The 121,896-nt window shown below is 37.0% G+C and overlaps 4 protein-coding genes, 3 long non-coding RNA genes and 1 pseudogene across 20 annotated transcripts; 5 read left to right on the plus strand and 3 right to left on the minus strand.

Annotated features, from left to right (window-relative positions):
• The first annotated feature begins 12,797 nt into the window (after positions 1-12,797).
• LOC141589701 (protein HOTHEAD-like) lies at positions 12,798-15,858 on the plus strand (annotated as a pseudogene).
• Positions 15,859-19,894: 4,036 nt separating this feature from the next.
• On the minus strand, positions 19,895-20,476 carry LOC141590880 (uncharacterized). The gene is made up of 2 exons (XR_012520534.1): positions 20,321-20,476; positions 19,895-20,151 (listed from the first exon to the last, which is right to left on the minus strand). It is a non-coding gene; the product is annotated as an uncharacterized LOC141590880 (long non-coding RNA).
• Positions 20,477-41,366: 20,890 nt separating this feature from the next.
• On the plus strand, positions 41,367-45,706 carry LOC141591668 (uncharacterized). Its single transcript, XR_012520967.1, has 5 exons — positions 41,367-41,503; positions 41,716-41,771; positions 42,903-43,547; positions 44,078-44,218; positions 45,377-45,706. It is a non-coding gene; the product is annotated as an uncharacterized LOC141591668 (long non-coding RNA).
• A 27,705-nt stretch (positions 45,707-73,411) lies between these two features.
• LOC141589702 (protein HOTHEAD-like) lies at positions 73,412-75,782 on the plus strand. Its single transcript, XM_074410329.1, has 4 exons — positions 73,412-73,459; positions 74,316-74,471; positions 75,070-75,638; positions 75,728-75,782. Exons 1-4 carry the CDS (start codon positions 73,412-73,414, stop codon positions 75,780-75,782), a joined length of 828 nt encoding a protein of 275 aa, XP_074266430.1.
• A 4,175-nt stretch (positions 75,783-79,957) lies between these two features.
• On the minus strand, positions 79,958-80,561 carry LOC141590881 (uncharacterized). Its single transcript, XR_012520535.1, has 2 exons — positions 80,382-80,561; positions 79,958-80,214 (listed from the first exon to the last, which is right to left on the minus strand). It is a non-coding gene; the product is annotated as an uncharacterized LOC141590881 (long non-coding RNA).
• A 19,455-nt stretch (positions 80,562-100,016) lies between these two features.
• On the plus strand, positions 100,017-105,263 carry LOC141591677 (ureide permease 3-like). 11 transcript variants are annotated; one of them, XM_074412085.1, is made up of 9 exons: positions 100,017-100,360; positions 100,659-100,855; positions 101,515-101,541; positions 102,240-102,378; positions 102,672-102,989; positions 103,079-103,182; positions 103,292-103,372; positions 103,498-103,580; positions 105,061-105,263. In XM_074412085.1, the coding sequence occupies exons 2-5, from the start codon at positions 100,805-100,807 to the stop codon at positions 102,830-102,832; spliced, it is 378 nt and encodes a 125-aa protein (XP_074268186.1). In that variant the 5' UTR covers positions 100,017-100,360; positions 100,659-100,804; the 3' UTR covers positions 102,833-102,989; positions 103,079-103,182; positions 103,292-103,372; positions 103,498-103,580; positions 105,061-105,263. The 11 variants fall into 11 exon arrangements, 9 of the variants coding, with proteins under 9 accessions (XP_074268186.1, XP_074268190.1, XP_074268189.1 ...); XM_074412089.1 differs by lacking the exon at positions 103,498-103,580 and having other exon boundaries at positions 102,672-102,845; positions 102,936-102,989; XM_074412088.1 differs by lacking the exon at positions 103,498-103,580 and having other exon boundaries at positions 102,672-102,845; positions 102,946-102,989.
• Positions 105,264-112,622: 7,359 nt separating this feature from the next.
• On the plus strand, positions 112,623-115,668 carry LOC141589703 (protein HOTHEAD-like). Its single transcript, XM_074410330.1, has 5 exons — positions 112,623-112,902; positions 113,008-113,252; positions 114,028-114,183; positions 114,784-115,352; positions 115,442-115,668. Exons 1-5 carry the CDS (start codon positions 112,623-112,625, stop codon positions 115,494-115,496), a joined length of 1,305 nt encoding a protein of 434 aa, XP_074266431.1. The 3' UTR covers positions 115,497-115,668.
• Positions 115,669-116,062: 394 nt separating this feature from the next.
• Positions 116,063-121,597, minus strand: LOC141591679 (receptor-like serine/threonine-protein kinase ALE2). 4 transcript variants are annotated; one of them, XM_074412095.1, is made up of 9 exons: positions 121,053-121,597; positions 119,989-120,123; positions 119,547-119,828; positions 119,334-119,438; positions 118,856-119,227; positions 118,305-118,598; positions 117,653-118,045; positions 117,305-117,548; positions 116,063-117,035 (listed from the first exon to the last, which is right to left on the minus strand). In XM_074412095.1, exons 1-9 carry the CDS (start codon positions 121,126-121,128, stop codon positions 116,399-116,401), a joined length of 2,538 nt encoding a protein of 845 aa, XP_074268196.1. In that variant the 5' UTR covers positions 121,129-121,597; the 3' UTR covers positions 116,063-116,398. The 4 variants fall into 4 exon arrangements, with proteins under 4 accessions (XP_074268196.1, XP_074268197.1, XP_074268195.1 ...); XM_074412096.1 differs by having other exon boundaries at positions 119,989-120,512; positions 120,646-121,471; XM_074412094.1 differs by having other exon boundaries at positions 119,989-120,132; positions 121,053-121,254.
• Between the last annotated feature and the right edge of the window lie 299 nt (positions 121,598-121,896).

Here is a 121,896-nt window from a genome sequence, read left to right on the forward strand (position 1 = left end):
TTAATTTTTTATTAAGTTAATAATTATTTAGGTCATTAATGATTTCCCTTCAAGAGTATATTTTTTTAATCAGAAATTTTACTTAATTTTAATATCATACTGTTATTTAGGAAAAGTAAAACTTGTGTTTATGTGGATATTATTGTAACACCCCGATATTCAGAGGAGCCTTAACTAGGCCTTCCTTAGCATATAAGGGCGTTACCATCTCGGTTGCCCGAGGAAAGTAATTATCAAACGTCAATAAAAGGACCATTAAGTTATATTACAAGTGATTCAAACCAAAATACAATACAAGGTACAACTCAAGACTACTCGCTATGACCATCGTATGTCGTGAAGACTCATCCCTGCCCGGACTCCAGCTATCATCAACACCAACACCTGCTAAGACCGACTGCTCACCATAAGGGATCGCGGCAGACACATAACAAACAAACAACCACACAAGGTCAGTACTGAGACAAGATAAGGCAACGGCAACTACAACAACAACACAAACAATGACATCAGACTCAACCATAATTATAACAATCCAACCAAATCTATCGCTGACTGTCCACTGGACCAGTCCTGCCAGTGGGGGACCGCAGCCGTTCCCACCTAAGCCCCGCTCATCATACGAGCGATAACCCTGCTCATTAATGTGCACATCCCCTTCCGTGACGGGTTCCACGAAGGGCGAAACTAGGGCGTGAAGCCACTCCCGCAAGTGACTCCACTCAGCCGAGGACGCACCTCGAGAGCCATCAACAACGATCACGACCACAACCATAGCACAATTCAATTACTATGTTAAGCAACCACAATACTATCACAACGACCGACACACTAGACGATCTACAGCAACTGAGTAGGCGAACCTACCTTTAAGCAACCGCAACCAATCCACGCTGACAGATAACATATCCAGCGACCAAGCAAGGCCTATAACCACCATACAAATATCTATTACTACAAGCAAACCCTAATCATAGAGACAAAGGCACGGATGATGATTATGACATACCTATTAGGGAGAGACAAGGCAAAAGACCGCTACCCGACTCAAGAGACGCTCTCCTAAGGCATAAGGATCTTCAAGAGGCATCCATGGAGGTTTTGAGGTGAAAGGGAAAGGAAAGAGGCGGCTGAAGGATAGGAGGAAAGTGGCGAAAGTGATTTGCGGATTTAACAAAACGCGATATATAACCCTCGCTGGAAACCGGGCACTCGATCGAGTACCCAACATACTCGATCGAGTAACCCCCTACTCGATCGAGTACCCTAGCTACTCGATCGAGTAGCCTCTACTCTATCGAGTACCACTCTTACACGCCGCTCAAACAGGTTGTGGTATACATTCCTAAGGCTACTTCCGCTCCCAAGGTCGGTCAACGATGGTCAAAGGGTCCCTAAAAGGACGGGTATTACAATCTTCCCCCCTTAAAAAGAACTTCGTCCCCGAAGTTCACCTCACCTATCTCCCGCTCGAGACACGAAAACTACACGACTTCATCCATTTTCCCGCTCAACCCACTACTCTCTGGAATTATCACTTCCCCCCCCCATGTCGTCATCATCACCGTCTATACATACATCTAAAGACTCTTATTACTATCATGCAAGCTTAATCACAGTTGACCTTTATTTTGTATATATATATAAAACATTCAACGCGCAATGCGAATCGTCACTCATGATCTCCCAACGTACCACAACAACTATCAAATTGTCAATTTAGAGCATATCTCCTATCAACTTTCATGTGGTGTGACCACTACCGCCATGTTATTTGGCAATGTGATTCCATCATAACCATTTTTTTGAAACATACTACCACACTCACTTTAAAGGACTAAGGTAACTCGTTAAGCTAAAGCAGATCATAACATCAACAACATTCTAACAACTACCGACAACGTTATAAACAAGTAAAACATTATTCATACATGATACCAACAACATTACAACCAACTACTAACAACATTATGAACAAGCAAGGCATTATCTAAAACAACCTTTTTATTTCGCGACATTACTCTTCCCCTCTAAAAAGGAACTTCGTCCCCGAAGTTCACCACCCAAATACCAACGCGTATTACTTATTATTTGTATCTTAATCATTAAAGAAAACCGTATTGTTTATTATGGACATTACTCACTAATTATACACTCGTTAAATTAAAATCATACACACGTCACCGGAATAACTAGCCACCGATTGATAACATATTTTAATATGGTAAGCATAAATGTACGAGAAGCTACCACTCCGATAAATAGATCGTAAAAAGGCGCATACAAAATAAAAGCAACAAGGAATTATTATCGCCTCACTAATCGTGACAAATACGCTTATAAAACTTCAATCATGACTTGTAACATACGAAATTAACGGTTCAAAGGTGTTACTACGTACTCACAACTACTTTAAACATTAAAATCGTAATTATAAAACAATTGAACATTTTTAATTTTCAAAAACCTCCTGTAACAGTGCTACTCGATCGAGTATGTAGCGGTACTCGATCGAGTGCCATGCTACTCGATCGAGTGTCTTGGCTACTCGATCGAGTAGCCCGAGATCAGAATGCTTCCTTTCTTTTCTTCCTGCAGCTACTCGATAGAGTGTGGGGTACTCTGTCGAGTACCTGCAGGTTAAATACCCTACACAACTCGTCATAGACCAACATATATAGACATGATCGTCACATAAACTGAGTCGGGCTGATGCCCCGACTCTCCATCATCCTGTCAAAGGTAAAAGTAGTAAATCCGGCCTTATGGCCTAACAATACAAGTTCATGAATAAAGTCTCAACTAGAACAACTGAAAACCCAACCACGCTACCAACAACAACTACTACTAACAACACGAACGAAGATAAAACAAGGAGTATCACTCCTGCTGCTGCTGCTGCTGCTGCTGCTCGAACATCACCTCATCATCACCACCACCACCTCCAGATGAACCTACTCCTGCATCACCTCCTGCTCCTGCTCCCGGGGCCACGTACCATGGAGTCAAGCCTCCATAGGGAAAGGACTGAGGGGCTCCCCATGTCGACTGATCCACCCCATAAGAATGGAAAACCCCCGAGTAGTTCCCAACTCCACTCCACCAAACTGGATGCGGTCCCTCGGTCCCTATCCCCTGAGTGTACGCCATCTCGTGCATGTTCCGGAGTGTCAAGGTAGATGACACCCTCTCTGCCAGGTAACTGGATCGCGTCTCCGGGGTGTCGAGGTAAGGGTAGCATGGAAAGGACTGCTGCTGTGGTGGTGCTACCGGCTGTGACCTAGCCTCCGGGGCCCTCTCCCTCACTCGTCGGGGTCCTCTCACCACTCTGGGTCTCTCCACCACCCGAACTCCCGCATTCTCACCCTTCGTCGGTTCCGGCATCTCCTCAAGGATGGTACCGTCAATGAGATAGGTCCAGTAGGCGGGGGGTGTATCCTCATCCTCATCCTCCTCCTCCTCCTCATCGTCCACGTCAACAGTCACCACAGCCGGCTCCAAGGGCTCTGTGGCTGGGAGGTGCTCAGGAGCTGGAATCTTCATCCAACTCATGCCATATACCCTCCATGCTAGGCTACCATCAGCCAAGGTCCTCAACCATTTCAGGTCGAGATAGTATTCACGATCCATGGTAGGCACAGGGGTAACTAGAGGCACGTATGCCGAAGATGCCTCAAAAGAGGTTAGCTTTTTAGCTAACCGAGTGGCAATGGCACCACAACTCAGGTACCGAGAAGGAGAAGAAGCCATCAAGGCAAGAGCAGCACAAACTATGGAAGGAGCATTAAAGACCACTTTCTTGGCCCGCTCCGGATTGAGGTACGACATCAAAAGCAAGACTTCATGGTTATTCAGCTTACTAATATCTTTTCTGTCATAGAGGAGGTTTGAAAGAGAACGGAGGAAGATTCTCAAGGTGATGTGCTGAACGTCATTAATCAGCATATTGCTCGAGGTGGGAGCTTGCTTCCCAGTCAAGCAAGGCATTAGGCGGCGACGCCGCACTCACCGGAATGTCGGTGATGGAGTCCTTGGGAGGCTTGGCCAACCCAAGGTGAGAGGCAAACAAATCCATGGTCAACAGAAACCGGTATTCATCAATCGAAACTCAGCAGTTTGACCGGGTCATAGTTAAAGGAACTCATGAATTCTAGGGTAAGGAAAGGGTAAGTGTGCTTCCTCAGCCGATACAAACCCGTAAACCCCAAGGTCTCGAATATGTGACGGACATCCGTCTCTATCTCCAATTCCTCCAACACAGCGGTGTCAATGCATTTTGTAGGTCTCATCTTGCGTTTTTGTAAAGCTACAAAACGCCCCCGTTGCTTGAAGTCAACAAACACAACTGTAGGGTATTCGGGGACCGCGGGTACCACGGGCCCGCTCCCCTCCCCTGTCTCAAGTGGGTCACCCCTCCCCCGCTTACTTTGGCGAATCCCAAGGTTCAGTCTCGGCATCTGTTTTAGGCATAAGTCCAAACAACTTGTATAAACATCCAAACACTCGTTTCATGTGATTTGAATTCACATTCCCAGCTAAGCACACAATTTTGTGAAGCACATAGTTCATGCTATTAAACTTGAATATTACGATAAGTACTCATGTTTATTAACAGTTTCTAAAATTTTGACATATCAGGTCAAATTACTACTACTTCACAAGCCACGGTGGTGAAGGAAATTATCATGGCGGTTACATATGTTCGACAAATTTGAGTCCTATATACTTAGCAAGTTCACTAACTCATCAGCTAGTTCCATATTCGAAGTACGTAAATTATATCATTAAACTTAGATGTTCAGATAGGTACACACATTTCACCAATGGTGTCCTCAATTTTAACATATAGTCTCAGTTTGTAGTTTCTTATAAACCATAATTACAACAATTTAGCATGAGAACACATATACCCAGCAATTCGTATATCCTAGCATGCTTCTAACGGTCGTTCCATTTACATTGTTAATTACATGTTACTAATTCAAGAGGATGAACAACTTATGACAAATCAGTATCACCCTTTACTTATTATGTAAAAACAACTCAATTGAATTTTTTTTTTCAGACGGTCTTTATAGCTGTGAAAATTTCGGCATATATTCATCAATCATTGTTTCTATTAGCATATTGAAGTTCAATTCATGCTTATATTGTCAATTACAACATCAATTTTCCCATTCTAAGTCACGAATTTCTCATAAGACACTTTTAAGACGAAGTTTTAAGGCAACTTTCTAAGGGTAAAATCATCAAAATCTATCCTCCAATATGATATAAACCATAATTAAGGCTCAATTTCACTATCTAATCATTATAAAACAACCAAAAATCGATTTCAATTTGGAAACCCTAGAAATTTCGGGTTCCACCATTGCAATTTCTAATCTAATTTACAGCATATAATCACCAACAACCATGAAAAGGAGGCATATGAATCGTATTTCAACAATTAAAAGCACCAAATTGGCCATTATAATCGAAATTTTCAGATTGTTTTACTATTTTAACACATTCAAAGCAATAACAATGTTCATAAGGAAGAATAGCATACCTTGATTGATGAACAAAATAAAGGAACGAATTAAACAAGAAACCAACCCCAAGAATCACTACTAACCCAAGAGAAAGAGAGAATTTGAGAGGTAGGAAAAGGAATTTGAAAGTGATTAGGTGTAAGAGTGTCGAGTTATAGAGGAATAAGGAGTAGAAATAGGAAGTTTAGGGATTTTAAGAAAACCCGTAGAAATCACTGTACAGTAACCTACTCGATCGAGTGCCTGGGGTACTCGATCGAGTACCACCCTACTCGATCGAGTAGGAGCTAAATCATCAAGTAACTGCGGGAATTTTCCCACATCCCGACATCATAGCTTCCTAATTAGATCGAGTGAGGTCTACTCGGTCGAGTAAGCACTCGTACTCGGTCGAGTATAGTTACGTACTCGATCATAAGTACGAAGTAAGTCGAGAATACCTGCAAAACAACACCACGTATCGAGTCCAACTAAGTTCGGAATTCGACACTAATTATCGCATTCAATCATGTTTTATAACCATTGTCACACAAAATACAACTCTTCAACAACTAAGATACATATCATGTTACGTTACACAAATTACTCAACTCGGTCTACCTGTCACCGAGTTTTGTATAAACCTAGCCGTGCCATTTTATTACATTTGCTTGCTTTACATGCTATTACTAACTCATGTCTACATCAATTTGAAACGTATAATTAACATTAATTCCCCATATTTACTTATCACACAATTATATACTTTGCAAATCACTTAATCAATTATATCTTATATGTTATTCTAAGCAATCTATTTTGCATAATTCAAATATTTCGCAACGGAAAATTTCAACTAGCTAATAAAGCATATATACATTCAAATTCACTCTTTCACGCATCTCCACGACGTATAATCTCGTCACATAACTCCTAGCTACCCGATAAGCTCACTAATCATCCAACGAGCTTCAATAATCTCGTCAATAATTACCATACTCGGCCCAAACATTACTATCACACCTCTATTAACTCTAACAAAACTTAACCGGAGGTAGCTCCGGTACAATTAACATACATAGCACGCATAGACTCACGGACTCCACATTCCCATCCCATGTGACTGGCTTAAGTATCATGGGGCCAAGATTTTGAAATGAGGGCGCCTACTCACCCAAAATCTAGCATCAGCTGGGGCTCCCATTATACATACACCAGGTTCATTTTAGTAGACTCTCTACATTCATTGTGTTCATTTGTTTACAGGTTCCAAAATCGTCGCTCTGATACCACTTTGTAACACCCCGATATTCAGAGGAGCCTTAACTAGGCCTTCCTTAGCATATAAGGGCGTTACCATCTCGGTTGCCCGAGGAAAGTAATTATCAAACGTCAATAAAAGGACCATTAAGTTATATTACAAGTGATTCAAACCAAAATACAATACAAGGTACAACTCAAGACTACTCGCTATGACCATCGTATGTCGTGAAGACTCATCCCCGCCCGACTCCATATCATCAACACCAACACTGCTAAGACCGATTTGCTCACCATAAGGGATCACGGCAGACACACATAACAAACAAACAACCACACAAGGTCAGTACTGAGACAAGATAAGGCAACGGCAACTACAACAACAACACAAACAATGACATCAGACTCAACCATAATTATAACAATCCAACCAAATCTATCGATCGTCCACCGGACCATCCCCGCGATGGGGGACCGCAGCCGTTCCCACCTAAGCCCCGCTCATCATACCGAGCGATAACCCCGCTCATTAATGTGCACATCCCCTTCCGTGGCGGGTTCCACGAAGGGCGAAACTAGGGCGTGAAGCCACTCCCGCAAGTGACTCCACTCAGCCGAGGACGCACCTCGAGAGCCATCAACAACGATCACGACCACAACCATAGCACAATTCAATTACTATGTTAAGCAACCACAATACTATCACAACGACCGACACACTAGACGATCTACAGCAACTGAGTAGGCGAACCTACCTTTAAGCAACCGCAACCAATCCACGCCGACAGATAACATATCCAAATACCACCAAGGCCTATAACCACCATACAAATATCTATTACTACAAGCAAACCCTAATCATAGAGACAAAGGCACGGATGATGATTATGACATACCTATTAGGGAGAGACAAGGCAAAAGACCGCTACCCGACTCAAGAGACGCTCTCCTAAGGCATAAGGATCTTCAAGAGGCATCCATGGAGGTTTTGAGGTGAAAGGGAAAGGAAAGAGGCGGCTGAAGGATAGGAGGAAAGTGGCGAAAGTGATTTGCGGATTTAACAAAACGCGATATATAACCCTCGCTGGAAACCAGGCACTCGATCGAGTACCCAACATACTCGATCGAGTAACCCCCTACTCGATCGAGTACCCTAGCTACTCGATCGAGTAGCCTCTACTCTATCGAGTACCACTCTTAATTACACGCCGCTCAAACAGGTTGTGGTATACATTCCTAAGGCTACTTCCGCTCCCAAGGTCGGTCAACGATGGTCAAAGGGTCCCTAAAAGGACGGGTATTACAATTATTATTTTCACTAATCAAAGTAACTTACTTTTGTTAGTTTAATCAACAATATAATGCGTTGGTGGTTTCTTTGTAGTTGGCGTGGCGTATTTGTATGGTCACTTGCTTTGTAAAGACACTTTGTTGTTGGATATATACTGGGTTGCTATTTGCTAACACATATTGATACTTGAATTATGTATGCCTTTTAATTTTATCGCCACAATTTTTTTACAATATATTCTTTAAATTTTATAAGCAGTGAAAATATCCAACGGGTACCCGCTCCACCCGCTTCACCCGGTGGATATGGATATGGATGGATGAAAAAATATTAAATGAATGAAGGTGGGATATGGATGACCATAAATTAAAAAGATATAGATGTGGATATGGCTCCACCCCATCCATATCCCACTCATTGTCATCCCTACTCTTAAGGTACTTATTCCTTGTCTATATAAGGAGCTCTTACCTCATTCAAAACGAAGACTTTTTTAAGAGCATTTTATTGAGTAATATTTGCAAAGCATTTCAGAGTCAAAAACTTCTGTTTTTCTTTAAGTATTTGCAAAAACGTTTTTAAGTCTTAAAGTCTTCAATTGTTTTCAAAAGTGCTGAAATATCTCCATGTATCAGTCTGCTGCACTGTTGCTTAAAGAGTATGTTCCATGATTCTTGTGTTTAGGTCTTAATTCTAATCTCCATGTTCTTAAGTGAACCACTGAGATTCTGACTCTGTAAACCGTTGAGATAAAACTTAAGTTTTGAAGCGGAGTAGCTTTGAGCAAGGAAAAGTCTTGAAGCGGAGTAGCTTTAAGCAATTGCAACCGGAGTAGATTGGCGAGTTATTTTCATTGTAATGGTTTAGTTAAGTTTGAGTAAATTTCTAAACAAGCAATAAAATAACGGTTGGACGTAGGCTCCGGAGTAGGAGCTGAACCAATTTTTAAACATCGTCTTATTTGTTTATTTACTTTTACGTTCTTTTATCATTCTACTTTTGTTCATCAATCTCGCTACCAGTTCTGTGCAACAGTCACTCATACTGTTGCATAGACCTGCTGTACCTCTTGTGAACTTACAATTCATTAAGTTTCTCAAGTTTGTACTTAATAGCTCTTACTTGTGTTAGTCTCTAACCAAGTAAAGGAGAAAATTTTTAAAAGGTACACCTAATTCACCCCCTTCCCCTCTTAAGTGTTAATCGTTCTTAACTCTTCACGCTTTAATAGAAAACGGATTTATATATTATCATTCCCTTTGTTACTAAGACCCTGTTATTTTGGACTTAAAGTCACTTAATTTAAGTTAACTTCAGACCCTATAAGTTCGATTCGATTCGATTCGATCCTATAAGTTCGATTCGAGATCATATAAGTTCGATTCGATTCGATCCTATAATTTCGATTCGATTCGAGATCCTATAAGTTCGATTCGATTCGATTCAGATCCTATAAGTTCAGTTCAGATCCTATACTCACTTAATTTAAGTTCAGTTCAGATCCTATAAGTTCGGTTAAGTTCAGTTCAGATCCTATAAGTTCAGTTCAGATCATATAAGTTCAGTTAAGTTCAGATCCTATAAGTTCAGTTCAGATCCTATAAGTTCAGTTCAGTTCAGTTCAGATCTTATAAGTTCAGTTCAGTTCAGATCCTATAAGTTTCAATCCAAAAGAACAGGGCCTAATAATACAACTTTTTACTTAGACATTTATCCTTATAATACATTACCTATTTAAACTCGTTTTAACATTAAAATGGATACTCTGCAAAGAAAGAGTTTTGTATTATATTTTGTGATAAATATCGAAGAGTTACAATGGTGCTTATATATAGTGAATACATGGAGAATAACTAGCTAAACATAGAAAATATGATACGTGATTTGTGGAGGTAAATAAGGTAGTAAAGTAACAAATTATATGCATTCTAAAAGGGGGCTGATTTATATCGACGACGTTTTAGTAAATATCGACGACGTTTTTAAAAAAAAAACGATAACTGCCCTTCCACTCATCCAACACTTTCTCTCTCTAAAAAAATTTCCTCTTAACTTCAACTAAATTAAAAAAAAAACAACAACAACAATTAACAACACGACGGATCTCGAATCACCTAGACTTAAACAACTTAATCGCTTCATTATTTGGTTAATTTTTTTTTGCGCACCGTTAAATCTATTCGATAATTGATTTACGCCACGTATTGACTTAGTAATAACAAACATTGCAATTTTTCTGCGTAAATCAAATTTACTTTGAGATCTAACGTTCGTGCATGGACCAAACGTTGGAAACCAACGATTGCCGTGGTCCAAACGTGGGAAACCAACGTTGGCCGTGGTCCAAACGTTGGAATCCCACGTTTGGCCACGAAATTTTTTTATTTTTAATTTTTTTTTTTAAAAAAAAATCTCCGTGGCCAAACGTGGGATTCCAACGTTTGGACCACGGCCAACGTTGGTTTCCCACGTTTGGACCACGGCCAACGTTGGTTTCCCACCTTTGGACCACGACAAACGTTGGTTTTCAACGTTTGGTTCATGGTCGATTGTTGAACCTCAACATTTAGTCCATGACCTAGTTCATTTTTTTTTTAAAAAAAAAACCGTGTTTAATACGTTTATTTGCCGATTTTTTAAATTTAATTAAGTTTTCTAGTCGATGTGCGTTAATTTCTAACATCTTTTAATTGGTTATTTAATGCAATGAGAGATCGAAATGTAGTTGGTTTTTACTAGAATTTGAGGAGAAATTTTTTAGAGAGAGAAAATAGTGTAATTATGCAAAAGGCATTATCGTCTTTTGGAATGAAAACGCCGACGATATTTACTAAAACATCGACGATATTTACAAATCGGATTCTAAAACTAACGAAATTCATGCCTAATATAGAAGACTTATAGAGGACTTGATTGATACGTTCCTTGACTTATGAAGAGGAAGATATGGTATGATCTTTGACCAAAGATTTGATGGAATTATTATTATTAACATTTTCGCTTAAGATGGACGGTCTTAGACGAAGACCAATCTTGGAAGACAACTCAAGGAAACGAGGCTTGTATAGGGGTTTGGTGAGGGTGTCAGCAAGTTGGTCATTGCCATTAATGTGTTGTATCCGAATAGAACCAAGACGAACTTGCTCCTTAATAAAATGGAACGCGAGAGATAGATGTTTCATTCGAGAATGAAACACAGGGTTAGCCGAATAGTGTGTGACACTCGAGGTTGTCACAAAGAAAATACACGGTGCCTGAATAGTAGTAATGCAGAGTTCTTGAAGAAGAGACCTTAGCCATAGGAGTTCGATGTTGTGTCGACTATAGCTCGGAACTCAGCTTTTGTCGAAGATCGAGAGAGTGCTCGTTGCTTTTTAGAGGACCACGAGATATGATTCCTTCCCAAGTAAACAAGGTCGTAGCCGGTAGTGGAGACATAGTCACTAGGATCACCTCCCCAATCGGCATCACAATAGGCGTGAAGACGGAGAGGGGACGAGCTTGTGAGATGTATACCAAGATGTATGGTAACTTGCAGATAACGAAGAAGACGTTTTAAGGCAGTCTAGTGAGTGGAGGTGGGGTGTGTGAGAAATAGGGCAAGTTTGTTGACGGGGAAGATGATGTCGGGTCGGGTTAGTGAGAGATATTGAAGGCTGCCAATTATAACTCGACAGTCGGTTTCATTTTCGACTGGGTGGGTGGGTTCAGCTATAAGAGGAGGGTGAGATATCATGGGGGTGGAGGCAGGAATACAGTCTTGGTAATTGTGTTTGTGGAAAAGATCCGACGGGTACTTAGTTTGATTGAGGTGGAGGCCGGTTTTGGTGGGTGTGACTTCTATTCCGGGGAAGTAGGAAAGAGGTCCAAGATCTTTGAGGGAAAACGTGTCGGACAAAGAGATATAAACGTAGCAATGTGGGTTTTGTTCGGACCGGTAACGATAATGTCGTCAACGTAGATAAAAACGTATAATGTAATAGATGAGGTGACAAGAATGAAGAGCGATAGATCAAAGAGGGAGTTTCGAAAACCACTGTTGACGAGATGGGGTTTGAGTTCCGTGTACCATGCTCTCGGGGCTTGTTTGAGACCATATATTGCTTTATTTAATTTGAAAACATACTCGGGTTTTTCCGGATCAAAGAAACCCGGCGGCTGAGTCATGAAAACAAAGTCAGTTAGGTGACCTTGAAGAAAGGCATTATTGATGTCGAGTTGATGGAGGTGCCAATGTTGAGTGACGGCAATGGTAAAAATGAGTCGAATGGTTGTGGGTTTAATCAGAGGACTAAAGGTTTCCGAGTAATCAATGCGAGGTCTTTGGTGAAAGCCCTTGGCAACGAGCCTCGCTTTGTGTTGTTTAATGCTTCCATCGACATTGTACTTAATTCAGACCCATTTGCATAATTGCATCCAACGACATTTGGGGCTTGGTCACGAGGGACGAGGGTCCATGTGTAGTTCTTTAAAAGAGTCTGGTGTTCGTCTGCCATTGCAGCCCGCCACCATGGGTTAACAAGGGCTGGTTTGGTTGTTGTCGTAGTGGTGTGGCAGATTGTAGAAGGACAATTTCGGCATACTTCGGTTGATTCCTATTGATTCCGATTCCGATTCGGAAAATGAGGTAAATCATCTTAAGAAAAAGGTTCGATCTTTCTCCAAAGACAAAGTTTGTCTTCTTTTAGACCAATTTATTGATAAGTGTCGTGCAAAATAATAAACTAGAAGCTATGCAAGATGAAATTGAGGACATAGCTGAAGAAAATCTCAATTTAAAAGAGTGTCAAAATGAAGTTGATCAACCTAGTTCATCATTGAGTCTTGAAAAAAAGATTAAAAAGCTCCGAAAACATAATCTGTTTCTAGCTAAAAGGGTTGATGTAACGCATGCAACAGAGCACTGCATTGTTGCATCAGTGTCTAAAAAAGGAGATGAGTCCCTCGTTAAAACTGTGTCATCACTAACCAAAGAACGTGACCAACTTTTGATTGATCTAGCAACATGTGAAAGTCAAAAAGATGATCTTGTCAAAATTGCTGAGATGTTGAACGACGAGTGATAGGCTTATCGTGTACCTATGCAAAGATGATTACCCTAGACACAAATTAATGTAGTAATAGGGGAGTGGCAAACAACAGTAAGGGATGCACTTTTAGATGTTGGAATTTCGCCTTTCAATGGATTTACTTATGATCACAAGTATGGCACTAAGGTTGGTGGCACTATTTTCGAGGAGAATGGCCGTCGTCATTCTGCTGCCGAGCTTTTAGCGTCTGCCAACCCGGTTACGCTTGATGTCCTTGTCCAAGCCACTGTCCAACGAACCACTTTCAACAGCGAAGGTATACATTTGTATAGACATGTACTCGGGCCGGGCTGGCCAGAGGGCGGGGCGGGCTCTCCTGGTCAGACCTGGGCCGGGTCGGACTGGGATTTGTTTGGTGGGGGTCGGGGCCTGAGGCGGGCCAAGCCTTGCCAATTTATTTATTTTAATTTTATTTTTGCTAAAATGGCGGGCCAAGGGCAGGCTGGGCGTGAATTTTAAATAATGAGCCAAGGCGGGCCGGGCTAGGTCAGCCCGTGCTAATGGCCAGCTCTACATACGTATGATTATTATAAAGTCAATGTCAAGTTGGTAATCTGGTGAGTTGGGTATGGTTTAGGTCGTGTCAATGCGAGCTTAGTCGTATTGGTTTAGGTTTTTTCGGTTCAGTATCACCACTTCACCTATTTGTTGGGAAATAGGTCAAATGTTATACCAGGCTTCGATCGAGTCAGTGATCAGTCTAGCCTTGACATTCCACTTTAGACAAAAAAAGGATATTCCACATGGTAATCCCGTGTTTTTTTATTTTCTACATGGTAACATTATTTTCACCAAAAACGCTTTTGACGAGCCATAACTCACAACCATGAGTTCCGAAAGCGACGATTTTTTTTCCAAATAAAAGATATCATCAATTTGAAAAAAAAATGCCGCATTCGGAACACGCTACAAAGAGGTACGGTCAATCAAAGTTTAAAGTTTGACTAGCCGTAATTCTTGCCAGGAGTTCAGAAACTGAAATTTTTTTTCTAGATTAAAGATCTCGTAAAGCCGGTCAATTAGAAAAAAAAAATCATCACTTTCAGAAGTTTTGATCGTGAATTATGGTCAGTCAAATGCGTTTTTATTAAAAACGAAGTTACCATGTAGAAAAAAAAAAAACACGAGGTTTCAAGAAATTTCAAGGACAGTCTTTGATCCAGACTGTCGGGATTACGAAGAAGGGTGTGTATATTGAAGCTAGTAATGGGTTCGGTCAGTCTACTAGTAGTATTCTTCGTCACCATGGGATCGCTTCTGCTGAGGTTCGTGTCTATACTTCTGTATTCGATCATTTTGTATTTAGCCTTGTAATGATTTATTCCACCGAATGGCCCGCTTTTCGAGTCTACTCGACTCGATCGAAAAATTGACCAGGCCCGTATAACTCGACCAGAATGTTTATTGTTCACCGAAAAATGATCCAAACAGAAATGACCTACCGACCCGTCCGGACTGAATTTTTGCAAACCCTAAATTGACCCGACTTGGATGACCCGTTTGCAGTCTAGACTCGATTGCAAATCGATAATTTTTGTGATCTTGTATTTAGCCTGTAATGATTCCACCCGAATGACCCGCTTTTCGAGTCTACTCTAACTTGACTAGACTGGCAAAATTGACCAGGTCCGAATAACTCGACCCGAATGTTTATTGTTGCAAATTGGTTACTATCCATAGATAGCTTGATAATAGTTTACCGAAAAATGATTCAAACACGAAATGACCGCCCGACTGTCCCGACTGAATTCTTGCAAACCCTAAATTGAACCGACCTGGATGACCCGTTTGCCAGTCTAGACTCGATCGCGAATAATTAATTTCACCGATATTGTCTTTGATTTGGGCAGATTGGTCACCGTCAACAATCCCTCCAAGACTAAGAACACACAAGGCAATCCAAGACTACAAAAACAGGAAACAAGACTTACCCTTTGAGGTATTCAATGGAGGATTCATCTTAGGAAAGATAAGCGAGACCGAGATCCATAGGACATCTCAAGCCGATTGACACGAATGTCGACAATAATCCCATTGTCACCTTCAACTACTTCAATCACCCTCATGATCTAAGAAAATGTGTCGAAAGCATAAGGATAATTGAGAAATTAGTCAAATCCAAGCATTTTGTAGATTACACTGAACCGATGAAGAAATCACTCGAAGTTGCTTTGAATATGAGTGTGCAGCAAATGTTAATCTCATTCAAACAAACTAATGATACTCGTCTTTAGAACAGTTACAGAAGGACACTTTGTCATCACCATTTGGCATTATCATGGAGGTTGCCAGGTTGGCAGGGTAGTTAACCATGACTATCGGGTTCTTGGTGTTGATAGGATTCGAGTCATTGACGGGTCTACCTTTACTGAGTCCCCTGGAACCAATCCTCAAGCTACTGTCATGATGATGGGAAGGTAACTAAATATACTGTCTGTCGCACTGCATGTACGATCATGAGTTTGTGACCTGTGTTTGAATCCCGTCAGCATCAAATTTCTTCAGCTAGTTTATTTATGATGTGCAGGTACATGGGAGTGAAGATCCTGAGAGAAAGACTTGGAAAAGGAGCTAATGTATAGGGAGTTTTCTGCCAATGATTAGTTATTACAGATGATGAACTAAGTAGATTTTGTGTGATCTTTGTTTATTAATTTATTAATGTCTTATCTTTTTTATTAATTTTATAATTAATTATTGTCAAGTAATTGTAGAGAAATAGTGTAGCCAAAATGGTAAATGTATTGGTTGTGACTTGTGGTGTTAGAAAACAGTTTGCTTTTCTTCATTATGGACCATCAGAGACGAACCCCTGTCTATTTTAAAAAATCGACTAGGGTTTGTCTCACGAGATAGTTAGAACAAAGACTTGCAATCATCAATGCAGATTTGCGATTTTCATTATGGATCATCACCGACGAACCCTATCTATTTTAAAACTGTTTTCATTTACTACCGAACATCATTGAGATAGTCGATAATGCGATTGTTGATCAGATATTCAACCGCCTCGTGAGACTCATGCTCTGTAAGTCTGTAGTTTATAGTTAGAAAACAGTTCAGTTTTCCTACTGAATCATGTTTACGGTGATGGCATACTGAGATAACTTGCGTAAGGATCATGCATGCTTGATTCATCTCTAAAATGCGTAAAAACATATTATAAACTCTGTAATAGTTTACTCAAAACCTAACAGATGTTATATAGATGAAAGTGTGACTTGCACATACCTACAAGGCTACAATGCCACTCTGGGCCTCAAATTTGCTACCTACACGATCGCTAAGAACAAAGTGATGGATCGTTTTTTTACCGAGAAGGTTCCGTCCCGTTGCCTTTTTTTTTTTTTTTTTTTTTTTTTTTTTACATTCATAAAGAATTTTACATAGACTAGTCTGTTGACCACCCTTGCTCAATAGTTGAATCTAGCCCTGATATATAGAGTTCTCTCAATGGGATTCTTGCCAAAGACGTTCGCGCATGCTACCTTTGTAAAATCTTCCCAATCTCAGCCAAAATGGTCTTTTCCTCGAGGGACCGGACACTGCATTTCCCGTTCTCATTTTCGATATCTTCAAATTGGGCTGATGCACTCACCAAATCCACTGCTGATAATGATATCTTGGCGTCAGGACACGATTCATACCCAAATGCAGGATATGGACCTCCAAGAAACTCTCGGAATTCACTTACAGGATCCATTATCATTTCTAAACCCTCATTGCTTGCGAGGAGTAGCTAAATGAGCGGATTGTCTTTAAGAGTAATATTCAGTACAGTTTTCTGTAATAGACAATGGCTAAATTTGTATCCTCTAGTTTATGGGGGAGCATTTCTGTCTGAATGTGTATATTACTCACCTGGCTGTGATTTAACACATATGGTAAAAAAATCCATGTAGGCCTTTAGGGGCCTTTTATAACTTCAGCTAGTCTTGCTTGTGACGGGTTAATCCCGTCACAAGCTTGTGACCTCTCACAAAAAGGGAGAGGGGATAAGGTGGGACACCCTTCATGTGCTTCCCACTCATCTATCAATGGGTATTTTGTGAGAGGAAACGGTATCTATCACAAGCTTGTGACGGATATCGTCCGTCTTCAATGAGATTTTGTGTTATGACTTACGCTGTAGGAATATTTACGACTAAATTCAGTGTGGAGTGATCGTATAGATGTGTTCTAACTTTTCAAATCCCATGAATTGGCTATTTGGTTGGATTTATTTTCTCTTTAGACCCCGATGTGTTTCAAGATTCTATGATCCAACGAAAAAATCAAAGAAACAAATGACTTGGTCCACCAAATTCGCTGCCATATTTGAAAAGTTGGGAAGCACATTTGTTGAAAAAACCATTTCTCTAAGCAATCAAAGATTATATCTCCTCCCAAATCTGATGCCACAATCCATGTCACCGTGACATGAAAGAAAATCACTGGTCTAATTAATTAAGGAAGATGACCAGAATATTGGGGTTGAAAATGAAGATGGAATCCATGAAGGTGTTGGTAAATTTAATGAACATGATATGTTTAACAATAGTCTTGACCCATTGTTCTTATCACATGATACAAATGAGAAAATCGTCAAAATCATTGGCGATAACTTGAGGAAAACGAAGATGACAAGCCCATTCTTATATCAAGCTTGTTTCAAACAAAGAAATCAGGTTCGAGGAAAAAAAAAACGATCTCTACAACAGTCAAGGTAAATGTTGCATCTGGTACTTTATCAATTGGCTAGTGATACCATGAAGTCTCATGATGAACTTGAGAAATTTCGAATTTTTAATGGAGAATTTTTGGAGCGTAGGCAAACATTTGAGGGGAAAAGTCACAAGGATATTGATGATGCTTGATTAACCCCATTTCTAGCCCACTTATCCATTACCCTAACCCATTACCCATAATCTTAACCCTTTTTGGATTAATGTTCATCAAATTCTTTTGCAAACCATACTTATTTTATTTGTTGAACCTAGCCTTGTTGTTATTAAAGTAATGTCAATGTCAAATTGTGTCCGTCACTATATTTATCATTCCTTGATAATGTCAAGAGGTGGAAGTAGTATAATTATGTTGCATAGATCTGCTGTATTTCTTGTGAACTTATAATTCATTAAGTTTCTCAAGTTTGTACTTAATAGCTCTTACTTGTGTTAGTATATAACCAAGTAAAGGAGAAATTTTTTAAAAGGTAAACCTAATTCACCCCCTCCCCTCTTAACTCTTCACACCATCATCCACCAAAAAAGTGTTGGTTTGGATGGATTTATATTTTCGTTGTAAATTATTCCTGTTATCAACGGATATAAATAAGAATTTGTGATAAGACATACTTTTTGTCAACATTTTTTTTTAAAAATAAAATATACTCCATATTGTGTGATAGATACGAATAGATGTTGTCATTTTATACTCTTAGTACTTGCGAGAATCCATGGATTATATTCGAGCCGTTCACATATTTGATACACGTTCTCTATGCTTTATATTACTCATCTCGCCCTCACAAGTCACACCGTTCTCTCAAACGGTTTCAATCTCATTGCACTTCCTTTTGAGTCACTGTTTTTATTGCACGATAGAGTGGTGTTGCATACATCGGAGTCTTTCGGGATGGCCGGTTTTAAGGCGAAAATTAAAGGCAATGAGAACATGTTGCATATATACTCCCTCTGTCCCGGTTATTTGTTGCATACATCGGAGTCTTTCGGAGTACAATTTTGAACTTTGAAGACGGACTATTTGAAACGTTATTCGTCATGTTTTGAGATGAGCAAATAAAAATACACACATCTTTGTATTGAAAGTGCTCCTGCTTCATGTTTTGAGATGAGCAAATAAAAGTACACACATTAGTAATATACATAATAATCACTATGTATATTAACAGAAGTGTGATAGCGCAGTGGTGATCAAAACATGTTTCAATTGCCCAAGCCACCCGGTCGAGCCTTGTCCTAACCATTTTTATTTATTTTGTTTGTTTTATATGCTCTCTTTTGAAAAAAAAATATCTAAAGCATCTCGGAAAATTTTGAGGGCCTCCGTTTTCATTTTGCACGGGCCTCCGAATTATTCGAGACGTACCTGTTAGTTTGGGAAAATGTTTTCAACAAGCACGACGAAGAAAGAGTAGGATAATAGAATCCGTTTCTAAAATGAGCGATTTTCACTAATTATTTAACGGAATAGGTCGATTCCCAAAATAATCGTCGAAAATGGGTCCACGTAGGCTTGGAATTTACGAAGCTATGGTCAAGGGTCAAATCGCCACGGCGCTTGGCGACTTATTTCGAAGACATATTTCCGCGACTCCCCTCCCCTTCCCAGTTTCATAGCCCCAAATTAGGAAAAAAAAAATTTAGGCCAAGTAGCTAGCCCCCATGGCTACTTTAGGCCAAATCGCCTGGCTACTTGAATCTGAGACATACTCAGCTATTTCGTCAAAATTGGCCCAAACACTGCCCATTCAAGTCGCCAAGGTGCATGACGACTTTAGGCCAAGTCGCCAGGCCCCATGACGATTTTATGCTCAATTATCATAACAGCAAAATTTAGGTTTGGTTGCAATTTGGGTATGGTCGCCGGCCGAGATGGCGATTTAAATACAAACCTAGGTTTGGGTATGACGTGGATCCATTTTGGATAATTAATTTCAATTTCGTTAAATAATTAGTCAAAATCGCCCATTTTAGCAAAAAAATTCAGGATAATAATATAAACAAGTAGAACGTAAATAGAAATTAAAACATTGGCCTTTATATTTTATTATAGCAGAAATTAAAAAGGATATGACAATGAGTCTACGAATATGAGGTCGATATATAACGAACACCCACATCAGGTAGCTAACTCAAAGTCTGGGATTGAACCATAAAAGAACATAACATAACATCAGACTCGGAAACTATATATCCTTAGTAGCATAAAGGCCAGTTAGTATGTACGATGCATTTTACACGAGGCATGAAGCGTCATCTCCGTCTATTGTGGCCTATATAACACCAATAAAATTATATATCAGTACAAGTATTAGCTTAATATATATAATTATATATATATATATATATATATATATATATATATATATATATATATATATATATAGCTAAAAACTAAAGTAATAGTTGAAATGAGGTCGACAAGTAAATCAGTAATCATACCTGAGTGGGTGGACCTGGCCAATGCGGAGAAGCGGGCTTCAAGTTATCCATTGGGAAAAAGGAGGCCATTCTAGTAATCAAGGTTTTCGTATATTACACTATTGTTGATTGAAAGGAGAAGATTATTGTATGATTATATGATTTGTTGGTGGTATGACTCCGTTACTTAGCCCTATATTTATAGAGGATTCACCAACATACACGTACATAAATCATACTCAGCTTAATTGTATTGTTTAATTGATTCATTCCGACAACGAGAATCTCATTGGAAACTGTTGTGTGTAACGTGAAATCGTGCATGCAATGCACGTCTTATCTTCGTGAGGTGGAGTCTTGTGTTGGGGTGTGTGGAAGCATAAATATCTTGTGTTGGACTTATGTTGTATTTGTGTTCACAATTCAACATAGTACGAAATTGCCCGCTTTGGGCTAAGTCTTTACGGATTTACTCTTGTGCTCCTTCCCAAAAGGTCTCGTACTATTATATTCTTTGAACACTTATAAAGATGATCTTTCATCTTTATTCTACCGATGTGGAACATGAGTTTGCACCCTGACACTACGGGTTCTATTCTTGCAATATGTATTTTCAGTGTTTTTTTTTTTCGAGGATGTAACAAAATTACCCCATAATTTATGTACTATGTGCAAATTAACCAGTTAAATTTCACTTGAAGTAATTCAGCCCCATAAGTTTTCAAAAATGTGCAATTAAGCACAAATCAAGTTTTCTATCATTTTTTTAACTAAAACCTATTATTTTCTATTATAAAAATCATTTGAAATATATGTATTAAAAATTAAATACAATATTTACATATTCAACGAAAAATATGAACCAAATATAGCGAAAAATGTAGGCACGTATCTTTTCATTGTAACTTCACTAAACATTCTCATATTAGGAATATTTTTTCACCAAAATGAAAAAAAAAATAGCATTCTAATAGCTAGGAATTTTAGAATTAATATTTGATCAATAATTTTGATGTTCAATAATAGTAAAATATTTAATTTAATATATTCATTTTTAAAAATAAGATATGTGGTTAATTGCATATGGAGAGAAATTTATGGGGCCAATTTGCTACATTTATAAGTTAAGGAACTTAATTGTACATAGTATCAAACTTATTATTGGGGTAATTTGCTATATTTCTCGTTTTTTTAACCATAATGTATTTAATGCCTTTTTTTTCAACCTTAATATATATAATTAATGTATAGGTTTTTTATGTAATTATTTGATTACAATGCCCAAACATGTAATCTTCCAAAAACATTTTGCATCAAAAATCCTAAACATTTTTTAAAGTAATAATCTTTTGTAAAATTTTGAGACGTATTTTAAGAATAGAAAACCCGTGTTAAAAAATTGAGAGATATCATAGAACATTTTCGATATTTTATGTTGATGACTAGACTTCTATTTTACCAAATAACTCGTTTAGGATAACTTATATGAAATAAAAACCATTAGATTGTCTTAAAAGTATCTTTATATGAGTATAAATAATTTTAAACATCTTACTCATATTTTCTTAGAAAATCTTAATATCATGTACTACCTCGTATTTTCTTCTCATTTTGTTTTCCACGGTCTTCAATGCCACATTTGACCGTCTTTGTCTCCATCTATATATTATTGTTTCCGTCGAAATTATTATCTTGTAAAAGATTTTTCAATAATAAATACGAATATCTTAGTTTGATTTACCAAAATTTTACACAAATAGTATTATACATCCAGTTGTACCATAAGCATTGTACAACCAAGCTATAAGAATCTGAGCTTATATGTATTCTTTCTGAGCTAATTCAAAATTCATGTTTTTAATGTGTAAATGGATGAGTTCAATACTTTCTAATAAAGCTCATATTCTTTAACATAAAGCTCGGATACTTAATTACAAAAGTCAGATTTTACATCGCACAACATATACAACTGATTGTATATTCCATGAATTGAAACTTTTAACTCTCCGACATATATAACCGCTTAAAGTTCTCTTATTTGACCCAAAATGTGAAATGACAAGAAATTAGGTAAGTCTCCCAAGAGACGTTCTTAGAATTAGAGCTGGCCATCAGCACGGGCTGATCTGGCCCGTCTTAGTTTGTTATTTTATGCAGCCTGGCCTGAACCGGCCCGGCCTTAGCCCGCCGTTAACCCTGGCCTGGTGTAATACTCCGTATTTATATGTCTTGGTGATGTGTTGTAGTTAGTTGTTTGATATGATGATTGTGATTGTGATTGGTTGTCTATGGTTCTCGAGATGCGTTCTCGGCTGAGTGGGGTCACTTGCGGGAGTGACTTCACGCCCTAGTTTCGCCCTTCGTGGAACCCGCCACGGAAGGGGATGTGCACATTAATGGACAGGGTTATCGCTCGTACGATGAGCGGGGCTTAGGTGGGAACGGCATGGTCCCCCATCGCGGGGCTGGGTCCAAAGGGGATGATCGATTGAGATGATGGGAGTTGGTGGTGTGTGTGTGTGTGTGTGTGTGATTCCAAATTGTTTGTTATCTTATTATTGTTATCTATATTGATTGTGTGATTAGTACGACCCGGTGTTGTTTTGTAAACTGCGGTGATCCATTCGGGGATGGTGAGCAGATATTGAGCAGGTATTGAGATGAGTACTGGGATAGCTGGGATGCCACGACAGATGATAGGAGTCTTCCGCTGTAGCCTTAGTTTATTTTACATTTCAGTTAGAACCGTCGTTTGAGAATCTTGTATCGTACTTTGGTTTGGTTTTGAGGATTGTATTTATTCATTAAACTATTTATAATAAATGTTGTTTCTGTTTTGTCTATTTGATTATCATACCTCGGGCGACCGAGATGGTGATGTCTTCATACCCGAGTGGTCCTGGTAAGGCACTTGGAGTATGGGGGTGTTACACCTGGCCCGGGTCCTGAAATTCCAGCCCGGCCCGGCCTTGGCCCGCCATTTTAGCAAAAATAAAAAAATAAAATGGTAAGGCCCGCCAGCCAGTCCCGGACTTAGCCCGCCTCTGGTCCTGGCCCGGGTCAAGCATATCCAAGCCCGGCCAAGCCCGCCCCTTCCCCCTGGCCTGGCCCGGGTTTGACCAGGAGAGCCCGGCCCGGCCCGCCCCCTGGCCAGCCCGGCCCGAGTACATGTCTACTTAGAATAAGTTTATTGAAAAACTGTTTTACAATTGTAAGAAAAAATGATACATTTATTATGTAAATAGGTACGAAATTACTATGTCACGATCAACAATAAAAGGGTCATGAAAAATAAATAAGTGAATATGAAAGATTGGTCTCTTAATAGCTTAGTGAAAAACCGTCTATTCCAAGCTTTGGTGATAAAGAAAAGGGAGTTCTATACAAAAAAAAGGCATATAGAGTAAAAATTATAGATCGGCCACCGCTCATTATTTCACTAGCATACTACGCATGACCATACTGTTCCAACACGGCTAACCACCACCAAATTCGACAATTTATTTTTAAACCGTAGTTCTCGGAAGGATGATTAATTTGAAAAAAAAAAATCGACACTTTCTAAGCTCGTGAACATGAGTTATGAGCTCTTAAAGTTTTCCAGATCAAAAAATTGCGTATTTCGGACAAAATATCAAACCTCAAGGACATAGCGTGCATTTTCCGTTAATTTTTTTTTATAACGAGAGACTGTCCCATAATCGTTCTAGACACCGCTTTTATAAAGAAACAATACAATAATGTCAAATTCTTATTTAAGACGAGTGTATCCGTCTTAAGAATAAGACGAATCAAATACCATGAATAAGATAAAAAGAAATGATAGAAAAATGCAAAATATTTATTGTAAATAATTAAGTGGTTATTTAACCCGTTCTAATATTAAGACATAATAGTTTGCTTTGTTTAGTTTTCTTCAACTTTCGACGATGAGTCGATGATCGATTCATTTATGTAGGCTTCCCTAAAAACCAAATTGTTCATTTGTTTGTGCATTTCAATACATCGTAAACTGGAATCAGGAATCTCGCCGTAAAATGCATGTGACAATGCCGGATAGTATGCTTATCTACTCACTAATCTATACTCCCTCCAATTCACTGTTTTCTTCCCTATTTCCTTAAACGGATTATTCAGGTTTTCTTCCCCTTTCTTATTTTGGAAACTTTTTACTCTTATTTTATTCATTCATTTCTCCATTATCAAACCCCACCTAACTTTTACTCTTATTTTATTCATCCTTCTCTCCTCTCACCATACCCCACATAACTCACAATTCCTTATTTAATTCCCAATTATTCATTCCTCTCTCCAATCTACAAACCCCACAATCTTTCTTTATTCATTTTTTAACTCCCTCCTTAATTCTTGTGCCCCAAAACAAAGGGAAGAAAACACTGAATTGGAGGGAGTATTATACTAGATTTTGTGCCCGTGCGTTGCACGGGTTACAATATTGACTCACCTCTAATTGTTATGGAACTTTTAATACTATTTTAAACAGTGTTCACAATTACGAAATAATTACATGGAAAACAATATAATAACTATTCATCATACTTTTAAGCATTATTATATTGAAAAACTAATAACTATTTAGTTTCAAGTAACTATTGCGTTTAAAACTAAGTAAAATGGATTTTGCGAGAAATTTAATTCCATATAGTTTTTAATATTAATTAGTCTTTTTGTAATACTATCTCATAGTACTATTATTATATTATATACTCCCTCCATTCCTCTTTTTGATATTAGTTAGGAAATTTTTGACTTTTTTATATTGTTTTTCTTACCACTTAGTTTTAGGTTAATGATTTTTTGTAATATATCGGTATTGTGTAAGGCTAATGATTTTAGCATAGGCTTGACATGACCATCCTAAATAACTCGATAACAACACACTTGACTGCATCTCACCCGATCCAAACTCTTACAAATTCTAAATGTCATGATTCAACTTGACCTGACATGCGCCCGACTCGACTGAACTCGTTTGCTAGGCTTACTTGTAGGCATGAGTACTTGCATGAATACAGAAGTTCGACGTCAAAAGTTACCATTAATTAATAATGGTGGAATTCTGGATAAAAGAACACGTATAAGAAAGGTTGATTACTTATGGGCATGAGTTTTTAACATTAAAGCATCTAATGTGGGTGCTAAATTTGTCGAACAAATATAACATTCTAAAAGAGCAAAAACACCTTAAATCAAAACGACATTGAAAAACCGCTAAGAACATAGATAAATATCATTACTATAATAATTGATAAATAAATACTGCCAACAACGATAACAAAGAAATAATGAATGCGAGACTGACTTCATAATTGATCTGAGTGGTGTTACTCATCAGGCGTTATGTCCCGAAATTGATAAAAAGAGAACTTATGGTTTCAATAACATAATATAGTACAAAGTATGTTGGCTAATATAATGAGTTCAAGTCCAATTTGTCAATAAACATGATTATACTGAGTATGATTTTTCTTATTGGAAAATATATCAATATTCCTCGTGTGTAAGTATAGTGGCCTGCCAATCTCAAATAAAAACCCTTGGTTCAGCCTGCATTAGAATGAAGAAAAGTAAAAGAAATAAAAATTTATAATGAAAAATTTGTATTGAAATACTTGAGAACTTACCTTACTTTATATCCCACGATAGATATCAACAAACCTGTAAAAAGAAAAATAATACGATCAATTTCATAGCTTGTGTGATAAATACCAAACAATAATAAATATTGGTTCACCTCTCAATATTAACTAAAAAGGTAAGATATTGTGGATGACATGAACAGAAATGTGAAATTATTGTTGGAGTCAAATTTAATTTATCAACCTCTTTATTTTAAAAAAATATTTAAATTAAAATTTTTATTTTATAATTTTTAATTTAAATCATTATCTAATCAAAACTAATTTAATCCAGATAATTAATAATTGCATTAGCAATAATTATCCTCTTTATATATAGATAGAGTTCACATTGTACCTAAAATACATATTAAATCCAATTTTATTTAGCCTTGAATTTCATGCGTTTTTTTTCCTATATTGTCTTGATTTCACAATTGGACAATAGTGTAATTATTGTATATTTTGGTTTAATTATAATTATTAACATGCCATAAAAAAATGAATCATACTTTAATTTAAAGATACCAACTATATTATTATCAACAAAATTTGTGAAAATACACCCCTGTATCAAGAAAATCACTTTATAGACATCAAAAATATTTAATTTTAAACAGAGAAAATAAAATAACGTGAAGGTCTTAAAAATGAATTAGAATTATAACTTAAAATTTTCTTCAAATAAGATAACAAACCTTGTTCTAACTGGTCAAGTTTTTTTTTGGTGCAATGTAACGTCAAATTTTTGATGGCGTGAATATATAAAAACAGTTGGGATGCAGTGGCGTTTTTGGCGGGGGTGCAGAGGGTTCATCTGCATCCCTTTCCCGAAAAATAATTACAGTATTCTTTAGTAAAGGAGCACATTAGTTATGTGAATCTAGTGGTTATTAAGACTATTTCTTAGTTAGAGGTCATGGGTTTTATACTTGTATTGAACAATTTTTATTTAATGTTATATCTCATACATTTTGTCCAACTAAACAATATTTTGACATGAATCACGAGTGTGTGTGTGTGTCGGAGGCAGCATAAAATGGACCCTTTAGCGGTGTTACATAAGTTGAATTGTGAAAATATTGTATCCATCTCTGAATGACGGATACTTGGAAGCAGATAAAGAAGAAAACTTTAAAAGTTGGAGAAACATAGGATAACTTTAAAAGTTGGAGAAACAGTAAATTCAAGCAAATTGATGCACTTACAGATTTCAATAACCCGAGTTTCTAAAGGAGCGATTATACAAGGGCCAGGGCTAAATCTAGAGCCAGAAACTAACACCTCATTAAAAAAGGGTGAACACTAAATAAATAAGAAGAGGTGATGTTCAAGATACAGATACAACAGTGACGGACTTGCAGATCGCAATCCTTGGAGAGTCAGTAATATGGGTGGCTAAGTTTACATCTGTGGAGCTGTAAAACAATAAGTCAGCATAAATACTTGAGGCCTTTTTCTGCAGGAATCTAGCATTCAATCAAAACTCGAGCTTTCTGCATAGTCCTGGATCAATCTTCAGGGATTTCCGCTCAGTGAGCTTTGTTGAAGGCCAGAGCACTGTTACTGACTCTAACATGTTACCCAGACTGAACCCTAACAAACGTCTCAGAGAGACGGGACGGGAACCCTATTCTCTGGTTCTGGTGTATTTGACCCGTATGACGATGACCCCTTTGTGAGGCTTTCTGCAGGGCGGTCTCTTTGGTCATCGCTTTCATACGATCAAGATTTGAAAGTCAATCAGGCCTCCCTAATGGAGATTCCTGGTAGCCATACCCCTGTAAATGGCTAATCCCCTTCTTCAGAGCCCAATTTAGAGGCGATGAAGATGGAGCTCCCTTCACTCCAACTTGAGACTGTTGATACCTTAATCCAATCTCCTTTGAGTGAGCACAGTCATTCAAGTTGTCCTTCTCCAAGGAGCAGTGGCCTATTGGAGGCCATTGTTTATGAATCACAGTCCATGAAAAATTCAAACCAGTCAATGCCAAAAGCCTCCTATATAGCAGGTGATTGTGTCGAGTCTTCATCTCGAAATGTAAGTGAAAAGAGATGGGATTCTTGTGGCGATCCAATATCAACACTTAGCCAATCTGCCATATTATGAAAACTTGAAGCTTGTCTCGCTACAATCTTGGATTTATCAGAGGTCGCTGTAGACGAACATATGCTACACGATATTATCAAGTCATGTCCGTTGAAAATTCTGAACCTTGACAGGTGCTCTGGCCTTCAAAATATTTCTATGAAATCTGTTTCAGACTCGGTATGAAGCGTTTAATAGCAAAGTTGGTGGACTTATAAAACTCTATTAGATAGAATTTGCACAAATATTAGATAGAATTTGCACAAATATTGGGGATAACTAACTATACAAATATTGGGATAATTATACATAATATTATTTTAAATAAAAATTAATTAAGTAGTTTTATAAAGTTGGAGTCTCTAGAATTAATTAAGTAGTTTTATAAAGTTGGAGTCTCTAGAATTGCCTGAAAAAAAGCCTCTATTATAATATTATACTAGATTTTGTGCCCGTGCGTTGCACGGGTTTCAAATTTGTTTCTCCTTTAATTGTTGTGGAACTTTTTTTACCATTTTAAACGTGTTCACAATTATAAATATGACTCATTAGTCTTGCGCATATAGCCAATTTAAGTTAATGTTGTATTCTATCTCACTAAAATATGACATCTTATCAAATTCTCTATCTTTTAAGATTTATTTTTAACTTTTAAAATAATTTTAAGATTTAGTTTTAATAATATTAATTTATTAATTTAATTTAAAATTATTTAGGTGTTTTAGAATAGTTGGAGACTCTAGAATTGCCTGATTAATAGGTGTTTTAGAATAGGTGTTTTAGAATTTCCGGGCGATGTCCGGGCCAATTTGTAATATCTTATGATTAATTTTACTAAACTGATCTGAACTTATAGGGGTTTACCTTTTCTTAACTGAATTTTACTGAAGTGAACTGAATTTATAAGGGTTTTACCTTTTCTGATCTGAATATATAAAAGCCGAACTAAACCTATAGGAGCTGAATGTTTCTAAACTAAACTTATAAAAACTGAACTGGACATATATGAGCTTATAGAAAAGTGGGTATTAATTGAGCTTAACTATTCATAACTGAACATATAAAATCTGAACTAAACTTATAAGAGCTTAGATATAATTCCTTCTCGCCTCACCGTTTATACTAAACTTAATTACATTATGCTTGTAATTGGGCCACTTTTAAAAGTGACCGAGGACCCGAGTTTTAGCCTCTACGAAGCCTTTTTTCACTCTTATTTTCATAATTGTGAACCCCGTTATTCTCGAATCCAACTCTGCTATGGCATGCTGCTATCTTTTTCATTTGTAAGGTTTTCAATACTTCGTCTCCTTAATAAACCTATTTGGCATGTACTTGTGCGTAAATGGCGAAAGAACAAATGGTCAACCATAAATAGAAATAGAAACTCTGTACCTTGTTACAGTTGGTCTTACTTGTGACGGATAGTGCCCATCTTTAATGAAATTTTGTGTTTTAACATAATTTATAAATTACAATTATTAGTTTAGAATAAAGTCATTCGAAATAGTGCATCATGAAAGTCTTAAAATATAACTTCTCTCTTGTTGTTGTACATTGGAGCACCAAGACGAAAAGAGTGTGTAACATTTCATAGAGCAAGATTTTAGAATGTGTATAATTTATATTGGTCTACATGGAGTATTGGAGTTATATTCTACCATGGCTCTTTTATTTTTAGCAATTGCCCACCTTACATGATCTTAGGCTTAAATATACAAACTTCCGTATTATTTACTTTAATCTCATGAAGACTCAAGTTAATTATAAGCAGAAGAAAGTCTAAAACTCGAGTATATGAAATTTAGTCTAAAACTTGAGTATATGTAATTTGATTTTTATGTAACGCGAAGATTTTTTTAGTGAGATTTTAAAAATATCTTCTAAAATTCATATAATATCATCTAAAATCATATCCGTCGCATGTGTCCGCTTCTTATTTTGATTCTACAAATACAAAACTCTATCATTGCGCTGATCACATAGATGAATGTATAGTAGATAATAAAATTCTAGAGTTGTGTTAGTGGAGATTTGTGTGAATTTAATATTGCTTTATAGTATTAACACAAAATCTGAATTAGCCACTTTGTAATTTGCTCTCAATATTCCACTTATCCTGCATTAACAATCAAGAATGAATCACTCCAACTATTGATTAAAAGTTCCCTTTTAATTTCCATTTATGTTTTAGCGGCGAGCCGGCAACATCAATTTGGTTTTATTAAAGAGAAAATAAATTAGTTTTAGAATCCTACTACACGTATATCTAAACTTGATCATTACAAAATATTCATGAAGAATTAGAGAAAGTGTTACTAAAATATCCACCCAAAAGCAAAAAAAAGTTCCTTCTTGTATTAAGATTGTAATAATCTGTTTTTTTCGACTTCTCGTATATCTCAAATAATTCTCACGATCATGGCCAAACCCGTAATTTAACATAATTCCTTTTTTTTACTGTGCATTATCATATCGAGCATTACTCCTTCCATCCAACCTAATAATAAAAACTGGATGTATCAAAAATAAGTACACAATTAGTCAATCCTGAAAAACAACAATAGTTTTAGTGTAAGACGGTCTCACCCGGTTAGACGATCTCATTACTGAAAACTCATTTATTAGTATTAAATGAATCATTTTTTTTTATAAAAATAGATCGTCTTATCGTGTAATAAGCTATAATTTTTGAGAAACAACTATTTGGACAAAAGAAAAAGGTCTGATAATCATAAATAGGGGAACAAACCTTAATAGCTGAGTATATTAACATGGGCATCAATTCAATTTTTCCTGCAATCAGACGTACAAAATTCACTAAATTAATAACATTAAAGAAGTAGAATATGTATATTAGATTGCTAAATAAATTATGCATGTCAAGCAATTAAATAACGGAATAAACAATCATTACTCCCTATCAAACAAAAAATGTGGAAGATCTAAAATATGCAAATCAAGAGAATAAGAAGTTGGCTGCTTTATATAAGAAGGGTTACATATAGATGTGGGATCTAACTTAAATTCTATCTAATTAATTTAATAATTTATCTATCTATATAGCTCGAAAGTATTTTGATAAAGTTCTCTATCTTTTAAGATTTATTTTTAACTTTTAAAATAATTTTAAGATTTAATTTTAATAATATTAATTTATTAATTTAATTTAAAATTATTTAGGTGTTTTAGAATAGTTGGAGACTAATTGTCTTTTGAAAAAAGCCTCTTTTATATATATATATATAGATTATGTATAATACGTCATAATTGTAAAATGGTAAAGTGTATATTAAGTTAAACTTGTAAAATGGTAAAGTGTATTAAGTTAAATGATTCACACGCTTACAAATCTCACATCTTTGAAGACCCGTTGTACACGAGGTATGAAAGTAGGCGTTGATTACCATTGTGACAAGGATACGCTATATATCAGAATATAAAAGGGGACTAATATATTTCATAGGAGGAGTTGTATTATTGAGTGTTGTACCTTATAATGATAATAAAACAACGTTAATGATGGGTGCTGATCTTATTTAGCTTTTATATATACTCCTCCAATTCACAATAAACCTCCCATTTCATTTCTTGCCAAAAAAATTAAGGAAACACAATATCCCAACATATAATTAAATTTGGACCACACAAATACACTACCCATCATACAATTAAATTTAGACCACACAAACACTTACCAAAAAAAGGAAATAGTGAGGTTATTGTGAATAACCGAAAAAGGAAATAGAGAGGTTTATTGCGAATTGGAGGGAATATCTTTTCAGCTCTATTCAATTTAGTTTAACTTCATTCAGATTAAGTTCATTTTTTGAGTCGAAAATAATGGGGCATTTTCCACTGTCACCATTAATGATAACTGTTGATCTTATTCCTACAATAATATCAATATTATTATTACTCTCTACGGTATATATGCTAATTTTTATCACTTTGCTATCCATAGACCATAAAAGCACTATTTGCATTATAAGAAAAAAATTTGAAAATAGTTTAGCAAAAAAGGGTAAACAATAATGTACTATATAAATCTCGAATTGATTTAAATCATAGTCCTCATCACCGATCAAATGTCCTAGTTCGGGCATATGTATAGGCGGAGTCGCGGAGAAGACCAACTACTACTCTTTATTATTAAGACACCAATATCACTCACCTATGTTATTTTTAGACAAACGTATCTCACCTATGTTCCTTAATTATTAATTAAAGAGATTTAAGAAACCAAGAGTTGTACTTATAACCAAGAGCAAGAGCTATAATGATTCATCGATCGGTTTCTTCACCCATGGTGGATGAATCAACTATTACAAAAATATCTTGATAATATCCTCCTGCTCTACCGATTCAACTTGTATTCCTGTGAACAACGCCACTTCTTATGCATGCACATATATATCAGATTCGGTGAAGCAATAATTCCATACAAATAATTCTCCAAATAACAAATACGTTTTGCATGAGCTCTAAGTTTGACTAATCTCCCCTTTACATGCTTTGTATAAAAAGGTCCGGAGTATATTTTTAAATTTCTTTTGACTAATCTCTTATCCACTCGTCACTATTGAATATTATTTTGTGATGAGAAATAAAGCAAGTGAATATAACTTTGCGAAGAGAAATAAAGTAATGGTAAATTATTGACTGAATCAAAGAGAGGCTCTTTATATTTGAGAAGGATTTAAGGAAAAATTAGAGGAGGGTATAAATAAAAATAGAATGGAGAGAGTATACAATTTTTATAAAACACCTATTTAACATTTGTAGGATTATGATGGTAAGAATTTGGTCCTCGTAACATAATTCTACATACATACAGAAAAGATAAGGCATATTGTAAGAAAAGAAATTTAAAAATATACTCCTCCGTCCTTGGTCCATTTTGTCATTCTTTTCCATATTGGGGTGTCTCGATCAATTGTTGTCCTTTCTATTTTAAGAATGAACTTGATGCGTAATTTGATCACTCTCATTCAATTTGTTCCACTTTTTTAGTTATTGGTCCTCTCCTCTTTCCTTGGTCTTTGTGCCAAAAGGAAATGACAACAATCGATTACGGAGAGAAATACCTTTATTGACCGGTTAACGCATTAGAGTCATCTGAACATCAAAATAAAAAAAAATAAAATTAGATTGCTATCAACTACGGAGTATAATATTAGTACCACATAAAAACATAAAATTAAATACTCTAAACTCATACACAAAAAAGTGGAAATAATAATACAAAAAAAGTTGGATGGTAAAGCTAATCAAAGTGTGAATATATATAGGTTGTCCATGTGACCATGTATTCAACTTACATTAGACTTCTTTAATTGATAAATCTTGATAAATTTTAGTTTTACACGTTAAACTGTACTATGGTATCCAATTGCTTCTAGAGTTCTAGTATGAGTACATAATAATGTTGTTTACGGAGATTTCTAAAAGACAAATTATATCCAATGATCTTATATGATTTTTATTTTTATTTATTTTCTAATATTTTACTCGAAAGAGTTTTGCAAGGCTTGGAGATTCTGTAATCGCTCGAAAAAAGCTTCCTTTAATAATATAGATAGATATACTAGATTTAATGCCCGTGCGATGCACGGACCTATTTGGTATGTTCTATCGTGTATAATACTGTAATTATAAAAAGTTAAAATGTATTACTAAAATGTAGACAACTACTTCACCTATATGGCTATATTTAATGAAATTGCAACCTTTTTCCAACATTTCTTCTTATATTCTGAGAGTGTAAACATTTGACAGTTTTTAATACCCTCGAAAAAGTTTCAAATGATCACTATCCTATTAGTTAGTCCGTTCCGGTCAGTTATTTGTTTGCCAATTCCATGTCTTTAATGGGCTATTGAATCATCCACACTCAATTTGGTCTACATATCATTAGTAATTTATTCATCTTCTTTCGTTGGTATTTGTGCCAAAATCAAAAGCAAATAAATGACAGCAACGGGTTTGTTACATTTGAGAGTCTATCGTAGAATCATAAAGAAATGAGCAAAATGAGGACCGCGAAGAGCCATTGTGCATACTATTAATTATTTACTTGTTCCATTCTAGGGGTTTTAATCTATTGTTTACTTTTCTACTAGTTTTCTTGCCCGTGCGTTGCACGGATATTAAAATAATGTGTGATAAATTTCACAATAAAATGGAATATAGATATATAGTACATCGTTCATGTTTAGATTTTATGTATGCCGCATGCATGACCAACAATAATTCCCGTGAACATAATATTGACATAAGAATAAAATAGTGTTTTTTTAGGAAAATAAAGCCAATATGAAGTTTATATATATATGATACTTAGACTGATAGTTTTTAAAATTTGTTGATTAATACCTGTTTGTTTTTTAATTGGTCAAGGAAAACAATAATATCTACTTTGCATAATCAACTCAATGATGCAATAAATCTCCTTCTATAGAATATCAACCATAATTTAATCATATTGTTGGGTCAAATGATAGTTACGTAAAAACATTTACAGGTAGTTAAAAGTTATATCTCCCGGTCAAACTATAGACGTACCTTTGAATGTGAACGAAATTCCAACGCAATACTACACGGCTGGGGCTGCTTATTACACCCCCTATAACAATAGTCTTGCCCCCATCTTCTCATTTGAAACAAAATCCTTCACGCAGATCCCTATTTTTTTTTCCATATTCACACACATGATTTAAAACAATCTCATCCCTTGAAAGATCGATCTTTGTCTTCGAAACTTCTCTCAAATTTATCCAACCAAGTGAAAAACTAAACCCCTACTTCTAGAAAAATCCACAATCCAATAGAAACTAACCCTTACTCTCGACAATGTTGTTAGAATTAAGATTTTACTTTAATTAGGATTGATGGGGTCAAGATTAATTTTATCAGTATGATCTTTTGAGATTTCTTGTTATTATTGATGTTACCTATATGTTTTAGTGCACGCGATATTTTGCTGATAAATAACATTATTTATTATCACTATCCTCGTTAAACGCATCGCCCTCCACCCCACTAATTTACCCGCAAAAAAAAAAAACATCACCACCGTGATTAGTTCTTACTACTTGAAATAACCTCCAATCCACTACCACTATCACTACCTTTACGCCACGTTTGAAATAACCTCCAATCCACTACCACCATCACTACCTTTACGCCACGTTTTTACATATAAGAAGTCATAAATCTCATTCACCTCCATGAAACACCAATCGTTACTCCAGATGATATGGATCCTCGTCTCCCTTATCGAAGACAATTTATTTCTCTTTCAACAAAGAAAAGTTTAAGAAACAATCTTCCCTCTTATCTCTCTCCCTTTTTCATCATAGTCTTTTTCTCGTCCCCTCCCCTACCTCCATTCCAGATACTCAAACAAAGTGTTTGGGTACTATGTTTGTAAACTGAATAAGTTTGAATATTATATATATACACGAACTTTGCTATTTATTTTACTATATCCATCTCATTTTTATTGTCCTTTTTTCTTCAAATTTTATAATCTCATAATTATTATCCCCTTTCTAGATCTAGTAAGGAAACAATTTAGTTAACCAACTCGTCGCAATCAACCTCATTCCCACTCGAAACAACCTTTAGCCCACTACTAAATCCCTTCGGTTCACACATAAAACGGTCTAAAATGTAAAGCTTTCATCTCTCTCTTGAAAAGTCCATCTAACTAACAGAAAACTAACCGCTACTTTCTAAATTTCATCATTTTTACATCGCGTAAAGATTAAGTTGAACATGACAAAAAAAAATGCAGAAACTTAGGTTTTGTTTGATAAAGACAGATTGAACATTTTTTTTGCATTTTGAGAGTTTTTACACTATTTAAATATATACAAAATGTTCTATTTTTAGTGTTGATCATCGACATATTGAAATAGTAGATTGTGGTGTAATTTCCTGTTTTACATTATGACCTTTAATTAGTATATTATAAGAAAATAAAAATTGAGTTTTTTTTATCTCTGAGAAAATTAAAGATCAAACTTTATCTTTATCATATTTATAATTAATATTCTTCAATTCAAATATATAAATTTAAGCAAGTTCAAATAAGTTAGCTAAAAGTTATAAATCACAAATTGCACGAATCAGTATAATCATTTTTTTTATTAATATGAAATAAATGTCATAAACTTCATAAGAATATTAATGCGGTAGAGAACTGTAGAAGAGTTGACAAGTACGTGACATCCTTTTAGGTTTAAATTTTTTCATTTACTTTTATATTTTTGCCTAAAGGTGGTTAAAGCATCGTATTTTGCATGACGAATATGTCTCACCCTTTCTCAATTCGTATTTCTCCCTAAATTATAGTGATGATGTGCTCAATTTACGAAAAAAAAAATCAATAATAATTAGTTTGCTCCATATAATTGAATAGTATTGTTTATTATGCATGTAAATTTGTCAGAAGAAAAGCTTGAGAGAGGCGGTCTTCACTATGTTAGGGAAAGACTACTCTTATCCTTTTATGTGTTTTTCATGACTTTTTTTTAATGTTGATCATTGCATGAATTGAATCTTAACCTTATACATATTTCTATAATAAGTAAATCTAATTTATCTTCAAGCCTCATTCAAATCTATTTTATTACTCGTGGTACCATTTTTACTTTAAATTGTAAAACAATCGCACAATAAAGTTTTTCAAAACATTTAATCCTTTGTTATAATATGATATTTCGATTCGCAAATTAGCAGCAACTTTCTTTATCTTTTAATACTCCTAGAAAAATAGATATCAAACTTTGTACTTATCAATAATTTGTGAATATCTTATTTAAATTTTGATTAATATACTTCTATATAATGACAAATAAATATAAATAATATAATAATAAATTATTAATAGAATTTGAAGTGTATTGTGAGGGAAATAACTTTAAAATTAGTAGGAGAAATACATATGACATTTGAAAAATAAACTGTATTATGTATAATTAAATATGACATTAGCAATAACAAAAGACGTAGAAGTATATTTCAGCGTTCATTTTACCCTTTACATGAGTAAATTCCATGTAGTACGTATTATGCATGCACATTTGTCACAGCCCAATTCGGCCTAGGGCCTTTTAGCCTCATAATACCTCATTTTTTTTAATCAGAAGTTGTTATAAAATTGGATATTATAAATATGTCAAAGGTTTTATTTCCTTATAATTTAATAAAAAGTGAACAAATACTAATGAGTAATTTTTTAATATTAATAAATTATAGATAACTAATTCATTTCCTGTTTCTAATAATAAAATTGTAAAGTAATTAATTAATTCTCATTTCTAATAGGAGAATCATATTCTTTTAATAGAAAAATTTTAAATAATTATTATCTCCTAATTCTAATAGTATAATTAGCTAGGAAAAAAAGCCTTAATAAATTGTTAATGTATTTCCTATTTCTAGTAGGAAAATTGTAAAATAATTAATTAATTTTGATTTCTAATAGGAAAATTATATTCCTAATTATTATAAAATTGTAAATAATTAATTATCTCCTAATTCTAACGCTAATAGTATAATTAGAAAAAAAAGTCTCCTTTAGTTATATATATTGATTTTAGCAATGTTATTTATAGGTAAATTGATTTCTACACTCAATTTAGTCCACTTATCATCTAATATTTGGTAATTTCTTCTTTCAATTTAGTCCACTTATCATGTAATATTTGATAGGTAAATTGATTTTTTAGCCTTTTCTTTTCTCTTTCATTATCTTCTTATAATTATATTTTTTAATAGTAATAAAAAAAATATTGCAGCATGCAATGTAGTTTTTGCAATCATGGTAAACCATGGACTCTAAATAATTATTAATTTCATTATTATAGGTAATAGTAATATAAAACCACACATCAAATTAAGTTCAACCATAGTAGTAATATTGCGAACAAACACCAAATTTGTGTAACACATGCATATATACATTGGAAGTCCTTACTTGCAGGCTTGCAGTTAGTCAAACAAAATAATGATCCTACTAATTACTTTAAATTTTAATAATCATCCTCTAAGTTGTCATAGGCAATGGTCTGTGTATTACGCAAATACATGCGGAGTAGCAGTAAACATCAAATATCACCGATTATTATATACAAACATGACCACGTATATGAATGGATTATCTTATCGACAATATCAGCAATAAACAATTTTATAACACTCGTAAACTCAATTTTTAATGAAAAACAATGCATATGAGTACAATCAGATCGTCCGGAATACAAATGTATACAGTCCGTTTGAGAAAAAATAAATATGAAAGAGCCTTAATTGATATGATACCGGAAATTAAGTTCAAGTCCGTAAGAGCTCTCAATATTGCTAAAAGTTGTGAAGACGTAGCTATGATGCATATATATTTGCTTATGAGTGATACAACTCTTTTTGGAAACAAAGAGCAAGACAATTCCTTCCGCAAATCGTTTACCTTGAACGGAGATGCGGTATGCAGTTTGAGGCTTGACTCTTGATGTCGTGTTTTTCCTTGCATGTTGGTTCATCATATATTTTCTTTTCATTTTTTGAACGGAAAGAGCATAAAAGTCGATCTTTTTAAACATTAATAAATACATACTCCCTCCTATTTCATATGTTATTCCATTTTCAATAAAATATTACTCACATATATTAGAAAAAGTGGAATAACATATAAAATAGGAGGTAGTATATATATCGAGGGTAAGTCTTCGGAGAGACGAAACACTTCAAAATAAAAAATTGGTACACTAAACTTTGAGTTAGTATCAACAATCAAGGAATAATGAAAAAACGTAAAAAGTGGTTCAAAAGAGCGGTTTATAAATAACTTAGAGCATGTTTGGCCTCGATTCTCAAAAATGAGTTTTTGTTTTTCAAGCTTAATTTTTCAAAAGTGTTTTTCATAAGCAGAAACAACAAATAGTTGTTTCTATTTCTATGGGCAAAAATATGAATTTTTAGTTTTTGAGAATTTTTGTCTAACTTATAGAAAACGATCTGTTTGGCCAAAAAGTGTTTTTGAGTCCAAAAACACTTTTACAAACTAGGCCAAACACACACTTAGTAAGACACCGTATCTACCAAGTTTAATTTTAAAATGCATTCCTCGAATAAATTGCTTAGTATCCTAAAACATAGGGTATACCTTTTCTATTTATATGTTACTCTATCCATCACCCACTGCAGCCGGTATAGCAATCTGTTCACAATAAGAAGAAATTAATTAGTATGATTCACACACCCAAACGCACAATAAAGAGACATATAGATGCCCAATATGATCATATAGCTGATAAAATTGACATGCATGCAGAATAATATGGTTAAATTAATAGTATAAACAACTATAATACAAAAAAACAAACTAATCTAGCTAAAAAATCAAAACAAAAAGTGAATGTCAATAGTTATGGCGTGAGGGAGGGAGGAGTCTAAAAGGAGTTAAAGGACTATATATATAGGAATAGTTAACAGTTGAATTGCTTTAGGATATGTGAACAAATTGTAGTCCAACTAAAACACTTTTCTTTTAAAGACTAAAAAGGTGGTACACGAGTAACGTCCTAAACTGATTAGATAGCTTTTTGATTATTAAAGTTTATAGTTAATTAATGTTTAGTATTTGACAAAAGTTGGAGACTCTATAATCTTTCGAAAAAAGCTTCCTTTAATAATATAGATAGATATTGATTACCTTGATAACAAGACTAACACATGCGACTCTAAATGCAATGTCAAGGATCCTTATCCATTACTTATTACTCTTCGAGTCTTCGGTCTGATTAATTGTTGTTCTTTAATTTTGCCATAAAATTAAAAAAAAAAGGAATATGTGAATTACTAACTGATAAGTGGAATAAATTGGATGTGAATGATTTAATTGCTCATCAATTTCAACTTAAAATAGAAAGGACAACAAATGCATAAGACACCCCAAAATAAAATAGGACAACAAATAACCGAAACAGAGAGAGTATTATATAGTATCCCTAGCCTAAGTCAAATGTTGTAAACGAGGACGTGTAACATAATCAACTTGTCAAGTGACAGCAGAACCATGCAACAGTGCAATGCACTGTTGCATCTGATACAACGGTGAAGACAATTTTTCAAAGAAAAATTTCAAGCTTACAAATGTTTACAATTTCGATTTCAGAAATCTTTTAAACAAAATTATATGAGTAACATGCTTTATCATATGAAAAATATCTAAGCTTCTGGATTCAAAGAAGTACATATACTTTACCTTAAAAAGGGGAACTTTGTCCTCCTTAACTTAAGGAACAATGTCTTTTGCTTTATCATCAAATCTTTCCATAGTTGTTGAAATTTGTTCATTGAATCTTGTGTAAAAGCAAATCAGTTACACTACTTTAGACCACCCCCAAGCAAGGTCAATTGGGGGGGTCAATTTGTGAAAGGACACCTTAATCCTTAATTAAGAAAAAAATTAGGATGACCTAAGGGGGTGATCAAGGTGAGTAAAGGTCAATTTGTGACCCTTATTGGCTCAAATTGACCTCCTTTGTGACCCAATAGGTGTCACTCTCTGGTTGGTTGTTCAATTTTTTTTTTTGCTTTTCTTTTTATTATGTAGAATTAGTTTGGTCTAAAGAGTGGAAAGAAAACTTACTGTATTGCTTGGAAGAATGGGTGAGCAATTGGAATGCAATTCGTGCTTGGAAAGGGAAGCGGATGATGATTAGATAGTTTACTACCGCTTTCTTTGTTTTCGTTTTCTTTTGTTGTGAACTTCGTTTTGTGGCCCTACTCGCTGTAGGTCACGGGTTAATCCCATTTTAATCAAAAAAAATGTAGAATTAGTTTGGAACTTTTAGAATTATTTATTTTCATATTTTTTTATCTTATATATGCGATTTTTTTTAATTATATTTGCGGTTTTTTTTTGTTGTCAATAAAATCGTCTTTTCAATTTTTAAATTTTAACAATGTTATTTAATAATTTTTTTCCAGTAGTGTATCCCATTAAATTAATATTTAACATATTTGACTAGTTTTATTTTATGAAAAATAAATAATAACTTGTATATATTTAGTTAGTAAATAATCTTTCACCTTATCTAAAAAGTGAGAGCACCTAAATACTATTCACTAATGAATAGTAACTCCTCTAATGAATAGTGTCACAAAGATTGGGATGGGATTTTCTGGTGCGGGTTTGGGTTTGTGGCGGGTTTGTGCGTTGGACCTCATCCGGACCCACTACTCACTCATTCCTTTTGGGCCTTTTCACTCACTACTAAAAACTTATGCTTCAATGGCCTTTCATCTTTGTCAACCGTCCGTTGATTGCCTTTCTCATCTTTGCATCACACCATTCTTAGTAACCTTTTCATTTCTCACCCACTCATTCCATCTCACTCTCACTTCTCACGCCTCATAAACTCATCGACCCTCCAACACCCCCAGAAAACCTGAATCTCCTCAAAGGTAAGCAGTTCTGCGGCCCAATTTAAGTTGACGTTTTGGTTTTATTCCGTTAGTGTTAGGGTATTACAGTGATTTTGGGTTTTGTTATTGGTATTATTGAGTTGATTATTATTTTGATTATTATTATCACAAAGATTTGAGTCGTCCCATATGTAGGTATTAATTTGAAAAAAAAATAAAAAAAATTGATGTTATTTGATGATTTTTTGCAGGTTTTGGTATATTTTGGCTTCGTGGATTTTGCTTAATTTTCCAATCATGGCTATAAGTAATCACCTTTTCATTGTTCACAAAATCTCATTGAAGACGGGCACTATCCGTCACAAGCTGAAGACGGATAGTGCTCCTCTCACAAGATGCAAGTGGCAATATGCATGGGTGCTCCATTTTCCCTCCCACTTGCCAACCCACTTGCTTTATTGTGAGAGGTCTTCAGCTTGTGACGGATATTGTCCGTCACAAGCAAGACGCTTTGTTCATTGTTTTATTGCTTTATTTATTTCTACTGATGTTTCGGAAGTTTGATCAATTGATTGTTGTATAAAGATAATAACTTTTTGTTGTCAGAAATTTATTAGATTGATTGATTACCTAAATCTTAAAACTCCCTCCTCCCGAATCATTTGTTTATGACAAAGAATATACTCACTCCGTCTGGATCATTTGTTCACCTTTTGAAATTATTTTGAAATTATTTGTGAAGAGTATTTTAATCAAAGTTAAACAAATGATTTAGACGGAGGGAGTAAAAGGTCAACAAATGATTGCGACGAAACGATTAGTTTCTTAGATGGAGGCTTAATGAGAATTTTATTGGGTGGTTGTGTTTATAATTTCGTATGTTGGAATTTTATGTTAGCTGGTGTAAATATGTACGAAGTAAGTGATTGGCTTGTATGCAGGGTTTCAATTCGTAAACAATTGTGAAGTGGGTTTTTTTCCAAGTTAACTAATGCCCATTGTTTGGTTTGGATTAAACAAAAATAAGTGGAGTTGATTCGCGAGGTTACAACACACAAGATTCATAACCGCACCAAAACGCGGAAATTTGTTTTACATAGGTGAATTTTTAAATAAGGTAGAGTAATTCTGTCATTCTCTCGTAGATATTAAAATGAGATTGTTAGCTTAAAATATCCGTTCATGATCAGTAGTTCTTTGTCTCAATGTTCATCTTTTGGAGTTTTTGGGTGAATTGTCATGTTGGAAAGGTATAACTGAAGGACAACTGTTTACGTGGCATTATGATCAAAGTTGAATGCGATCTGAATTATTGTAGCATGTTTCACCATCGAGGTTATATCGTTGATGGACGATGTATCTTCAATGGAAATCGGAAGTGTTGTTGGAGGATTTGGTTTTAGTCGGCCGATAAAGGTGTTTTTGTGGATATTGATAGCGAGTTTGACTTGGACAACATTGTTTGAGCTGCTAGAGTTTCAGGGAAGAGAGTTAATGTCTTCCTCTGAAAAAAAAAACTTAATACTCCCTCCTCCCGAATCATTTGTTTACCTTTAATTAATTGAAGAACTCGTCACAAAGAATATATTCACTCCGTCTGAATCATTTGTTTACCTTTTAAAATTATTTGTGAGGAGTATTTTAATCAAAGTTTAACAAATGATTTAGACGGAGGGAGTACAATCGATCAAACTTCGAGACTCATGGCAAAGAACTTGGTCTCTTAAAGGCGGTTGAGGCAATGGTATCAAGCCCGAAAGCGGTGATAGCACAATCAGATCTGTGGAAGAGTTGAAAGATGAAGACTATATCCGATAAAGCCATGGAGGAAGATAGGATGGACATATCTCATAAAGAACAGAGCAAGATGCATGTGAAAGTCCGACTTGTGAGAGACTCAGAAAGATGCAGGTTCAATTAGCTGCTATTGGTAATTGACTATCTTGTATGAGCTTCTATCTACATGTCTACTTGCTACCGATGCAGGAAGAATGATTTGGATTCTGTCAAGGGTTATGATTCTCGATACTGTGTTACTTTACGTTTATTAGCAACCTGGCTGGATGTAAAATGGATCAAAATGGTACCTTTACTACTCTCTTCTCTAGGATAAATGTTTGTTTTGGTCACTTGAAGTTTTTACAGCATTTTGCACTGAATGTTGCACTGACAACATAATATTATACAACTATAATACTTTATTTTTGAGATAGTACTGGTCATGTACTCATGTATAACAAGTACATAGACGCTTGGATGCAATTTATTCATTTTGAGCTAATCATTACTTAAAGGAGTAGAAGCAGGAGGAGGTTGGGGTTGGGGTTGAAGTTGTAATAGGATGAGGTTGGAAAAGGAAGAGGCTAAGATTGAAGTTGAGGTGGGAGAAGGAGGAGGAGGTTAGATTGCGGTTGGAGGAGGAAGAGGAGGTTGGATGTACTTCGACTTGGTATTCATGATTATATTATACAACTATAATACTTTATTTTGGTATTTTATCATTTTACGTGTTTTTAGAAAATATTTACTTTTAGTTAGATTACGAAAAAATTCGCTTTTAGTTAAATGATGCAAAGTCAGTTGACATAGGTTTAATAATATTTGGTTTTATAGCCACCTGCAGTGATTAATCTTTGGTCAAGATGATGTAAGGGAGGTGCTTTGTGGTGGAGTTTTTGGATTGTAGGGATAATGGACACGCTTGAACCTGCAATGGCGGTCGAAGCCTTGAAGGACATTAGCTATCCTGCTCAGGTATTTGCTTCATTATCTCTATATTTGTGCTTGAACATTGAGGGATATTAAAGTTTCCTGTGTGTTTGTTGTAATGTTCTGAACGTGGTTTGGTGATTAGCTTACTCATGTTTGGCCACTCATTATCAACCTCATAGGTTCGGTGATTGTTTTACTTATGTTTTAGTTCTAATCATGCTGTGAATCCTGATTATGAAAGTGAGTGCTCAGTCGAGTTTTTTTATTGCGGTGAGAGTTTAATTTTATTTGTGTCGTGATGGTGTAGAAATTAAGGATTTATGTGATCTGCGTGTATGGTTAGTGTATAAATTACCAGTTTTGAGTCGTGTTAAAAAATTTGTGAGTCATGTGAAAGTTATGATAATATGTACATGTCGTCATTATTTGGTTAGGGAAGTAAATGGAAGTTCTCTTTGGGGGGTCAGTTGATGGTTAAGTAGTGGTGTTTCTTAGTAATTATTTTGGGAGAGTGGTGTTTGATAAGCTTGTCTTGAAAATACTTGTGAAGACACCATATAGGAATTTCTGTTTAGAAGTTAGTGTTGTAAATGGGATTAAACTTTTGCTGAATTTATGGGTAGTAATTATGGTATATGGTGTTCAATGACCTTAATGCGGCCGAGATTGCAAAGAACAATCGAGTAGCTTAAAATACAATTCTAGCCCGCTATGGGTAAATATTGTCTTATTCAAGTGTTCTTTTCTGCTCATTACTTGATTAATTTACGTTTACATTTGAGTTTTACGCGCAGTGCCGTAGTAATTGATCTGATTTGTGATTCTTCTATGGCTTCTGGGGCTCTGCATATAGCTGTTATTTGATTGACTTACTAGGATAAGGATTGGAGTATTTTGAGGAAAATGGAAAAGAGTGATATACGAGAACTTAGGCGTGTATGTAATGGTTATAAAGATTACATTATGAACTAATTAGTTTGCTAACAGGTCAGGGATAATCAATTAGTGATAGTTAAATGTTAATTTGCTTTAATGAATCTATAGGCTTTCCGACTACTATTTTTCAGAGAGAAACTAATGAATGCACGCGCAATTGCTTCTGTTCTATATGAAGTATTGAAGGTAGTTACAAGTGCAACTGGTGATCAGGCTAAATTTGTATATTCAGGAATTATTTCTAATCACACTTTTCTCACACAGCTCCATGGTGATAGCGGCGCAATTGACATCACACATACAATATCTTGCCGTTAGGTACTGATGGCTACCATCAACCTATCATGCAACTTACGAAGGTCTTCAGATAGAATGGAGAGTGATTTGGCCGTGGAAGATCGGGTAATGAGGGCATGTGATACAAGAGAGCTTCCTGAGGATTATGATACCGATTCGGTAGAGAAACGGCCAAGAGTCCGTACGGGTTTTGAACTTGGAAAAAATGACTCTAGGGGAATGGTTTGATTATTTGGCACTCTATTTCGTAGCGATTTATACCGTGTACGATGAGATCATCGACGACATACGCAAAAAGAGCCAAACAGTTTATTGAATTCATGTTGCAAAGAAAGATAAAGAGAAGGGCAAAGTGCTCAATGGTTTACATTCAATCTCTTACACATTTGGAGTTCATTAAATGTTTAATAATCTAATGAAAAGAAATTATTTAATAATTTGCCAAGCCTTTCGCTGAAATATTTCTAACACCAATCTGGTAGATACTTCACTAATTTCTTATTTAGTTTTAGCCTTTTAGTTGATTGGTAGAGCTTGTGGATGATTGTATGAAAAAAAACTTGGAAAATAAATGACTTTGAATACGTCTGCCCTGCCTCGTTAGCGTTTTGAAGACGTTTGATGAGCAAGAGCACCATGAAGGGAGAACTACTCCCTTTCTTAATAGCGCTCATTTCAGCTTGCCAAATATGACTATTCATGTACATGGGTGGTGCCCGTTCTCTGTTTAGTGTCACTATCATGAATTGATTTGAAAACGACAAGCCAAAAGTAACTATAGAAATAGGATACGTTCTCACCTCCAAATATATTCACGAGTGACAAAATATAGAACCCGATGATCATAAGTGAGATGCTGATTTATATAGGACAACGATAAGTTCACAATGAGATGTAACTTGGTTAAGCCTATGTACCAGAGTACCTGCCGAAAACAATAGTCGATAAACATTTTGTAAAGTACTAAACTCACATAACACCATCACAAGAAGGGAGGGGGAGGATAAAGGGGGGAGATATAGAGGAATGGTACGAGGAAAAATGGGAAGAGGAGGAGTAATATGGGAGCATGTGGAGGAGATGTGGAAATGGAGGACATATAAGAGGAGGATGAGGGACATGGAAGGTATATGAGAGGAGCAAGGGAAAAGGGAAGGAAGAGGACCATGAAGATGATATAGAGAGGCAGTATAAAATGCAACGACGTTGGAGAGAAAGAGGAAGACGAAGAAGCGGGAGCAGGAAAAGAATCGGAAGGAGGGAAAGAGGAGGAGTAGGATGGGGTCAGGGGAGAAGGAGAGTACTATGAGGAAAAGGGGATGATGAAAGGAGGTGGTTGAGGACGAGAGAGAGAGAGAGAGAGAGAGAGAGAGAGAGAGAGAGAGAGAGAGAGAAATAGAATTGATTATAATGAAAAAATGTTAAAATTTGAAGAAAGCTCGACTAAAAAACAGAATTAATTAAACTTTTAGAATTTGATTTTCATTAATGTATCAGTTAATAGAGACAATCTTAATCAAAATGCCAAGAGAAGGCGAGGGAGACAAGGAAATAAAAGTGGGGAAGAATAGGAAATCGGGACAAGGAGGATGAGAAGCGGGAAGAGGCAGTAACGTTAAAGAGACAAGAAAGATGGAAAGAGGAAAATGAGGGGGGGGGGGAGAGAGAAAAATAAGGGGAAGAGAAGCACAAATGGGTAAGAGGAGGACGACATGTAGTAGGAGGAGAATGCGGATGAATCATCTTATGGTTTATCTAAAAATGGTTTATAATCATACGTTTTGAGTGAAAACGTTTAGAGCTTTATGAAAAAAACATGTTTAAGAATATCTACGTGTAGTTGTACAGAATAAGGGAGGAATAATAATATGAGAGCAAGTGGAGGAGGAGGGAAAATGGAAAGTATAAGGGAGGAGGAAAGGGAAAGGGATGAAGGTCTCGAGAGAGAGAGAGAGAGTAAGGGTAAAGAAGAGGAAATAAAGAGGAGAAAATGAAAGGATGCGACGATAAGAGAAAAGGGAAAGAGGAAGGAAGGGGGAGGAGAAAGTGAAAGATATGGAGAAGGAGTACTCGGAATAATACGAGAGCAAGTAGAGGAGAAGCGGAAATAAAGAATACATAAGAGGAGGATATGGAAACATATAAGGTATAGGGAAGGAGAAAGGGGAAAGGAAATGAGGACTACGAGGTTGAAGAAGAGAAGGTGGTTTCGGATGCGACGACGTTGAAGAGAAAAGGGGGAGATAAAGAGGATGACGAAGTAGACGGTGAGAAAGTTTGGGGAAAAGGAGAAGGAAGAGGAGGAGTAAGGAGGGCTAAGGGGAGAAGAGCGATAGTATGAGGAAGGGGAGAAGGAGATGTGATGTTTAAGTTACTTCGCAAAGTACAATATAATACTAATGTCTTATGTATTCCATGTAATGATGTTCTTTAACAATTAACCATCTAAACAAAAAGTGTTGTTATATTCGGATATTCATGCTCCCAACAAAGTTAAATACAAATTATTTACGAATGGTTATAATTTTGTTTGCAATTGATTCAACCATCAAAAGATCAAGAAGTTTTGTTGTGATCGTCACTCAACATGTACAGACAACCGAACCAAATCGTATATTCATGTGTCAGATACGAAATATATACGAATGTAATCTCGATTCGAACAACCAAAAAATTATAACGACAAGAATTTCATTGTGATCGCCATTCAAAATGTATATAAAACCAAACCAAATCAAGATTCGCTACTACGCATTTGAAACGTAAACGATTAAAATAACTTGGGGGACGGCGCGCATCGCGCGCCGTGCAACCAACTAGTGATGAAAAAAGTAAGAGAGAGATTTTAGTGAGGTAGAGAATGTGGGAAATGATGAAAGTGAAAAATAATTGGATTAATTGACCCAGGTCATGACCTTCTGCTTGGGAGGGTGAAATGAGTCAAGTTAATAAGGGGTGATTAAGAGTAAAAATTCTGATTGACCCGATTAAGTTGACCTTTTGCTTGGGAATGGTCTTAAAATCATTTAAAATAATGAAAAGTTTTCATCATTTCCAAAGCTTAGATTTTTCTAATAATTTTTCTACTCTTAAGTAGGGATGACAGTCTCACCCTTACCCTGTGGATATCCATCCACCCGAAATTAAATGAGTGGGATATGGATGACGAATTGTTTTCGAATTTAGGGTAGGATATGGATATGGGTGAATTTAGGGTGGGATATGGATTATCGTCTCTCACCCGCTTAACCACCCTGTGGATATCCGAAATTAATATTTATAATTAATTTTTTATTAAGTTAATAATTATTTAGGTCATTAATGATTTCCCTTCAAGAGTATATTTTTTTAATCAGAAATTTTACTTAATTTTAATATCATACTGTTATTTAGGAAAAGTAAAACTTGTGTTTATGTGGATATTATTATTTTCACTAATCAAAGTAACTTACTTTTGTTAGTTTAATCAACAATATAATGCGTTGGTGGTTTCTTTGTAGTTGGCGTGACGTATTTGTATGGTCACTTGCTTTGTAAAGACACTTTGTTGTTGGATATATACTGGGTTGCTATTTGCTAACACATATTGATACTTGAATTATGTATGCCTTTTAATTTTATCGCCACAATTTTTTTACAATATATTCTTTAAATTTTATAAGCAGTGAAAATATCCAACGGGTACCCGCTCCACCCGCTTCACCCGGTGGATATGGATATGGATGGATGAAAAAATATTAAATGAATGAAGGTGGGATATGGATGACCATAAATTAAAAAGATATAGATGTGGATATGGCTCCACCCCATCCATATCCCACTCATTGTCATCCCTACTCTTAAGGTACTTATTCCTTGTCTATATAAGGAGCTCTCTACCTCATTCAAAACGAAGATTTTTTTAAGAGCATTTTATTGAGTAATATTTGCAAAGCATTTCAGAGTCAAAAACTTCTGTTTTTCTTTAAGTATTTGCAAAAGCGTTTTTAACTCTTAAAGTCTTCAATTGTTTTCAAAAGTGCTGAAATGTCTCCATGTATCAGTCTGCTGCACTGTTGCTTAAAGAGTATGTTCCATGATTCTTGTGTTTAGGTCTTAATTCTAATCTCCATGTTCTTAAGTGAACCACTGAGATTCTGACTCTGTAAACCGTTGAGATAAAACTTAAGTTTTGAAGCGGAGTAGCTTTGAGCAAGGAAAAGTCTTGAAGCGGAGTAGCTTTAAGCAATTGCAACCGGAGTAGATTGGCGAGTTATTTTCATTGTAATGGTTTAGTTAAGTTTGAGTAAATTTCTAAACAAGCAATAAAATAACGGTTGGACGTAGGCTTCGGAGTAGGAGCTGAACCAATTTTTAAACATCGTCTTATTTGTTTATTTACTTTTACGTTCTTTTATCATTCTACTTTTGTTCATCAATCTCGCTACCAGTTCTGTGCAACAGTCACTCATACTGTTGCATAGATCTGCTGTACCTCTTGTGAACTTACAATTCATTAAGTTTCTCAAGTTTGTACTTAATAGCTCTTACTTGTGTTAGTCTCAAACCAAGTAAAGGAGAAAATTTTTAAAAGGTACACCTAATTCACCCCCCTTCCCCTCTTAAGTGTTAATCATTCTTAACTCTTCACGCTTTAATAGAAAATGGATTTATATATTATCATTCCCTTTGTTACTAAGGCCCTGTTATTTTGGACTTAAAGTCACTTAATTTAAGTTAACTTCAGACCCTATAAGTTCAGTTCAGTTCAGTTCAGATCCTATAAGTTCAGTTCAGATCATATAAGTTCAGTTAAGTTCAGATCCTATAAGTTCAGTTCAGATCCTATAAGTTCAGTTCAGTTCAGTTCAGATCTTATAAGTTCAGTTCAGTTCAGATCCTATAAGTTTCAATCCAAAAGAACAGGGCCTAATAATACAACTTTTTACTTAGACATTTATCCTTATAATACATTACCTATTTAAACTCGTTTTAACATTAAAATGGATACTCTGCAAAGAAAGAGTTTTGTATTATATTTTGTGATAAATATCGAAGAGTTACAATGGTGCTTATATATAGTGAATACATGGAGAATAACTAGCTAAACATAGAAAATATGATACGTGATTTGTGGAGGTAAATAAGGTAGTACAGTAACAAATTATATGCATTCTAAAAGGGGGCTGATTTATATCGACGACGTTTTAGTAAATATCGACGACGTTTTTAAAAAAAAAACGATAACTGCCCTTCCACTCATCCAACACTTTCTCTCTCTAAAAAAATTTCCTCTTAACTTCAACTAAATTAAAAAAAAAACAACAACAACAATTAACAACACGACGGATCTCGAATCACCGGTACTTAAACAACTTAATCGCTTCATTATTTGGTTAATTTTTTTTTTTCGCACCGCTAAATCTATTTGATAATTGATTTACGTCACGTATTGACTTAGTAATAACAAACATTGCAATTTTTCTGCGTAAATCTGAAATTTACTTTGAGATCTAACGTTCAGGCATGGACCAAACGTTGGAAACCAACGATTGCCGTGGGAAACCAACGTTGGCCGTGGTCCAAACGTTGGAATCCCACGTTTGGCCACGGAAATTTTTTATTTTTTAATTTTTTTTTTTTTAAAAAAAAAAATCTCCGTGGCCAAACGTGGGATTCCAACGTTTGGACCACGGCCAACGTTGGTTTCCCACCTTTGGACCACGACAAACGTTGGTTTTCAACGTTTGGTCCATGGTCGATTGTTGAACCTCAACATTTAGTCCATGACCTAGTTCATTTTTTTTTTAAAAAAAAACCGTGTTTAATACGTTTATTTGCCGATTTTTTAAATTTAATTAAGTTTTCTAGTCGATGTGCGTTAATTTCTAACATCTTTTAATTGGTTATTTAATGCAATGAGAGATCGAAATGTAGTTGGTTTTTACTAGAATTTGAGGAGAAATTTTTTAGAGAGAGAAAATAGTGTAATTATGCAAAGGGCATTATCGTCTTTTGGAATGAAAACGCCGACGATATTTACTAAAACATCGACGATATTTACAAATCGGATTCTAAAACTAACGAAATTCATGCCTAATATAGAAGACTTATAGAGGACTTGATTGATACGTTCCTTGACTTATGAAGAGGAAGATATGGTATGATCTTTGACCAAAGATTTGATGGAATTATTATTATTAACATTTTCGCTTAAGATGGACGGTCTTAGACGAAGACCAATCTTGGAAGACAACTCAAGGAAACGAGGCTTGTATAGGGGTTTGGTGAGGGTGTCAGCAAGTTGGTCATTGTCATTAATGTGTTGTATCCGAATAGAACCAAGACGAACTTGCTCCTTAATAAAATGGAACGCGAGAGATAGATGTTTCATTCGAGAATGAAACACAGGGTTAGCCGAATAGTGTGTGACACTGAGGTTGTCACAGTAAATACACGGTGCCTGAATAGTAGTAATGCAGAGTTCTTGAAGAAGAGACCTTAGCCATAGGAGTTCGGATGTTGTGTCGACTATAGCTCGGAACTCAGCTTTTGTCGAAGATCGAGAGAGTGCTCGTTGCTTTTTAGAGGACCACGAGATATGATTCCTTCCCAAGTAAACAAGGTTGTAGCCGGTAGTGGAGACATAGTCACTAGGATCACCTCCCCAATCGGCATCACAATAGGCGTGAAGACGGAGAGGGGACGAGCTTGTGAGATGTATACCAAGATGTATGGTAACTTGCAGATAACGAAGAAGACGTTTTAAGGCAGTCTAGTGAGTGGAGGTGGGGTGTGTGAGAAATAGGGCAAGTTTGTTGACGGGGAAGACGATGTCGGGTCGGGTTAGTGAGAGATATTGAAGGCTGCCAATTATAACTCGACAGTCGGTTTCATTTTCGACTGGGTGGGTGGGTTCAGCTATAAGAGGAGGGTGAGATATCATGGGGGTGGAGGCAGGAATACAGTCTTGGTAATTGTGTTTGTGGAAAAGATCCGACGGGTACTTAGTTTGATTGAGGTGGAGGCCGGTTTTGGTGGGTGTGACTTCTATTCCGGGGAAGTAGGAAAGAGGTCCAAGATCTTTGAGGGAAAACGTGTCGGACAGCCGAGATATAAACGTAGCAATGTGGGTTTTGTTCGGACCGGTAACGATAATGTCGTCAACGTAGATAAAAACGTATAATGTAATAGATGAGGTGACAAGAATGAAGAGCGATAGATCAAAGAGGGAGTTTCGAAAACCAATGTTGACGAGATGGGGTTTGAGTTCCGTGTACCATGCTCTCGGGGCTTGTTTGAGACCATATATTGCTTTATTTAATTTGAAAACATACTCGGGTTTTTCCGGGTCAAAGAAACCCGCGGTGAGTCATGAAAACAAAGTCGATTAGGTGACCTTGAAGAAAGGCATTATTGATGTCGAGTTGATGGAGGTGCCAATGTTGAGTGACGGCAATGGTAAAAATGAGTCGAATGGTTGTGGGTTTAATCAGAGGACTAAAGGTTTCCGAGTAATCAATGCGAGGTCTTTGGTGAAAGCCCTTGGCAACGAGCCTCGCTTTGTGTTGTTTAATGCTTCCATCGACATTGTACTTAATTCAGACCCATTTGCATAATTGCATCCAACGACATTTGGGGCTTGGTCACGAGGACGAGGGTCCATGTGTAGTTCTTTAAAAGAGTCCGTGTTCGTGCTCGCCATTGCAGCCCGCCACCATGGGTTAACAAGGGCTGGTTTGGTTGTTGTCGTAGTGGTGTGGGCAGATTGTAGAAGGACAATTTCGGCATACTTCGGTTGATTCCTATTGATTCCGATTCCGATTCGGAAAATGAGGTAAATCATCTTAAGAAAAAGGTTCGATCTTTCTCCAAAGACAAAGTTTGTCTTCTTTTAGACCAATTTATTGATAAGTGTCGTGCAAAATAATAAACTAGAAGCTATGCAAGATGAAATTGAGGACATAGCTGAAGAAAATCTCAATTTAAAAGAGTGTCAAAATGAAGTTGATCAACCTAGTTCATCATTGAGTCTTGAAAAAGAGATTAAAAAGCTCCGAAAACATAATCTGTTTCAGCTAAAAGGGTTGATGTAACGCATGCAACAGAGCACTGCATTGTTGCATCAGTGTCTAAAAAAGGAGATGAGTCCCTCGTTAAAACTGTGTCATCACTAACCAAAGAACGTGACCAACTTTTGATTGATCTAGCAACATGTGAAAGTCAAAAAGATGATCTTGTCAAAATTGCTGAGATGTTGAACGACGAGTGATAGGCTTATCGTGTACCTATGCAAAGATGATTACCCTAGACACAAATTAATGTAGTAATAGGGGAGTGGCAAACAACAGTAAGGGATGCACTTTTAGATGTTGGAATTTCGCCTTTCAATGGATTTACTTATGATCACAAGTATGGCACTGTAGACACCTCGTTTCTGCACCCCTCGCAAACCACCCGGTGATGATTGGGCCGCATGTTTGATCCGCGGAACGATTAGTGACAGTTCGTAAGATTATCGTCAAGTGATTGCTCAAAAATTAATGTCAACCTCTTAGTTGTCATCTACGTGCCGATACGGTCGTTTTGACAATAATTAGAGTACATTCGGAGTCCGGTCAAAAACCGTCTCCATTTTCTCGATAGTTTAAAATCCCGAGTCAGAATGTTCTGGAATATTCCGGATATTTCTATTCCATATTTCTCAAATTTTATCTTTTGGCAAATAATATCCCGTAATATTCAAAAGATAATCGAATTAAATCCGTCCTACCATAACTTAAACACGGAAATCTTTCTTAAACAGAGGAAACCTCCTGGGAATAGACGCAAGAGAGTCTTTGCGCCTCTTCCAAGAGACGCGATGGGCTGCTGCGCCTCTTCCCAGGCCCTTCTTTGCATGATTTACGTATCTTTTTTATATCTTTCCGAGATTCACTTCCAAAGAGTCTCCGAAACCCTATTCCTTCACGTGATTAGTATAAATAGGAGCCTTCGTTCCTCATATTTCTCACGCGAGTGTCCGCCCTTCTCTTCTCCCTTTGCATTCTAGACTTCGTTCTTACTAATTGGCGCCTACGTGCTTGAACCTTCGACCACGTAAGCTCGGATCTTTCCGGGTACCAGCCTCTCCGTTGCATGACCGACCAATTTGACCACTACACTCAATCAATCTAATTAATCAATTTGTTAAATCATTTTCCTCTTACGAGGGCACTCTTTCCTTGCATTCGCGTCGAGCATCACTAATCGATCTTCTTAGTTCTTCTCGTTCCGTCAACATGTAAGTCTGAGGGTGTATTAATCTCTCTTTTATTTATTGTATTTTATTATTGTATAACAATTGTAAGGTTTATGTCGAAAGCACCTCATTAAAACCGATTTCTAAAACCGTCTTTAAAACCTGTTTTTACGGATTTCTAGTAGACAGACAGTCGAGAAAAGACGCAGCAACTGCTGCGCCTCTTCAAAGGAGCGCAGCACTGCTGCGCCTCTTCGTGAGGCCGCCGCGATTTCTCGCTTCTTTTCTTCTTCCTCCGTCCTCTGTAATTCGAGTTTGTTTGTTTCTTTCGTTTTGTTTGTTCGTCTGTTAATTCTCCGTCATAAAATCATAATAATTAGCATGTATATTGTGTCATATATTTCATCATCCATTCACATGTTTAATTCATCTAATCCAACTTAAATCCCAAATAATTCATATTTGCGGGTTTTCGTCATTAAGTTCAATTCGAGTTTTAGGGATTCAATTCGTTCGTATTGGGTTTCTGGGATTCATTGTTGATATATTTTTATCATGTTCATTGTTAATCCGCCATCAATTCATCATGTTTAGTTAATTATTCGCTTGTTTAATCCTTCATTAACATCGACCCTTCACATAAATAATCCGTCTTATCCCGTCTTAATCGTGTTTGCTATTTTATGACCCTCAATCATATGTAAATAATCTGTAAATCACTTTCATCCGACTAAGTAATCTAAATCAATCCATTAATTCGCTAATAAACGTTAACAATTGCGGTTTTGGCTTCACGGCCCGAGTTCGTCCTTGGAATGACGCAAAGAATCGCTGCGCGCCTCTTCCAAAGGGCGCAGTGTCTCTTGCGCTGTTCCAGGGCGACTTCGTCCCCGAACTCCTTTTACGCCTTGACCTAGTTTACTTAGCTACGTATTAACCTACTATTATCCGTATTATCACCTTCTGATCTGTCGTGTTTTATTCTTTTATTTCTTTTTCTCAAATCATCCGTTTTAAAGGTATTTTCGACATAGATCGCCTATTCCAATGTAATTATTGTATTTTCCCTTTATTATAATTTATCGTTAGTGTATCGCTTTTATCATTTGTATGCTCCCACATGTAAATCTACATTAAATCCTACTTCGACCCCAGTTGTTTGCCTAATTAATTGTTCACCGACTTAGTTAATTCTTCACATGCTAGGATTAATCTATTGGATGTTGCATTGCATGCATATAGCCGACGATATATCAAGTACGAATAAACTCCCTAATCATTAGTAGAGGCCGCTATCGAGGCGGGCGGGATTAGGTGTTCGATCAAAAGAGCTTCCTAATTCGTACCCTCACCCCTTACTCCAGATCTCCGTGAGCACCCGTGTTCATTGGCATCCACGAGAGTCATTCTAGACATAGAATGCTAAGGGTAACGATTGCTTAGTGTTCATGTCACTACTTTGTGTCTTGACATGACACGAGGTATTCGAACGGTTCCAATTTCCCATAAAAATTGGTGGCGACTCCATACAAAATGCAAACGCTTGTTTTCGAGCCCCTTCACTCACCAAGCGCCCCGTGGGCGCGGCCCGCCCACGGTTTGGCGACTCATTGGGAATACACTTACGTGTAGCTAGGGTGAAACTTGAACAAGGTTAGGGAATAAGTTTGTACAAGACAATTGTCGGTTTTCATAACTCGGTCTTCCTAGACCGTTTAATTCGGCCTTCCTAGGCCCAACCCAACCTATTCGACCAATCGTCCCGTCTAAACGGTCCTAATTCCTATTTGGGCCTAAAGATGGATAGCGATTGACGTCATCCATACCATGATGCTTACTCTTGTTTGTATCAAGGGCCTTCACTACTTGAGAAATGGACTAGGAATCGGCCTTACTCTTGTTTGGCACGAGCCTCTCCACCGACTTCGGGTTTGATGGTTCGGTATGGCAACCCACCCTTTAAACCAAAACCCTTCTAAAAGCACTCAAAGATCCCGTTATAATGCTTGTATAAATGTGTAAAACTCTACATGATCACCATTTCTAAACAAAACCATGACGAATTTTCAAAAAATCAAAACCCGTTTTCAATCAAGAATTTCGAAAATAGGGCCTTCAATTAGCGCAAAAATCCAGTCAAAACTCTGTCCGTTTGTCGTGTCAAAATTCGGGCCATAAACCCATTTCAAAGCCTCACTTCGAGTCCACTCCTACAACTACACTACAGTTGGCTAGGACCCACATTTTCAAAGACCTTGTCTTTCTTCAAAACTCACTCAACACAAGTGGCACACACCCACTTCACGAGTCAAAATTTTCCTCTTTTAGCAAATGTGATAGAATGGTCGATCGTGTTTTGATTCGTCGCCGGTCTCTTATCCATTTCCAAGATGCCTGGTCAAGTGATGATACGAACCTCCAAAGCAAATTCAAGAGAATAGTAATCAAATCTAGCTGCGCTGCCCAAATGCAAATTACCCAGAACCAAACCTATGACCGCCTCGAGCTCATCGAAGGCCGCATCTTTGATGTAGAGGAAGGCTACCTCCCCTAAAGGTGAAGTACTAGGTTTTTCCGATGACGAGTCCAAAGATGAGAATCCTCTCATGGGGACAATGCAATGAGAAAAGACTCCAATACCTAGAGGAGCAATTGATGTACCTTAAGGGGGATGACATTTAACGGGAGAACAATCGTAAGTATGAAGCCGTCAATTCCAAATTGCCCACTAACTTTAGCATGACGGATATCCCTAAGTTCAAGGGGCATGAGAACCCTTTGAACCATATCCGTGCCTTCAAGGATTACATGTCTATCAAAGGCATCAAACCCGAGATGTTCTTAAGGATCTTTCCTTCATCTCTCGACACCATCCCAAAGCAATGGTTCTACACTTTAGATCACAAAAAGGTCGCTACTTGGGAGGACGCCGCGATCGAGTTCTCGAAACAATACGCGGATAATGCCGAGATCCAAGTCAACATGCGCACTCTAGAGGTTCTTACCCAAAATGACAAAGAAGGATTCACCGACTTCCTAAGTAGGTGGAGGAAGACTAGTACTCAACTAGTAGAACGCCCGGATGAGGCCACTCTTGTGGAGAAGTTCGTGGACAATCTCAAGCCCATATATGCCAACCATTTGAGATATCAAAACATCAAGACTTTCAAAGATTTAACCGTGTTAGGGACACGGATTGAAGATGACATCCGCAAAGGACTCTTGTCCAAAACGGTGGGTCGAGGATATCAAGGGTCCACAAGTCGTTCATACGGCTCTACTAGCAAGACCGACGAAGTTAACCTTCTCGAACCATCCAAGAAAACTAGCCCACCAAGGAAGTTCACAAACCTTGGGGATACATACTCCAATGCTCTAAAAAGGCTAGTGAAGCAAGGCAAACTCCAACCCATTGGACCTACTCCCGAACCCGAAAGGAAGTCCAAGTTTTGGGATGAAAACTCTTACTGTGAATACCATAGGGGTAAGGGGCACGACACCGAAAAATGCTACAAGTTGAAACACGTGCTTCAAGATATGATCGAAGATGGTCGACTTCCAATTCCACCAGGAGGTAAGCCTAATAACACTCGAGAATCCTCTTGGAGTTCTAGTGATTACAAGTGACGAATCTACCTTAGATTGCTCACATCTCATTTCTCCCACCGAAAATGAAATTCATGCAATTGAGAAAGAAAGACTCTACTCTACCATCTCCCCTACCATCTCCGACTTCATCGCCTGGGCAAGGAGTGTAGATAGACAGGTGTGGGAATTAGAAAGCATGGTAATGATCTTACGCGATCCCAATGCAACACCTAAAGAACGCGTACCATTGATCTTCTCTCAAAATGCTACTATGCAAGAAGTCATCACCATGGTCGATAAGCTAGTTGATCAAATCATACAACTAGAAAGTGACATCATGAAGATGAAAGAACTAGCCACAATTAATGGGGTTTGGGCCGATGACGATGAAGACGAATACCTCATTGAAAACTCTTTGGTAAAAGAGATAGTCCAAAATGGCGAAGACCAAGATGTGGATCACCTAACTCGCTCGGGCCGTCCATACCAAAGTACTACTCAAAACAGTCCAACCAATGTCATCACACCAAATGACAACGAAGACGACCCCACTGATCATTTGCTCAAGCAATTACAAAAAACCAAGGCTGATCTTTCGGTCTGGCAATTAGTGGCAAGCTCATTTCCACACCGCCAAGCTTTACTGCAAGCTTTAGCCAAATTGAATGTGGCACATAACTCTACTCCTGAAGATGTAGTCAACTTGGTCTTCCAAGAATCACCGAAGTTAAGTAATCCTATTACTTTCTCAGACGAAGACTTGCCACCTTTTGGCGCTAGTCACAACCTCGCTCTATACGTCACTTTGTCATCCGCTAAAGAAAAATGTGCCAATGACCTTGGTAGATGATGGCTCCGCGGTCAACGTCATACCCCTCAAAACGGCATATAAACTGGGTATGAAAGAGTCGGATTGGACCCCTACAAGTCAAGGTGTACGCGCATATGACGGTACGCGACGAAAAGTGGTTGGACTTGTTAGCCTAACCATAGCTACGGGACCGATCGAGCGAAAGGTCAACTTCCAAATAGTGGACATCGAAGCTTCATTCAACATACTTCTGGGAAGGCCTTGGATTCATGCTTCCAAAGCAGTAACATCCACCCTTCACCAAAAGATCAAGATCCCACTCAATGGCAAAGTTGTGACAATCACTTCGTCGCCTATCAAGGCAATAATCGAAAAACAATCAAGCAATCAAGTCCTTGCAGATCCCATATACGAACTTGGGGGCTTCCAAAGTGTAAGTGTCATAGAAAGCGAGTTGGCACCTTTGTACTACAATCCCTACTCCAACTTGGTGGTAAACCACATTCTCAAAAACCAGGGATACTTCCCTGGAATGCCTTTGAACCCGATTCGGAAAAACACCTTCGCGCCATACAAGAAAGGCAACTCATCGAGAATACCACTTGGACTAGGGTACAAACCCACAACGAAAGAAGTTCTCGAAATGCTCGCCCAAGTCCAAAACCGCAAGTATGTAGGAGTCCAAATGAGGCCATATCTCCCTACCCTCAATGGATACTTCGTTCAAGAAGGAAGTTCGGAACTCTTTCATGGATTTCCCGAACCTTGGCATTACCTCGAAAAGAAGTTAGCCTAATCGAGATCTTTCACGATTGCTACTTCATCCCTCCGAAACGGTTCCTACCGTCAAAACCCGTCAAGCACCTTGCTTAGACGAACAAGGCTGTTAGCCTCTGTTTGGAGAGGATCGATTTGTTAGGGCCGCGCGGGATGAGATCATTACTACGATACTTCAAGACGATCGCTTCAACCCCACCGCTTTAATCACGAAAATCGACACCAAGCGGCGAAAAGGGTGGAGAAAATCAATCAAATGGACCAACAATCAAGGAAGACTCTTCAAGCTCACCATTGGAGAAGGAGAGATGTTCAAAGAAGAACCAGAAGACGACGAATTCGAATCGAGTCGGAGTCGGAGTCGAGTCGAGTCTAGAGAAGTAATTAGAGAGTCTACTCCTGTCGTCATCCCCACTCCCCTCGTTTCTCCTAGCTTATTTTCGAGTAGTCACGTAGTTCGGAAATACCCCACCATCGTCCCTTTGCCGCCACTATCCTTGGATCAGTTGGCTTCTTTGTTTCAACTTTACTCAAATCTTAATATGAATAAATCGGGTTCGCTTACTCTTTGTGTTATCTTGAGTGCAATTCTGTTTATGATGATACCGAGACGACCAAAATCCGGACTTGACCGAAATACCTCCCTACGTAGCCAAAGAAATACTACAAGAAAGGGAAGGGGAACCCGTAATTGAGGACACCGAACCCATCAACGTGGGACCGAACTAGAACCCAAAGAACTTAGGATAGGGACTACCTTGAGCTCAACCGAAAGAACCGATTTCATAGACCTCCTAAATGAATTCAAAGACGTTTTCGCTTGGTCCTACAAAGACATGCCAGGATCGACGGGGGATATCGCCGAACATAGGATTCCAATTAAGCCAGGTTTCAAACCTGTGAAATGAAAGCTTGACGGATGAGAACAGTGGGCTCAAGATTAAGGAAGAAGTTGACAAACAATTCAAAGCCGGTTCATCAAAGTTTCCGAGTATTCTGACTGGGTAGCTAACATAGTACCCGTACCCAAAAAGGATGGGAGAATCCGAGTTTGTGTTGACTTTAGAGATTTGAACAAAGCAAGCCCGAAAGATGACTTTCCTCTACCTCACATCGACATATTGGTAGACAATCTTTGCAGACCATGCACTACTATCCTTCATGGATGGATATGCGGGTTACAACCAAATCAAAATGGCCATGGAAGACATGCATAAGACCGCGTTCGTCACCCAATGGGGAACCTATTGCTATACTGATAAATGCCGTTCGGATTGATCAACGCCGGAGCTACATACCAACGCACCGCAACTACACTCCTACATGACATGATGCATAAAGAAGTCGAGGTATACGTAGACGACATGATTGTCAAATCCAAGGAAAGAGAGGGACATATCGCGAACCTTCGCAAGTTCTTCGCAAGGCTACGGAAGTACAATATGAGACTCAACCCTCAAAAGTGCACATTCGGGGTGACATCTGGCAAACTCCTAGGATACGTCGTTAGCCAACGAGGTATAGAAATAGATCCCTCAAAAATCAAAGCTCGATTGAAATGCCACAACCTCAAACGAAAAAAGAAGTCGGGAGGATTCCCGGGAAAAGTGCAATACATAAGTCGATTCATATCGAAACTCACGATGATTTGCGAGCCTATCTTCAAGAAACTCAAGAAAACGGACCACACCATGTGGGACGACGATCATCAAAAAGGCATTCGATCGAATCAAGGAGATATTGGCTAAACCACCGGTGCTCATGCCACCACAACGAGATCAACCTCTTGGTTTATATCTCACAAAGAATCGAAAGCGCCATGGGTGCCATGCTAGCTCAAATCGTAGGGAAGCGAAGAAAGAGCTATTTACTATCTAAGTAAGAAGTTCTTGGAATACGAGTGCAAATACTCACAACTCGAAAAGACATGCCTCGCTCTTGTGTGGGCAACAAAAAAGCTACGTCATTACATGCTTAGCTACTCCGTCAAAATATTCTCCAAAATGGATCCAGTCAAATACCTCTTCGAGAAACCCGTTCTCAACGGACGTCTGGCAAGATGGACCATGATGCTCTCCGAATTTGACCTCAAATATGTGCCACTGAAAGTAATAAAGGGACGCGCTGTCATGAATTCTTCGCAGAAAATCCCATCAACGACGCACAAACCATAGATACTTGGTCATTTCCCGACGAGGATATACTTCAAACAGATGTAGACTCCTGGGACCTATACTTTGATGGAGCATCAAACCTAAGAGGATTTGGGATAGGAGTGTTGCTCATTTCTCCGAAGGTGAGCATACACCGATCGCCATCAAACTCGACTTGAGGTGACAAACAACGCCCAGATATGAGGCTTGTTTAATTGGACTACAAGCGCGATAAGCTTAGGCATCAAAAACATCCGAGTGCATGGAGATTCATCACTGATCATTAACCAAGTTACGGGATCCTGGAAAATCCGAAGTGAAAGCCTAGCACCCTATCAGGCTAGGATTGACCAAGTCGCTCAATTCTTTGATCACGTAACCTACTTGCACCTACCTCGAGAAGAAAATCAATTTGCAGACGCTCTTGCGAAACTTGCATCTTTGATAAACATGCCCGATTACATGATGGAAATGCCTTTGTGTATCGAACGACGGTCGGAGCCGGCTTATGTCCATCAAATTACCAATGAAGAAGAAATCGCGCTAGAACCCTGGTTCCAAGCAATCCTAAACTTCAAGCTTAACGGTACCTATCCGCCAGATATGGACAAGAGGGGACAACGAGCTATACGCCTACTAGCTTCACAATACGTCCTCATGCAAGGAGAGTTATACAAAAGAACACCTCTTGGTGTAGTCCTGCGTTGCCTTGATCATTCACAGGCACGAAAGGTGATGGAAGAAGTCCACGATGGAGAGTGCGGTCCTCATATGAGTGGACCTATGATGGCAAAGAAAATCACACGTCTAGGGTACTATTGGACCACAATGGAATCCGATTGCATCAAATATGTGAGGCACTGCCACAATTGCCAAATCTTCGGGAATGTACAACATGTCCCTCCTTCGTTGCTCTATACGATGACGTCTCCTTGGCCATTCTCCGCGTGGGGAATCGACATAATTGGGAAAATAACCCCAGCAGGAACAGGAGGTCACTGTTTCATCCTAGTAGCAATTGACTACTTCACCAAGTGGGTAGAAGCGGCTTCCTACACCGCTCTTACGGCCAAAAATGTAGCCAAATTCATACAAAATAACATCATCTGCCGATATGGTTGCCCACATGAGATCATCAGCGATAATGGGTCCCACTTCCAAGCCGAAACCGAGCAATTGCTAGCCAAGTTCAAGATCAAGCATCATCACTCATCGCCTTACTGGACCACGGACTAACGGCGCGTAGAAGCGGCTAACAAGAATGTCGTCACAATCCTCAAGAAAATGACTGACAATTACAGAGATTGGCCAAGCAAAGTACCCTTCGCTTTGTGGGGGTATCGAACATCCGTCAGGACGCCCACTGGGGCTACTCCTTTCTATTTGACTTACGGCATGGAGGCCGTACAACCAGTCGAGCTAGAAATACCATCCTTGCGTATTCTACTCGAAAGTCAAATCCCTGAAGCCGATTGGAAGAGGGATAGGTATGAAGAACTCATCCTCCTGGATGAGCGTCGGCTCGTGCCTTACATAATGTCCAAACGTATCAAGCACGTATCAAACGAGCTTTCAACAAAAGGGTTAGGCCAAGAAACATCAAAGAAGGAGATTTAGTTCTCAAATCGGTTAGAGCTCTCTTACCTGGTCAATCGGCCGAGAGGGAAATTCAAACCTAATTGGGCCGGGCCATATCTAGTCAAATCCATACTCCCGTGGGGTGCGGTTAGAATCACGGACCGGATGGAAATGAGTTTTCAAACCCCACAAATCTCGACCAATTGAAACGGTACTATGCCTAGGATAGGACAGAAACGCGCCTCGCGTAAACCTACGTGTCGCTCTTGCGGCACTAAATAAACGACCCCTGGCCTATTTGAATGTCACTATGCTCTTGCATCTTGGCAAACTTGTCATCCTCATATCATCAAACAAACTAAATTCGCACCTCCCGAGTAAGCAAAAGCTCATGCTTATTTTCTATGTTCATTACAAGCTCTTGCTCCGAACAATTATTCTTTTACATTTACTCGAACTACGCGCAAGGGTTTGATTTCGCTTTTTTAAGTGAATACGTAGGCAATCCTTCACGGGATTCAACCCACCATTTTATTTAAAATGTAAATAGAAGGACATTTGCATTGCATTTGAAATTCGACAAGAATAATTAAAGAAAATAACCACGGTTTCATAACCATTTAACTTTTTATTTCATTCAATTTCTAATAATAATAATACGAAAAAATAATAAAAAATAGATAGGCTAGGATTCTAAAAATCCCCCCTTTTTTACAACAATAATAATAATAATCAAATAATAAATAAAGACTTGGGCTATTCCTCCATCTTTCCCTTGCCCTTGTCGTTCTTGTCATATTTCTTGTCGCGACCTCGAGCCGGGCGCTCTTGCACCACTTCGGACCCTAATCACCAACGGTCTCTCTCGAGGCCGACCCTTCCGTTCTTGCCAACCACCACCTCTGCGACGGAGAGTAGTCTTCGATTTCTTGAAAGATGAATGACACAGCCGGCTTCTTCTTCTCCTTCGGTCAGATGCTTCTCTTTCTCTTTCTCTCCTTCGCGCACCTTGTAATCAACGGGCTCGCGCTTCCTCGATCTTTCACGCTCTTCCGAAGTTGCGGCCTTCCTCCACCTCGGATAAGAATCAGACACCCACAAAGCATTGGAGGAGAAACTCAAGAACCACATGTTTCTTTGGGCCCACTTCATAGCCCACTCTCTTCGGCTCTCGGTAGTCAACGCCATAGCGATCTGCCGGGACGGTGTCAAGCCTAGGGATCATCTGCTTCAACCCAACTTGCCTCATCAATCTCTCCGGGAAGATGCATACCATAAACTCCAATCCAGGGATGCGCACGGACCTAGTGGGATCTAAAGAAGACACTCCAAAGGATGAGACTTGAGGTGCCACCATGGTACAACCCACCGATCAAAGGGCCGTCATCGACCTTGACTTGTTCTTCCGATGTCGCAGGACCGGGTGAAGTCCACCATGTACAACCTCGTCCTCATCGAAATCATACGGGCATGATAGGAAAGTGCATGAACTGGGGGCTCGAGCAATCGGAGCCGTTCCATAAGCCAAACCTACCGAAAAACAGGTATTAGACACGAAAAAAAAAAAAAAAAAAAAAAAAAAAAAAAAAAAAAAAAAAAAAAAAAAAAAAAAAAAAAAAAAAAAAAAAAAAAAAAAAAAAAAAGGAATAAAGGTGTCTTTTACCTGTAAGATGACGGGACTCCCCAAGAATGGAAAATCGCGATTGGATTTCCTATTATCCAAACCCAAGATGATCTCCCCTAAGCATAGACAAGTCAAGGCTCTGCGCGACTCCATTTGCTCAACAAGACCCAATAGACGAGGATCACCTCTCAAATCTTCATCAACATGTCCCTGAAAGACATAAACATGAAGCAAACAAAAGCCAAATGCTCTCCTCCTAGCAACATAAGAGACAGTAGGGTCGGCCCTGTTGATGAATCGGTCTATAAAATCCAGCATCCGCACGCCTTTCGGGGTAACAAGACGATCTACCTCGAGCCTAGTAAGTCCAAGCAAGTCTCTAAACTTGCTCTTATACCCTTGTGAAGTGGAGGGGATGGCGGGTAAATGTTCGGGGTCCCACCCGCCAATGGCGACAATTTCCTCCGGAAAAGGACAAATATCACCTCCTGGAAAGGCGAATACATGATAATTTGGATCCCAATAATCAAGGCAAGCGTCTAAGAACGGTTTCACTACCTTGATAAGTTTCAAACTCAATAAAGATCCAAGATTATAAGCACCCATGTCGTGCTTTTCCGTGTTCGAAAACTCATTAGTCCATTCCTTCAAGCGAATCTTCAAAGTATTCATAATGATAATTTTCTCTTGAAAATTTATTTTTAGGAGTTTTAGGAGAAGCGACGAAGAAAAGACGGAAGAATTATATGATTCAAAGCTTCGACAGCGCTTCTATTTATACTAATTTGCTTGTTTCCAAAATCCGTCGAACAAACCCCTCTCGGGAACAGTGCGCGCACTGCTGCGCCTCTTCAAAGGGACGCGGCTCATGCTGCGCCTCTTCCCTGTGCTCACTCCTGTGATTTCCGCGTTTGGATCTTTCCTAATTCTATAACGCGCGTAATTTCCTATTCCTATGGGATTTTATTTTGGTAAACTACGGACGTTTACCATGTTTTGGAATTTCGCGGGCACGCATTTCGAGGCAACGTTGACATTCTCGCCATTTTATCACATTTGTGTATTTAATTGTCCATTTAATTCTTTTTTATTATTCAAACATTTATATACTTATTTCATTTTCTTAATTTCTTTTTCTACATTTTCTAAACTTATAAATTTCTTTTTTTCTTTTTTTTCGGGGGTAACCCTCCCTACCGTCCGGTCATTTCCGGTCATTTCCGGTCATTTCCGGCAAAATTTTTGCATTTTTGCGTTCCCTTTGAGTCTCATTGTGCGCTAATTAAAGGCCTTATGTGTATATAAAATGTATGAATCACGTGATTTTTTCTATGTAAATTTCGGCGGCATAACGGCATAAACCGTTATCTACCGTAACTGTTCAAGAACTAACTGCGGTACAAACAAACAACCCAGCAGCAAAGGCACTCAGGCCATCATGTATACAACAAAAAGCAAATGTACAAGCAAACTGGGGGCTTCGCCCCAAACAAGTCAAGAAGACCAAGTAAACTGGGGGCTTGCGCCCCAAACCGAGTCCAAAAAAAATGTTTCAAAATCAGATGTACGAATCTACAAAACTGACACAAGCTACTGCTGGGCACCCTCCAACTCAGCAACCCTCGCCATAAGAGCGGCGATCTCGGCATCCCGAAACTCGAGCTCCCTCGACAAGCGAGCCGTCTCCTCCCGGGCCTGGGCCAACTCTCGTCCTGACTCGCTGTCACCCTGCAAACAGCAACGAATTGGCTCATGTCAATCAACTCAAATTGGGAAACCCAAAAATCAAAAAAAGGAAATCGAAAAATGGGTATAAAGGTTCATACCTGACGACCTCGACCGCCGACGAGTGCCTCAATGGTCGTAGCTCGTAGCCGGTTGGCCACCCTCCATAGTGCCACGAACCGGGATGGCGCGACCTGCATTTCAAAAGGAAACTCTCAACAAATTAAAATAAATTCAATCAAACGTGTTCTTACGCGAAAACCATGCAAAATGGGAGCTCACCCTCCGAATCAGATGCTGCCAGTCATCTAGGCCAGCATCCGTCACAGCTACGTCAAAGTCACGCAGCTCGGAGATCGTCGTCCTCCCGATGGCGTCGGTGTACTCGGGTCTCGGGGTACTGGGGGCTCGATGCCCGCCGCCTCAACCTCCGAAAGACGAATAGCTCTCATCAATCGACGATCTGTCGTCGCAAGTCTCGAAAATCAAATCAACAAGAAAATAAACGATACTCACCACTACTGGCCAATAGGCCAACCTCCCGTAAAGGAACGCTGAGTAATCCTCCTCAGGAAGAAGAAGGTCGTCGCCATCGCACCGCCAGTCCGCCTCCCTCTCGGCCGGAGGGCTCCTCGAACATCGTCCTCGGAGGATCGACGGAACCGTCAACGCACCCCGAAAGCACTGACGAGCTAACCGCTCGCCCAGATACCATACAGGACCCATCGACGTCCACAGCAACAGCCGACTCGAACTCCTAGGCCGAAGGGTCTCAGCAACAAAGGGAGGCGCTCCAGCGTACTCCGCCCAAGGTCTGGGCACCCACTGTAACAATGTGAAGGCCAAGGTCATTCCTAGGATCAATTGAAAACAAAGTATGAGAAGATGTGAATACATACAAACGGGATACTCACGCTGCTCACCAAGGCGTTCACATCCCGCCGGTAGACGTTGTGAGAAGAACGCTTGCTCTTCATCCTAAGCACATGACCCAATCCCTCACCACGGGATAGGCCCTCTCCAACGGCTCCGTCCTCTTGGGCGCGAGGCCCGGAAAGTAGGAGTACACCCACGCCTTTGTAAACGGAATGGTCAGTGACGATCTTTGATAAAGAAAGGAATTTATTTTGCTATCAAAGGAAGGTTCATACCTCCAACAAAAGCCCAGGTCCGACAGCACCAGGAGAAGTCCCCTTCTCCATCAACTCTGGACGAACCATGGCCCTCATGAAGCGGATGAGGACCGCAAAACCAGCAGTGACCCAGTCCCAACGCCCTAGGGAGCTCAGGTCGGCAAGAAAGGGAAGAAGCTTCGTGACCTCTCTCACCCTTGTCTCCGAGGTAAATCGAAGACAAGAACCACCAAAGCCACGAGACGAGCTCTCTGCTCCGTTGTCAAGGAGGAGGAGCCGTCTCCCTCCCATCGATCACCACCGATCTTGGGGTCTTCCCATAAAGTAATCTCGAACATAGGTACTGGGTACCAAACCCGACATGCAAACACCTTCGGCGACGAGTTCCACCGATCAACCTCCTCGCCTCGGCCGAGTCCGCCCTCATGCCGCCTCCGCCACACCATCTCCTCGATCCTTGCACCGGACCTGACCGAAATCATGCCGTAATCCTCCAAGGTGACCCCCACCTCACCAAAAGGCAGGTGAAACGTGGAAGTCGTATCCCAAAATCGATCCAAGAAAGCGCGGACCAGGCTAAGGTTGGCCCGCAACTTCCTCTTCACGATATCCCTCCAGACACAACCGGAGGACCGAACGCTCCACGCTCGATCATGGCCCTCTCCTCCTCCGACCGCCGCTCGTAGTGCTCCATCGCCGTCGTATACCCCGAGAACGACCGGATATTCCCGGCCTCCTATTATGATTCGAAATAAAGCTATCTTTAGTTTTGAAATAAATTTGAAAGAAATTTGAAAAAAGAAAGAGGATAAGTAATGAGTTAGGGAATTCCTATTTACTAAGCTCTTCACCGTCTGTAGGACGGGTGACCCTCTGCACCCACACAAGGTGCCTGCTCTCCCGTGTCTCGGCCACGCGGGCTCCTCTCGGTGACGACCCCCTCGTCCGAGGTGGGCCCGTCGCGGAATCTCCTCCTCCTCGGCTGACCTCCTCCTCGGGAACCTCGTCTGCAGCGGCCATCACCGCGTCGGTGAAAGCCTGCTCCAAAGCCTCCTCAACCGCACTAGCGTCTACCTCCATGGAGTCCTCCCGGAAGTAGAAGCGATCACCTGCAACATTAAAGCAAGTTTAGGCCGCGTCACGTGACGACAAGCCCTTGTTAAGCGGTTTTCGAGCCTCCGAGGAGCCTGGAAGCTATCCTTCCTGGCCATCCTTGGCCATGTTCTCACCAATTCAATCGCTCATGTGACAAATTGGGTCAAGTCAAGTCAAAGTCAAAGTCTAGTTCCGAGTTCGAGTCGAAAATTCGGCGGCATTTCGCTATAATGACGATTATGCCTAAAAGGTGTCTGCAAAAGTCGTCACCAACCAAAATTCCGAGATAACAGGAAGTTTACCCATCACCCAAGGGTCCCGAATATCAAATTTCATCACAAATGGGCAATCCTAAGGCCGTCTTGAAGCCATTTTCGATCTAGGCGTGAAACCGTCTCAAAATTCGCTCAAGGGCTCGAAACTCGATGAAAATTCAAAGTAAATACATGGTTATGTTCCTAACATTGCCTACTACTCATTTCTAGCATCTATTTGGCAAGACAAATCCATTTGGGGGAAAAGCCCCAAATTTTCGATCAATTGGGTCGAAAACCCTACTTATTGCAGCTCAAAATTCAACGAATATGGAAGATTAATGCAAGATTAAAACACATACCTCGATTAGTCATATTTTAAGCAAGCTTTTGAATCCAACCTTGACGGAAATGGTGAAGATTTGAGAGAGAAATTGAAGGATTTGTGTTTCAAATAATGAAATGAAACCCTTCGACTTCGCGTTTTTCACGCGGAATTGCTTTGAATTGGGGAACAGGACGCGCGGTGCTTTGCGCCTCTTCCAAGAGACGCAGCTCTTGCTGCGCCTCTTCCTTTGTTTCCCTCCTGATGGATTTTCAAAAATCCGTTATGAGTTCGTTATTCGTGGGCCCATCTTTGGTGCGCCTCTTCCTCGATGACATTTTATCACTTTGGTCCGTTTCGACGATTTCCTTTCGTTCCGCCCGCATTTTATCCAAAGTCACGATATTTCGCAGATTGTCCGAGTTCGATTTATCCCGCACAGCAGTATTTCGCAGTATTGCTCAACCTTTTTGTCTAGCGCGATGGTATTTTGCAGTACTGCTCGCTCGAGACTTTCTTTCGCGACGATTCAGATGTTCCTAGTCGTCAAATCATTTTACCCGGCGCAGTAGTATTTTGCAGTACTGCTCATTCAAGGTTTCCCATACGACGATCAAGATGTTCCCCAAAGTCATCGTTTTATTCCCCAACGAGAGTTTGCTTGAGGACAGAGACAAGCAGATTCCCCGAAGTCATCGTTTTATTCCCCAGTGAGAGTTTGCTTGAGGACAGAGACAGGCAGATTCCCCCCAATTAAGTCCCCTTTCAATCCTTTAGAGAGAAGTATCCTTCAGCCTTCCCTTTAGAGAGAATTATCCTTCAGCCTTCCCTTTAGAGGGAGATAGCCTTCAGATTTAGCCTTCGGAAGTATTAAGAAGTTTCTTCAGAATCCCTGTGACCCTAATGCCTTGGACACCAAGTTATCTTCGGACCAAAGAGTTTTGCGAGCGTCTTGATCCGTTTCACCCAGGGGTATCTCGGTATGGTTTCTTCTTATGGTGGCAAGCAGCCTCCTTACGTAGTCTAATGGACTTTAAACGACCCTCCCCGATAGTCGACGGACTCTAAAATGTTCCCGACAACAGTCCTTGGTTCGAGACCCTTCGAGCGCCTCGCGTCGCCATAGTCGTGAGGTTGTAATCTTCGATTGAACTGATGGCTATACTTTGACTTTCGCCTTGTCCAAGCCTCGGTCAAAGTGGGGGCTCTGTAGACACCTCATTTCTGCACCCTCGCAAACCACCCGGTGATGATTGGGCCGCATGTTTGATACGCGGAACGATTAGTGACAATTCGTAAGATTATCGTCAAGTGATTGCTCAAAAATTAATGTCAACCTCTTAGTTGTCATCTACGTGCCGATACGGTCGTTTTGACAGATAATTAGAGTACATTCGAGTCCGGGTCAAAAACCGTCTCCATTTTCTCGATAAATTGTAAAATCCCGAGTCGAAATGTTCTGGAATATTCCGGATATTTCTATTCCATATTTCTCAAATTTTATCTTTTGGCAAATAATATCCCGTAATATTCAAAAGATAATCGAATTAAATCCGTCCTACCATAACTTAAACACGGAAATCTTTCTTAAACAGAGGAAACCTCACGGGAATAGACGCAACGACAGTCTTTGCGCCTCTTCCAAGAGACGCGATGGGCTGCTGCGCCTCTTCCCAGGCCCTTCTTTGCATGATTTACGTATCTTTTTATATCTTTCCGAGATTCACTTCCAAAGAGTCTCCGAAACCCTATTCCTTCACGTGATTAGTATAAATAGGAGCCTTCGTTCCTCATATTTCTCACGCGAGTGTCCGCCCTTCTCTTCTCCCTTTGCATTCTAGACTTCGTTCTTACTAATTGGCGCCTACGTGCTTGAACCTTCGACCACGTAAGCTCGGATCCTTCCGGGTACCAGCCTCTCCGTTGCATGACCGACCAATTTGACCACTACACTCAATCAATCTAATTAATCAATTTGTTAAATCATTTTCCTCTTACGAGGGCACTCTTTCCTTGCATTCGCGTCGAGCATCACTAATCGATCTTCTTAGTTCTTCTCGTTCCGTCAACATGTAAGTCTGAGGGTGTATTAATCTCTCTTTTATTTATTGTATTTTATTATTGTATAACAATTGTAAGGTTTATGTCGAAAGCACCTCATTAAAACCGATTTCTAAAACCGTCTTTAAAACCTGTTTTTACGGATTTCTAGTAGACAGACAGTCGAGAAAAGACGCAGCAACTGCTGCGCCTCTTCAAAGGAGCGCAGCACCTGCTGCGCCTCTTCGTGAGGCTGCCGCAGTTCCTGCTTCTTTTCTTCTTCCTCCGTCCTCTGTAATTCGAGTTTGTTTGTTTCTTTCGTTTTGTTTGTTCGTCTGTTAATTCTCCGTCATAAAATCATAATAATTAGCATGTATATTGTGTCATATATTTCATCATCCATTCACATGTTTAATTCATCTAATCCAACTTAAATCCCAAATAATTCATATTTGCGGGTTTTCGTCATTAAGTTCAATTCGAGTTTTAGGGATTCAATTCGTTCGTATTGGGTTTCTGGGATTCATTGTTGATATATTTTTATCATGTTCATTGTTAATCCGCCATCAATTCATCATGTTTAGTTAATTATTCGCTTGTTTAATCCTTCATTAACATCGACCCTTCACATAAATAATCCGTCTTATCCCGTCTTAATCGTGTTTGCTATTTTATGACCCTCAATCATATGTAAATAATCTGTAAATCACTTTCATCCGACTAAGTAATCTAAATCAATCCATTAATTCACTAATAAACGTTAACAATTGCGCTTTTGGCTTCACGGCCAGAGTTCGTCCTTGGAGCAGACGCAAGAATCGCGCGCTCTTCCAAAGGGCGCGATGTCTCTTTGCGCTGTTCCAGGACGACTTACTGTCCCCGAACTCCTTTTCTGCCTTGACCTAGTTTACTTAGCTACGTATTAACCTACTATTATCCGTATTATCACCTTCGATCATGTCGTGTTTTATTCTTTTATTTCTTTTTCTCAAATCATCCGTTTTAAAGGTATTTTCGACATAGATCGCCTATTCCAATGTAATTATTGTATTTTCCCTTTATTATAATTTATCGTTAGTGTATCGCTTTTATCATTTGTATGCTCCCACATGTAAATCTACATTAAATCCTACTTCGACCCCAGTTGTTTGCCTAATTAATTGTTCACCGACTTAGTTAATTCTTCACATGCTAGGATTAATCTATTGGATGTTGCATTGCATGCATATAGCCGACGATATATCAAGTACGAATAAACTCCCTAATCATTAGTAGAGGCCGCTATCGAGGCGGGCGGGATTAGGTGTTCGATCAAAAGAGCTTCCTAATACGTACCCTCACCCCTTACTCCAGATCTCCGTGAGCACCCGTGTTCATTGGCATCCACGAGAGTCATTCTAGACATAGAATGCTAAGGGTAACGATTGCTTAGTGTTCATGTCACTACTTTGTGTCTTGACATGACACGAGGTATTCGAACGGTTCCAATTTCCCATAAAAATTGGTGGCGACTCCATACAAAATGCAAACGCTTGTTTTCGAGCCCCTTCACTCACCAAGCGCCCCCGTGGGCGGCCCGCTGTCCACAGGCACTAAGGTTGGTGGCACTATTTTCGAGGAGAATGGCCGTCGTCATTCTGCTGCCGAGCTTTTAGCGTCTGCCAACCCGGTTACGCTTGATGTCCTTGTCCAAGCCACTGTCCAACGAACCACTTTCAACAGCGAAGGTATACATTTGTATAGACATGTACTCGGGCCGGGCTGGCCAGAGGGCGGGGCGGGCTCTCCTGGTCAGACCTGGGCCGGGTCGGACTGGGATTTGTTTGGTGGGGGTCGGGGCCTGAGGCGGGCCAAGCCTTGCCAATTTATTTATTTTTATTTTATTTTTGCTAAAATGGCGGGCCAAGGGCAGGCTGGGCGTGAATTTTAAATAATGAGCCAAGGCGGGCCGGGCTAGGTCAGCCCGTGCTAATGGCCAGCTCTACATACGTATGATTATTATAAAGTCAATGTCAAGTTGGTAATCTGGTGAGTTGGGTATGGTTTAGGTCGTGTCAATGCGAGCTTAGTCGTATTGGTTTAGGTTTTTTCGGTTCAGTATCACCACTTCACCTATTTGTTGGGAAATAGGTCAAATGTTGTACCAGGCTTCGATCGAGTCAGTGATCAGTCTAGCCTTGACATTCCACTTTAGACAAAAAAAGGATATTCCACATGGTAATCCCGTGTTTTTTTATTTTCTACATGGTAACATTATTTTCACCAAAAACGCTTTTGACGAGCCATAACTCACAACCATGAGTTCCGAAAGCGACGATTTTTTTTTCCAAATAAAAGATATCATCAATTTGAAAAAAAAATGCCGCATTCGGAACACGCTACAAAGAGGTACGGTCAATCAAAGTTTAAAGTTTGACTAGCCGTAATTCTTGCCAGGAGTTCAGAAACTGAAATTTTTTTTCTAGATTAAAGATCTCGTAAAGCCGGTCAATTAGAAAAAAAAAAATCATCACTTTCAGAAGTTTTGATCGTGAATTATGGTCAGTCAAATGCGTTTTTATTAAAAACGAAGTTACCATGTAGAAAAAAAAACAAACACGAGGTTTCAAGAAATTTCAAGGACAGTCTTTGATCCAGACTGTCGGGATTACGAAGAAGGGTGTGTATATTGAAGCTAGTAATGGGTTCGGTCAGTCTACTAGTAGTATTCTTCGTCACCATGGGATCGCTTCTGCTGAGGTTCGTGTCTATACTTCTGTTATTCTGATCATTTTGTATTTAGCCTGTAATGATTTATTCCACCAGAATGGCCCGCTTTTCGAGTCTACTCTGACTCGACTGGAAAAATTGACCAGGCCCGTATAACTCGACCAGAATGTTTATTGTTCACCAGAAAATGATCCAAACAGGAAATGACCGGCCTGACCCGTCCGGACCTGAATTTTTGCAAACCCTAAATTGACCCGACTTGGATGACCCGTTTGCCAGGTCTAGACTCGATTGCAAATCGATAATTTTTGTGATCTTGTATTTAGCCTGTAATGATTCCACCCGAATGACCCGCTTTTCGAGTCTACTCTAACTTGACTAGACTGGCAAAATTGACCAGGTCCGAATAACTCGACCCGAATGTTTATTGTTGCAAATTGGTTACTATCCATAGATAGCTTGATAATAGTTTACCAGAAAATGATTCAAACACGAAATGACCGGCCTGACCTGTCCTGACCTGAATTCTTGCAAACCCTAAATTGAACCGACCTGGATGACCCGTTTGCCAGGTCTAGACTCGACTGCGAATAATTAATTTCACTGATATTGTCTTTGATTTGGGCAGATTGGTCAGCTGTCAACAATCCCTCCAAGACTAAGAACACACAAGGCAATCCAAGACTACAAAAACAGGAAACAAGACTTACCCTTTGAGGTATTCAATGGAGGATTCATCTTAGGAAAGATAGCGAGACCGAGATCCATAGGACATCTAAAGCTGATTGACACGAATGTCGACAATAATCCCGCTGTCACCTTCAACTACTTCAGTCACCCTCATGATCTAAGAAAATGTGTCGAAAGCATAAGGATAATTGAGAAATTAGTCAAATCCAAGCATTTTGTAGATTACACTGGAACTGATGAAGAAATCACTCAGAAGTTGCTGAATATGAGTGTGCAGGCAAATGTTAATCTCATTCCGAAACAAACTAATGATACTCAGTCTTTAGAACAGTTCTGTAAGGACACTGTCATCACCATTTGGCATTATCATGGAGGTTGCCAAGTTGGCAGGGTAGTTAATCATGATTATCGGGTTCTTGGTGTTGATCGGGTTAGAGTCATTGACGGGTCTACCTTTACTGAATCCCCTGGAACCAATCCTCAAGCTACTGTCATGATGATGGGAAGGTAACTAAATATACGATCATGAGTTCATGACCTGTGTTTGAATCCCGTCACCATCAAATTTCTTCAGCTAGTTTATTTATGATGTGCAGGTACATGGGAGTGAAGATCCTGAGAGAAAGACTTGGAAAAGGAGCCAATGATTAGTTGTTACAGATGATGAACTAAGTAGATTTGTGTGATCTTTGTTTATTAATTTATTAATGTCTTATCTTTTTTATCAATTTTATAATTTCAAGTAATTGTAGAGAAATAGGGTAGCCAAAATGGTAAATGTATTGATTGTCACTTGTGGTGTTAGAAAACAGTTCGCTTTTCTTCATTATGGACCATCAGCAGACGAACCCTGTCTATTTTAAAAAATCGACTAGGGTTTGTCTGCTGAGATAGTTAGAACAAAGACTTGCAATCATCAGCAGATTTGCGATTTTCATTATGGATCATCAATTTGTTAACCCTATCTATTTTAAAACTGTTTTCATTTACTACCGAACATCTTTGAGATAGTCGGATAATGCGATTGTTGGATCAGTATACTTCAAACCGCCTCGTGAGACTCATGCTCTGTAAGTCTCGTAGTTTATAGTTAGAAAACAGTTCGATTTTCCCTCAAATCTGTTTTACGGTGATGGCATACGAGATAACTTGCGTAAAGCAGATCATGCATGCTTGATTCATCTCTAAAATGCGAAAAACATATTATAAACTCTGCGCAATAGTTTACTCAAAACCTAACAGATGTTATATAGATGAAAGTGTGACTTGCACATACCTACAAGGCTACAATGCCACTCTGGGCCTCAAATTTGCTACCTACACGATCGCTAAGAACAAAATGACGATCGTTTTTTTTACCAAGAGAAGGTTCCGTCCTCGTTGCCTTTTTTTTTTTTTTTTTTTTACATTCATAAAGAATTTTACATAGACTAGTCTGTTGACCGCCCTTGCTCAATAGTTGAGCAATGAATATTTCAATTTCAAACATGAGATCGGAATTTCGAAACTAGCCCTGATATATAGAGTTCTCTCAATGGGATTCTTGCCAAAGACGTTCGCGCATGCTACCTTTGTAAAATCTTCCCAATCTCAGCCAAAATGGTCTTTTCCTCAGAGGACCGGACCGCATTTCTGTTCTCATTTTCGATATCTTCAAATTGGGTGATGCACTCACCAAATCCACTCATGATAATGATATCTTGGCGTCAGGACACGATTCATACCCAAATGCAGGATATGGACCTCCAAGAAACTCTCGGAATTCACTTACAGGATCCATTATCATTTCTAAACCCTCATTGCTTGCGAGGAGTAGCTAAATGAGCGGATTGTCTTTAAGAGTAATATTCAAAGATGTTTTACAGAATAGACAATGGCTAAATTTGTATCCTCTAGTTTATGGGGAGCATTTACTCTAATGTGTATATTACTCACCTGGCTGTGATTTAACACATATGGTAAAAAAATCCATGTAGGCCTTTAGGGGCCTTTTATAACTTCAGCTAGTCTTGCTTGTGACGGGTTAATCCCGTCACAAGCTTGTGACCTCTCACAAAAAGGGAGAGGGGATAAGGTGGGACACCCTTCATGTGCTTCCCACTCATCTATCAATGGGTATTTTGTGAGAGGAAACGGTATCTATCACAAGCTTGTGACGGATATCGTCCGTCTTCAATGAGATTTTGTGTTATGACTTACGCTGTAGGAATATTTACGACTAAATTCAGTGTGGAGTGATCGTATAGATGTGTTCTAACTTTTCAAATCCCATGAATTGGCTATTTGGTTGGATTTATTTTCTCTTTAGACCCCGATGTGTTTCAAGATTCTATGATCCAACGAAAAAATCAAAGAAACAAATGACTTGGTCCACCAAATTCGCTGCCATATTTGAAAAGTTGGGAAGCACATTTGTTGAAAAAACCATTTCTCTAAGCAATCAAAGATTATATCTCCTCCCAAATCTGATGCCACAATCCATGTCACCGTGACATGAAAGAAAATCACTGGTCTAATTAATTAAGGAAGATGACCAGAATATTGGGGTTGAAAATGAAGATGGAATCCATGAAGGTGTTGGTAAATTTAATGAACATGATATGTTTAACAATAGTCTTGACCCATTGTTCTTATCACATGATACAAATGAGAAAATCGTCAAAATCATTGGCGATAACTTGAGGAAAACGAAGATGACAAGCCCATTCTTATATCAAGCTTGTTTCAAACAAAGAAATCAGGTTCGAGGAAAAAAAAAAACGATCTCTACAACAGTCAAGGTAAATGTTGCATCTGGTACTTTATCAATTGGCTAGTGATACCATGAAGTCTCATGATGAACTTGAGAAATTTCGAATTTTTAATGGAGAATTTTTGGAGCGTAGGCAAACATTTGAGGGGAAAAGTCACAAGGATATTGATGATGCTTGATTAACCCCATTTCTAGCCCACTTATCCATTACCCTAACCCATTACCCATAATCTTAACCCTTTTTGGATTAATGTTCATCAAATTCTTTTGCAAACCATACTTATTTTATTTGTTGAACCTAGCCTTGTTGTTATTAAAGTAATGTCAATGTCAAATTGTGTCCGTCACTATATTTATCATTCCTTGATAATGTCAAGAGGTGGAAGTAGTATAATTATGTTGCATAGATCTGCTGTATTTCTTGTGAACTTACAATTCATTAAGTTTCTCAAGTTTGTACTTAATAGCTCTTACTTGTGTTAGTATATAACCAAGTAAAGGAGAAATTTTTTAAAAGGTAAACCTAATTCACCCCCTCCCCTCTTAACTCTTCACACCATCATCCACCAAAAAAGTGTTGGTTTGGATGGATTTATATTTTCGTTGTAAATTATTCCTGTTATCAACGGATATAAATAAGAATTTGTGATAAGACATACTTTTTGTCAACATTTTTTTTTAAAAATAAAATATACTCCATATTGTGTGATAGATACGAATAGATGTTGTCATTTTATACTCTTAGTACTTGCGAGAATCCATGGATTATATTCGAGCCGTTCACATATTTGATACACGTTCTCTATGCTTTATATTACTCATCTCGCCCTCACAAGTCACACCGTTCTCTCAAACGGTTTCAATCTCATTGCACTTCCTTTTGAGTCAGTACTGTTTTTATTGCACGATAGAGTGGTGTTGCATACATCGGAGTCTTTCGGGATGGCCGGTTTTAAGGCGAAAATTAAAGGCAATGAGAACATGTTGCATATATACTCCCTCTGTCCCGGTTATTTGTTGCATACATCGGAGTCTTTCGGAGTACAATTTTGAACTTTGAAGACGGACTATTTGAAACGTTATTCGTCATGTTTTGAGATGAGCAAATAAAAATACACACATCTTTGTATTGAAAGTGCTCCTGCTTCATGTTTTGAGATGAGCAAATAAAAGTACACACATTAGTAATATACATAATAATCACTATGTATATTAACAGAAGTGTGATAGCGCAGTGGTGATCAAAACATGTTTCAATTGCCCAAGCCACCCGGTCGAGCCTTGTCCTAACCATTTTTATTTATTTTGTTTGTTTTATATGCTCTCTTTTGAAAAAAAAATATCTAAAGCATCTCGGAAAATTTTGAGGGCCTCCGTTTTCATTTTGCATGGGCCTCCGAATTATTCGGGACGTACCTGTTAGTTTGGGAAAATGTTTTCAACAAGCACGACGAAGAAAGAGTAGGATAATAGAATCCGTTTCTAAAATGAGCGATTTTCACTAATTATTTAACGGAATAGGTCGATTCCCAAAATAATCGTCGAAAATGGGTCCACGTAGGCTTGGAATTTACGAAGCTATGGTCAAGGGTCAAATCGCCACGGCGCTTGGCGACTTATTTCGAAGACATATTTCCGCGACTCCCCTCCCCTTCTCAGTTTCATAGCCCCAAATTAGGAAAAAAAAAATTTAGGCCAAGTAGCTAGCCCCCATGGCTACTTTAGGCCAAATCGACAGCCCCCATGGCTACTTGAATCTGAGACATACTCAGCTATTTCGTCAAAATTGGCCCAAACACTGCCCATTCAAGTCGCCAAGGTGCATGACGACTTTAGGCCAAGTCGCCAGGCCCCATGACGATTTTATGCTCAATTATCATAACAGCAAAATTTAGGTTTGGTTGCAATTTGGGTATGGTCGCCGGCCGAGATGGCGATTTAAATACAAACCTAGGTTTGGGTATGACGTGGATCCATTTTGGATAATTAATTTCAATTTCGTTAAATAATTAGTCAAAATCGCCCATTTTAGCAAAAAAATTCAGGATAATAATATAAACAAGTAGAACGTAAATAGAAATTAAAACATTGGCCTTTATATTTTATTATAGCAGAAATTAAAAAGGATATGACAATGAGTCTACGAATATGAGGTCGATATATAACGAACACCCACATCAGGTAGCTAACTCAAAGTCTGGGATTGAACCATAAAAGAACATAACATAACATCAGACTCGGAAACTATATATCCTTAGTAGCATAAAGGCCAGTTAGTATGTACGATGCATTTTACACGAGGCATGAAGCGTCATCTCCGTCTATTGTGGCCTATATAACACCAATAAAATTATATATCAGTACAAGTATTAGCTTAATATATATAATTATATATATATATATATATATATATATATATATATATATATATATATATATATAGCTAAAAACTAAAGTAATAGTTGAAATGAGGTCGACAAGTAAATCAGTAATCATACCTGAGTGGGTGGACCTGGCCAATGCGGAGAAGCGGGCTTCAAGTTATCCATTGGGAAAAAGGAGGCCATTCTAGTAATCAAGGTTTTCGTATATTACACTATTGTTGATTGAAAGGAGAAGATTATTGTATGATTATATGATTTGTTGGTGGTATGACTCCGTTACTTAGCCCTATATTTATAGAGGATTCACCAACATACACGTACATAAATCATACTCAGCTTAATTGTATTGTTTAATTGATTCATTCCGACAACGAGAATCTCATTGGAAACTGTTGTGTGTAACGTGAAATCGTGCATGCAATGCACGTCTTATCTTCGTGAGGTGGAGTCTTGTGTTGGGTTGTGTGGAAGCATAAATATCTTGTGTTGGACTTATGTTGTATCTGTGTTCACAATTCAACATAGTACGAAATTGCCCGCTTTGGGCTAAGTCTTTACGGATTTACTCTTGTGCTCCTTCCCAAAAGGTCTCGTACTATTATATTCTTTGGACACTTATAAAGATGATCTTTCATCTTTATTCTACCGATGTGGGACATGAGTTTGCACCCTGACACTACGGGTTCTATTCTTGCAATATGTATTTTCAGTGTTTTTTTTTCGAGGATGTAACAAAATTACCCCATAATTTATGTACTATGTGCAAATTAACCAGTTAAATTTCACTTGAAGTAATTCAGCCCCATAAGTTTTCAAAAATGTGCAATTAAGCACAAATCAAGTTTTCTATCATTTTTTTAACTAAAACCTATTATTTTCTATTATAAAAATCATTTGAAATATATGTATTAAAAATTAAATACAATATTTACATATTCAACGAAAAATATGAACCAAATATAGCGAAAAATGTAGGCACGTATCTTTTCATTGTAACTTCACTAAACATTCTCATATTAGGAATATTTTTTCACCAAAATGAAAAAAAAAAATAGCATTCTAATAGCTAGGAATTTTAGAATTAATATTTGATCAATAATTTTGATGTTCAATAATAGTAAAATATTTAATTTAATATATTCATTTTTAAAAATAAGATATGTGGTTAATTGCATATGGAGAGAAATTTATGGGGCCAATTTGCTACATTTATAAGTTAAGGAACTTAATTGTACATAGTATCAAACTTATTATTGGGGTAATTTGCTATATTTCCGTTTTTTTTTAACCATAATGTATTTAATGCCTTTTTTTTCAACCTTAATATATATAATTAATGTATAGGTTTTTTATGTAATTATTTGATTACAATGCCCAAACATGTAATCTTCCAAAAACATTTTGCATCAAAAATCCTAAACATTTTTTAAAGTAATAATCTTTTGTAAAATTTTGAGACGTATTTTAAGAATAGAAAACCCGTGTTAAAAAATTGAGAGATATCATAGAACATTTTCGATATTTTATGTTGATGACTAGACTTCTATTTTACCAAATAACTCGTTTAGGATAACTTATATGAAATAAAAACCATTAGATTGTCTTAAAAGTATCTTTATATGAGTATAAATAATTTTAAACATCTTACTCATATTTTCTTAGAAAATCTTAATATCATGTACTACCTCGTATTTTCTTCTCATTTTGTTTTCCACGGTCTTCAATGCCACATTTGACCGTCTTTGTCTCCATCTATATATTATTGTTTCCGTCGAAATTATTATCTTGTAAAAGATTTTTCAATAATAAATACGAATATCTTAGTTTGATTTACCAAAATTTTACACAAATAGTATTATACATCCAGTTGTACCATAAGCATTGTACAACCAAGCTATAAGAATCTGAGCTTATATGTATTCTTTCTGAGCTAATTCAAAATTCATGTTTTTAATGTGTAAATGGATGAGTTCAATACTTTCTAATAAAGCTCATATTCTTTAACATAAAGCTCGGATACTTAATTACAAAAGTCAGATTCTACATCGTACAACATATACAACTGATTGTATATTCCATGAATTGAAACTTTTAACTCTCCGACATATATAACCGCTTAAAGTTCTCTTATTTGACCCAAAATGTGAAATGACAAGAAATTAGGTAAGTCTCCGAAGAGACGTTCTTAGAATTAGAGCTGGCCATCAGCACGGGCTGATCCGGCCCGTCTTAGTTCGTTATTTTATGCAGCCTGGCCTGAACCGGCCCGGCCTTAGCCCGCCGTTAACCCTGGCCTGGTGTAATACTCCGTATTTATATGTCTTGGGGTACTCTATCGAGTAGCCCTTACTCTGTCGAGTATGGGCAAGTTGCGAAATAAAATAGTTTTTGACCTGTTGGGTACTCGATCGAGTAGTTGGGGTACTCGATCGAGTAAGGGGGTACTCGATCGAGTACCTTGGGTACTCGATCGAGTGTCCGGTTTTACGGGGAGTTTTCTCGGGTTTTGTTAATTATGCGATTAAGGTATTTAAACATATTCGTCATTGTTTTAATTCACTTTTACAAAACCTAAAACCTGTTTAAGAAAGAAAGCAGCCGCTTCATCTTCCTAATCGCATTCTTAGCAATTCCGGAGTTCGAGACGGTCGGTTCGTGTCGTCGTAGTTCGTATCGTTGGATTCCTTGCGTCGAGGGTAAGCTTTTAATACAATTTTTATAATGTTTTGTTGGGATTGATTAAACCCTAATTTAGAGATTGGGGGTTTTTATGAGTAGTAAGTGATTGGTAGTCTTTATGTGCTATATGATAGGAGGAGGATTCGTAGAAGAGGCGTTTTGATACAAATTTGTAGATACCGTCTTGCTTGTTGTGCTTTCCGGTAGGATTTCCTACTCAATATTAGTCCCATAATGGGATATTGGTGATGTGTTGTAGTTAGTTGTTTGATATGATGATTGTAATTGTGATTGGTTGTCTATGGTTCTCGAGATGCGTTCTCGGCTGAGTGGGGTCACTTGCGGGAGTGACTTCACGCCCTAGTTTCGCCCTTCGTGGAACCCGCCACGGAAGGGGATGTGCACATTAATGGACAGGGTTATCGCTCGTACGATGAGCGGGGCTTAGATGGGAACGGCTGCGGTCCCCCATCGGGCGGTGGTCCAGGTGGACGGTCGAAGATTGAGATGATGGGAGTTGGTGGTGTGTGTGTGTGTGTGATTCGGTAAATGTTATCTTATTATTGTTATCTATATTGATTGTGTGATTAGTACGACCCGGTGTTGTTTTGTAAACTGCGGTGATCCATTCGGGATGGTGAGCGGATATTGAGCGGTATTGAGATGAGTACTGGGATAGCTGGGATGCCACGACAGATGATAGGAGTCTTCCGCTGTAGCCTTAGTTTATTTTACATTCCAGTTAGAACCGTCGTTTGAGAATCTTGTATCGTACTTTGGTTTGGTTTTGAGGATTGTATTTATTCATTAAACTATTTATAATAAATGTTGTTTCTGTTTTGTCTATTTGATTATCATACCTCGGGGGACCGAGATGGTGATGTCTTCATACCCGAGTGGTCCTGGTAAGGCACTTGGAGTATGGGGGTGTTACACTGCCCGGTCCTGAAATTCCGGCCGCCCGGCCTTGGCCCGCCATTTTAGCAAAAATAAAAAAATAAAATGGTAAGGCCCGCCAGCCATTCCCGGACTTAGGCCGCCTCTGGTCCTGGCCCGGGTCAAGCATATCCAAGCCCGGCCAAGCCCGCCCCTTCCCCGGCCGGCCCGGTTTGACCAGAGAGCCCGCCCGCCCCCCCCCGCCGCCCGAGTACATGTCTACTTAGAATAAGTTTATTGAAAAACTGTTTTACAATTGTAAGAAAAAATGATACATTTATTATGTAAATAGGTACGAAATTACTATGTCACGATCAACAATAAAAGGGTCACGAAAAATAAATAAGTGAATATGAAAGATTGGTCTCATAATAGCTTAGTGAAATACCGTCTATTCCAAGCTTTGGTGATAAAGAAAAGGGAGTTCTATACAAAAAAAAAGGCATATAGAGTAAAAATTATAGATCGGCCACCGCTCATTATTTCACTAGCATACTACGCATGACCATACTGTTCCAACACGGCTAACCACCACCAAATTGGACAATTTATTTTTAAACCGTAGTTCTCGGAAGGATGATTAATTTGAAAAAAAAAATCGACACTTTCTAAGCTCGTGAACATGAGTTATGAGCTCTTAAAGTTTTCCAGATCAAAAAATTGCGTATTTCGGACAAAATATCAAACCTCAAGGACATAGCGTGCATTTTCCGTTAATTTTTTTTTATAACGAGAGACTGTCCCATAATCGTTCTAGACACCGCTTTTATAAAGAAACAATACAATAATGTCAAATTCTTATTTAAGACGAGTGTATCCGTCTTAAGAATAAGACGAATCAAATACCATGAATAAGATAAAAAGAAATGATAGAAAAATGCAAAATATTTATTGTAAATAATTAAGTGGTTATTTAACCCGTTCTAATATTAAGACATAATAGTTTGCTTTGTTTAGTTTTCTTCAACTTTCGACGATGAGTCGATGATCGATTCATTTATGTAGGCTTCCCTAAAAACCAAATTGTTCATTTGTTTGTGCATTTCAATACATCGTAAACTGGAATCAGGAATCTCACCGTAAAATGCATGTGACAATGCCGGATAGTATGCTTATCTACTCACTAATCTATATTATACTCCCTCCAATTCTACGTATTCTTCCCCTTGTTTATGGGCACGAGAATTAAGGAGAGTAATAAAATAAGAGTAAAAAGTTGGGTGGGGTTTGGTGATTGGAGAGAGGGATGAATAATTATGAGTTAAATAAGGAATGATGGGGCCAAAACTTTAAGAAAAGTAATAAAATATGAGTAAAAATGTTGGGTGGGGTTTGGTGATAGGAGAGAGAAATGAATAAAATAAGAGTAAAAGTTTCCAAAATAAGAAAGGGGAAGAAAACCTGAATAATCCGTTTTAGGAAATAGGGAAGAATATATAGAATAGGAGGGAGTACTAGATTTTGTGCCCGTGCGTTGCACGGGTTACAATATTGACTCACCTCTAATTGTTATGGAACTTTTAATACTATTTTAAACAGTGTTCACAATTACGAAATAATTACATGGAAAACAATATAATAACTATTCATCATACTTTTAAGCATTATTATATTGAAAAACTAATAACTATTTAGTTTCAAGTAACTATTGCGTTTAAAACTAAGTAAAATGGATTTTGCGAGAAATTTAATTCCATATAGTTTTTAATATTAATTAGTCTTTTTGTAATACTATCTCATAGTACTATTATTATATTATATACTCACTCCATTCCTCTTTTTGATATTAGTTAGGAAATTTTTGACTTTTTTATATTGTTTTTCTTACCACTTAGTTTTAGGTTAATGATTTTTTGTAATATATCGGTATTGTGTAAGGCTAATGATTTTAGCATAGGCTTGACATGACCATCCTAAATAACTCGATAACAACACACTTGACTGCATCTCACCCGATCCAAACTCTTACAAATTCTAAATGTCATGATTCAACTTGACCTGACATGCGCCCGACTCGATCGAACTCGTTTGCTAGGTTTACTTGTAGGCATGAGTACTTGCATGAATACGGAAGTTCGACGTCAAAAGTTACCATTAATTAATAATGGTGGAATTCTGGATAAAAGAACACGTATAAGAAAGGTTGATTACTTATGGGCATGAGTTTTTAACATTAAAGCATCTAATGTGGGTGCTAAATTTGTCGAACAAATATAACATTCTAAAAGAGCAAAAACACCTTAAATCAAAACGACATTGAAAAACCGCTAAGAACATAGATAAATATCATTACTATAATAATTGATAAATAAATACTGCCAACAACGATAACAAAGAAATAATGAATGCGAGACTGACTTCATAATTGATCTGAGTGGTGTTACTCATCAGGCGTTATGTCCCGAAATTGATAAAAAGAGAACTTATGGTTTCAATAACATAATATAGTACAAAGTATGTTGGCTAATATAATGAGTTCAAGTCCAATTTGTCAATAAACATGATTATACTGAGTATGATTTTTCTTATTGGAAAATATATCAATATTCCTCGTGTGTAAGTATAGTGGCCTGCCAATCTCAAATAAAAACCCTTGGTTCAGCCTGCATTAGAATGAAGAAAAGTAAAAGAAATAAAAATTTATAATGAAAAATTTGTATTGAAATACTTGAGAACTTACCTTACTTTATATCCCACGGTACGATAGATATCAACAAACCTGTAAAAAGAAAAATAATACGATCAATTTCATAGCTTGTGTGATAAATACCAAACAATAATAAATATTGGTTCACCTCTCAATATTAACTAAAAAGGTAAGATATTGTGGATGACATGAGCAATGTGTGAAATTATTGTTGGAGTCAAATTTAATTTATCAACCTCTTTATTTTAAAAAAATATTTAAATTAAAATTTTTATTTTATAATTTTTAATTTAAATCATTATCTAATCAAAACTAATTTAATCCAGATAATTAATAATTGCATTAGCAATAATTATCCTCTTTATATATAGATAGAGTTCACATTGTACCTAAAATACATATTAAATCCAATTTTATTTAGCCTTGAATTTCATGCGTTTTTTTTCCTATATTGTCTTGATTTCACAATTGGACAATAGTGTAATTATTGTATATTTTGGTTTAATTATAATTATTAACATGCCATAAAAAAATGAATCATACTTTAATTTAAAGATACCAACTATATTATTATCAACAAAATTTGTGAAAATACACCCCTGTATCAAGAAAATCACTTTATAGACATCAAAAATATTTAATTTTAAACAGAGAAAATAAAATAACGTGAAGGTCTTAAAAATGAATTAGAATTATAACTTAAAATTTTCTTCAAATAAGATAACAAACCTTGTTCTAACTGGTCAAGTTTTTTTTTGGTGCAATGTAACGTCAAATTTTTGATGGCGTGAATATATAAAAACAGTTGGGATGCAGTGGCGTTTTTGGCGGGGGTGCAGAGGGTTCATCTGCATCCCTTTCCCGAAAAATAATTACAGTATTCTTTAGTAAAGGAGCACATTAGTTATGTGAATCTAGTGGTTATTAAGACTATTTCTTAGTTAGAGGTCATGGGTTTTATACTTGTATTGAACAATTTTTATTTAATGTTATATCTCATACATTTTGTCCAACTAAACAATATTTTGACATGAATCACGAGTGTGTGTGTGTGTCGGAGGCAGCATAAAATGGACCCTTTAGCGGTGTTACATAAGTTGAATTGTGAAAATATTGTATCCATCTCTGAATGACGGATACTTGGAAGCAGATAAAGAAGAAAACTTTAAAAGTTGGAGAAACATAGGATAACTTTAAAAGTTGGAGAAACAGTAAATTCAAGCAAATTGATGCACTTACAGATTTCAATAACCCGAGTTTCTAAAGGAGCGATTATACAAGGGCCAGGGCTAAATCTAGAGCCAGAAACTAACACCTCATTAAAAAAGGGTGAACACTAAATAAATAAGAAGAGGTGATGTTCAAGATACAGATACAACAGTGACGGACTTGCAGATCGCAATCCTTGGAGAGTCAGTAATATGGGTGGCTAAGTTTACATCTGTGGAGCTGTAAAACAATAAGTCAGCATAAATACTTGAGGCCTTTTTCTGCAGGAATCTAGCATTCAATCAAAACTCGAGCTTTCTGCATAGTCCTGGATCAATCTTCAGGGATTTCCGCTCAGTGAGCTTTGTTGAAGGCCAGAGCACTGTTACTGACTCTAACATGTTACCCAGACTGAACCCTAACAAACGTCTCAGAGAGACGGGACGGGAACCCTATTCTCTGGTTCTGGTGTATTTGACCCGTATGACGATGACCCCTTTGTGAGGCTTTCTGCAGGGCGGTCTCTTTGGTCATCGCTTTCATACGATCAAGATTTGAAAGTCAATCAGGCCTCCCTAATGGAGATTCCTGGTAGCCATACCCCTGTAAATGGCTAATCCCCTTCTTCAGAGCCCAATTTAGAGGCGATGAAGATGGAGCTCCCTTCACTCCAACTTGAGACTGTTGATACCTTAATCCAATCTCCTTTGAGTGAGCACAGTCATTCAAGTTGTCCTTCTCCAAGGAGCAGTGGCCTATTGGAGGCCATTGTTTATGAATCACAGTCCATGAAAAATTCAAACCAGTCAATGCCAAAAGCCTCCTATATAGCAGGTGATTGTGTCGAGTCTTCATCTCGAAATGTAAGTGAAAAGAGATGGGATTCTTGTGGCGATCCAATATCAACACTTAGCCAATCTGCCATATTATGAAAACTTGAAGCTTGTCTCGCTACAATCTTGGATTTATCAGAGGTCGCTGTAGACGAACATATGCTACACGATATTATCAAGTCATGTCCGTTGAAAATTCTGAACCTTGACAGGTGCTCTGGCCTTCAAAATATTTCTATGAAATCTGTTTCAGACTCGGTATGAAGCGTTTAATAGCAAAGTTGGTGGACTTATAAAACTCTATTAGATAGAATTTGCACAAATATTAGATAGAATTTGCACAAATATTGGGGATAACTAACTATACAAATATTGGGATAATTATACATAATATTATTTTAAATAAAAATTAATTAAGTAGTTTTATAAAGTTGGAGTCTCTAGAATTAATTAAGTAGTTTTATAAAGTTGGAGTCTCTAATTGCCCGAAAAAAAAAGCCTCTATTATAATATTATACTAGATTTTGTGCCCGTCGTTGCACGCAGGTTTCAAATTTGTTTCTCCTTTAATTGTTGTGGAACTTTTTTTACCATTTTAAACGTGTTCACAATTATAAATATGACTCATTAGTCTTGCGCATATAGCCAATTTAAGTTAATGTTGTATTCTATCTCACTAAAATATGACATCTTATCAAATTCTCTATCTTTTAAGATTTATTTTTAACTTTTAAAATAATTTTAAGATTTAGTTTTAATAATATTAATTTATTAATTTAATTTAAAATTATTTAGGTGTTTTAGAATAGTTGGAGACTCTAGAATTGCCTGATTAATAGGTGTTTTAGAATAGGTGTTTTAGAATTTCCGGGCGATGTCCGGGCCAATTTGTAATATCTTATGATTAATTTTACTAAACTGATCTGAACTTATAGGGGTTTACCTTTTCTTAACTGAATTTTACTGAAGTGAACTGAATTTATAAGGGTTTTACCTTTTCTGATCTGAATATATAAAAGCCGAACTAAACCTATAGGAGCTGAATGTTTCTAAACTAAACTTATAAAAACTGAACTGGACATATATGAGCTTATAGAAAAGTGGGTATTAATTGAGCTTAACTATTCATAACTGAACATATAAAATCTGAACTAAACTTATAAGAGCTTAGATATAATTCCTTCTCGCCTCACCGTTTATACTAAACTTAATTACATTATGCTTGTAATTGGGCCACTTTTAAAAGTGACCGAGGACCCGAGTTTTAGCCTCTACGAAGCCTTTTTTCACTCTTATTTTCATAATTGTGAACCCTGTTATTCTCGAATCCAACTCGCTATGGCATGTCGCTATCTTTTTCATTTGTAAGGTTTTCAATACTTCGTCTCCTTAATAAACCTATTTGGCATGTACTTGTGCGTAAATGGCGAAAGAACAAATGGTCAACCATAAATAGAAATAGAAACTCAGACCTTGTTACGGTTGGTCTTACTTGTGACGGATAGTGCCCATCTTTAATGAAATTTTGTGTTTTAACATAATTTATAAATTACAATTATTAGTTTAGAATAAAGTCATTCGAAATAGTGCATCATGAAAGTCTTAAAATATAACTTCTCTCTTGTTGTTGTACATTGGAGCACCAAGACGAAAAGAGTGTGTAACATTTCATAGAGCAAGATTTTAGAATGTGTATAATTTATATTGGTCTACATGGAGTATTGGAGTTATATTCTACCATGGCTCTTTTATTTTTAGCAATTGCCCACCTTACATGATCTTAGGCTTAAATATACAAACTTCCGTATTATTTACTTTAATCTCATGAAGACTCAAGTTAATTATAAGCAGAAGAAAGTCTAAAACTCGAGTATATGAAATTTAGTCTAAAACTTGAGTATATGTAATTTGATTTTTATGTAACGCGAAGATTTTTTTAGTGAGATTTTAAAAATATCTTCTAAAATTCATATAATATCATCTAAAATCATATCCGTCGCATGTGTCCGCTTCTTATTTTGATTCTACAAATACAAAACTCTATCATTGCGCTGATCACATAGATGAATGTATAGTAGATAATAAAATTCTAGAGTTGTGTTAGTGGAGATTTGTGTGAATTTAATATTGCTTTATAGTATTAACACAAAATCTGAATTAGCCACTTTGTAATTTGCTCTCAATATTCCACTTATCCTGCATTAACAATCAAGAATGAATCACTCCAACTATTGATTAAAAGTTCCCTTTTAATTTCCATTTATGTTTTAGCGGCGAGCCGGCAACATCAATTTGGTTTTATTAAAGAGAAAATAAATTAGTTTTAGAATCCTACTACACGTATATCTAAACTTGATCATTACAAAATATTCATGAAGAATTAGAGAAAGTGTTACTAAAATATCCACCCAAAAGCAAAAAAAAGTTCCTTCTTGTATTAAGATTGTAATAATCTGTTTTTTTCGACTTCTCGTATATCTCAAATAATTCTCACGATCATGGCCAAACCCGTAATTTAACATAATTCCTTTTTTTCTTGTGCATTATCATATCGAGCATTACTCCTTCCATCCAACCTAATAATAAAAACTGGATGTATCAAAAATAAGTACACAATTAGTCAATCCTGAAAAACAACAATAGTTTTAGTGTAAGACGGTCTCACCCGGTTAGACGATCTCATTACTGAAAACTCATTTATTAGTATTAAATGAATCATTTTTTTTTATAAAAATAGATCGTCTTATCGTGTAATAAGCTATAATTTTTGAGAAACAACTATTTGGACAAAAGAAAAAGGTCTGATAATCATAAATAGGGGAACAAACCTTAATAGCTGAGTATATTAACATGGGCATCAATTCAATTTTTCCTGCAATCAGACGTACAAAATTCACTAAATTAATAACATTAAAGAAGTAGAATATGTATATTAGATTGCTAAATAAATTATGCATGTCAAGCAATTAAATAACGGAATAAACAATCATTACTCCCTATCAAACAAAAAATGTGGAAGATCTAAAATATGCAAATCAAGAGAATAAGAAGTTGGCTGCTTTATATAAGAAGGGTTACATATAGATGTGGGATCTAACTTAAATTCTATCTAATTAATTTAATAATTTATCTATCTATATAGCTCGAAAGTATTTTGATAAAGTTCTCTATCTTTTAAGATTTATTTTTAACTTTTAAAATAATTTTAAGATTTAATTTTAATAATATTAATTTATTAATTTAATTTAAAATTATTTAGGTGTTTTAGAATAGTTGGAGACTCTAGAATTGCCTGAAAAAAGCCTCTTTTATATATATATATATAGATTATGTATAATACGTCATAATTGTAAAATGGTAAAGTGTATATTAAGTTAAACTTGTAAAATGGTAAAGTGTATTAAGTTAAATGATTCACACGCTTACAAATCTCACATCTTTGAAGACCCGTTGTACACGAGGTATGAAAGTAGGCGTTGATTACCATTGTGACAAGGATACGCTATATATCAGAATATAAAAGGGGACTAATATATTTCATAGGAGGAGTTGTATTATTGAGTGTTGTACCTTATAATGATAATAAAACAACGTTAATGATGGGTGCTGATCTTATTTAGCTTTTATATATACTCCCTCCAATTCACAATAAACCTCCCATTTCATTTTGCCATAAAAATTAAGGAAACACAATATCCCAACATATAATTAAATTTGGACCACACAAATACACTACCCATCATACAATTAAATTTAGACCACACAAACACTTACCAAAAAAAGGAAATAGTGAGGTTATTGTGAATAACCGAAAAAGGAAATAGAGAGGTTTATTGCGAATTGGAGGGAATATCTTTTCAGCTCTATTCAATTTAGTTTAACTTCATTCAGTTAAGTTCAATTTTTTGAGTCGAAAATAATGGGGCATTTTCCACTGTCACCATTAATGATAACTGTTGATCTTATTCCTACAATAATATCAATATTATTATTACTCTCTACGGTATATATGCTAATTTTTATCACTTTGCTATCCATAGACCATAAAAGCACTATTTGCATTATAAGAAAAAAATTTGAAAATAGTTTAGCAAAAAAGGGTAAACAATAATGTACTATATAAATCTCGAATTGATTTAAATCATAGTCCTCATCACCGATCAAATGTCCTAGTTCGGGCATATGTATAGGCGGAGTCGCGGAGAAGACCAACTACTACTCTTTATTATTAAGACACCAATATCACTCACCTATGTTATTTTTAGACAAACGTATCTCACCTATGTTCCTTAATTATTAATTAAAGAGATTTAAGAAACCAAGAGTTGTACTTATAACCAAGAGCAAGAGCTATAATGATTCATCGATCGGTTTCTTCACCCATGGTGGATGAATCAACTATTACAAAAATATCTTGATAATATCCTCCTGCTCTACCGATTCAACTTGTATTCCTGTGAACAACGCCACTTCTTATGCATGCACATATATATCAGATTCGGTGAAGCAATAATTCCATACAAATAATTCTCCAAATAACAAATACGTTTTGCATGAGCTCTAAGTTTGACTAATCTCCCCTTTACATGCTTTGTATAAAAAGGTCCGGAGTATATTTTTAAATTTCTTTTGACTAATCTCTTATCCACTCGTCACTATTGAATATTATTTTGTGATGAGAAATAAAGCAAGTGAATATAACTTTGCGAAGAGAAATAAAGTAATGGTAAATTATTGACTGAATCAAAGAGAGGCTCTTTATATTTGAGAAGGATTTAAGGAAAAATTAGAGGAGGGTATAAATAAAAATAGAATGGAGAGAGTATACAATTTTTATAAAACACCTATTTAACATTTGTAGGATTATGATGGTAAGAATTTGGTCCTCGTAACATAATTCTACATACATACAGAAAAGATAAGGCATATTGTAAGAAAAGAAATTTAAAAATATACTCCCTCCGTCCCGGTCATTTGTTGTCCTTTTCCATATTGGGGTGTCTCAGTCAATTGTTGTCCTTTCTATTTTAAGAATGAACTTGATGCGTAATTTGATCACTCTCATTCAATTTGTTCCACTTGTCATTTAGTTATTGGTCCTCTCCTCTTTCCTTGGTCTTTGTGCCAAAAGGAAATGACAACAATTGACCGGGACGGAGAGAGTACCTTTATTGACCGGTTAACGCATTAGAGTCATCTGAACATCAAAATAAAAAAAAATAAAATTAGATTGCTATCAACTACGGAGTATAATATTAGTACCACATAAAAACATAAAATTAAATACTCTAAACTCATACACAAAAAAGTGGAAATAATAATACAAAAAAAGTTGGATGGTAAAGCTAATCAAAGTGTGAATATATATAGGTTGTCCATGTGACCATGTATTCAACTTACATTAGACTTCTTTAATTGATAAATCTTGATAAATTTTAGTTTTACACGTTAAACTGTACTATGGTATCCAATTGCTTCTAGAGTTCTAGTATGAGTACATAATAATGTTGTTTACGGAGATTTCTAAAAGACAAATTATATCCAATGATCTTATATGATTTTTATTTTTATTTATTTTCTAATATTTTACTCGAAAGAGTTTTGCAAGGCTTGGAGATTCTGTAATCGCTCGAAAAAAGCTTCCTTTAATAATATAGATAGATATACTAGATTTAATGCCCGTGCGATGCACGGACCTATTTGGTATGTTCTATCGTGTATAATACTGTAATTATAAAAAGTTAAAATGTATTACTAAAATGTAGACAACTACTTCACCTATATGGCTATATTTAATGAAATTGCAACCTTTTTCCAACATTTCTTCTTATATTCTGAGAGTGTAAACATTTGACAGTTTTTAATACCCTCGAAAAAGTTTCAAATGATCACTATCCTATTAGTTAGTCCGTTCCGGTCAGTTATTTGTTTGCCAATTCCATGTCTTTAATGGGCTATTGAATCATCCACACTCAATTTGGTCTACATATCATTAGTAATTTATTCATCTTCTTTCGTTGGTATTTGTGCCAAAATCAAAAGCAAATAAATGACAGCAACGGGTTTGTTACATTTGAGAGTCTATCGTAGAATCATAAAGAAATGAGCAAAATGAGGACCGCGAAGAGCCATTGTGCATACTATTAATTATTTACTTGTTCCATTCTAGGGGTTTTAATCTATTGTTTACTTTTCTACTAGTTTTCTTTTGCGTGCGTTGCACGATATTAAAATAATGTGTGATAAATTTCACAATAAAATGGAATATAGATATATAGTACATCGTTCATGTTTAGATTTTATGTATGCCGCATGCATGACCAACAATAATTCCCGTGAACATAATATTGACATAAGAATAAAATAGTGTTTTTTTAGGAAAATAAAGCCAATATGAAGTTTATATATATATGATACTTAGACTGATAGTTTTTAAAATTTGTTGATTAATACCTGTTTGTTTTTTAATTGGTCAAGGAAAACAATAATATCTACTTTGCATAATCAACTCAATGATGCAATAAATCTCCTTCTATAGAATATCAACCATAATTTAATCATATTGTTGGGTCAAATGATAGTTACGTAAAAACATTTACAGGTAGTTAAAAGTTATATCTCCCGGTCAAACTATAGACGTACCTTTGAATGTGAACGAAATTCCAACGCAATACTACACGGCTGGGGCTGCTTATTACACCCCCTATAACAATAGTCTTGCCCCCATCTTCTCATTTGAAACAAAATCCTTCACGCAGATCCCTATTTTTTTTTCCATATTCACACACATGATTTAAAACAATCTCATCCCTTGAAAGATCGATCTTTGTCTTCGAAACTTCTCTCAAATTTATCCAACCAAGTGAAAAACTAAACCCCTACTTCTAGAAAAATCCACAATCCAATAGAAACTAACCCTTACTCTCGACAATGTTGTTAGAATTAAGATTTTACTTTAATTAGGATTGATGGGGTCAAGATTAATTTTATCAGTATGATCTTTTGAGATTTCTTGTTATTATTGATGTTACCTATATGTTTTAGTGCACGCGATATTTTGCTGATAAATAACATTATTTATTATCACTATCCTCGTTAAACGCATCGCCCTCCACCCCACTAATTTACCCGCAAAGAAAAAAACATCAGCCACTGTGATTAGTTCTTACTACTTGAAATAACCTCCAATCCACTACCACTATCACTACCTTTCTGCCACGTTTGAAATAACCTCCAATCCACTACCACCATCACTACCTTTCTGCCACGTTTTACATATAAGAAGTCATAAATCTCATTCACCTCCATGAAACACCAATCGTTACTCCAGATGATATGGATCCTCGTCTCCCTTATCGAAGACAATTTATTTCTCTTTCAACAAAGAAAAGTTTAAGAAACAATCTTCCCTCTTATCTCTCTCCCTTTTTCATCATAGTCTTTTTCTCGTCCCCTCCCCTACCTCCATTCCAGATACTCAAACAAAGTGTTTGGGTACTATGTTTGTAAACTGAATAAGTTTGAATATTATATATATACACGAACTTTGCTATTTATTTTACTATATCCATCTCATTTTTATTGTCCTTTTTTCTTCAAATTTTATAATCTCATAATTATTATCCCCTTTCTAGATCTAGTAAGGAAACAATTTAGTTAACCAACTCGTCGCAATCAACCTCATTCCCACTCGAAACAACCTTTAGCCCACTACTAAATCCCTTCGGTTCACACATAAAACGGTCTAAAATGTAAAGCTTTCATCTCTCTCTTGAAAAGTCCATCTAACTAACGAAAAACTAACCGCTACTTTCTAAATTTCATCATTTTTACATCGCGTAAAGATTAAGTTGAACATGACAAAAAAAAAAAATGCGAAAACTTAGGTTTTGTTTGATAAAGACAGATTGAACATTTTTTTTGCATTTTGAGAGTTTTTACACTATTTAAATATATACAAAATGTTCTATTTTTAGTGTTGATCATCGACATATTGAAATAGTAGATTGTGGTGTAATTTCCTGTTTTACATTATGACCTTTAATTAGTATATTATAAGAAAATAAAAATTGAGTTTTTTTTATCTCTGAGAAAATTAAAGATCAAACTTTATCTTTATCATATTTATAATTAATATTCTTCAATTCAAATATATAAATTTAAGCAAGTTCAAATAAGTTAGCTAAAAGTTATAAATCACAAATTGCACGAATCAGTATAATCATTTTTTTTATTAATATGAAATAAATGTCATAAACTTCATAAGAATATTAATGCGGTAGAGAACTGTAGAAGAGTTGACAAGTACGTGACATCCTTTTAGGTTTAAATTTTTTCATTTACTTTTATATTTTTGCCTAAAGGTGGTTAAAGCATCGTATTTTGCATGACGAATATGTCTCACCCTTTCTCAATTCGTATTTCTCCCTAAATTATAGTGATGATGTGCTCAATTTACGAAAAAAAAAATCAATAATAATTAGTTTGCTCCATATAATTGAATAGTATTGTTTATTATGCATGTAAATTTGTCAGAAGAAAAGCTTGAGAGAGGCGGTCTTCACTATGTTAGGGAAAGACTACTCTTATCCTTTTATGTGTTTTTCATGACTTTTTTTTAATGTTGATCATTGCATGAATTGAATCTTAACCTTATACATATTTCTATAATAAGTAAATCTAATTTATCTTCAAGCCTCATTCAAATCTATTTTATTACTCGTGGTACCATTTTTACTTTAAATTGTAAAACAATCGCACAATAAAGTTTTTCAAAACATTTAATCCTTTGTTATAATATGATATTTCGATTCGCAAATTAGCAGCAACTTTCTTTATCTTTTAATACTCCTAGAAAAATAGATATCAAACTTTGTACTTATCAATAATTTGTGAATATCTTATTTAAATTTTGATTAATATACTTCTATATAATGACAAATAAATATAAATAATATAATAATAAATTATTAATAGAATTTGAAGTGTATTGTGAGGGAAATAACTTTAAAATTAGTAGGAGAAATACATATGACATTTGAAAAATAAACTGTATTATGTATAATTAAATATGACATTAGCAATAACAAAAGACGTAGAAGTATATTTCAGCGTTCATTTTACCCTTTACATGAGTAAATTCCATGTAGTACGTATTATGCATGCACATTTGTCATGACCCAATTCGGCCTAGGGCCTTTTAGCCTCATAATACCTCATTTTTTTTAATCAGAAGTTGTTATAAAATTGGATATTATAAATATGTCAAAGGTTTTATTTCCTTATAATTTAATAAAAAGTGAACAAATACTAATGAGTAATTTTTTAATATTAATAAATTATAGATAACTAATTCATTTCCTGTTTCTAATAATAAAATTGTAAAGTAATTAATTAATTCTCATTTCTAATAGGAGAATCATATTCTTTTAATAGAAAAATTTTAAATAATTATTATCTCCTAATTCTAATAGTATAATTAGCTAGGAAAAAAAGCCTTAATAAATTGTTAATGTATTTCCTATTTCTAGTAGGAAAATTGTAAAATAATTAATTAATTTTGATTTCTAATAGGAAAATTATATTCCTAATTATTATAAAATTGTAAATAATTAATTATCTCCTAATTCTAACGCTAATAGTATAATTAGAAAAAAAAGTCTCCTTTAGTTATATATATTGATTTTAGCAATGTTATTTATAGGTAAATTGATTTCTACACTCAATTTAGTCCACTTATCATCTAATATTTGGTAATTTCTTCTTTCAATTTAGTCCACTTATCATGTAATATTTGATAGGTAAATTGATTTTTTAGCCTTTTCTTTTCTCTTTCATTATCTTCTTATAATTATATTTTTAATAGTAATAAAAAAAATATTGCAGCATGCAATGTAGTTTTTGCAATCATGGTAAACCATGGACTCTAAATAATTATTAATTTCATTATTATAGGTAATAGTAATATAAAACCACACATCAAATTAAGTTCAACCATAGTAGTAATATTGCGAACAAACACCAAATTTGTGTAACACATGCATATATACATTGGAAGTCCTTACTTGCAGGCTTGCAGTTAGTCAAACAAAATAATGATCCTACTAATTACTTTAAATTTTAATAATCATCCTCTAAGTTGTCATAGGCAATGGTCTGTGTATTACGCAAATACATGCGGAGTAGCAGTAAACATCAAATATCACCGATTATTATATACAAACATGACCACGTATATGAATGGATTATCTTATCGACAATATCAGCAATAAACAATTTTATAACACTCGTAAACTCAATTTTTAATGAAAAACAATGCATATGAGTACAATCAGATCGTCCGGAATACAAATGTATACAGTCCGTTTGAGAAAAAATAAATATGAAAGAGCCTTAATTGATATGATACCGGAAATTAAGTTCAAGTCCGTAAGAGCTCTCAATATTGCTAAAAGTTGTGAAGACGTAGCTATGATGCATATATATTTGCTTATGAGTGATACAACTCTTTTTGGAAACAAAGAGCAAGACAATTCCTTCCGCAAATCGTTTACCTTGAACGGAGATGCGGTATGCAGTTTTGAGGCTTGACTCTTGATGTCGTGTTTTTCCTTGCATGTTGGTTCATCATATATTTTCTTTTCATTTTTTGAACGGAAAGAGCATAAAAGTCGATCTTTTTAAACATTAATAAATACATACTCCCTCCTATTTCATATGTTATTCCATTTTCAATAAAATATTACTCACATATATTAGAAAAAGTGGAATAACATATAAAATAGGAGGTAGTATATATATCGAGGGTAAGTCTTCGGAGAGACGAAACACTTCAAAATAAAAAATTGGTACACTAAACTTTGAGTTAGTATCAACAATCAAGGAATAATGAAAAAACGTAAAAAGTGGTTCAAAAGAGCGGTTTATAAATAACTTAGTAAGACACCGTATCTACCAAGTTTAATTTTAAAATGCATTCCTCGAATAAATTGCTTAGTATCCTAAAACATAGGGTATACCTTTTCTATTTATATGTTACTCTATCCATCACCCACTGCAGCCGGTATAGCAATCTGTTCACAATAAGAAGAAATTAATTAGTATGATTCACACACCCAAACGCACAATAAAGAGACATATAGATGCCCAATATGATCATATAGCTGATAAAATTGACATGCATGCAGAATAATATGGTTAAATTAATAGTATAAACAACTATAATACAAAAAAACAAACTAATCCTTCTCCTTTAAAATGTATGAAAGTCGACTTACTGTAGCTTAGGAATAGTATCCCCTATGAACAGTGCTTAACAATAGTGATTCATCCTAGCCGTCCATCCTTTACTTCCTCTAATCTCAGCCGCCCACAACACACAACCTTCATATTTCCTCCTTTCTCTTTTCCTCCTTATTAGGATTATTAACACTCCTACTCACAATTTCCCTTTCCCTCTACACTTCCATCATTCCCTCTTCTCAATCACCAAAGTCATTCATTGCCCCAAATTCTTTCGATCGTTCACTCTAGATCCGTATAAAAACTTCACTCACCTTGATAACCATTCCCGGAGTTTCCGGTAATTGTTGTCTATGGGTAGTTTCCGGTAATTATTGTCTATGGGTTTCGCGCTTTTAAGTGATTATTGGGCTTCTCGATCCCTTAACAAGTGATTTGTGCAGTTTGTAAACCAGTGCCGATAGCGGAGGTATGCCTTTTAGCATTCTTTCTCTTTTGCTTCATCTACTGCTTCTCAGCTTGTTCTTGAACGGATTATGTCTCAATCTGTAAGTGTATTTGTCAAAATTTGCATTTTTTTTGATTAATGTTACATGGTATGAAGTTTGTTTGCGGGAGGCAGTAGGGTAATGTTATTGTACTCAGGCTCGATCAAGTTTCGAAATATTATGTCTTCTTGAGTTAATACTTTAGTTATGATACATAAACCCGATTCAAAGGGTCAAAAATGACTATTTTATAAAAGGATAAAAGTTCGAGTTTTTGACGAAAAACTAAGTGTCTTGAGTGTTTTAGTTGAATTGGGTTATGGTAATGAATTATGGTTTTTATGTGGAAAAATTGCAGGAAGTATCACCAATGACATCAGGGAGACAATCATGTAGTGAGCCACCAAATGGGTTATTATTAGGAGACCATCATGTAGTAGTGAGCCACCAAATGGGTTATTATTAGGAGGCCAAAGCTTTTCAACATCTTCTATTGCTGCTGAAATGTTTGACAGTCCTATTGATCCTATTTCTCCTCCTGTCGAGTTTGATAAGGTCTCCTTTCTCTTCTTTAATCTCCTTTTCTTTTTTCTAATTTACTTTCTATGGTTTAGCAAATTTATAAGCTTTCCATATATATAAGGAAATAACACATTACAAACATAGTGTTATTTATCTCTGTTTCGATCATGGTATCAGTTGTCATGGCCTAATCTTGCTAAATATGGTCAATATCACCTTAAAAACATGGTATAATGTGGTCGTAGTAAACTCCAAAACCTTTATAACTCGATCACATATAGGTGTTGAGTATTGTTCTTCTCATTTAAAACTATTACTACAAATATGCTTTACAAAATTAGTATGGCAACTAGCAAAAACCCCTTGCTTATTTGTCGATAATACAAGATAGGAAACTTAGTTGAGTACCTTCAATTATACTCCGCATTTAGTCATTTATCATTCGAATTTTGCAGTGTGGTTGTAGTTGTAAGAGTCGAAACTGTTATGTACACCATTTCTGATCATTGTTTGTTCCATTTCTTTGTCGCATCTTGTGTGTTTACCTTCCTTAATTGATAATTTGTGGGTTTATGTTCTCTTATTTTGCTTATCAGTTGTCTTACTTTATTTGCTTTGGGTACTTCTGTATTATAGGAAAAAAATTTATAGTTTATGTGATTATTTGTTTGTTTTTTGTGTTTTGATTTCAGGCAATTGTGGATAAAATTTGGGGATTAGTATGGCCTCATTTCTCTTTCAAGCCTGATTAAACTTCCCATTTAAACGCCAAACCCGGACTTCACCCATTACTGAATGCCGAACTAAATCCATCACCAATCCCTCTCATACCAGGACCTAACATGATCAGATCTAAAGGAAAGACCATTGGATCAAATCGTGTTTTGGATTGGCTTTTGGTTCAAGTTTTGGATTGAGTTCTGATAATAAGACTAAAAAATACTACCATGAATAGGTTTCGGGCTAAGGATTTTTGGATTTAATTGGATTTGGAGCAAAGGCTGGTTGGTTTTGCATTGGATAGTTTTGAATCCAATCGAAGGCTCGTAGCCATGCCATATGCAGAGCTGACTGAGTATAGCTGTATAGTTTCCACGATTGCTAAAATAAAGTTTCAGTACGCATATTCATTGCGAAATAGTACAGATATATTATGCCATCGTATAATCTGAAGCAGCACTTACTGAATTACCTTAACCAGTCAAAAGAGATCGAATAGTTCACATATGAGACTGGTTTAACCAGTCCCTTAGATGCAGTGTTGCCTGCTTATTGGATTATTGTTTGCTTCACAAGAACTTAAATAGCACTATATATTTTGGTACGACATTAGTTCGTTGATGGAACCAGTTCAGCTCTATCTACTGCTTCTGATATATTGTTTTTTCTTCTCTGATATATATGTTACTATGTGCAGGATATGTGGTCATGTGTTTTGATGGCAATGCTAGGAGGACTGTTCTTGAGCCTTGGCAATGTGTTGATACAGTACGCATGGGCATTTGTTGGGCTTTCAGTTGCACAAGTAATTACTTCAAGTATTGCTGTTGTTATAGGTAAACAAAGTCATAATTGAACGTCAACTAAACCTGTCAGGCAGATCAGGCGGTTGGGCTGGGTCGTGTCTGGTCAGAAATTCAGAATAAGGTCTGGTTTAGGTTCACCCCAACCCTAACCTTACAAATATGGATTGTTTGGGTTTGTGTCGTTCGGGTTATAATTCAGATGTCATGAACCTCTGAATTAAGGTGGGATACTTTTTGACAGGCCTAAAGTTAGCTATATAAAGATCGGTTTAACAACTTAAGTGGTTTCATAGCTGAAAACTATATGCATTCTGTCATTCCAGGTACATCTTTGAACTACTTCTTGGACGATAAGATAAATAAAGTGAGCATTTTGTTCCCTGGAGTTGCATGCTTTCTCACTGCTGTGTTACTTGGATCAACTGTTCACTCTCTAACGGAGCTGCTAATGTGGCTAAGCTTCAAAGCTTCCGTGAAAATATGAAAGATACACCAGAGTATGCCACCTCGATTCTCCAAGCGCTCTGAGCAGCAGGTTTTCATTTTCCATCAATGTTAAATTTTATCCTTCATGTTGGTTAAATCAGCTCTTTGTAGTGTGCCAGAGGATTCAAATCTAAAGGGAGGCAAATCAGAAAAAGGTAACATAATCGTCGTCAGTATGATTAGGTAAATCACTGTATGACTGCAATAAATTTGGTGTGTGTAGGTGATATATTGTTATGTGCAGATATCTTGGAGGACATCGAGGTCGGAGGTTTGAACGCTGAGGAAACTAAAAAGGCTGGAACTGCATAATCTATAATTGTAGTTGAAAACCAAAGGGCAATCAAGGTCTGTCATTCTTATCAAATTCGTAGAGAAATATGCCGACGGTAATATGCTTCTGATCTTAGAAGTTAGAAGCAATGTTGTTAGTGACAGATTTGCCTCTGTGGAACAGGTTTACACAAATTTAGAAGGGAACAAATCAAATCCGGTGCAGACATTTTGGGCAATATTGTCTCTTATCAAAGCTGGACAGGTTAGTTGACCCTGCACAAAAACACAGAACAGCAGATGCTTAATGCTTATGCAATTCACTTTTAAGTAATTAATCTTTTAGTAAATCCAAAAAGGCTCAAGCTATTATTAGTTCTGATACAATAGAGAACTCTGGATCCGATCCCCATTGAACGGGGGCGAGACTATTGATCGATTCACAACTGGAAGATGGTGACTTTCCACAACAGGTGATCGCTTCTACTTCTACATAAACTCATCTTCTTCCAGTTTCTTTACTTCAAAACCTTCCTTTTAATACGAGAGCCTAAGAGTATGTACTATAGAGAGCAGGTTCTTATCCTCTTATTTTTGTTTTTCCCCACTATTTTTTTGACACCTCAATTACTTTTTATCCATCTCATTTTTCAACATTTACATCCTCTTCCTCTATTCTTCTCCTATATTTTTCTACAATAGAGAGAAAGTCTCATTCTTCCTCTTAAATTAATCATTACACATAAACCTTCAATATTAAGAAAAAATATAAGAAATTAGATATAATTGATTGGTTGAAGGGCACAAGGGCCAATGTACTCCTTCCTCTAAAACTAGAGGAAGTCCTCTTCATCCTCTTGCTAAAAGGATACTCCATACTTGTTCCACAATAGAGAGGACCTCCTCTTAGAAGAGAGAGAAGGCTAAGAGTAGTACTCTCTTTCATCTAAGAGGATGTCCTCTTCAATGTGGGTATATCCTCTTAACATCCTCTTTGAAGAGGAAGAGGAAGACTTCCTCTATTTATAGAGGATGTTCTTACCTTGGCCCTTGTGCCAAATAAGAGATAAAAATTGTAGTGGGTTTACTTTAAAGGTAAAAGAGGAGAGGAAGTTTGCATCCTCTTTGATGTGGACAAAATTAGAGGAAGAGGAAGAAGATAGTGGAAAGTGGGGTAGATGAAAGAGGGTATGATGTGTCAAAAATATAGAATGAAAGAGAGGAAATAAGAGGATCAAACTATCCTCTTCAATGTACATGCTAACAATGACATACTCTTGTTGTTCCAATGCTATGGCAGACCAAGGGACCACACTCACTTGTGCATCTTTACTCTAATGTCGAAAACACGTTATAGACCATTTATAAACAACCCATTTATTAGGAAATCACCCTGTCGACCAACTGGTAATTGCTGCTACGACATATGAGAAATGTAAATAGTGTGACGAGGTATTATACTTGATCTCCTGAACTCCTATAAAAGCTTAAGAATTGGGAATCAACATGGTGAAATTTTAGGCCGCAACATAATGCTAAAATGTACTTGTTTTACCGCATACAAGAAATAAGTGGTGCATTCACGAAGAAGTGCACCCTAAGTTACGGTAACTATCGCAACATTTTCCTGATATGGGCTCTGGGTGAGTTTCGTCGTCTCAAGGCGGGACCATCAGGCACACACTGACTTAAATTTATCGTTAGTACCTTTCATATGGTCTGCTATTCTTCAAGCTTCATATGTATGCCATTGTTATATTAGGACTAATATCATGTCCAAAATGTTCTTAGCAAGGAGTTATGTTGAAATGTCTGGGACACTTGCTATTTTGCTAACATGTGAGTATATCATATATCATAAAGTTGGTATGGTCAGTTATATAGTATTCATATATCATAATACCTGGCATTGTCTACACTCTTTTGATTAGTGTCTACGCTCTCGTGTTTCAGTTAGAGAAGAAGTTGAAGACATGGATGAAAGGTGATGGAGAAATGAAGGACCTAGAGACGGAGGATCCAAAGATGAACAATGGGCGGACGCAGATGCAGAGTTAAGAGTTTTTTTATTGTATTTTAGTTCGGTAACGCCTTAACATGAAGTGCTTACTTCAAGTTGTAATTTATTTTCGAACCACCTTTTCTGCCTATTGTAGGGATGTAAACCGGGTTTACACATTTGTGATATCTTAATTATATTGTTTACCAATGTGTAAATCTATTAAGTTTGTACGTATATTTTTAAAAAGAAAAATGGAAAGTAATTTACATGGAAAACGCTCGTTCCATTAATTGTTATTTACAAGTTCACTTGAGTTTGTCAATTTAGTTTGTGAAAGTTTCAATAGTTACCCGTCAGCTATTTTTCTAATAGCTACAAAGTTGCCAATAATGTTGGGTAAGATGGAAAGATGTGTGAGGTTTATTTTGCATTTTTGAACTAATTTATAACTAAGGCAAATACTTTATTGAAGTTTAAGTTAAATCAAATATTCATAATGCTAATGTTAAATGTGGCATTGTTTGTAGTGTTGGACATCTGAAAGTTCTGTTTATGAAACTTAAACCTTCAATCTAACTAGGGTATGAATTAGCCAATGCCCACCTTTCGCGAAATTAAGAATAGTAGCACTTTAATTCAATTAACACATCACAAATGTCATTTGTAGTACTAACCTACAGGTTAATAGACAAATTTGGAGGGTAATGTTTTTTTTTTTGGTATAGTTATTTTTTTTTTTTTTTGGGATATTATCTCGTGTACCCCTCAATTTTTTCAATTTCTACGATATACCCCTCTTTTCATACAAAAAAACTTTGACCGTCAATAACTCTTGGCTATAAGTTCAGAATACGATAAATTTTGTTTCCACATTGACCGTCTTTAAGAGGTCTTCAGTTTGAAAAAAAATTCACCGACGTCTCAACTCGTAGTCGGGAATTATGGTCGGTCAAAGTTTATTCGTTAAAAAATGTTTGACCAACCATAACTACCGGCTACGAGTTCAAATGCGGTGAATGTTTTTTTCAAATTCAAGGCCTTGACGAGATAATTTGTTTGAAAAAAAAAATTACCATTTTCTGAACTCGTAACAGAAAATTATTGTCGGTCAAAGTTTTTTTGCGAAAAACGAGGGGTACACCTTAGAAAACGAAAAAGTTCAGGGGTACACGAGAGAATATCCCTTTTTTTTTCTTTTGCTATGATTGCTATTGAGCAACCTAATGTTTGAGAACAAAATACACACAAATAATTCTCATAAGCAAACACATAAACGTAATATGTCATATACTACATTCAGCAGAAATAAATAGGTGTTATCGGTCATTTTCACAAATTAAACACTGACATTAATACAATCGGAGATAAACGATAATATAACCCAATAGAATGCCGCGCCCGTTAGGGCGCGGACAACCAACTAGTCTAGCTAAAAAATCAAAACAAAAAGTGAATGTCAATAGTTATGGCGTGAGGGAGGGAGGAGTCTAAAAGGAGTTAAAGGACTATATATATATAGGAATAGTTAACAGTTGAATTGGTTTAGGATATGTGAACAAATTGTAGTCCAACTAAAACACTTTTCTTTTAAAGACTAAAAAGGTGGTACACGAGTAACGTCCTAAACTGATTAGATAGCTTTTTGATTATTAAAGTTTATAGTTAATTAATGTTTAGTATTTGACAAAAGTTGGAGACTCTATAATCTTTCGAAAAAAGCTTCCTTTAATAATATAGATAGATATTGATTACCTTGATAACAAGACTAACGCACGCGACTCTAAATGCAATGTCAAGGATCCTTATCCATTACTTATTACTCTTCGAGTCTTCGGTCTGATTAATTGTTGTTCTTTAATTTTGCCATAAAAATTAAAAAAAAAAGGAATATGTGAATTACTAACTGATAAGTGGAATAAATTGGATGTGAATGATTTAATTGCTCATCAATTTCAACTTAAAATAGAAAGGACAACAAATGCATAAGACACCCCAAAATAAAATAGGACAACAAATAACCGAAACAGAGAGAGTATTATATAGTATCCCTAGCCTAAGTCAAATGTTGTAAACGAGGACGTGTAACATAATCAACTTGTCAAGTGACAGCAGAACCATGCAACAGTGCAATGCACTGTTGCATCTGATACAACGGTGAAGACAATTTTTCAAAGAAAAATTTCAAGCTTACAAATGTTTACAATTTCGATTTCAGAAATCTTTTAAACAAAATTATAAGAGTAACATGCTTTATCATATGAAAAATATCTAAGCTTTTGGATTCAAAGAAGTACATATACTTTACCTTAAAAAGGGGAACTTTGTCCTCCTTAACTTAAGGAACAATGTCTTTTGCTTTATCATCAAATCTTTCCATAGTTGTTGAAATTTGTTCATTGAACCTTGTGTAAAAGCAAATCAGTTACACTACTTTAAAATCATTTAAAATAATGAAAAGTTTTCATCATTTCCAAAGCTTAGATTTTTCTAATAATTTTTCTACTCTTAAGTAGGGATGGCAGTCTCACCCTTACCCTGTGGATATCCATCCACCCGAAATTAAATGAGTGGGATATGGATGACGAATTGTTTTCGAATTTAGGGTAGGATATGGATATGGGTGAATTTAGGGTGGGATATGGATTATCGTCTCTCACCCGCTTAACCACCCTGTGGATATCCGAAATTAATATTTATAATTAATTTTTTATTAAGTTAATAATTATTTAGGTCATTAATGATTTCCCTTCAAGAGTATATTTTTTTAATCGAAATTTTACTTAATTTTAATATCATACTGTTATTTAGGAAAAGTAAAACTTGTGTTTATGTGGATATTATTATTTTCACTAATCAAAGTAACTTACTTTTGTTAGTTTAATCAACAATATAATGCGTTGGTGGTTTCTTTGTAGTTGGCGTGGCGTATTTGTATGGTCACTTGCTTTGTAAAGACACTTTTTTGTTGGATATATACTGGGTTGCTATTTGCTAACACATATTGATACTTGAATTATGTATGCCTTTTAATTTTATCGCCACAATTTTTTTACAATATATTCTTTAAATTTTATAAGCAGTGAAAATATCCAACGGGTACCCGCTCCACCCGCTTCACCCGGTGGATATGGATATGGATGGATGAAAAAATATTAAATGAATGAAGGTGGGATATGGATGACCATAAATTAAAAAGATATAGATGTGGATATGGCTCCACCCCATCCATATCTCACTCATTGTCATCCCTACTCTTAAGGTACTTATTCCTTGTCTATATAAGGAGCTCTCTACCTCATTCAAAACGAAGACTTTTTTAAGAGCATTTTATTGAGTAATATTTGCAAAGCATTTCAGAGTCAAAAACTTCTGTTTTTCTTTAAGTATTTGCAAAAACGTTTTTAAGTCTTAAAGTCTTCAATTGTTTTCAAAAGTGCTGAAATGTCTCCATGTATCAGTCTGCTGCACTGTTGCTTAAAGAGTATGTTCCATGATTCTTGTGTTTAGGTCTTAATTCTAATCTCCATGTTCTTAAGTGAACCACTGAGATTCGACTCAGAAACCGTTGAGATAAAACTTAAGTTTTGAAGCGGAGTAGCTTTGAGCAAGGAAAAGTCTTGAAGCGGAGTAGCTTTAAGCAATTGCAACCGGAGTAGATTGACGAGTTATTTTCATTGTAATGGTTTAGTTAAGTTTGAGTAAATTTCTAAACAAGCAATAAAATAACGGTTGGACGTAGGCTCCTGGTAGGAGTCAACCAATTTTTAAACATCGTCTTATTTGTTTATTTACTTTTACGTTCTTTTATCATTCTACTTTTGTTCATCAATCTCGCTACCGATTACGTACAACATCACTCATCTTGTTGCATAGACTCTTTGTACCTCTTGTGAACTTACAATTCATTAAGTTTCTCAAGTTTGTACTTAATAGCTCTTACTTGTGTTAGTCTCTAACCAAGTAAAGGAGAAAATTTTTAAAAAGTACACCTAATTCACCCCCTTCCCCTCTTAAGTGTTAATCGTTCTTAACTCTTCACGCTTTAATAGAAAACGGATTTATATATTATCATTCCCTTTGTTACTAAGGCCCTGTTATTTTGGACTTAAAGTCACTTAATTTAAGTTAACTTCGACCCTATAAGTTCGATTCGATTCGATTCGAGATCCTATAAGTTCGATTCGATCATATAAGTTCGATTCGATTCGATCCTATAATTTCGATTCGATTCGAGATCCTATAAGTTCGATTCGAGATCCTATAAGTTCGATTCGATTCGATTCGAGATCCTATAAGTTCGATTCGGATCCTATACTCACTTAATTTAAGTTCGGTTCAGATCCTATAAGTTCGATTAAGTTCGATTCGGATCCTATAAGTTCGATTCGATTCGGATCTTATAAGTTCGATTCGATTCGATCCTATAAGTTTCAATCCAAAAGAACAGGGCCTAATAATACAACTTTTTACTTAGACATTTATCCTTATAATACATTACCTATTTAAACTCGTTTTAACATTAAAATGGATACTCTGCAAAGAAAGAGTTTTGTATTATATTTTGTGATAAATATCGAAGAGTTACAATGGTGCTTATATATAGTGAATACATGGAGAATAACTAGCTAAACATAGAAAATATGATACGTGATTTGTGGAGGTAAATAAGGTAGTACAGTAACAAATTATATGCATTCTAAAAGGGGGCTGATTTATATCGACGACGTTTTAGTAAATATCGACGACGTTTTTCAAAAAAAAAAACGATAACTGCCCTTCCACTCATCCAACACTTTCTCTCTCTAAAAAAATTTCCTCTTAACTTCAACTAAATTAAAAAAAAAAAACAACAACAACAATTAACAACGCAACGGATCTCGAATCACCGGTACTTAAACAACTTAATCGCTTCATTATTTGGTTAATTTTTTTTTTTCGCACCGCTAAATCTATTTGATAATTGATTTACGTCACGTATTGACTTAGTAATAACAAACATTGCAATTTTTCTGCGTAAATCTGAAATTTACTTTGAGATCTAACGTTCAGGCATGGACCAAACGTTGGAAACCAACGATTGCCGTGGTCCAAACGTGGGAAACCAACGTTGGCCGTGGTCCAAACGTTGGAATCCCACGTTTGGCCACGGAAATTTTTTTATTTTTTTATTTTTTAATTTTTAAAAAAAAAAATCTCCGTGGCCAAACGTGGGATTCCAACGTTTGGACCACGGCCAATGTTGGTTTCCCACATTTGGACCACGGCCAACGTTGGTTTCCCACCTTTGGACCACGACAAACGTTGGTTTTCAACGTTTGGTCCATGGTCGATTGTTGAACCTCAACATTTAGTCCATGACCTAGTTCGTTTTTTTTTAAAAAAAAAAACCGTGTTTAATACGTTTATTTGCCGATTTTTTAAATTTAATTAAGTTTTCTAGTCGATGTGCGTTAATTTCTAACATCTTTTAATTGGTTATTTAATGCAATGAGAGATCGAAATGTAGTTGGTTTTTACTAGAATTTGAGGAGAAATTTTTTAGAGAGAGAAAATAGTGTAATTATGCAAAGGGCATTATCGTCTTTTGGAATGAAAACGCCGACGATATTTACTAAAACATCGACGATATTTACAAATCGGATTCTAAAACTAACGAAATTCATGCCTAATATAGAAGACTTATAGAGGACTTGATTGATACGTTCCTTGACTTATGAAGAGGAAGATATGGTATGATCTTTGACCAAAGATTTGATGGAATTATTATTATTAACATTTTCGCTTAAGATGGACGGTCTTAGACGAAGACCAATCTTGGAAGACAACTCAAGGAAACGAGGCTTGTATAGAGGTTTGGTGAGGGTGTCAGCAAGTTGGTCATTGCCATTAATGTGTTGTATCCGAATAGAACCAAGACGAACTTGCTCCTTAATAAAATGGAACGCGAGAGATAGATGTTTCATTCGAGAATGAAACACGGGTTAGCCGAATAGTGTGTGACACCGAGGTTGTCACAAAAATACACGGTGCTGAATAGTAGTAATGCAGAGTTCTTGAAGAAGAGACCTTAGCCATAGGAGTTCGGATGTTGTGTCGACTATAGCTCGGAACTCAGCTTTTGTCGAAGATCGAGAGAGTGCTCGTTGCTTTTTAGAGGACCACGAGATATGATTCCTTCCCAAGTAAACAAGGTCGTAGCCGGTAGTGGAGACATAGTCACTAGGATCACCTCCCCAATCGGCATCACAATAGGCGTGAAGACGGAGAGGGGACGAGCTTGTGAGATGTATACCAAGATGTATGGTAACTTGCGAGATAACGAAGAAGACGTTTTAAGGCGCCTAGTGAGTGGAGGTGGGGTGTGTGAGAAATAGGGCAAGTTTGTTGACGGGGAAGACGATGTCGGGTCGGGTTAGTGAGAGATATTGAAGGCTGCCAATTATAACTCGACAGTCGGTTTCATTTTCGATTTGGGTGGGTGGGTTCGGCTATAAGAGGAGGGTGAGATATCATGGGGGTGGAGGCGAGGAATACGATCTTGGTAATTGTGTTTGTGGAAAAGATCCGACGGGTACTTAGTTTGATTGAGGTGGAGGCCGGTTTTGGTGGGTGTGACTTCTATTCCGGGGAAGTAGGAAAGAGGTCCAAGATCTTTGAGGGAAAACGTGTCGGACAGCCGAGATATAAACGTAGCAATGTGGGTTTTGTTCGGACCGGTAACGATAATGTCGTCAACGTAGATAAAAACGTATAATGTAATAGATGAGGTGACAAGAATGAAGAGCGATAGATCAAAGAGGGAGTTTCGAAAACCAATGTTGACGAGATGGGGTTTGAGTTCCGTGTACCATGCTCTCGGGGCTTGTTTGAGACCATATATTGCTTTATTTAATTTGAAAACATACTCGGGTTTTTCCGGGTCAAAGAAACCCGGCGGCTGAGTCATGAAAACAAAGTCAGTTAGGTGACCTTGAAGAAAGGCATTATTGATGTCGAGTTGATGGAGGTGCCAATGTTGAGTGACGGCAATGGTAAAAATGAGTCGAATGGTTGTGGGTTTAATCAGAGGACTAAAGGTTTCCGAGTAATCAATGCGAGGTCTTTGGTGAAAGCCCTTGGCAACGAGCCTCGCTTTGTGTTGTTTAATGCTTCCATCGACATTGTACTTAATTCAGACCCATTTGCATAATTGCATCCAACGACATTTGGGGCTTGGTCACGAGGGACGAGGGTCCATGTGTAGTTCTTTAAAAGTGTCTGGTGTTCGTCTGCCATTGCAGCCCGCCACCATGGGTTAACAAGGGCTGGTTTGGTTGTTGTCGTAGTGGTGTGGGCAGATTGTAGAAGGACAATTTCGGCATACTTCGGTTGATTCCTATTGATTCCGATTCCGATTCGGAAAATGAGGTAAATCATCTTAAGAAAAAGGTTCGATCTTTCTCCAAAGACAAAGTTTGTCTTCTTTTAGACCAATTTATTGATAAGTGTCGTGCAAAATAATAAACTAGAAGCTATGCAAGATGAAATTGAGGACATAGCTGAAGAAAATCTCAATTTAAAAGAGTGTCAAAATGAAGTTGATCAACCTAGTTCATCATTGAGTCTTGAAAAAGAGATTAAAAAGCTCCGAAAACATAATCTGTTTCTAGCTAAAAGGGTTGATGTAACGCATGCAACAGAGCACTGCATTGTTGCATCAGTGTCTAAAAAAGGAGATGAGTCCCTCGTTAAAACTGTGTCATCACTAACCAAAGAACGTGACCAACTTTTGATTGATCTAGCAACATGTGAAAGTAAAAAGATGATCTTGTCAAAATTCTTTGAGATGTTGAACGACGAGTGATAGGCTTATCGTGTACCTATGCAAAGATGATTACCCTAGACACAAATTAATGTAGTAATAGGGGAGTGGCAAACAACAGTAAGGGATGCACTTTTAGATGTTGGAATTTCGCCTTTCAATGGATTTACTTATGATCACAAGTATGGCACTAAGGTTGGTGGCACTATTTTCGAGGAGAATGGCCGTCGTCATTCTCGCTGCCGAGCTTTAGCGTCCAACCCGGTTACGCTTGATGTCCTTGTCCAAGCCACTGTCCAACGAACCACTTTCAACATCGAAGGTATACATTTGTATAGACATGTACTCGGGCCGGGCTGGCCAGAGGGCGGGGCGGGCTCTCCTGGTCAGACCTGGGCCGGGTCGGACTGGGATTTGTTTGGTGGGGGTCGGGGCCTGAGGCGGGCCAAGCCTTGCCAATTTATTTATTTTTATTTTATTTTTGCTAAAATGGCGGGCCAAGGGCGGTCATGGCGTGAATTTTAAATAATGAGCCAAGGCGGGCGGCTAGGTCACCGTGCTAATGGTCAGCTCTACATACGTATGATTATTATAAAGTCAATGTCAAGTTGGTAATCTGGTGAGTTGGGTATGGTTTAGGTCGTGTCAATGCGAGCTTAGTCGTATTGGTTTAGGTTTTTTCGGTTCAGTATCACCACTTCACCTATTTGTTGGGAAATAGGTCAAATGTTGTACCAGGCTTCGATCGAGTCAGTGATCAGTCTAGCCTTGACATTCCACTTTAGACAAAAAAAGGATATTCCACATGGTAATCCCGTGTTTTTTTATTTTCTACATGGTAACATTATTTTCACCAAAAACGCTTTTGACGAGCCATAACTCACAACCATGAGTTCCGAAAGCGACGATTTTTTTTCCAAATAAAAGATATCATCAATTTGAAAAAAAAATGCCGCATTCGGAACACGCTACAAAGAGGTACGGTCAATCAAAGTTTAAAGTTTGACTAGCCGTAATTCTTGCCAAGAGTTCAGAAACTGAAATCACTTTCAGAAGTTTTGATCGTGAATTATGGTCAGTCAAATGCGTTTTTATTAAAAATGAAGTTACCATGTAGAAAAAAAAACAAACACGAGGTTTCAAGAAATTTCAAGGACAGTCTTTGATCCAGACTGTCGGGATTACGAAGAAGGGTGTGTATATTGAAGCTAGTAATGGGTTCGGTCAGTCTACTAGTAGTATTCTTCGTCACCATGGGATCGCTTCTGCTGAGGTTCGTGTCTATACTTCTGTTATTCTGATCATTTTGTATTTAGCCTGTAATGATTTATTCCACCAGAATGGCCCGCTTTTCGAGTCTACTCTGACTCGACTGGAAAAATTGACCAGGCCCGTATAACTCGACCAGAATGTTTATTGTTCACCAGAAAATGATCCAAACACAGGAAATGACCGGCCTGACCCGTCCGGACCTGAATTTTTGCAAACCCTAAATTGACCCGACTTGGATGACCCGTTTGCCAGGTCTAGACTCGATTGCAAATCGATAATTTTTGTGATCTTGATTTTAGCCCGTAATGATTCCACCCGAATGACCCGCTTTTCGAGTCTACTCTAACTTGACTAGACTGGCAAAATTGACCAGGTCCGAATAACTCGACCCGAATGTTTATTGTTGCAAATTGGTTACTATCCATAGATAGCTTGATAATAGTTTACCAGAAAATGATTCAAACACGAAATGACCGGCCTGACCTGTCCTGACCTGAATTCTTGCAAACCCTAAATTGAACCGACCTGGATGACCCGTTTGCCAGGTCTAGACTCGACTGCGAATAATTAATTTCACTGATATTGTCTTTGATTTGGGCAGATTGGTCAGCTGTCAACAATCCCTCCAAGACTAAGAACACACAAGGCAATCCAAGACTACAAAAACAGGAAACAAGACTTACCCTTTGAGGTATTCAATGGAGGATTCATCTTAGGAAAGATAGCGAGACCGAGATCCATAGGACATCTCAAGCTGATTGACACGAATGTCGACAATAATCCCGCTGTCACCTTCAACTACTTCAGTCACCCTCATGATCTAAGAAAATGTGTCGAAAGCATAAGGATAATTGAGAAATTAGTCAAATCCAAGCATTTTGTAGATTACACTGGAACTGATGAAGAAATCACTCAGAAGTTGCTGAATATGAGTGTGCAGGCAAATGTTAATCTCATTCCGAAACAAACTAATGATACTCAGTCTTTAGAACAGTTCTGTAAGGACACTGTCATCACCATTTGGCATTATCATGGAGGTTGCCAAGTTGGCAGGGTAGTTAATCATGATTATCGGGTTCTTGGTGTTGATCGGGTTAGAGTCATTGACGGGTCTACCTTTACTGAATCCCCTGGAACCAATCCTCAAGCTACTGTCATGATGATGGGAAGGTAACTAAATATACGATCATGAGTTCATGACCTGTGTTTGAATCCCGTCACCATCAAATTTCTTCAGCTAGTTTATTTATGATGTGCAGGTACATGGGAGTGAAGATCCTGAGAGAAAGACTTGGAAAAGGAGCTAATGTATAGGGAGTTTTCTGCCAATGATTAGCTGTTACAGATGATGAACTAAGTAGATTTTGTGTGATCTTTGTTTATTAATTTATTAATGTCTTATCTTTTTTATTAATTTTATAATTAATTATTGTCAAGTAATTGTAGAGAAATAGGGTAGCCAAAATGGTAAATGTATTGGTTGTGACTTGTGGTGTTAGAAAACAGTTTGCTTTTCTTCATTATGGACCATCAGCAGACGAACCCTGTCTATTTTAAAAAATCGACTAGGGTTTGTCTGCTGAGATAGTTAGAACAAAGACTTGCAATCATCAGCAGATTTGCGATTTTCAATAGGGATCATCAGCAGACGAACCCTATCTATATTAAAACTGTTTTCATTTACTACCGAACATCTTTGAGATAGTCGGATAATGCAGTTGTTGACTGTATACTTCTGAACCGCCTCGTGAGACTCATGCTCTGTAAGTCTGTAGTTTATAGTTAGAAAACAGTTCAGTTTTCCTACTGAACTGTTTACGGTGATGGCATACAGATAACTTGCAGAAGCAGATCATGCATGCTTGATTCAGTCTCTAAAATGCAGAAAAACATATTATAAACTGCTGCAATAGTTTACTCAAAACCTAACAGATGTTATATAGATGAAAGTGTGACTTGCACATACCTACAAGGCTACAATGCCACTCTGCCTCAAATTTGCTACCTACACGATCGCTAAGAACAGCGACAGATCGTTTTTTTACCAGTAGAAGGTTCCGTCCCTGTTGCCTTTTTTTTTTTTTTTTTTTACATTCATAAAGAATTTTACATAGACTAGTCTGTTGACCGCCCTTGCTCAATAGTTGAGCAATGAATATTTCAATTTCAAACATGAGATCAGAATTTCGAACCTAGCCCTGGTATATAGAGTTCTCTCAATGAGATTCTTGCCAAAGACGTTCGCGCATGCTACCTTTATAAAATCTTCCCAATCTCAGCCAAAATGGTCTTTTCCTCAGAGGACCAGACCTGCATTTCCTGTTCTCATTTTCGATATCTTCAAATTGGGCTGATGCACTCACCAAATCCACTGCTGATAATGATATCTTGGCGTCAGGACACGATTCATACCCAAATGCAGGATATGGACCTCCAAGAAACTCTCGGAATTCACTTACAGGAACCTTTTCTGGGTCTGGACTGCTACTAGTTTGTCTTCCATCATTAGCATCATTAAGCTCGCTGAAAACGAGTTTTAAGGCTTGAACAACTTCTCCCATGAAAGGTCGGCGTGATACCTCTGGCTGTACACACATTGAAGCAATTGCTGCTACTTTAGTAAAACTGTCAAATGAAGGAATCGGGTTTAAGTTGGGATCCATTATCATTTCTAAACCCTCATTGCTTGTGAGGAGTGGTTGAGCCCATGCTACTAGGTTTTCTTGGCCTGGTGGATTTGAGAAATCGACTGGTTTTCTTCCGCTTAATAGCTCTAGTAAAACTACGCCATAGCTGTAGACGTCGCTCTTGACAAGAAGATGGCCTGTCATGGCATATTCTGGAGCCAAGTAACTGAAAATCACAAAAGAAATACAAAAATCAGAATAGAGAGCCACATGCCTACAAGGGTAATTTTGATGCTGACGAGTTTCGACACTGACTATACAAGCTAATCTAAGTGACGTCTGCATTTTAAGTTTCTCGTCGAAAACCAGCATAATTTTTTTAAAAACCTTACTATAGGATAAACTTGCACATGACCTAAAGCAGTTTAAAATTTACATCAGAGAATAAATCAGCAAAACAATATTTGTGAGCAAATATTAGTATAGCAAGCATACCCAAATGTACCGATAACTTGGGTTGCAATGGGTTGATCTGCCCCATTCGATGCATTTGTAGCCAATCCAAAGTCGGACACTTTCGGTGTGAAATCATGTTCCAACAAGATGTTACTGGCCTTAAAATCACGGTGGATAACACATGGGCTTGAATCTTCATGCAGGTAGGCCAAACCTCGAGCAGCACCAAGAGCGATTTTCATACGGGTTGTCCAATCAAGATGACCATCTTCCTTACCAATTCCTGTTCTCAAAGTAAATGCTCAAAATATCGGAAAATGCACATCTAAACAAAAGTGGAAATAATTTTTTCAGGAATTTGGGTTTCACGGAAACTTTTAGACGTACCATGTAAATGAGATTCAACACTGCCATTTGGAACCAGCTCATAGACAAGGCACCGAATGTGTTCTTCTGTACATATACCAAGCAATTTGACGAGGTTTCTGTGGTGCAACCGGCTAAGCATCTCAACTTCGGACAAGAACTCACGCGCACCATGACGGTTGTCTTTTTTTAGTACTTTGACAGCCACTTGTTCTCCATCATCAAGAGTTCCCCTGTATACTACACCAAACCCACCTTCCCCCAGGACTCGCATAGAATCAAATGAATCAGTGGCCTTTTCTATTTCATGAAGACTGTAAATCTTTGCATATCCGATGGCATTTAGCATGGTAGAACTGAAAGACATCGATTCAGATAGGGATCTGCTCCCTAAGGCCAAAGACCTAGCCGCACCTGTTCATTCAGATCAAGCATCTGCCACTCAGACTTCCATCAAAAGATACTTAACTAAATCACATGGCTGTTAACAGTAATACTAGCCTATGGGTCATTCGGAAATTGGAATGTGTCTTTTCGAGTACAGTTCAACTCAGGTTGTTATTTTCAGGTTTGGGTCGGATCTTGGCGTCTTGCCACAAACTATGACGGTGTTAAGAAATTACTCAGGAAATTTCAGAAGTCAGAACAGAATAATGCTCAGTTGTAACAGTACCTGATGGCTTTGTAAAGGAAGATGCAGAAGCCGCTGCTTCTCGCTGATGTCCTGAAGATCTACAACTCGCTATCAACATCCAAACGACAGCAGCACATGTTACAATAACTGTGAAACAAGATATGATTATCACAGCTGCAACACGTCGACTGAAACCCTTGTTTTGTTTTCTGGGAACGTCAACTCCTAGAGGCTTTAGGGAGCTGCCGCCATTCTCCTTATGGTTGGCAGGATAAGAATGATCATCTATAGAAGCAAGATTTGAGGAAAGGGAAGGCGGAGAAGGCGGAAGACCTGAAAAAGATGCATTTTTCAGCATACTAAAAAAAAACTCCTTGAAGTATATAGAATGTTTTTTTTTTTTTTTTTGGGTGTTGACCAGCAGTATCCCCTACCGACAGCTTGGGCAACCTCCTTCGGGTACTGAAGGCAATTTAATGGGTTGACCCCTCCCAAGTTTGGCTTTTTCATTCGCAACAGTCAGGAATCGAACCCTTGACCACTTGCACGTGATAGAAAAAGACTATAACTACAGTAGAAAGATAGAATACCTGGGTAATGAACGTCTAGCACATCATAAGCACCAAAAAGGGAATACTTTACGTGAACTTTCTTTCGCCAAAACTTCTGATACATCGAGAAAGCATTATCAAATTTGAATTTATCGGACAGTGGAATCAAGTATATAAGAGCAATGGTTTTCTCAGGTTGCTGGTTAGCTGCATCAGCTCCCATGATGCGGACTTGACTCCGGTTGAGTGAAAGGCTCGATGCAATTTCTGAAGCCAGCTCAGAAACAAAAGGGAAAAATGTGTATATAGAAACATTGAGTTGCAATTTAACTTTAATCGGTAAAACACAACCGCAAGGAGATCCTGTGAGGGTCGATGTATATGGTTCTGGGCATGTTACAGCTGTACAATCTACAAGTTTAATAAACATATTCAGATCACCATCATGGATGTCAAGATTTTATAAGTAATGGGAAAGTACCGATAACAGAAACAGAGAGAATCCAAATGTTAATACCTTGATTAGGAGGTGGAGGCGGCAAGGCGTGCGCCAAAGTTGAAGGAGGAGGAATCAAATTGACAGAATAACTTGATGGTGATATAGAGGGTGGTTGAATAGGCACTAGTTATCAAAATAATCAATTCAGAAAGTGCACCGATAATGTAATTCACAGTATGTAATACGGAGTACAATTCTACATTTATCATCCAAGCATTCAAAGAATATTACCATGGTGAGCATATGATTGTGGAAGACGCGGATTTAATGGTCCTGCAGCTGGACGCGCATTTAATGGTCCTGCAGCAGGTTTGCTATATGGAAGTTTGGCACGCTGACTGTGTTCATGATGATGGTGGCCATGGCGGTGGTGGTGATGATGCTTAAACGCAGAAATTTCAGGGACAATAGATTCAGGGTCGGTCAATGATTTTGTTGTATGTTGAAATGGTGATTTAGAAGGCACGGTTGAGGGAAGCGTAGTAGCCCTCCTGGAATCATACGTTGCTGGAGCTGCAACAAAAACCAAAACGAACATTTCAATTTTTGTACATCTGATTCCATTAACTGACGATAGGGAAGCCTATTAAGGCACAAGGGTAATGTTACTGTTGTAGAGATATAACGAATTAAATCTCAACTTTTCTCTACGAGCCAAGAGTTAAAGGGTTACCTTTATGAAATGAATGACTCGCAAGAGAGTGGGAGCCCAATGCAACTTTAGAAGGTTTGGTAACCGCATGTTCATGTCTTCCTAAGTTTAAGACAGGACTTACAGCAGGAGAGAAAGCAACATCTGCAGCATGACCTGTTGCATCTAATAACACTGTTAGGCTGTTAGCTATCGCAAATTTCCTAACTATAGGCAGACATCGCATCTAACAAATCAATTAAATAGCATGCTTTAAGAGTTTGAGTAATTGCATTTACAAATTCAGCAATTCTGCTGCCCTGCATTCACTATAGTTCGAAATTTGCAAATATCCGCTAACTTAGCTGATTAAGTCACTCATGAGCGGTTCTCAACTTCTCATATTTAGTTCAGAACTTGGCAGCATATCAATTGCCTCAACAGTTCAATAATCAATCTTAATTTCCAAAAACAAATTCCAGAAATTTGCACCTTTCAAGCAAACTATGCCATTTAAGTTCAGCAATTTGCAGTTTCATTATTTCCAGAAACTTCTCTAAAATGGCCTTAAAAAACAAACCAAAATGTGAACAAATAAGTCTTGCTCCAGACGGTCTGAAATAAGACGGACCAAATGTCACCATTTTTTTAATAGAATGCAATCCTGTCTGAAATAAGAATTTGCGTGATGTGAAAGGCAAAAAAAAAAGGAAAAGAGAGATGAACACTTGTCATTGGGTACTGGAATTTCAACAACAACATTACACCAGTGCCTCAAGACTCTCGCAAATTGCGAGGTAAAGGGGCCAGATGTATGCAGCCTAACATTTATACAGTCAGTTCTCAACTTCACAATTCAAGAACATTCACAGTCAGCAGCAACAACAACAACATTACCCTAGTGCCTCAAGACTCCCACAAATTACGAGGTAAAGGGGGTCGGATGTACGCAGCCTTACATTTACAGTCAGTCAGTCCACAACTTTACAATTCAAGCACATTCACACAGCAGTCAGGCAATCAGCACAAACACAAATTCTGAGTAATGTAGACATAAGAATAAAACAAAAATTGAACTCAACAGTACAAAGTACAAAACCCATTACCTGAAGATCCATGAATTTGGAAAACACTAAGAATCACACACAATCCAACCACCAGAAATGACAATTCTGCCCTCATCTTCCTGTTAAACTCTGATCACAACTAAAATCAACAGCTTTCATCACATTCTAACACCCAAAATGACACCATAACTCTAAAATACAACATGGGTTTAGCAAAAATATAAAAAGATTAAATCTTTGAGAACTTAACAAAAAACCAAGAAAAAATGAAACAAGAAAAAGGGTACATAGGATGCAGTAAGTGGGACTTTATAGAAGCTTAATATGGGTTTAGGTGGAAAGCACTTAAATGTTTGGTTTAATGTCAATAACTTTGAAAAATTTACTATGATTAAAGAGCGATTTTTCAAGGACACAGGTTAACAAATCCGATACGAGAAATATACTAAGTTGTTTATGACACTCAACCATGCAAAAATTGAGTTACTTGTACAAGAGAAAGTTAAGCATAGACCATAAGATTTGCACCCACAAAGTTATGGGACACTTGAAGTATGATCATTGGAGTGAGATTATTAAATTTGGGAAAAATTGTGATTTACCACCTATTATGTTTTATTTTTTACAAATTACCACCTATTTAGTTTAACTTTACAAATAACCACCTACTTTTTGTGTTTATCCCACCATTTTCACCTATTTTACATCGTATTGACGTGTTTGTGTACTTTTTGACTCGATTTCAGTTTAACGACTTTCGGATATTTATAATGACCAAATTACCCTTACTTATTTCACCAATCTATCTTATATCCTATCTAAACAAAAACCCCAACCTCCAAGTCCAACAAAATAGTCATCTTCAATTGAGTACCTAGGGTTC

Source organism: Silene latifolia, chromosome 7, assembly GCF_048544455.1.
Source record: "Silene latifolia isolate original U9 population chromosome 7, ASM4854445v1, whole genome shotgun sequence".
NCBI lineage: Eukaryota > Viridiplantae > Streptophyta > Magnoliopsida > Caryophyllales > Caryophyllaceae > Silene > Silene latifolia.

Excerpts from the sequence above, each read along its gene's own strand:
- LOC141589702 (XM_074410329.1), top strand. The coding sequence starts at position 73,412 with ATGTCCTTGTCCAAGCCACTGTCCAACGAACCACTTTCAACAGCGAAG. Across the intron at positions 73,460-74,315 it reads AACCACTTTCAACAGCGAAG|AAAAAAAAACAAACACGAGG; the intron begins GTATACATTTGT and ends GTTACCATGTAG. Across the intron at positions 74,472-75,069 it reads ATGGGATCGCTTCTGCTGAG|ATTGGTCAGCTGTCAACAAT; the intron begins GTTCGTGTCTAT and ends TGATTTGGGCAG.
- LOC141591677 (XM_074412085.1), top strand. The coding sequence starts at position 100,805 with ATGTTTGACAGTCCTATTGATCCTATTTCTCCTCCTGTCGAGTTTGAT. Across the intron at positions 101,542-102,239 it reads TGGATAAAATTTGGGGATTA|GATATGTGGTCATGTGTTTT; the intron begins GTATGGCCTCAT and ends TACTATGTGCAG. Across the intron at positions 102,379-102,671 it reads AAGTATTGCTGTTGTTATAG|GTACATCTTTGAACTACTTC; the intron begins GTAAACAAAGTC and ends CTGTCATTCCAG.
- LOC141589703 (XM_074410330.1), top strand. The coding sequence starts at position 112,623 with ATGCAAGATGAAATTGAGGACATAGCTGAAGAAAATCTCAATTTAAAA. Across the intron at positions 112,903-113,007 it reads TGATCTAGCAACATGTGAAA|TAATAGGGGAGTGGCAAACA; the intron begins GTAAAAAGATGA and ends AAATTAATGTAG. Across the intron at positions 115,353-115,441 it reads ACTGTCATGATGATGGGAAG|GTACATGGGAGTGAAGATCC; the intron begins GTAACTAAATAT and ends TATGATGTGCAG.
- LOC141591679 (XM_074412093.1), bottom strand. The coding sequence starts at position 121,128 with ATGAGGGCAGAATTGTCATTTCTGGTGGTTGGATTGTGTGTGATTCTT. Across the intron at positions 119,829-119,988 it reads GAGTCATTCATTTCATAAAG|CTCCAGCAACGTATGATTCC; the intron begins GTAACCCTTTAA and ends TTTTTGTTGCAG. Across the intron at positions 118,599-118,855 it reads GCTAGACGTTCATTACCCAG|GTCTTCCGCCTTCTCCGCCT; the intron begins GTATTCTATCTT and ends CATCTTTTTCAG.